At 29.7% G+C, this 114,711-nt stretch overlaps 7 protein-coding genes across 9 annotated transcripts; 3 read left to right on the forward strand and 4 right to left on the reverse strand.

Annotated features, from left to right (window-relative positions):
* Nucleotides 1-3,729: 3,729 nt before the first annotated feature.
* Nucleotides 3,730-7,349, reverse strand: LOC123297734 (F-box/LRR-repeat protein 8-like). Its single transcript, XM_044879495.1, has 6 exons — nt 7,113-7,349; nt 6,236-6,482; nt 5,163-5,554; nt 4,909-5,067; nt 4,565-4,732; nt 3,730-3,881 (listed from the first exon to the last, which is right to left on the reverse strand). Exons 1-6 carry the CDS (start codon nt 7,279-7,281, stop codon nt 3,730-3,732), a joined length of 1,287 nt encoding a protein of 428 aa, XP_044735430.1. The 5' UTR covers nt 7,282-7,349.
* A 3,184-nt stretch (nt 7,350-10,533) lies between these two features.
* LOC123297736 (alpha-N-acetylgalactosaminidase-like) lies at nt 10,534-14,311 on the forward strand. The gene is made up of 8 exons (XM_044879496.1): nt 10,534-10,712; nt 11,118-11,292; nt 11,652-11,826; nt 11,918-12,000; nt 12,522-12,683; nt 12,790-12,987; nt 13,441-13,602; nt 14,165-14,311. The coding sequence occupies exons 1-8, from the start codon at nt 10,534-10,536 to the stop codon at nt 14,309-14,311; spliced, it is 1,281 nt and encodes a 426-aa protein (XP_044735431.1).
* Nucleotides 14,312-14,762: 451 nt separating this feature from the next.
* LOC123297738 (probable RNA helicase armi) lies at nt 14,763-19,951 on the reverse strand. Its single transcript, XM_044879498.1, has 4 exons — nt 18,842-19,951; nt 16,025-18,114; nt 15,496-15,744; nt 14,763-15,110 (listed from the first exon to the last, which is right to left on the reverse strand). The coding sequence occupies exons 1-4, from the start codon at nt 19,581-19,583 to the stop codon at nt 14,763-14,765; spliced, it is 3,429 nt and encodes a 1,142-aa protein (XP_044735433.1). The 5' UTR covers nt 19,584-19,951.
* A 2,226-nt stretch (nt 19,952-22,177) lies between these two features.
* Nucleotides 22,178-35,500, reverse strand: LOC123299174 (maternal protein tudor-like). Of its 3 annotated transcripts, none has more exons than XM_044881449.1 (7): nt 33,310-35,500; nt 32,022-32,096; nt 29,170-30,470; nt 27,504-27,661; nt 26,998-27,162; nt 26,454-26,620; nt 22,178-25,732 (listed from the first exon to the last, which is right to left on the reverse strand). In XM_044881449.1, exons 1-7 carry the CDS (start codon nt 35,319-35,321, stop codon nt 22,246-22,248), a joined length of 7,365 nt encoding a protein of 2,454 aa, XP_044737384.1. In that variant the 5' UTR covers nt 35,322-35,500; the 3' UTR covers nt 22,178-22,245. The 3 variants fall into 3 exon arrangements, with proteins under 3 accessions (XP_044737384.1, XP_044737382.1, XP_044737385.1); XM_044881447.1 differs by having other exon boundaries at nt 29,152-30,470; nt 33,310-35,499; XM_044881450.1 differs by lacking the exon at nt 32,022-32,096 and having other exon boundaries at nt 29,152-30,470.
* Nucleotides 35,501-38,252: 2,752 nt separating this feature from the next.
* LOC123298150 (probable signal peptidase complex subunit 2) lies at nt 38,253-40,346 on the forward strand. The gene is made up of 5 exons (XM_044880067.1): nt 38,253-38,404; nt 38,465-38,527; nt 38,840-38,973; nt 39,145-39,291; nt 40,138-40,346. The coding sequence occupies exons 1-5, from the start codon at nt 38,366-38,368 to the stop codon at nt 40,322-40,324; spliced, it is 570 nt and encodes a 189-aa protein (XP_044736002.1). The 5' UTR covers nt 38,253-38,365; the 3' UTR covers nt 40,325-40,346.
* A 3,319-nt stretch (nt 40,347-43,665) lies between these two features.
* Nucleotides 43,666-94,494, reverse strand: LOC123297323 (heparan sulfate 2-O-sulfotransferase pipe). Its single transcript, XM_044878935.1, has 6 exons — nt 94,440-94,494; nt 52,291-52,433; nt 46,334-46,413; nt 45,027-45,304; nt 44,256-44,692; nt 43,666-44,128 (listed from the first exon to the last, which is right to left on the reverse strand). The coding sequence occupies exons 1-6, from the start codon at nt 94,478-94,480 to the stop codon at nt 43,962-43,964; spliced, it is 1,146 nt and encodes a 381-aa protein (XP_044734870.1). The 5' UTR covers nt 94,481-94,494; the 3' UTR covers nt 43,666-43,961.
* A 12,561-nt stretch (nt 94,495-107,055) lies between these two features.
* On the forward strand, nt 107,056-110,690 carry LOC123297603 (pancreatic lipase-related protein 2-like). Its single transcript, XM_044879343.1, has 3 exons — nt 107,056-107,125; nt 107,527-108,501; nt 110,381-110,690. Exons 1-3 carry the CDS (start codon nt 107,068-107,070, stop codon nt 110,593-110,595), a joined length of 1,248 nt encoding a protein of 415 aa, XP_044735278.1. The 5' UTR covers nt 107,056-107,067; the 3' UTR covers nt 110,596-110,690.
* The last annotated feature ends 4,021 nt before the right edge of the window (nt 110,691-114,711 follow it).

Raw genomic sequence — 114,711 nt, forward strand, 5'->3', positions numbered from 1 at the left:
AGAAAAAATGCTTAGTTCGGCTGAAACACAAGGAACTAAATACGAAGCAAATTTACCAAGTTTTACAAACTTAGATAGTTTTACATTAATCCCAATGGTTTATGAAAAGAAATCGGGAAATATTTTATATACAATTAAAACAAATCAAAATATTCGTGAGGCTTCTTTGAGCCATATAGTTTCTGATCCAGATCCAGACCCTGGTTCAACCAACCCTGGCTCTGAACCAAATTCAAAACGTCCACGTATCAGTCGATCAATATACGACGAACTTACTAATTCGTCAATCAATAACCCATCTGAATTGATTGGTACAACGGAGTTAGTTCCACAATATCTAGCTGCAAGAGGTACTCGTTTAGATTTTTGGCCTCTCACTTTCGCAAAAAAAGCTGGTACTGCCGCTATTTCTTTCTTGTCTAGTTGGACCAATTTTAATGAGAAACCTGCTGAAAATCCAACATTACTTGAAATGGGTGACACTTGGGTCCAAAGTACAAATACAAATGGTCTTTTAACTTGGGGTATATATTTAACAAATAAATTAACTGGATATCGACCAAAACCAATTCCACAAGATCACTTCGATGAAATGTTAAATACAGAACTTCAAATCAGATCTACAATCATTGTGGATCATTTTATGGATTCTTTATTAAAAATTTTTGGTACAAGTAATTCCAAATCATGTGAAATTTTTGAAAATACTATTGCATATTGTAATGCAATTAAAGAAGTGCGTCGAAAATTATCGGCGGGCGATATTCAAGGCATACCAGACATGTTGTTTAAGTTATTGGTTAAAAACAATATGGACAATTTTATAAGCGATGAATTATTCTCTCAAATGTTAAACAGTAATAAAATATCAAAATTCTTAGAATTTATTTATCAACAGGAATTTGAATGGCTTTCACGTAAACAATCTTCTAATCAATTGTCTGACTTTAATGATAAACACCAGTGCCCTAAGAAAATAACTCAGCATTGTTTTCTATCAAAAGATTTCCCTAATATTGATGATAAAAATCTTTTATTTATTGACCAAATCATAGCTAACTAATTTACGTTTAAGTATTCGATTGGCTTGATCATTTTCTTCCAGTCGGAGACCTAGCGATTTTACACTTTAATAAAAATATCCTGTAAAGTAAATTATATACAGAAAAATATTAATAGACCATTTACAATAATATAAAGTACTAAAATAATAGCTATAAATAATTATATATAATTCCAAGTGATAATATACAATTATATATAATTACATATAACCTCATATACACTTCCATATATAATCATATATGATGATATATAACTTCATATATACTTTCATATATAATCATTTATCGAAGTATATATAAATCTTTTTTCCCGGTAAATTATATATAAAGCTTTATATCATAATCATATATCATTATATATAAACATATATAAGCATTGTGATTATATATGGAGGTATATATACCATGCCTGGTGATACATAGCTCCATATATAATTATAAATGATTATAAATAAACTCATATATAATTTCATATATAATCAATTATAATTACATATAAATTTTTTTTCTAGTAAAATTATATATAAAGCTCTATATCTAATCATATATAAGTATATATGATTATACATAAACTCATATATAATCACATATATAATTATACATTAATATATATAAATATGCATAACCATACAAGATTATATATAAACTCATATATAATTCCATTTAAAATCATATATGATTATATAAAAATTTATTTTCTCGTAAAATTATATATAAAGCTCTACATATAATCTTATATAAGTATGATTATATATGATTATATGTAAACTTATATACAATCACATATATAATGATATATATATTTGTATATAATTATATATGACTGTATAATTATATATGATTGTATATAAAAAATTAGGGTCCTTTTACTTAAAATATTAACAATTTAACTTTTAAAGTTTTACTTCTATGAATTTTACGTATATGGAAATAGCCAATCTTTCAATCAATAACTGAAGCTTGTGCTTTTTCATTCTAAAGTACAGTAGATTTCGTACAATTCTTTTTCAAAACGAAAACGAGGAATAACTTCCTCGTATATATATAATTATTATTATACATTATTTGAAAATTATTATAAAACAAACTTCAATTTTTAGATATTAATAAGTGAACAGGAAAATGAGCCAAATTTAGGTTGTTGTCAGAACTGAAAGAGGTTCATTTGGCCCAATATTATTTTTGCTTTCTTAGGCTAAGCATTTACGTTCTCTTAGTTTTAATCCCTTTATACAAAATCGAAAAAATCGAGAAAATTTTTTTGTCTCTGATTTTGATAAAACTCTGTTTATAAGGCAATTTTGACCCATAATTTACAAAAATCGTATTTATATAACGATTAGGAAACTAGTTTCGGAGATATCGAGCCAAAATATGGGATAATGGGTGATATTTCAAAAACTATGCTTCCAATCATCAAATGAATACGATTTTTGAATTTTTTGGGTCAAAATAACCTTATATACTAAGTTTTATCCAAATCAGAAACCATAAATTTTTTTTCGATTTTTTGGAATTTTTTTAAGGGGTACCCCTTTACAAAAATCGAAAAAATTGAAAAAAAAATGGTCGCTCCGATTTCGATAAAAGTCAGTTTATAAGGCAATTTTGACCCATAATTTACAAAAATCGTATTTATATAACGATTAGGAAACTAGTTTCGGAGATATCGAGCCAAAATATGGGATAATGGGTGATATTTCAAAAACTATGCTTCTAATCATCAAATGAATACGATTTTTGAATTTTTTGGGTCAAAATTACCTTATATACTAAGTTTTATCCAAATCAGAAACCATAAATTTTTTTCGATTTTTTGGAATTTTTTTAAGGGGTACCCCTTTACAAAAATCGAAAAAATCGAAAAAAAAATGTTGGCTCCGATTTCGATAAAACTCTGTTTATAAGGCAATTTTGACCCATAATTTACAAAAATCGTATTTATATAACGATTAGGAAACTAGTTTCGGAGATATCGAGCCAAAATATGGGATAATGGGTGATATTTCAAAAACTATGCTTCCAATCATCAAATGAATACGATTTTTGAATTTTTTGGGTCAAAATTACCTTATATACTAAGTTTTATCCAAATCAGAAACCATAAATTTTTTTCGATTTTTTGGAATTTTTTTAAGGGGTACCCCTTTACAAAAATCGAAAAAATCGAAAAAAAAATGTTGGCTCCGATTTCGATAAAACTCAGTTTATAAGGCAATTTTGACCCATAATTTACAAAAATCGTATTTATATAACGATTAGGAAACTAGTTTCGAAGATATCGAGCCAAAATATGGGATAATGGGTGATATTTCAAAAACTATGCTTCCAATCATCAAATGAATACGATTTTTGAATTTTTTGGGTCAAAATTACCTTATATACTAAGTTTTATCCAAATCAGAAACCATAAATTTTTTTCGATTTTTTGGAATTTTTTTAAGGGGTACCCCTTTACAAAAATCGAAAAAAAAAATGTTGGCTCCGATTTCGTTATTAAGTATATATGAAGGATATATGGAGCTATTTATTTTTACTTGATAATATATACAAAAGAACATAATGAATTTATATTGTTTCTAAAATTAATAAATTTCGTGCAATCCGTATAAAGCACCCACTGAAAGAAAAAAAAATTGAAAATTTGATTTTTATTATTGAAATATTAATAGAACATTAAAACAGAGGAAGCATCTTCTATATGAAAGTCTATATTTAATGATTTCATTTTGTATCCAAATTCACTTTGTAATTGTTGTATTACAGAGTGGTTGTACAGATTCAAACTTCTTGGTTGAATATAAATTTCTTTGAATTCTGGAAATAAAAAAATGTATTTTAACATAATTGTGTCTCATTTGTACAAAATTGTATGTCTATTAAAATGTCAAGGACGTCGACAGTAGCTGCCCATATCTGCCCTCCTCAATAAAGGTACGAACAAATTTGGTAGAGTCAAGTCATTCATTGTTCGATTTATAATTTCTCCAAGAAAGTTCGAATTTCGTAACTATGCGGGATTTCGCACAATTTGATTTTTTTAAACAACAGTAAATACGTAAAAGAACGTTCTCGCATTGTAATTTTACCTTTTTAATTTTAAAGCTTTAAAAGCTGCAAAAAAATCATGGGAAATAAGGAAAATTGCAGTAACGCATTAGTTTGTTGTGCAAATGTTTATATTTGTTAATAAACAATAAATTTTTAATTAAATGAAACGGTCAATGGAAAAATTTTCTTAAAAAATAATAAATAGGCAACTTGTATCACGTATAAGTTATACATGTATAACAGTTTTTCGATTATTTGACAAACATAAAGATTTATGTATTAAAAGTTGCCTATTTATTAATTTTTAATATTCTTTTGCATTAAAAGTAGTCTAGATCATATTTTTAGTTAACCCATTGCAGAGAAATTTGTTAACAATTTTTATTTCATTAAAAAAACTTTTCGCAAGCAGATTTAATAATATATCCCAATCAAAAAAGAGGACTCACTTGAATATGTAGGATCACATTGTAGGTCACAAATATCTCTTACAACTTCCATACTACGTAAAATTCCATCGTAGTCTAATTTTTGTAACAAGGGGCATTGTTTTAACATAGTTATAAGCAGGTCATCCAATTGTTCTCTGTTATTTCGTAGATGTAAATGAACTTCAACTGAAAATTAATTGAAAATTAGGCCCAAATAATAACGGAAGGGGATATGGCGTTTTAGAATTTTTTTCTTCGTGTGTGGCCAAGGGGTAAATATTGTTTTTAGTTTACATATTTGTAAAAAATCACTTAATTTTTACCTAAGCTAGTGTTAGAAAAAATAAACGTGCAATTCATACCTAATGTTTCATAAAAATTAACAATCAAAAGTTTCAATGTTGCTCTTAAGTTTCGGCTTCTACTTTGATCCCACACAAACCCCGATATCATACTAAAGTTGCGAAGTGGCATACCACGAACTAATAAGTACGATGTATCTTCAAAATGACAAATATTAACTATAAACAACAAAAATTTATAAAAGCAAAAATTCAAAAAAAGTTTCTCAGATTTTTTTCCTTGGACTGTAATAAGATATTTTTTTTATACTTACTTAATTTTAAGCCTACTCGTAAATTTTTACATTTACTGCATAAATCATGCCACGCATCCTCGCTGATTAAATGCCCTCGAGAATCTGAATCTCTTACACGTATATCCAAAAAACTTAATACATTATTTGCGCTTCTTCCAATTGCATAAAGTGTTTCATTCGATAAAGATGGATAGTCAATCTTCAATACAGTTAAAAATTGTAATCGCTCCAGTGCTCGAATAAATCGTGGAAATGAGAATGCCGTTTGCCATTCATGAAAAGCACTTCTTATATCTACATATCGTAATGAGTTATGTGAACTTCGTGTACATGACGAAAGTAATTTCAACATTTCTGGTGGTCCAAGATTTGCATTGTAAAAGCTTACATATTCTAATTTCGTTTGTGTGCTAACAATATAAAATTAAGATAAATTATAAGCTTTATATTTGAGACCTTACCCTTCAACCGGCAAGTGATCTAAGATCGTAGACGATCATATTAAGGGCAAATATTTGGTGTAGGTATTAAGGAAGATCTAAAGAACCTCCGATATATTTTAACCTGACACGCTCGAGTTACTAACCAAATCCCTTCTTGGGCTTTGAAACTCACTACCTATCGTAAATACATAGTACAAAACAAAGTCGATTCAACTGGCTGTCAGTCCCTAATCCCTATGTAAGCTTGGATCTTTAAAACTACGAAACGGATTTTGATGCGGTTTTTTAATAGATAGAGTGATTCAAGAGGAAGATTTTCATGTATAATACATCCATAATATAGCGGATTAAGAGGTTGAAATAGGGGTTGAAAGGAATGTGCTTCAAAAACTTAAAAATTTGTGCAACGATTAAGCTCAAATATTGACAAAATATACAACCAGCTGCAAGGATTGTTTTTATCTGCTTTTAACCTTCGAGGGTCAAAAGGTGGAGGGAGAAAGTGGGGATGAATAAAATAATATTTTCAAATATATCCAAGTAGTGTATCAAACAAAAGAGCATGAAGTGTGAGGGGTGCAAGTGGGGATGTTGTCCAGCAAAACGGGTAGTTCACAGGTAGTACCTAATAAAATACTATATACATACCTAATAAAATTTGATAAATGATATGTCATTTTTTTAAATTTCCATGCAAAAAACCAATCTGTTAGGCGTAAGCATGTGAGTTGAACCCCTTCTCCCGTTAACAGCATAAAATATCGGCAACTATCATGAGCAATTAAATTTAAACGATCTCTTATCCATTGGCGTGGCATGTATGGTTTTGACCAAGCTAAATCTAATGAATGTATATACCGTCCAAATTTCATTGTTAATATATTAGTCCATGGTTCTAAAATTAAATTTTAAAATTTAAAAAAATGCCACTTGCAAACTGTATTCATAACATTCTATTTTTATACCATGCATATATGTAATATGCAAGGTATACTAAGTTTAGTCCCAAGTTTGTAACGCTTAAAAATATTGATACTACCAACAAAATTTGGGTATAGGTGTTCATAAAATCACCTAATTAGTCCATTTTTGGTTATCCGTCCATCCGTCTGTCAACACGATAATTCAAAAACGAAAAAAGATATCAAGCTGAAATTTTTACAGCGTATTCAGGACGTAAAAAGTGAGGTCGAGTTCGTAAATGAGCAACATAGGACATTTGGGTCTTGGGTCCGTAGGACCCATCTTGTAAAGCGTTAGAGATAGAACAAAAGTTTAAATGTGAAAAGTATTCCTTATAAAAAAAATAAACAACTTTTGTTTGAAACATTTTTTCGAAAACAAATTATATAGTATTATATGGGTATATCAGTTATATGTGTGTGACATAAATGTATGTGTAATGTGGCAGAGTAATCAACACTGTCTATGCATGGTATTTCAACAATTAACTCAATCAATTATTAGTTTTCACTTGTTTCTGTTAAGAATCGGAGTGGATAAAAATCGTTGAATAAACATTTACCCTTAAGGTCTGAATCAATATATACTTTTAAATGTCTCCATAATATGGGATTGTCTAATGCTCTTGACCAAGTTCGGCACACCATACCGCAATAAATTCGATCTCGTCGAGGTAAATATCCCAATATATGAGTCAGTATTAATTCAGGCAATGAATCCCATTCTGCCATTGTTACCGCATTTAAAAAACCCAAAACTGTACTTAATTCAATTATTATTATAACATCTTACATGAAACTTGACAATTTGATTTTGACACAAGAGTAGTGTAGGTAAGTAGGTCCATAGCAACTACAACATTACAAAAAAATTATGTATCAACAGCAGCGGACATGAAACTTTTAGAATTTATTTTTGTTTCTATAGATACAATTTAGGAATGCCGATAAAATATAATCGCCACACTTTCCCCTATTCTATTCTTTTTACTGATATAGTCTCTGTATTCTATTGATTTCAAATATTTGTTAGATAAGATATCACCTCGAATTCAAAAATTTAATTATTATTTTAGGTCTATTTAAGTACCTTAAATTTTTTTGTAAATGATACATTGTTTTTATTGTGAATAAAAAGCTGATTACATGTAATGTAGGATAATAACCTGTATAGGTATTTGATTATTAAATTTTAAGCCATTTATAGTATATGAAGTAAGAAGAGTTCTTACAGACTTTCTTATGTATAAAACAAAGAGGGATTGAAAATGTGTATTCTTGAACCCACCCGGTCAGACTTACCACTTTTAGTTGTACACATACAATACCAATCACATCATGTTTACGAAAAGATGTTTCAAACAAAAGTTGTTCATTTTTTTATAAGGAACATTTTTTACTTTTAAACTTTTGTTCTATCTCTAACGGCCGGGTTTACAAGACCCAATTGACCTACGTTGCTCAAGTACGAACTCGATCTTAATTTTTACGTATATATGCTGTAAGAACTTCAGCTTGATATCTTTTTGAGTTGCCGTGTCAATAGACAGTCGGACGGACGGACAATCGAAAATGACTAGGAAGATGATTCTTTGAACACCGATACCAAAATTTTTTCGTAGAATCAATATTTTTAAGCGTTACAAACTTGGGACTAAACTTAATATCATATGTATATTTCATAAATACATGGTTTAAAAAGCCTACTTCAATAAAGCGTAAAGAAACAATTTTATTAGCTTCTGATTATATCACACATCTATAAATCACATATATATAATACATAACTTGTGATAATTATTTTTTTGGTTTATTTACCTTTTTTTTCTTAATAAATCACAACATAATATAAAATTGATTGTAATTGAAGTACCTATTGTGTGTCCTCATTATCTCCAGAAACAGTATATTGTTTATTCTATCAAAAAGGATATTCTTACAGACGTAAACAAAACCAAATGGACTTATTCACCAATTAAATTCATTTATATTACGAAAATCTGCTCTGGGTACTTTTATTTTTAGAAAATCTTGTTAATTTTCCCAATTTTCATTGTTCACATCCAGGTACTTTTTATTATTTCACTGTATCTGGATGTGAACAATAAAAACTGAGAAAATTAACATGATTTCCGAAACCCAGAACAGGTAGAATATGAATACCTTTAACATATCCAAATTTCAAATAGATAGAGAAAAGGGTATATAATCGCAGCGCTTGAACTTCAATTGTAGGTAACTTTGAACATTCTTAACTGGAAAACCGCTTTTATTTATCAATGTTTTTCCCATCAATTAATATTTAAGAGAATTCTTTAAAAAATTATAAAGTTTGACGTCAATCAAAGAATGATTTCACGCCAATCAAAAATGTGTATAGAACAGCCTTTAGGGTAGCAAGCAACAGTCGTGATATGATATAACTTTTGATAGTGTTTCTATAAGTTTCGGGACTATAAGTTAATTTGTGTTCGTGTTAATTTGTGGGAATATAGGAGGGTCAGTTTTTTATAAATTGATAATGTATACTTCCGTAAATTATCATATTTTTTAAGGAATACTTATACTTCTAATGGAAATTAAACCCTTAAATAATAAGAAAGAGGTAAGAAGTCTTCCCGAAAGAGGTAGAGCTTATCCAACAACGGATAAACAATGTTTTTCAGTCCTATTTGTTATAAACTTGTTTTTTATCTATTTATTTTGCTACTCAAATTCTTATGTCTATTATTCTTATATGAGTTTAAAATTTGTAGTGTTTTTTAATAAATTATACTTAGAATAAATTATACATTTTTTATTATCAAAATTATAACAATTAATCAAATTATAATTTTATTTAAAATATTAAAATTATACATTTTTTATAATCAAATTATGATATTTTAAAAATCAAATGATATACTATTCATAAATAGTTTACACAAGAAAGTGTTGTGCCACGGTTCACAGTTTACATTTATATGATTTCTGAAGTACATACTTTATACTTCTGGCACCCTTATTCTTATACAATATTTGTTTTTTGAAAATCTTAATATTAAACATATATGTCAATAATGTGGTTTAAAACACAAAATAAAATAATACTTATAAATAAATAAACAATAAAAGCAAAATATTTCACCTGTTGCTAAAATATATTATTTCTAAATGAAAGTAATATATTTTAAGAAACAATCGAATGGATATTGTAAATAAATAAACATTAATTTTGTAACTTTTCATACATTTGTGTTTTGCGTTTGGAACACTTTGGAACAGTATGTTCTATTCCAAACTTGTTAATCGGAGGTTTCAGAATTGGTCTCCGAGGTATCTGGTGCACAGGGTAAATGGTATCCCCAACGTCTCCTGGAATTATTGGGAAATTCGTTATACAATCGGTCCAAACTCGTTACTCGGGGGTTTTTGAGGTCGCTGAACACGAATATCGTGACAGAATTCGGGGTAGCCAGGGTTCCCGAGGTATCTCTGAAACCAATTCTCTTGCAATATTTGTGTTCAGCAACCCCAAAAACCCTCGAGTAACGAGTTTGGATTGATTATATAACGTATTGCCCGAAAAATCCAAGAGACGAAAGTGATACCGATCACCCTGGGCACCATGAGGTACCTTGGAGGCCAATTCTGCAATTATAAGATGCATCTTATTTATGCAAAATGCATGTTTTTAATTTTCTTATTAATCAATTTAGGTCACCAAATTTCTTGACGCTCTAACGAATCGAATGCAGAAAACCACATTCAAATACGTCTAACTGTTTTAATTTTTCGAGCTTTGACTGTTTTTAATGTTTCGTTTCCGCGACTATATTATTTTCTATCGAAGTAAAAATGAAATTTAGTGGAAATGTCCATTTTATATAGATTGAAAGATAATTATGAGTATATACTTAGGTATATATATAAAAAAGGTAAATGCTATTTTTAAAACTTTTAAAGTTGTTTATTTATTATTGTAATTTTAATAATTAATAAATTATGTATTATAGTTTGTTATTTGTATTATATTTTATGTGTATTGTTATACAAAACAGCGATGGACTTGATAATGGTCTTGCATTAACACCCCCAATGGGTTGGATGTCTTGGGAACGATACCGTTGTACCATAGACTGTGAGTTTAATCGAAATGATGAAGCCAATGATGAATGTATCAGGTATTTAAAAATTATATTTCATATTTTCAACCGTCTTATAAAAATTTGGAAGATGAAACCTAATCTTCCATGTTCTGGTGAAAAGATAATTTCTAAACGGGAGCTTGAACTAACTTAAGATTCACATATGGTCAATTCTGCGTTTATAAGTATACAATATTTAACATTTACGTCATACAAATTGCCTAGTTGACTAGTTGACTAGTCACGTGACGGCCGGACTACTTCAATTTAAGTAAAATGGAAATAATAATCACAAGCAAAGTTGTAGAAAATAATTTTGGCATAATTATATGTCTGGCTAGAAACCAGACATATTTACGATAATTATATGTCTGGCTAGGACGCTAGGTTACAAAATTTCGAAATCATACCCATTAATTTATATTAATTGTTTGATTCAAGTGAAAAATTATTCAAAAAAACAGCCGATTTGATGGTATCTGAAGGATATTTAGAAGCTGGCTATGAATATGTTATAATCGATGATTGCTGGTTAGCTATGGACAGAGATGAAGATGGTAAATTACAACCTGATCCTGATCGATTCCCAAGTGGTATTAAGGCTTTAGCTGATTATGTTAGTAAATACTCAAAATACTATATGCAAGATGTTAGAAAAATCCCAGAATAGCAACCCTATAACTCAGAAAAAATTGGCTAAAAAGCTTTATAAACTCTGGCCTTGAAAGTGTCCTTAAATTTGAAAAGTAAACCCTAACTTTTATTTGATAAGAGATAGAGGAATACTTTATATTAGAAAGTTAATTGTCTCCAAAACTAAATTTTTGATCGAAACTTTTTTTGAGAATTCATTGGATTCCGTAACAATTTCATTTGAAAACTACTTATATATTATTATATCAAAATATGTTTTAATAACATTAATGCAAGAGAATGTAAGATGATATTTTTCACTAAAATTATTCACAATTTTAGATTCATAGTAAAGGGTTGAAATTTGGAATTTATGAAGATTATGGTACAAACACTTGTGCCGGTTATCCAGGTATTATAGACAATCTTGAACTTGATGCTCAGACATTTGCCGAATGGGATGTAGATTATATAAAAATTGATGGTTGCTATGCCAATATTTCCGATTATCCAAAAGGTGCATTTAAAATTTTATAATATTTGGCGAGTTAGAATTATTTTTCCATATTGATTTTATAATAAGTTGTGTATTATTATTATTTTTAAAGGGTATCCAGAATTTGGAAAATATTTAAATGAAACTGGTCGTCCAATAGTTTATTCCTGTAGTTGGCCGGCTTATGAAGATGAAGTTAGTATATAATAAATACACTATATTTGAGCAAATTTTATAAGACAGTCTTCGTTTATTTAAATTTAACACATAAAAATAAAGTTGTGTACAAAAACTTCTTACCAAAATTTTATCTATGTCGGAGGAGTCGTCAAAGAAAAGCTGTCAATTCAAGTCAGATCATATCCTCATGGCAAGAGCTGGATAGCGACAGAGAAGATGATATATCGCATCTTCCTCCTACCCAGGCCTATGTCAGGCCCAGGCGTTCAGCGTGCCTGCCCCCTAGTCAGTGCTCTTTAATAGCCGCAACAATTTTGCTAATATAAAGACCATTCCAAGCGATATAAGATCTTCGGAACGTCTACGATTATACTCAGACTATGTCTCTCTAGTAGCATCACAAGTATGTTCCTCCTTCCACCTGAGATTGGCCTTTTTAAGATATCCTTTTTGAGGAGAAACTTGCAGTTGGCAAACCGGATTATCTGCGCTTACTTATAATAAATCTATAAATACTTTAATAAAATACATTTTAGAGTGATTATGAAGCAATTTCTAAAACTTGTAATCTATGGAGAAATTATGGTGATATACAAGATTCATGGAGTTCTGCTACAAGCATTATAAATTGGTATGGTGATAATCAAGATAAATTTGCCCAATATGCTGGTCCTGGTCATTGGAACGATCCCGATATGGTAAATATTTAAGCATAATTGAATATGGATATGTGTGTGTTAATTGTTAACACCATAGTATAAATAAATATAGATGATTATGATTATTATAAACGTTTTATTTCAGTTAATAGTGGGTAATTTTGGATTGACTTATGGACAAAGTAGAGCACAAATGGCATTATGGTCTTTATTAGCTGCACCATTATTGCTTTCAACGGATCTTGCAAATGTGAGACCAGAATATAAAGAAATATTACTTAATGAAGACTTAATAGCTATTAATAAAGATCCCTTAGGAATACAAGGATTACGAATTATACAAGTAAGTGTATACTAATCCGGATATTTTTTACTCCTTTCTAAATAGTAATAATGTAGAAACAACAGTACAATGTGCCATGGTCCAGTCTCTAATTTCTCAACGGGTATTACTGCAGGCTACGAGATAGAAATCCGCTGTTTGCAAATGAAAACACAGAAAATTAAAATAAACGCCCATAAAAGTTCAAAGGCCAATAATTATTTAAAATTTAATTTAGTTTAACTTTGATAACCACAAAATATATATTTAAGTCATATGCTTTTCGAGATATTCGAAAAAAAAAAAAGAAATTTTACTCTTTGTAAGCCTTATTTTAACTTTTCCGCAGTAATTTATATGAAGCAAGCAAATGCATACTTTAAATTAGATGATCTTTGTAACACAAAATCCCTCGAAGAGGTGATGGTTCACTATTAACAGCCCAAGCTCTATTTATGTCTCTCTTTTTTTTAGAAAGATGGTATCGAAGTGTGGACTAGACCAATAACACCAATTATTGATGAATATGAATCATATGCAATTGTAATATTAAATCAAAATGAGGATCCAGCACCAACAAAAGTATCAATAAGAGTTAGAAAAATTGGATTAAAAGCTAAAAAATACACATTGAAGGTAGTGTAGTGATATTAACAAATTTGATATAGAATAACTTTTTTTCACAAAACAAAATATAAAAGAAATTCCCTATGGTGCCGTCTTAATTGGACACACTGTATATAATAGTACGGGTCCCTGATAATCAAATAAAAAAGAGCAGATGAATCATTGGCATTTCAACGAGTTTTTTCAAGAAGTTTTTGCTGGATTCTTTGAATTTTCTAGAATTGGGGGAGGGGGGCTTTAGAACCCTCTCCCTGGCTACGTGCTCGGTTATGATCCAATATATGATTTTTGTAAACAAATGCATTTCAATAGTCAAATAATGGTTAATATATACAATTGTAGTTCGATAACTCCAATTTTTGGCTTTTTTGAGCTTTGTCAATAATAAATTTTGTTCAGAATCTAATAAACTCATTCATCCAGACTCAGATTAATTGATAGCATTTGTACCTTTTTCGCATTCTTTGAGCTAAACTATTATTATACTTTGGACCAACCGACTATGATCGTTAAATGACGTATAGCAAATTGAAATATTTAAATTTTCATGAAAATCATTATTAATTTTTAGGATTTGTATGATCCAGAAAAATCTCCGAAAGAACCAACCGATCATATAAATGTTTCTGTCGATCCAAGTGGCGGTGTAGTTGCTTTAAAAGCAACACCAGTTAAAAGAAAATTAGGTCTTCCACAAATCAATGAAATTGATAATTAATAAAATTAATAAAAATTGAAATACCTATTTGTTTTATTTTTCTATTTTTGGATAATATTTAGATTTATAGTCACGATCGGAATTAGCAAGATTTGAACCCGAAAGGTAAATTTTATGAAAAGTGTAAAAGCATCTATCGTTTTCCCATAAGACCAATGTTAAATGTGCATACTTTTAAAGTCATTAATTTATTTAAATAATCGGGCAAACTCCCCGCCTTTAAAATTTCAGAATTGATTTAGACTTAGTCCAACTTCAGATTTAAAAAAATCAAGCTTTTTATTTAAAATTGCCTTGGTGCCCATACATTCTTAAAATGAGGTACTTGTTATACTAACGGAAGATGTTCAACGTACAATAATAATTTTGCAAGTCTTACTTAAAAATAACTTTTATTATGAAATCAAAAACAAAAATTCATAGATTTAAAAATCAAAAACATAAACAAAAATTACAAATTTTTAACATTAATATATTCAATAGGTAAATCACATCCCACGTAAGCATTATTTTCGACAGAGTATTGCAAAATACTTCTCCAGAAGGGGTCAAGTGCTAAAACATGTGGATTACCAACAATAATAAGTAGCGCTTGTGCTCTTGTTAATGCCACATTTAATCTTCGTGGGCTGGTTATGAATCCCAGAAAGTGTTTAATGTCACTTGACACTAATGTAAATGTAGATCGTACGGTTGATAAAATGATAACGTTTCTTTCTTGTCCTTGAAATTCTTCAACACTGCTAATCTTCGGAACATCCAAGTCTTTTTCAATAATTAGTTTTCGAATTTCTTTTACCTGCAATATGTCATATAATTATTACATTCAACTTAAGGTAGTCCGGCTGTTTGAGCAAGTACGGTGAATGTTTTTTTTTTTTTTTTTGCGGTATATGATAATTTAAATTCCCTTAATCACAATCAACACAGTTTTGGGGCCTCTTGCGGGGCAAAAATTTTTAATTATTTCATTTTAAAATTGTGATTTTTAACACAGTACCTTGTGAAAGAACTCACAATAATGTTAATTGTACGAAAATTAATCGGGGTTGGGCTAACCCTTTCCCGGTAACACAACGGACTCTATTGTCTAGGTGTGAACTAACAGACCATGTTTATTTTGCCCGAGGGAATTTCTAAACCATTATAATATATAACTCCGGCTACAAAGACGGGAAACCTACCTGTTTTGTATATGGTGTAATAATTCCAATATCATCCACCTTTATACCAGCATTATATAAACGAGTTAAATAATAAAAGACTTGAAGTACTTCGTGTGGATTATACCAGGATGGACAATCCATTTGTTGATAGTTTTCCCCACGCACACCATGGAAGACGAGTGCTGGTGGACCACGATTATCTCTCTGTGGTAATTCATTCGCAAACATTTTCAATATATCGGCTTGTGCACCACTTATTTGTGAAATCTGTAACGCAAAAAACCACCATCAATATTTAATTTTCAGGTACATCTTTATAAGAGCCATCTTTATATTATTCTTATCAAAACTAGCTTTCGATTAAACTTTCTTAAAATTTTTAGAAATATGTATGAATAAATGTATAAAAAACTAATGAAAATACCAATTAACTGTCGCTGGAATAAAATTTACTCAAACCGATCAAATAAGGTTAAGTATAAGGTTTTAAAATCAACAAAATCTTCCTGTAGGATAGAAACAAGAACTTTACAATGGTTTATTTTACCTGAGGCTGTAGCTCGCCATCGTAGAATAATTTACTGGGAAGATTCAATATTTCTGGAACAGATCTATAATTCATAACTAATCGAGTAATTAATCGAGGATCATATCCACCAGTTACAGGAAATCCTCGTAAATCTCGTTCATACGGAAATCGACGTGTTAAACGAACCAACATTGATTCTTCCATACCAAAATGGCTAGCTATTTTAGATAACACAACTGGACCTAATTGAAGTGGATCGCCTGCCAAAATAACTTGTCCAGTATGAATATGAAGTAAACTTAAAGGTATCAATATTTCTGGTTCCGTAGCTTGACCAGCTTCATCAACAAGTACATGTGTAAAATGTCCTTTTGCAAAACCCATATTATACAGTTGACCTAAACAAATACAAGTTGCAACCGTAATTCTATGCCTTCCTAGTACGGAGCTTGAACATCCTAATCTTATCCCATCAATTAGTGCTTCCTTGGAGCTCGCAGTACCTTCACGCGCCAGATCTGCAGTTGCACAATATGGAAGTAAATGTTCTGGTATTATTCCTTCTGTCACACACCTATATGCAACTAGCCGTACTAAATCTCCAGGATTTAATATTTTGGATTCCAATAATCGTGTAGCTAATAAATCTGCTGAACTATTTGAAGGACTTGCTATAAGTAATCGACTACCTGGGATCATTTTAATTATTTGTAATGCAGCTTCCACTAATGTAACAGTCTTTCCCGTACCTGGAGGTCCAAATATAATATATGGTAATGGACGAGCAACTCCTTTTAAAATATTAACAATCGCTTGTTTTTGGAGAAAATTTAATTTATTATTACACCACTTAATTGTATCGCTAGTACAATTAATTTGTGGTTCTTTTTCTTTGACTCCTTTTGGAAATAAAAAATCACTTCCTAAGTTCTTTACAGCTAATCCAACCGCTTGATGGCATCGTCTCATGCTAGTTCGCATATACGTGAACTCAATATTGTAGTCTTGACCTTGATAAGCTGTATGAAAACTTGAACTAAATTTTAAATAAATATGTTGAGCTTGAATTTTATGGATAAAACCTTCATATCTCGGTGAATCCGTATTCCATGGATCAATTACTATAACTCGATCACCAATCATTAAAGATGGCCGCCGTTCGTTTAAATTTGGTATTTCTAACATTAAATATTCTCCATTAACAATAAATCGTACCCTCTCCATGTCATACGATTGTATATGAGCCGACATTTGAATTTCCTCCAAATATAACAAATTATGAAATCGATCATTATAATTATTAAAATTTAAATCATTTTGTAAACACGGTAAAATTTTTTCTACATCCATAATAATTTCATCGATATTTTTATCCTCATTACTTAAAATTGTTTCATATAATTTCTTCGGCATATTATACATTCCTAATTTAACCGGAACAAATGCTGGAGGTTTAATTAATCGAACACCACGAAATACATCTTTTTTTTCACGATCCGATAATTTTTTAGCTAAATTTCCATAACTTTTTCGAACATATTTAGAATTATTTTCATAAGTTAAATCATTTATTACGTCAATTGAAAACCAACGTCCTATTTTGAATCCTCGAAACGTAAATACAAATAATTCGCGACTTTTACCCAAAAATTTTCCTTGACATTCAAATTCATAAAATATAGTCTCCTGGGGGTTTAAAATTATTTCGTCATTTACACCAGGGGATAATAAATTAAGCTGAGACAGAGCTTTTTTTATATGAAAGCTACAACGAATTATTTTGTGCTGTTCATTAGATCCGTTAAAAATGGTTACTTTTAAACGACGTTTTTCGTTAAGATGTATTGAAGAAAATGCTAAATTTCTTTCATCGGTAATAATTATTCCATTTTTATCTTGAATTAATTCATTAAATTCTCTATTACAATCATTAAAGTTATTGGATTTTGAACTTTGGGTAGACAAATCTGGAGAAACTGTTAAGGCACGCCATGAACATGAATTTTGATTACTTTCAATTATTTCTGATAAAATTTTATCACCAACAGCAGGCATATACCCAGCTTCACAATTTTCTTTACAAAAATAAATATTGTTGTTGATAGTACCTAGAAAAAATTATCAAAATGAGCTATGAGGTTTTTTTTCGAGGCATGTTGAAAAGCTCAAATAAATCTCCACTCAAATTCAACATTGTCTTAGAGTAATTAATTAATTAAAAATACACTAAATAACATAGCATGATATGAGGATGATTATGTTATTTAGTGTATTTTTAATTAATTAATTACTCTCTTAATTGATCGATAAGATACCCAAATTTTTTTTTTATTTAATAACATGTATCGTTAACTACAACATACTAAAAATTTGGATCATTTTCTACTAATTTATTTTTTTCTATTACTGGTGAGGGATCCTCCTTAATTACTAAAATAATGATTTGGTTGAAATGTCCAGTCATTAAAGTTACGGAAGAAAAATATTTGAACCAAATTTAAATTTCATGAATATTCCCTATTACTATGAAATCCATCAACATATTAGTAATAAATGCACATTATTTTAGATCACGTGATATACAGATTAAAAATTATGACTTTTAATTTTAATATAATAAAACAATAATGCGCTTTTATGATTCAAAATCCGAATATTTAAGCATATTTCTACATAAATTTTCCTATCCTATTACAATTTAATGTTCTTTTTTAATTTTGTGTGTGTGTGTGTGTGCTTACGTTCAAAGAAATCATGTGGTTTTTAGATCAGTTTTTTTAGAAGTTGCAAAACTAATTTACTGGGTAATCAACGAATTAAATACATAATAAATACCTTCTTGTAAAGATGAATCCCATGATTTGACTGTACCAACCATAGGTTTAGCACGTAATGGATAAATACATTTTACAGATAAAACATTACCAGATAAATCACTAACAGATTCATCTACTTCGGTAAAAGTTTCTAGCACAATCCAATCACCAACGTAAGGTATAAAATTTGATTCGATTTCATCTAAATTAATTTTCATATCAAGCGGTATAACATGTAAAATTCTATTTTCTCGACCAATAATTTCTCCAATAATATTCCGTTTAAGAATTTGACTCGTATTTTGAACAATAATTTTTGGATCATCATTCTGATTTAATGGAATTTCATCCCAACAATCTGTATTATATTTCTGTATATTCTTAACGATATGAGTATCATCGTCGTTTAACTTATAAACGATAAATGAAACACGATCACCTAATTTTAAGTTAACACATTTATCAGTTTTAAAATAAAATTTTTCATCAATTAAACCATAATCATTTTCTAATGTTGTAATTGTACCAATGCAATGTAAACTTGTGTTTGTTTGAACAGTAATATCATTATAATCATTTTCACATTCAGATTCGGAATCCGATTCTAAACTTTCTAAAGTAATTTTTAATTTTCTTTCTACATCTTCATCATCATTTAAAATTTTACGTACATACTGCCAAACATAATGTAAACCTAATGTTAATGGAAAAATTGAAACTATGATTGACCAATATACTTTTCTATCGGTTGATATTTCCATGATAAATTATTGAAATTATCAAGTAATTCTTTTCGTAGATTTTTTAAACGTTTTTGATGGGCTTCTCGTTGATCTTCGGTATGATTCACATGTACCAAAGCATCGAATTTTAATAATAACAATGTTCTGGAGCTTGTTGGTACATCATTATTTTCTCGTTGGTTTGGTGAGGATAGAACAGCACGAGATAAATTATTTATACGCATATCTAAATATTCATTTATGTTTATCGTCAATAATATGAGTTGAAGGTAACTACTTTAATTAAAATTTTAGGTTTATTTGATAATTATATTTGAAGAGATTTAAAATTTTGTTTTAAACTAAACACCAAATCAATTTCAAATAGCAAGCAAATACTAACAACAGCAAGAGCAACGGACCTACAAGAAATGACATATGATACAGGATTGCCAGAAAAATTTCTATCAAGTAGTCCCATCTGTGAGAGTTTAATGAAGTATCCAAAACGCCTCATTATTTTCAACTAATAATAATATATTACAATAGTGCACAAATTTTTGTACATTAACATTTTTAAAGTAGCCCAAACATATAAAAAAGCCTAATTTGGAAAAAGTAGCACAATCTGGCAACCCTGATATGATAAACGACATGTGGTATTCATAGATAAAATAGTAAGCGGAGTTAATAGTATTAAGCTACGTATACACTAAACAGAAATCTATCGTATATTTTTAGCTTTTTATGGTTTTTATACCATGTATATATGAAATATACATAGGAGTTAATAGTATTAAGCTACGTATACACTAAACAGAAATCTATCGTATATTTTTAGCTTTTTATGGTTTTTATACCATGTATATATGAAATATACATAGTATATTTAGTCCCAAGTTTGTAACGCTTAAAAATAATGATGCTAGGAAAAAAATTTTGTCATAGGTGTTTTTAAAGGATCGAAAAATTTGGAGATTATGTTTCATAGGTTTGTGAAATCATAATTTTTCTGGATACTCCAGACTTAAAGTAGAGAGTTGGTAACCCTATCCTAATCCATCGATATCGATACTATCATCGGAGACCACCACAGGGCACCATCGCGAATTCTACTGACGTTTCTTTTTTTATGGAATAGCAAAGTAGGCACATGTCGACAGGCACAAGGATACGAAGGGACACGCGTGGAAATTTTTCAACAAACATAAAATTAGGCCTTTACCCTGATGCCGATTTCAATGTATCTTTCGTTAAAATTGTGCGAGAATAGATGACAAAATCTGAAATAAGGATTAAAATCGATCGACAAATATTAAAGATCTATCTTTTTCTTGCAAAATAACTTTTAATATGTAGTCTCTATGACAGTCACAAGTTATGATGTCATCACGTGTTATTTTCCTCTCTTTCTATTTGTAAATTTAAATCCTTCATTTTTTCGTAGTTTTTGATGTTATCCAAAAATTGATTTCACACGATGTTTTGGATCGATAACGAACGTCGATTGAGGAAATAAAAATATTTTAGGACATAACCCTATTATAAAGAAAACACCATATTGAAACCATGTATTTTTATTATGATTCTTATACTTTTACAAACGACATATGTAATAAAATTATATTTTTCTAAATTTTTTTCTGTAACAAATATAATTTTTTTTTTCTTTTAAATTCTAACAATAGTAATAATAAAAGTAGTAAAATATATAAATAATAATAAAAGTAGTAAAAAAAAATTAAATATATTATACCAGTTTAAAAAAATTAAACAAAAAGAAACGCAAACATGTAGCACATGTAATTTTATCAAAAAATTTAGTATCATATTATTATAATCATATAGTTTTATTAATCACAGTAAATTATTTAAACAGTACAAAAATAATATTAATTTATCTTTGATCCTAATCATATTTTAACAAAAGCTGAATTCACCATAACTGATAATCCAATCACGAACTTCATAAACTAAATTAAACATCACCCATGTTTTGTACTAAAAGTCGTAAAGAAAATCAATGTTTTTTTTTTTCGACTAAATACCTGCCAATTAACATAAACTGTAATTAATGATTAATGAATTATTCATTCTAATTAATTACATTAAGCTACATTAAGTTAAATAAGTGATATAATTTTATACGTTTCCCATATTTCCCCTTTTTTTTTTTAATAATATACTTAAGAATGAAAAATATCTTAACAATACCATTTTTAATGGAATATTATTATAAAATGGCGATGTTGTCATGTTAGCATTGCTTGCGTTCCTTTTTTAATGCCATGTGTGAAGACATCACGATATAATATCATTAATTTACACCAATACCGATTCTTTTTGTATATAGATGTCATCTAAGATATTATCCTAATATGATGATTGATGACATCGTACTGTGATACCAACTTAGATGGAAAACAGAAACACCATGCATGTATTATTATCAACGATTACATCACATCACGATACTATCATAATGTTACAAAAAAGGAACACAAGCATTATTTTAGTAATTAAGCAATTGATTAATTTAGTTTAAGAAGTGTGGAGAATTAAGTTATTAAATAAATTAAAATGTTTTATAAAAAAAAAATTAAAAGTCGATTCAACTTTTTTTCAATTTTAATCTTGGTACAATACCTAGATTTGAATAAATTAAATTTTATATCCAAAAATTAACTCACACTGTATATTTCTAATGTGATACATTTTCTATTGTATCATCTTGTATTTCATCTAAATTATTTGTATCTTTACTATTTTCATGTGTACTTAATCCTGTATTGCTATTTGTTTTATTACATAATTGTAATTCATCAGCAAGAGACGTTTCACTCTTTTCATTATCCATGATTTTCTCCTTATCTCCATTTTCAGTGTTTGCTTCTATGTATTTATTATTTTTTTCATCTAAGTTTTTGTCTGTTTCAGTAACTGCTTTATTGTCAATATTTTTCGAAACATCGATTTCTAGCTGTGATTGATCGGAAGAATTATTTTCAGTCGAAATATTTTTTATTTCTAATAAGTTTTCATCTTTCGGTTTCTTGTTATTAGATGTTTCTACATTGGTATTGCTAGATATTTCGGATTGTGCGTTTTCTGTTACAATATTATTTTTGGATAAAGATTTTTCTTCAATTTTATTGCTATCTTGTGATTGAGAATTTTCTACAGATTCTTTTGTTAAAATTTCTTCTGTAGAAATGTCTTCATTTTCATTAGATTCGCCTTCAATTTTATTGCTATCTAATTGTGATTTTTCCTCAATAGTAATTTTATCTAATTGAGATTGTATACCTTCTACAGAATCTAAATTTTCATCGGAAGAAGCCACCTTAATTTCATTACCTATTTCTTCAATTTTAATTGTGTCTAATTGAGATTGAATGCTTTCTACAGATTCTTTGGATAAAATTTCTTCTGGAGAAACAACTTCTTCTACTTTATTGCTATCTAATTGAATTTCGACGCTTTCAACAGAATCTTTTGTTAAAGTATCTTCTGGAATCACTTCATTTTCATTTGATTTTTCTTCCATTTTATTGCTATCTAACTCATTTTGAATATTTTCTTCATAATCTTTGGTCACTGAATCTTCTGGGGAGATGATTTCATTACCATTTTCTAATTGAGGTTGATTGATTTCCACAGAATCTTTCGTTGAAATATTTTCTGTTTGATCCAAATTTTGATTATCATTAGTTTCTTGAATCTTGCTTTCAGTTTCTAAATAATCATTTTCAATTTTTTCTTCGTTGGTTGCTTTTGTTTCATTTTCTTTTCCGTCTTTACTAACAAATTGATGAAGATTTTGTTTGTTTAAATTTGTGGCACTAGATATTGCATCGATAATTTTTCTACAAGTTGTATGTGGTTGTGTTTCTTCTTTATTATCTTCGGTTTTCTCTTGAACCTCATCACTACATTCAACATAATTTATAGCTAACGAAACGTCTTTTCCTTCCCAATATAATGATACCAAAGCTGGATCATCATCTTCATTCAAAAACTTTACATCAAATGTTGTATTCCCATAATCAGATAATTCATTAAGTGTTGAACCCGCTTCTTGATTCCAAGTTGAATTCTCAACGAAATTCTTCAAAGTACAATGTTTAGCTAATGGTTCAATTATTGCAAGATCCGGATGACATTCTCGTATTTCTTGAGTGATGGATTTATTTCCATAATCGATGAAGAATACTTCATATCCTTCATCCGTTTTTCCCGATTCAATTTTAGCTCGATACCATAATTGATCTTCAGGAGATTGTGCTATATAAATAGTGTTTTCCACGGGGTTATCAATTTTTGTTAAAGCATCCACATCTTCAAGTTGGTGACAAATATCGGATAAAGTATGAGAATTATCACTAAGTTGAATCCAGAAGGATTCAGGGGATATTACATGACTAATAGCTGCAGTTACAGTTGTTTTACTTTTGGGTAATAAAATTTCAATGATATTTTTATCTTCGATTGATAATTCTACGATAGATGTTTCCCCCGTGGTGACAACTTTTACATCAAAAATAGTTGCTCCATCAGCTGCTAATTCTCTAAATTGATCAGTAACATCACTTGGCCATTCTTCAATGTATGATGGTTTCAATAAAGAACACTTTAACGCAAGTGCACGTATATTTATAACCTGTTCTGGTAACATTTTCAATTCCGTTGTGATTGAAGAATTACCATAATCGATAAATAATACTTGTGTGACATTTTCATCATCTGTAGAACTTAAAATTCGAGCACGATACCAATCATTATCATCAGGAAATCGTGCTGCACATAAAACACCCGGTCGTTTATCATTTAATTCTGGAAATTGATCAGCAATTGATAATTGATCTGATACCATTTCTAAATCAGCGCAAGAACTTTCCAATTGTATCCAAAATTCATTGATTGAATTAATATGGCTTACGAATCCAGTTTTATTTGATAATTCATCCTGAATATCACGATTAAATAGTTTAGCATATCCTTCGTGAATTAAACTTTCAGCTATGTTTTCATCGTTGAAATAAATTGATACATACATAACACCTTTATCTTGATAAAGTACACTCGCTTGACATATTTGTCCAACTAATTTCTGTTCAAACATTTCACAAGCAGTTTGACTCCATTCCTCACCAATTGGGGTCACATCTAATGAACATTTTTTCGCATAACGATCAATTGTTAACATATGACTTGGTAACGTTTTAATTACACCCGATGAATTATCTAAGACATCTGTATTACCATAATCAATAAATCGTACAGTTGTTATTTGATCATCAGCATCGAGTACTTCTGCACGATACCAAACATCATCAGCTGAATATTTCGCTGCACATAGTACACCAGCATCTGGTGCTTCTAAATCACTTAATGTTGATATTGATTTCTCTAATTCCTCTTGTAATGCGTTTATTGAATTCTCATCGTTTGCTAATTGAGCATAAAATTGATTCGGTGTATCAGCATGCGCTACATAAAGCATTATTTTATCATCGGTTTTATCATCGGTGGTAGCTTCAAATCTACGTCTAAATGGATCAAAATCTAATTTATTTGCGATACCCGATTCAATTAAATATGAACTTAACCCTATATTTTCACTGTATAATTCGATATACCAACATCCTTCAGTGTAAGCTAGTTTTGAATAAAATTCCTTACCATTTGTAAGTTCTTTTAATTGTTCGCTAATATCATTTTCAGCGGATATTGGAAGTGCTACATGTAACGCGTATTCGTTAATTGTATAAAATGAAGGATCTAAATTTTGTACATTATTAATATCAACAGTTTCTTGATTACCATAATCGATATAAATAACAGTAATCGAAGCATCGTTGATTTCTAAAACTCGACCACGATACCAATTACCATCTTGTGATTTAACAGCACATAATTGATTAATTGTGATATCGGAGCGAGTTCTTTCATTATTTTCATAATGTTTATATAATGTATTTAATAATTCTGTTACTTTGTCGTTGTCAGCTACACGTTGAATATAAAATGAATCGTAAGTATTTATGTGTGTGATCCATACTTTCATGTTGCCATTTAATACAGCCATTGGACATAATGGACTTACTGTTGAAAAATCGTCTTCGGTTTCGTCGTCTTTTATTAGAACTAATTTATTACCATCACAATCGTATAAAGTAACTAATAATCTGTAAATATAAAAAATATCTTAATAATAGATACTTATAATTAATCAGTTACGTTATTTTAGGTAGATAGATCTTTTTTCGTAGGTGGTGTAAGGGTCCACCAAAATTTTCTTTACATATTTTTCGAACGTGCTTTGGTAGTAAAATTTAAAGAAAAATTAGCACAGCTCTGCTACGTTTCATACTCTTATTCACAATCATGCGATAACCGTCCAATTTGTTGAAAATTTTAGTTTAAAAGTGCGAATTATTTTTTCAAACGCTTATATATCCTAAACGGTGAAGTTTGTTGAAAATTGTCGAGATAAAAAAAGCTTAATTGTCCAGAATAAAAAATCCAATAGTTCTTTTTAAATGTTAAAAAAGAATGTGATATCACGAAACAGGGTACTTCTGTTGCACTTTATGAGCGTAAAAAAAAAAAAATTTTTGTTCACATGAATATGATTTTTTTGGAGTACACTCATGAACATTTTTCACTGGCTCCCATAAAGATTTACGGGCGCGGAGTCGATTCCTAGGTCAGAATGTTTTTTTTGTTTTAGTTCCTAGATTATACAGTGAATTTAAGAATAAAATTTTATATCAAACTTCAATTTTTGTTTTACCACTATTTGGGAGTATTCACAATACGTGGAATACATTCATGGCATGAATTTATCGAATTAACCGCTGTCTATATTTTAATTTTATTTCAAAAATTATTTCAAATTATTCATACCTTCCATTTTGTACTTCATTGATGTAAGCAATCAGTTCAGATTTTTCATATTTAGATTGGAATTCTTCATCATTTACATGTTGTAAACATCCTAGATCAAAATTATTTAAACCGCATTCAACACTCTGATAATAATAACCAGTTAATTCAACTGGAAGAGTGAAAAGCTAAAAAAAATAAAATACAAGTCAAGTTTGAGCCTTTCAGCCTGTTAATTGTAGTTATTTTCTAAACTACCAGTTGTCGCATATCAAAATTATTTTACCAATATGCCATCAAAACTTTACCTTGTATACAAAAAAACGAGAGATTGTTGGAAGAATTTAATTCAGAGTGCTCCCACGACAAAATTTTCTGATACGCAGAAATTCTGATGGAGAATGCGTAGGTACTTGGGTCTTCATCAGAATTTTTTGTAAGAATTTCTGATAGTGTGCGCAATGTGTCAGATTTTCTTATAATAATTTCGTATAATTATACAAGATTCTTATCGCGTGTAAGAACCCTTATATGACTGTAATAATCATTATTGTAAATGAATTACCTTTTCAGCAGATATTTCTTCACCACCTCCAACATCAGGAAATTCTACAAAAATACCCTTAGTTGCAGCAGCATTTGAAATGATACATCTTTGCCAACCAGTCTCTGTTTGTGTTAAACAAACAGTACCGTTCACAATTTGTTCAGTAGACAATTTTTCAAAGGTCTAAAATAAGTAAATAAATGTTTAAAAAGGACGTAATTAAAGTACATATACAGGGTGACCTGTAACTCGATGAACATATTCTATTATGTCCCCAAAAATAATAGCCAAGAGGAGTAAACTTAATACTAAATTAATTTGTCTATAAAAGGTTCTTTCGACTTAAAATTGTCCAAAGACTACTATCTAAAACTATGTCCACCGAGTCACGGGACACCTGTATATGGACAGTTTATTTTGAAAGTGATCTAAGTCCATTAAAAACTTTGTATTTTTTATACAGAATTTTATATTTTCTATCGATTAGAAGCAAATAAAAATTTTTTAAGTTAAAATCGACTTACAGTACTGTGTTCGTTTGCATAATCATTGATAAGCTTCAAAACGTTTTCAGCTTTAATTTTATCCAAGTAAACATAAAAACGTTCGAGTCCATAGGCACATGATATGGTAATTCGAAGTGTTTGTTCTTGTAATAATCCTAAATCGACTGGAGCATCCTCTGTAAATTATTAGCAAAAATAAAATTTTCTTATTTATCGAAATACATTCTATTGATTCTATTTTTATTACATTCACTTTTGTGTAGCTTTCATTTTGTGATATAAAGTAAGCCAATTTCCACTTTGTAAATCAGATATGAGTAAAATAAAAAAAATTCAAAATATGTCAAATATAAAATCGTTAACAAAAGCTTCTTATAACAAAAACTAAAGTTAAAGATATGAATTCATAACCAGTATAACTCTTATCAACTTTTCTGTAAATTTTTTGAGACATTGGGGAAGTATTAAATCTCGCTCAAACTTTGGTTCATCATGTTAAGTCAGAAAGTCAATAAAAAGAAGAAACTATTTTTTCGAGTAAGATAACATTTTATTAGGTCAAAATGTGATATTCAGTAACTATTTTCAATTATGTAATTTAATTCTGCGAAGCACAGAAAATTTCTTTCCAAAACTCTATGCACATCGATCTCTACACCGTTATGGATTTTAAGTGAGGCTAAACCGCTTAGACGATCTTCAGACATTGTCGATCCAAAGTATGTTTTGAGACGACGAAAAGATGAAAAGGAGCATTCAATGATCGCTGTTGTCATAGAGGAAACTGTCAGAACGCGAAGCATTTGGTAGAAAGGAAACGCATCTTTATTACAATGCATTCCAAATATCACGGGAATCATCGTGCAAAATTGAATAGTCTACTCCAAAAAGTTAAGAGCAAGAGTCTTCATCAAAATTTTTCATTTTATTGAGAAAGAGCAAAATTTGATAAAATATTGCGACGATTAAAAAATCGATCAATAATCTTAACTGAATCAGTCTATATATTTTATCGTTGAGTCTGTTATCAGGCGAGCCTTGGCTTTCGCTATTCTAAGTCGTATTCATCGCAGATACCGCTCACGATTTTGCAAATTATTCTGAACTCTTCTCCTCTTCTTTCAATCAAAATCTGTTTCGCAGCCTCGCCAAGATCCAGATTTTCTGTTTGAAGTACTTGACTCAAAGACAAAGTCAAAGAATGTATCGAGCTCAAAATTTACATGGATATCTGACTAGTCAGTGGAAATTCGTTTCATAAATGGGTGCATTTATAAGACTATATTCTTAATTTATATGGTGAAATTCTCAATGGGAGGGATTTTGGCTCCCAAAACTCCTCTCGTGCTCACGGGCCTGTTAGCTGATATCATGTATTAAACAAAGCAGCAAAAATCTTTCAAATAAAAAAAATTATAATATCCCATATATAACTTGTTAAAGTTAAAAATTCAGGCTTTCTTAATGGAAGTACCTTTATTTATATGAAAGAAACAATAAAAAATTTAAATTACGGTACGAATTTATATCTTTAACTACAGCGTTCAACAAACTATTTAGATGCAAGCTAACAATAAAAAAAAATCATACTCATAAAGTAGCAAATAAATTTAAAAAATTTAAAACAAAATTCAAAATAAAAAAATTAAAGCAAAACAAAACAAACCTATATCATGCTCAATACCCGGTATTTGCTGTGAAATATTTGAGTCGTTCAATTGTTCGTTCGTTTGCGGCGCACTTGCACTGCTCGTTGCTAATCCTCTATTTATTAAATCATCAGTCACCAATAATCCATTGTACGAGAGGCTGACTACACGTTTGTTTTCATTAAATTCAGCATGAAACACACATTGATAATTGCCTTTATTAAAACAATTATCCATTTCGGGTGAATCATTCCAAGTTTCACCAGCTGGATAGATATCTTGTAATGTACAAACAACTGATTGTACGGGTAATTCCATAAATTGTTTTTCAACTTGAAATATTTTATTTTTATCCACGAAATTTGTGTTACCATAATCCACATAACGTACTTTATATTTATCAAGTCGAAAATCTAAAATAGTTGCACGATATAATAAATTGTCTTCACTAAAGTGTGCAATGACTGATGATCCTGCAGGAACTGCATCTTGTACAGGACTTCGACTTTTATATATTTTTTGTATATCTGTCATCATTTTCCTAAATTGACTTTCCATTGATGTGATTTGGATATAAAAGTGTTTGGGATTATAAAACCATGATATCATTACATTTTCAATTGCTCCTTCAGGATAATTCAATTCCGTGAATTTATCATTTAAATTTGCATAATCAGCTGGTGGAGCTGTATATGGAATGTTTGAAGATTTTGGTTTTTCAAATCTCTTTTTACGAAAACTAGTATCGGATTTATCACTACTTCGAGAATCTGTTCGCTTACGCCCTTCAAATTTCGAATTTTTAAATGGTTTATTGGTACGATCAAAACGCCTTTCACTATTCGAATCAGAATCAGATTTCGAAAAGGAAGAATCTTTTTTATATTCTCTGCGATTATCTCTACGTGAATCACGTTTTGAAACATTTTCTTTTTTTGAATCGTTCCAGTTATCTTTTTTCGATTCATTCCAATTATCTTTTTTCGTTTCATTGTAGTTACCTTTTCTAGATTCATTCCAGTTATCTTTCTTCGATTCATTCCATGAAGGGCTCGTTCTTTTAAAATCATTTCGAGAATCTTTTTTGGAATCATTCCATGAAGAATTTGATTTTCTTGAATCATTCCATCTTGAATCATCATCTTTTTTAGCATTGTTCCAAGAGTTTTCTTTTTTCGAATCATTACTAAACGATTTTTCTCTTTTTGAATCATTCCATGATGGTTTAGCCAAGGATGATTTATCATTCTTCTTGCTCCAATCGTTTCGTGAAAGGCGATCATTATTATTGGGCGATGTCATATTTCTAAATCTTCCTTTCTCACTTTCATCGCCACTACATTAAGGAAAGAAACAAAATTAATATTATAAATATCCCAAGTAACAAACAGTTAGGAAAACAGTGTGATTGATAAAATAAAAAATGATTTATAAAAATGATTGCATGCTTGCAAGTACAATTAGAAACTTTTAGTAAAGGCCTTCGCACTAATCTTATAAAAATTTTTCATTTTTTCAAGATCCATATCTGATTTTCATAAGATTAGTTTAGCGTCATTTTCTTATAATGGCAGGGAACGAAAATGATATTGTGGGTACAAAATTTTAAACGATTAATATAAGTAATACATCTATTAAACAATTAATATTTGTTGCACGCAAGCGCACTAAAACGTTTTCTATAGTAAACGTCAAATATGGCTTATATTGCGCATGCATCAGGACAAGGAGACATTCGACTTTAATTGCAAAATGGATTTAATGGTTCAGACTGAAACATACAAATATGCGACAGAATTTTATTTAGTCACAACGCTCAGTAAAAAGCACTGGGAAAAAAATGTCTGTGCTTTTTAGTCCCTTCATAAAATGAAAAAAAAACATTTTATTAGTCGAAAACAGCTGTATGATGCCGATTGATAAAAGTTGAATAACTATTCAACTTTAAACGGATCGCGCGACGGCAGTTCAGCGAGTGTGGGCATTACTTTTAGCGACAGAATATCTCAAAAAGTTTTTTGAACATCTGTTAGAAGTTATACAGTAAACGAAATCGAATGTAAAATATGTAGGATAAAATTTACTGGAAAAAAATTATTTCAAGCTCCCCTTCATACTATTAATTTCGAAAGTATAACATCGATGGAGAACATTTTCAACAATAATACCAAGCGTTGTAACTAAATTCTCACTTATTTTTTATATTTAGATTATTAGTGTCAACAAATTTTGGTATTTATAATTTATGTCAAAGTTTTAGGTTTGATGTTCATATAATTAATTTATTGTAAAATTATGATAAAAATATCAACTGACTGTAACTAATTAAATTCATAATTAAATATTCTGTAAATTTTCAAAAACCATTGCATTTTATTCACAGGTCTAGGAAACTAAATTAAAAATGATATTATAAACCACTAATATTTTATATAAACCACAGATTGTAGGCTTTCTCTAAGAGTAAAAATAAAATGACACTATTACTTTGAATAAAATGCAAACGTTAATACGATACAATCTCTGTATGTGTCCTAAAATTGCTTTATAAAAGTAAAGTTATGCAAATTGATAATTCATTGCTAATTCATTATGTCCGAGTAGTTGAGGAAAATTTTTACGGAGCCGATCGCCAACTGTTGGGCGTATGAGGGTGTAGGTTTTCTGCGTACTGGACAAGTAAAGTTTAGCTAAATTGACTTTGAGACATACTGTATATGATGGAATGTTGTGTGGAAAGCTTTTAGTGGCAATATAAAAATTAAATATGTACAGAAGACAATGAAAAGTGCAAAAATGTAGGATAACAAACAACCAGGTGATGTTAGTGATTTTGCATTAGCAATGAAGCTCACGCTATATGGTTGCGATTAAAATGACGACATACCGTGTTGGTACATTTGGTGATGTACGACGTTGTAATCGTTCATTCACTGATTTACCATTTTCTTTTTTACGGAATCTAATGTAATAAAATATTTTAATTATAACATTTGAATTCCTCTAATTAAGAGTTGATACAAAATTATTTGAAAAACAAGTAATTTAAAATTTAACAACTTGTAGTTTCTGCTGATCAAAAAATTGTATGACTTCGTATGAAAATTTTATATCCTTATATTATTGATTAATCATATTTTCTGGTTTCAAAAAATTTATAATAATAATTTAGAAAACGTTATTTTCTGAATCTATATTTGAAAATTATCAATTGTATTTCAGATTACCAGTTCTAATAATACCAAGAAACGTTCCGAACGATTTCTACGAACCATGGACATAAATATAACAATATAACCTCAAAATCTCAAGAAAACCGCAGTAACATCATATTTTCAAGTTTCTGTGATAACTTTTCGAAAAATGAATGAATTTATTTGAAATTCTGAAAAAAGATATAATTTATGATCATAAAAGTGTGGTAAAATTTAGCCCGATACATTTTACCTCAATTTTGAAAAAAACGCATTTTTCTGAAAAATTTCAACAGCTCGTACAGTTCAGGCAAATTATCGGATCACATTAAAAAGTCATGATTCATCAAATAAAAAAAAATTTTTCAGAACAATTCGACTTTTCTCAAAATTACGATTATGTATCGGGCTAAAATTTACCATACTTTTTTATGTTCAAAATTTTTATATTTTTATCTCATTTTTATGTTATATCTTTTTCCAAAATTGCAACTTAATTCCTTCATTTTTCGAAAAGTTATTAGAGAAAGTTGAAAATATGAGGTTAGTACGGTTTTCGTGAGATTTTCAAATTATTTTGTTATCTTCAGGGTTCGCTAGTAAATAAGGTCGATGTAGAAATTCATAACATTAATTCTTTTTTTATTCGTCTCAATCCGATCAATAGAAGCAGAGATATTCAAGAAAACATCACCGAAGAAAACAATGTAGAGATAAATTGTCTCATAATCACGTGCAGAAGGTCGCGGAGATTGTTCCGGAACCGGAAAACTTCTTATTTCTGCTTTTTACAACGAAAGAAACCTATTTATAAAAATCTTTCCCTAAATTTCCCTACTTGATTATCAAAATCCGTTAGATTTACCCCACTAAATCTGATATACAATTAATATTTTCTGAAAAAACACCTTTTTTTAAATAAAATCTCTTTCCAAAATACACTTCAAAAACTTATATTAATAATTAAAAAAATTAGTATACCTAGGTGGTGTTTCTTCATTTCGATTGCGTGATTTTCTTTTTCCGTCCAAATAATTATTATCACCTGCACCCGTATTCGATGAGGGAGGTGTTGTGTACGTTGGAGTTTGTGGAATTACTTCTTGCTGTGTTTGTTTTTGTGCTTCTAATAATGTATTTGAAATTAACACTCTTGTATTCATATCGATTAAATTAACTAACAACACATGCGGAGTATGATACTTAATAATTTTCATCGTATAATTATTTTCCAAAGCAATACTTTCAAAAGCAGTCGAAAGCTGTTGATCAACTGGTTCATTTTCATATCCAACCAAACAACATCGTAACGCTTGTATCGGTAATCGATTCACTAATTCAATCGTAATCTCTTTGACTTGGTCAATACTAACAAAACCTTCGTTACCATAATCGACATATTTAACATGAATATCATTCCCGGAACATCCTAATACTTCGGCTCGATACCATTGTCCATCATCGGGGAATAATGCACAGCATGCCATTCCAATTTGAACACGATTACGTTGTAAATAATTCTGATTTTGTAGACAATGTGTCCCCAAATCGGACATTAATCGAAGTAACGCATCGATATCCGATAAAAAGTGAACATAGAATTCTTGACACGTTTTAATATAAGCAACTGATACATCCGCGATACAATCCGTTTCCTGTCTAGCCATCGGACGAAATTTTAATATTTCTAAACCTAACGTCGTTTTTAATATTGTTAATACATTGACGCCTTTTTCATCAAATAATTCACCATATTGTAAAACTGGTGGACCTTCTGGTGGCATTACACGTAATTTGAGTGTCTTCCCTATTACAAAATCTTTAAATGAACTTTTTATCTCGGATGTAATATTAATTGATTTTAAATTTGATAACGAGAATCTTAACGCTAGGATTTTATGCGAAATAAATGCTGGAGGTAATTGATATAATTCAGAATATGAAATTACCTCACTATTTCCAAAATCAACAAAATAAACTTTACAATTATCTTCGATTACTTGTGTGATAACAGCTCGACATAAAGATCGATTTAAACTATTTACAGCAATACATAACGTACCGGGTACGGGTATTTCACTTAACGATACTGTAAAAAGCGTATTTAAATCCGTCATCAATTTATTTAAATATTTTTCCCATGATTGGATTTGTAATGTAAATGATTTTGGTCCATCTTCAACTGCTGATACAGTGACCAAATGTTCTGAATGGATTGGTAAAATTGTATTTTTAAAAACAGCCGGTGATTCTAATCGTGGTGTTTCTTCGATTAAATTACCTCCAGTTGGTACTGAATTTGTACGACGTGGTATTGGATACGGTTTATCACGTGGTACACGATTTACTTGAGGATCAGTTGTTGTTTGATTAACTTGATTTAATTTTTGAACAAGTATTTGAGTTTGAGTACTAATTGAACATGGTATTGCAACATTATAATTAATTAACATTTTTGATAAATCTTCATTATTAAATTGAATATTAATTATTTTATATGGACCAACAGTTGCAATGGCAATTACATTCAATTCCATATTACAAACCATATTTGTAAGCATTTCAAAAGTACTACCTTCCCATGTTTGTGACGCATTTATAATTCCAGCTAAAATATACTCGTTAGCCAAAGGTACAAACGAAGTTAACGGCGATGAACCATCCACAACACGAATACTTGTTAACGGTAACGATTCCGTGTTACCATGATCTATAAAATGTACTAAAATACAACCATCCCGTATTTGAGATAAATCTAAAATTTTAGCACGATAATAAACTCCATCGTTATATTTTCCCACGCACAATTGTCCCACTTTTAAATTAGCAATATTTGGTACATAATGTCCTTTTTCAAAATCCGGTGTTAATTGTAATAAGAATCGTTCGACAAATACCATTGATGTTTGATCGGATTGACCCCATAATTTTAATAATGGACCAACACTATCCACACAGGTTATAAATAATTGAAATTGGCTACTATTTGCCATTTTAAAAAAAAATTTCTTTAATAAAATTTAATTCGTAATGAATTGAAATTATTTTTAAGCGTACATCACATTTCTGTACAAGTTCATAGAGGAATAAAAACACATCGACTCACAACTCACAATTATTACGCGCGTTTTCGTTGCTGATTTAACACTGTGTCAATTTTTTCATTAATTTTTATTTGAAACGTGTGTAACGGTACATAGCATAGCAGATTTTTTTTGTTATTCATTCGTTTTGATTATATTTATTCGTTCACTAAAAGTTCTATGTATTAAATGAATAATTGCATTGAACTAAATTTACTTGGAATAAAATGAAATTTCAAATTATCATTTTACTAACTTCATTTTTAATCTAGTTGTAAAAAGCTGTGTTCACACCATGGTTCACACGTTAAAACATTAGCTTTTTATAACCGATTAAAACTATTCGTCTGATGATAACCTTTTGCATAAGTCAGCCAAATGAAATGACAGACTTCATAGAATAACAGACACTTATCACGTGTTAAATAAATTTTTACTTAAGTTCAGTGCACAGAAAGACGACTCAAATTCATTACATTCTAATTCTTATACCATGTATATATTAAATATATCAAGGTATATTAAGTTTAGTCCCAAGTTTGTATCGCTTAAAAATATTGATGCTGCGAACAAAATTTTGGTATAGGTATTACATAAAATCACCTAAAAAGCTCACTTTCGGTTGTCTGTCCGTCTGTGACCACGAAAACTCATAAAACGGAAAAGGAAATCCAGTGAAATTTTTATAGCTCGTACTCAGGACGTAAAAAGTGAGATCGAGTTTGTAAATGAGCAACATAGGTCAATTGGGTCTTGAGTCCGTAGGACTTATCTTGTAAACCGTTAAAGATAGAGCAACTTTTGTTGAAAACATTTTTTTTGTAAACATCACTGTTTACCCGTGAGGGCGCAAATTATATTGTATCTAAGATTGGCTATCTTTCTTTATTTACATAACGTAAAAAAAAAAACAAACGATTGCGTAATGAACGCTGTCTATACCATAGAGATATGCGAAGCGAGAGAGAAGACTCCCAGTAAATTCCCCAGTGTCCTTATTTAATACATATACTTATACTTACTAATACTTACTAATACATATAATAAGTATATAATATGTACATATGATTATGACAAGGACACAGGACAGGGAAACGCACTGACAGTTTTCTCTCTCATTGATCATATTGCATCCACTTACAGGCTAGCTGATTCCTTGCGTTCTCTATGAATAATATTCTATTAATAGTCTATACATGGTATTTCAACAGTTAAGTCAGTTGTTTGTTTTCACTTTTTTTTTATATACATACAAATAAATGTAATAATAACGGAGTCAGTCAAATATTCTTTAGATGAACTTAGTCATAATGGTATTAGAACCGGCGGACGTTAGACATACACTAAAATATTTGTTGTGGCTGTCTAAAAGTGCTTCCAAAGCAACTCACGGAGGTTAAAATTCGGTAAAAAAATGTATCGGTTTTTAATTTAATTGGGAATTGCCAGCTAAAGGTTTGAGAAAATCGAGAGAAAACCATCTTAAATTTTGAGAAAGTCAGGGAAATATATTTTTACTAACCAAGAGTAAATCTCAAAATATACTCAAGTTTTTACTCAAGTCGACAGCTAAAATTTACGAGACGATGCGATTTCGGGAGTCTCTCGATCAAACCAGAAGAACTTAATCAAAATTCAAAATATTCGCCCCACTCTAGGAAATGTCAGTTTTTTATACAATGCAATATATAAAATATTACAAGGTGTACTTTAAGTTTAGTCCCAAGTTTGTAAAGCTTAAAAATATTGATGCTACGAACATAATTTTGGTATAGATGATCATAAAATCACCTAAAAAGTCCATTTCCGGCTGTCCGTCTGTGGACACGATAACTCAAAAACATAAAGAGATATCAAGCTGTTTTTATAGCGTGCTTAGAACGTAAAAAGGTGAGACTAAGTTCGTAAATGGGCAACATAGGTCAATTGGGTCTTGGATCTGTAGGATCCATCTAGTAAACCGTTAGAGTTAGAACAAACGTTTAAATGTAAAAAATCTGCCTTATAGAAAAATAAACAACTTTGTTTGAAACATTTTTTCGTAAATGTCACTGTTTCCCATGAGGGCGCAAATTAGGACAAAATTTTGGTATCCATTTTCTCCAAAACTATAAAAGATAGGGAGTTGAAAATTTGCAGTTAGCTTCAATTAGTGCTCTTGTAAAATATTCTCGAAAGACAAAAAAAAAAATCTAGAATTGGAAAATTTTTGAAAACCAAATAAATGGCGGTCGAATTAAGGTTTTTTAAACTCTTCTAACTTATAAAAAATAATGCAAGCATTGATATTCAACACTTTCTATACAGGATATTTAAACAATTAACTCAGTCAATTGTTTTTTTTTTCACTTGTTTAAGTATCTCTCGTACATTATCGTTTTTCCGATTTCTTATATCATTGTTTTGGAATAGTTAATTTATTTTGAGTTGCTGTGTACACCGGTATTATATTCAGACACATGAAGGCTATAAAGAAGGAGAACGATCGCTATAGAAAATATTGTCCCCGAAATATGGATAAAATAGACGAGGCGCTGCGATCGCTAAGTTGTATCAATAAAAGTGGGCTGTTGTGCGCTCATTTGAAATGATATATCAATTTGTACATTATGCAACTAACTTCATCTACTTGTACTCATAAACAGCTAACTTCGCAGATACTACTTCTTGATGACAGCGTGGCTGGTGGCTGAAAAATGAACTATAAATTCTACAAATTTTCAGGGACAGACGAGCTAATGCTTTAACACATAGCTTTCGTTCTCCTTCTTTATAACCTTCATGTCCAGACAGGTAACATAAAATAAATGTCAAATATCATAAAAATCCCTATTCTGTTATATGTTCATTGGTGTTTATGAAAACAGCGAGAATCGGCAAATCCACGTCATTTATTGAAAAATTTGTGAGAAGCGTGTTATTGCTATACGTATTTATTAAAATTATAATACAATATGCCGTCAAAGACAAATAATAAAGAAACCCCAATTGAGGTAATAATATTGTATTTATTTTTCAAATTTATTATTGCTAAAGTACTTTGTATGTTTTAGGTCAAAATTAATAAATGGGACGGATCGGCGGTCAAAAATGCATTAGATGATGCTGTTAAAGATGTGAGATAGTATTTTTTTTTTGTTTGTTAAATATTCGGTTTAAAAAATTAACCACCTACTTAATTAATAGGGAAAACTAATGAGGCTTATCGTATACAGTACTGCTATGAGTTTCTGAGTTAAGGCTTCTGTCTTGGGGAAAAATAAATCTTTGAATGAAGTATCTTTAACAAACAGCAACATACTGCGATGAAGTAGCCACTTTGGAAATGACTGTTTTTTACAAAAATCCGACAAATATCACAAAGCCTTTTCGCAGATCTTAATAAATTGGTTACAGAAATATTACTTAAAGTATTATGACATTTTTAGGTACTAACTGAAAAATTTAACTACCAAGAAAGTTTCGCTTTAATGGATGGTCGTCTTGCATTATGTAGTGTTGCTGTTGGAGTTGCAATGTTTGCCTTACTTTGGGATTATTTAAATCCATTTCCAAAATCTAGGTATGTTTATTTACATATAATTATAACAATCGTAATTATGGCCGGCTTGTTTATTTTCTTCATTTTTTTAAAAATTTTTGCTGCCAAAAATATCATTGAGGGCGTCTTTTATGGAATTTCAATCGATAAAGAAACAAATTATTTCTTTTAATATTTTAAATTTGTTTCCAGACACGTTTTAATTATTTGTGTTATATCATATTTTGTATTAATGGGACTTCTTTCACTATACACCACTTATAAAGAAAAAGGAATATTTGTGGTAGCAGTTGATAAAACTAAGAATCTTGTATGGGAGGCCAGCTCTTATTTACAAAAGTAAGTAATATTTTACACATTATTAAGATTGTTATTTAAATAAATTTTATTTAATGGCAATATTTTCAGAAATTGATAGTTAATTATTTAAATTAAATGGAAAATCCTTCCAAAAATTCAAGTTACTTCGGTTCTTAGTTTTCGAGAGAAACAATGTAGTTATCGTCAGTATAAATTAGCTAATCGTAAAAGACCGTGGGACTCCACGGTTTTTTTTTTTTAAATGATGAATACATACTTGAAACTTCGTGAGTGGCTTTCTTTTGACGAGCACAGCCTAAATCGCTGATCGTAGACACCTGAAACTTGGAGGGTGTGTTCTTTGTATGACGTAAGAATCCTATAAGAAAATATTTGCCGAAAACCTATCCTAAGGGGGTGAGAACAGGGGCAAAGTTTGTATAGAGACAACGTGATTCCTTGGTTCTATCTTCTTCAAATTTTGCATAAACATTCATTGATATTGAAATTCATCCCCTAACGGGGTTAAAAAGTACTTTTTTTTCGAAAATCCTGTTAATTTACCCAATTTTCATTGTTCACATCCAGGTACACAGTGCTTGAAAATCAATTGTAACTTTAACCACTCTTATCTGGAAAACCGCTTTTTTTGTAACTTTTTTTTCCCATCAATGAATTTTTAAGAGGATTCTCAAAAAAATTATAAACTTTCACACCAATCAAAAATGTGTATAGAACAGTCTTAAGTAATATATTCCCTATACCATGCTAGCTAGTAAGCAGCGATTTTGTAGAAGCTGAAAAAAAGCCAGCATTAAAATAAAACATTAGAAAATTATTTTTATTTTGAATCTATTTTAATTAGGCTAATTTTTTTTCTTTCAGATATGATGATAAATATAATTTAATAATAAATGTAACTGATAAGAAAACAAAATCATTCCGTGCTGCAAGTTTCACAAAATCGGTCGCCAACTTTATTGATCAGAATGGTGTAGTATTGAATGATCTCATTGAAAATGAAATTACGAAGATACATAATTCTGTACTGTCTGAAAAGAAAGACAAATAATAAAAATAATAAGAAATTTTAATATTTCTTTATTTATATACAATTTTTTTAATATGTATTTATTATAATAACGATAATTCAAGTATGTATATGCAATTTTTTTTTAGCTATTCGATTACCTACCTTTATCGTTTGTTTTACCAAAACTATCTGAAACCCACCGTGCTGGATTGGTTTCGAAATGAAAGATGAAAGAAATTGAAATTTAGTAGGAAGGTAGACAGCTCAAATAGAACAATAAGTAATTCAGTAAAAATAGTTAACTTCAAAATCGATTTAAAAAGAATGTGTTTATTTATTCTTTCTTTCCACTCGAAAATTAGATGAGTGGGGTTTTTTTCTTTTGGTCTCCAGACAAATTTTTTAAGGTCATCCCGCCTGTCTAATCACCTGGGTCTCTTCAGCACCCTTCGAGAAACAAGTACTTGCCAAGAAAATCAGAAAAGTCGAATTCCACCGATTTATTCAAGGTCAAGAGACTTCAGACCTTTTTTAAAGGTCGAGTCCGTCACTCCAATCACCAAGGCCCCTTCTGTAAACTTCGAGGAACAAGTACATACCAAGAAAATCAGAAGATTTATTATCTTATTGATTATAGATCTACCAGCCGCTGGTAGCTACAGTGGCTCCAGTAGCTTGAACCAGCTGCTTTTTATAAAGTTAGAAATCACTTTTAAATACTAAAACTAAATAAGTGAAAACAAACAATTGACTGAGTTAATTGTTGAAATACCATGTATAGAAAGTGTTGATTACTCTGTCACATTACACATACATACATGTCACACATGTATAACTTATATTCCCATATAATATATACCATACGATTTGCGCATAATTTGCGCTCTCACGGTTTAACAGTGATGTTTACGAAAAAATGTTTCAAACAAAAGTTGTTCATTTTTTGATAAGGAACATTTTTTACATTTAAATTTTTGTTCTATCTCTAACGGTTTACAAGATTGGTTCTACGGGCCCAAGACCCAAGCACACTTACGTCCTAAGCACACTGTAAAAATTTCACCTTTATATCTTTTTTCGTTTTTGAGTTATCGTGATGATGTATTTAATAATATAAGTCAAAAATAAAATTTGAAAAATGTTTATGACTTGAGCGAACGAACACGGGACGTCCGGTATGGAAGTTCGATGCGGTGTCTCGCCACCACCATAGCTGTCATAATTATCGTTCAAGTCAGAAGTCTTTCAAGCACGTGTGTCCTGAAGTCATGAACAATTTCTTTTAAATGGTAGACAAAAAGAGTCGTTGAAAAACACAAAATTCGAAAAACTGTTAATGAAAATTGATGGCTTATCCTATGGTGATAGTATTTCGTTTGAAATAGGGAAATTGGAATCATTTCTGTGAAAAACTTTAATTGCTATCTACCCTTAAAATGAGGGGTTCTGTCTATTTTTAATATTATCAAATTTAACTCGAGCAAAATGATTTCATAAACACACCCGTTATAACGTGCTAGGATCGTGGAACCAGAACTCATCATGTAGGTAGTCACTTCACTACATAGTATAAAACAAAGTCGCTTTCTCTGTCCCTATGTCCCTTTGTATGCTTAAATCTTTGAAACTACGCAACGGATTTTGATGCGGTTTTTTTTAATAGATAGAGTGATTCAAGAGGAAGGTTTATATGTATAATAACATCCATTAAATAGTGGAGAAGTACTGCTATTTTTGAGGTTTCTAATGTGATGTCGTAAATGTATGAATTTAGATATTCCAAAGATAGCAGGAAATCTTCATGGTATAGGGAAAGGGGGATTGTTTTACTCCAAATTTAACGCGTGCGGGCCACGGGCAGTAATGAATAAATCAAAACTACTGGATCGATTTTAATCACATAGGCTATATATTTTATACACGTGCGAAGCCAGAGCGGGCCGCTATGTTTTTATATACAACGTTCACAGTTTTTCTGTAGTGTATTTAGTATCAGCATTGCACCCGTGCGAAGCCGGGGCGGGTCGCTAGTAAATAATAAACCATTTTTTTTTGTAATAATGTATATTTGTTCATTTTCTGTACATACATATTATAATCTAATACATTATGAAATTAGTTATTGTTAACAAAAAGCGAAATAGATGCTATTTCGAAGTTAAAAATTATTTTTTTTTTATTTACAGAAATTGTATACAGGAGGTTTTAAATTCATTTGAATTTATGATGATAATAAAAATAAATGATAACAATTCTTAAAACAAGATTAATATAGATGTCAATGTTTAAATTTAAATGATTATATTACAATAACTAACGTTCGCAAACTAATAAACGCTTTAATAACATTTAAAAATTAGTATTTAAATCACATTTTTTCAAAGAGCTTAACAAATTTTCTAGCTAGTTTTTTAAAAATTTTAAATGTGTTAATTTAAATAAATAATTTATGCAATTTTATTGTAATAAAAAATTAACTAGAAAATTATATAATTAAATGGGGCATCAAGTAACATTCTTTTCGAAAAACTAGATTATATTCAGTTTGATGAATTACAATCATAAAAGAGGAAATACCCAAAAGTAATTTAGGCAGTCTTGACATCGTTAGGAAAGCTCTGAACGAGTTTTATTTTATATTTTTATATCGGCATGTTTTCGTAAGGCTTTAAAAGCTGGTACTTTGTTGTTAATTGCATAAAGCTTCGGCAAGATAAACGTTAAATTAACAAACATGTGATTTAGCAATTTATTGTTTTAAATAGAGTTGTTCGCACTCCAGCCTATGTAACAGTCTTATTATACATTTTTTTATTGTATGAAGATGTAAGTCTCAAAAAAAGTCGATGGAAACAAGTCGATACTTGTTTCCTAGGGTTGCTCATTGTAGTCGTACGAATATGTGGCTAAAAATTCTATTAAATGTCACATGCGGAATAGTTATTTCACATCGCCTGCGCTTTGCCGTTCATATAGCAAAGCGATTCTATTTAGGCAGTTTCAGTTCTTTGAATCGTAAAAGGAAAAAAAAACGCCACGATATTGGAGAAGAGAGCTACATGTCGGTTGTCAAGAAATTCAGCATAATTTTGTTATTTGGCGATGTTTAGTTTTGAAATTTCACACGAATGAGCAAAGAAGATTTTCAAAACACATTTTCGCGAAAAAATTTCACTATAATAAAACAATATGATACAAACTTTCGGGTATAACATCTCGCGTGTTGTTCTTGAAGTTTTTTGTTTTTGCGCTCCATCATCGTACAATTATATTTTGCTATTTAAATATATGAACCATTAGGAAATATTCCATAATTGGGGGGAATAAATTATGATAATCGTCAATAAAAGACGCAGTTTTTTTCTTTGGTCCACTTCATGTTGTTCGCTACAAACCGCACCGATCTGTTGACTGTTGGATAGACGACGACACCGTTAGATACGTTGAATCATTTCGAAAGATGATGCAATCGACAGTCAACAACATTCAACTTGTAGCATGCGGTAAGGAGACATATGTTTTTGTCGGTTTGTGTTCCTCCTATGCGTCAATGCCGCATGCTACATATTGCCTAAAAGTTACCTCAGTGGAATTGTGCCTTTAAGGTTTTTCAAATGAACTGTTTCTTGTTGCCTGTAGTTTATAACAATAAGTGTTAATCTATGGATAATTTTAATTATTTATTCGTTTTTAATGCTAATAATTGTTTGTGTAATCTTTGTCTACAAAATTGATAAAATTCTATTTCTCTTGTAAAATTCCTTCGGACGATTTCTTTAATTTCTTCACTGACTGGTGGTTTAAACAAATTTCTATTGATTTTGTTGAAACGATCCACTTCATCTGAAAATGAATAGTTTAATTTAATTTTTTCTAAATTATAACGGCTATTTAAGATGACTGACCAGAACATGGAAAGTTCCCTTTTAGATACTCTTAAGAGTCATAATTAAGAATTAAAAATAGTTACCCCAAAATACTTGTGTAGCTCCTGAGAAAAATTTTGGTATATATTTTTCCAAAACTGTTAATGTTGAATTTAAATCTTCCAAAACTCCTACAACGGCATAATGCTTTTCCACTGCATACTTAGCACGTTCTAAGGCACCAACTGTATTGAATGGAGTGCAAGCTTCATTGTGACCACAGAAAAATAGTGATTGTCGTCTGTGATCTCCAATACCCTCATGTGTTTCACCTTCTATATATTGGCATTCTCGATCACCACTTAAAACACACGTTTCAAAATCTTTTCTTAACCATACTGGATCTGGTAGGGGTAGATCTGGAAATACTTGCTTTCGCTCCACGTAGTACCACGGTGCTCGCACATAATAGTACCAGGATATTACTCGTTCTACGGGATCTCTTACTAAATTTACATAAATTGGCTCCGGCATTCCATACCTAGTAGATAAATCATTTTATGTTATTATTTCTGCTATTTACAAAATGTAAACTGAAAATATATCGCATGCCTTAAAAAGTTACAAATCAGATATGGCTATATTTCTATTGTCATTGCCTTATGAAAAACAGATTAACATTCCCTTGTTGTAAGCTCCTAAAAATTTGATGGCAAACTGTGGGAAACAGTAGTGGTTAAGGTAAAAATATTGTGGGTTCTAGAGTAGGATACATTTGAATATTTGAGCGTAAATTAGGGGAAAATTTTCGTTTCCAATTTTTCCAAAACTATAAAAAATATGGAGCTGATAATGCCGGTTTACTTCACACTTACATTGTAAAATTAGTAAAGCACACATGTTTAATATAAACAGACGGTTGTTCTAATGCTGTTACAGCCGCTGCTAATTCAGCTTGATCAACAGGTGCTAGACGTATTGTTTCCACACGTTGAACACGATCACGATGAAAACCAAAACTATTTCGTATACTTAATCGTCGCAATAATTCCATGAATGTTTGTGAACCAACTTTTGGTACACGATTAAAGAATACAATATCTTGTTGTGCATTTCGTGTATTGTTTAATAAATATGGATGTAAAGTTGACATCTGAAAAAGAAAACATATAATTTTTTTATGTATATAAATTTATTGTATACCTGTATTTAGTTATAAAAGGAAAATTTCTCGTAAGGTAAATATGAATCAAAACGAGTTTTCACATTATAGTACTTGTTAAATTTGAATTAGTGAAAGCCGAGTTATTTGACATTTTGGATTTATGTTGATGTACATTTGATTTAATTTTCACAGTACAACTAGTAACTTCCAATTCGCACATATTACAAGGTTGTAAAACATGAATCTTATGCTTATAGACTACAAGCCCATTCTAAAATTTTTCATGTGAAATGATCCACAAGGAATCATGTTGAAAAAGATACTCCTACAGGTGAGAATATGAATGTTAAAACCCTTAGTGTTTCACCCCTGCACCAGCAAATATGTACGGCGTTGCTGGATACTAACTCTGCATCAGTATTCGAATAGAATTGCATCAATGCAGTACAGAAATTAGAAATTGATATGTTTGGCAAGAGATTTGAGATCTTGCCTGGATATTCCAGTCTTTGCCTAAACCTCAACCTAATCTAATAAACCAAACATTAACTTTCCAATCTTTCCCTAAACTTCGACAAAGGTTTTGGTTTGCCGGTTTTTGCAAACTCTAACAAACCAAGCTTTAATTTGCTATTGTGGCCATTTTTCATCGGCTCTTATGTAAATTCGATTTTTGAGACTTATTAATTTGGCGCGAATACATTGGAATGCTAGTTGCATTGTGACAAAAATACCAATCAACTCAACAACTTAAACACTCTATAACATAGCAAAGCGCAGTTCTATCAATGCGTTCCATTGGGCTCGCTATGCGGTCTATCATGGAAAAAATTGATTTTTGGAAATTTTACGGTCAAGCCTTTTTTATGAAAGATGTATTCTTGAAGGATAAAATATTTTTAATCAGTGGAGGAAACTGGGTTCTTTCATTTTATTATAATTTTAAAAACTAAGGATTTTATGGCCATCATTTAGGAGGAATTTTTTGATGAAAAATATGTTAAATACAAACCATACCTCGCCCGTAATTCTTAACGTTCGTTCCATTTCTTGAATATAATTTTTATTAATTGTTTCGAAACCACTATTACTAGCACCTGCAACAACAAAAATTAATATATAATTATTATTATAGGTATATTACAGGGATGTTAAATTTTTAAAAATAAAAGTTTTGAGGCTTGAAAGCAGAGAGTTTGAATAATGATAATTTCTTTTAGATCTTTCGTCAATATTAAAGAGAAGATTAAAAGAAGAAGAGAAAAGGTCGAGTTAAATCTGACACCTGTCTGACCCTATCGAATATTATTTTTGAACAACATGGTTCCTTAAAAGGTTCGGGGCTGGTGAAATAACATTAACGAGTTTTAATGAATTCAATAAATAACCTCTGTATTAAATTAAAATTTTCCCGAAAACAAAGACTTATGCACTATATGTAGGGTCAACGGGGAGGAGTGATAGAATGTTATAAATGTACTTCATGATCATGGGGAGATTTTCAGGAGGAAAAACCATTTTTTCCACATTTTTAAGAGTATGCACATCAGGTAATTACCGTATTCTATATGTAAGTTGGGTTAGTCAGTTAGTGTCATGTATATGCTTTTTGAATGTGTCAACTTCCCAGCTTCTTTCACTTTTTCTATACTACAAAATCGTGTTATTTTTGGTGTGGTTAGTTTTTTAGGTTTTTGCATTCCATCATTATGCTCTTAAAATTGAATTAGAGGATTGAAAACTGATATGTTGTTTGACTTCGAGTCAAGAATGTGCCTTTAAGTGGTGTGGTGACAGAGTCAAGGATGTGCCTTCAAGTGATGTGGTTGACAACTTCTCAGCCTTCGTTCCCTCTTTTTATTACCACCTTCATGTTGTTTTCACGATTTTTAAAGCTTTGTACATCTCCACAACCCCAAATTGTGTTGTAGAGTTGAACATTTGTATACTAGAATAAACCCTTCTCCTCTTTATTGAACTAAAAGCTCATATTTATCGCGATTTATATAGGCCACCCATTTACTCTCTCTAAATGGAATTAAGGGCGGGGGGTTGTTAAAAACTTGTATGTAAATTGAGCTCATGTTAAGGAAATACCTTTGGGTTGTGTCAATTTTCCAGGAGACTTCAGCCCTTTTTTGTAAAGATTTCATGTTTTCAAAAGCCTATTTCAAACATCCTATTTCAACAAAAATTCTCATCTATACATGAGAAAAATTTAATGAAGGATTGCAGGGAAATATGAACTCAGTGATGGAGCTCTGCGAGTTTTTGTAGATTTAAAAATAAAAATATCTGTATTAATTGCAATGAATTTAAACTAAATCCATATCAAATGATCTTAAATAAGGTGTATGGTATTAATAACAACAATATCAAAACTATGACCAAAACAGTGATGATGACACAAACTGTGGTCATTGAATCACATGTCTTGTAAATTTATTTATAAACAAGTGAAAACAAGCAATTGACTGAGTTAATTGTTGAAATACCATGTATAGACAGTTTTGATTACTGAATTGTTAATTTTTTTACGATATGTAAGTAAATATAGGTAGCCACTCTTACACACAAAGTTACAAGAGTATTTTTCCTCTCATTTCCTCAGTATACAGATATATATACAATATGTATCTACCTGTATACATACTATATAATATTTCTTAACTTAATTTGCGCTCTCGCGGGTAAACAATGTGCGTATATGTTAAATATTTTAATAATTAAGTTAGTTAGTTGTTATTTTCACTTGTTTTATGTATGTACAATTTTATGCTTTTGTATGTCACCTTAAAAATAAATAATTGACTAAAAAAATGATTACTAAATTAACTAAATAAACGACACATTGAAATGATTATGTAGTTATATAGGAATTAAAAATCTGAGTCACAGTCTTTAATTTTTAGTTACGCTATGAAAATGTATACCTATTACATGTTGTTTATCCCATTAATATAATATGATAAGTTAATATTTGTGTGTATTTATTTATAACTTTTACGTTATAAAAATAACGCTACAAAACCGGTAGGGCCAAACATATTAAATCTTTTAGTTGTGGAAGAGAAATAGAAATTAAATTTAAAACAAACTAAACAATTTTTTATCTTTATTATCTTTTTCGACATTTTAGTATCCTAGACTTTGTATTCAAGAAGCTTAAACAACTTTTCGGGGATATTATTAAACACTTTATTATCTTTCTTGGTAGGAAATCCTTTTGAGGAAACTTCTTCCGGACGAAAGAAAATTTTGAGAGCATATTAAAAGCTGAACTTTTTTTTTGAACAAAAGTCCTATATACGTTCAAATTATTCAATTGTTGTACCTTGTAGATTCGTGTCATTATTCTGAATTTTTCTAGTTTTTTGAATTATTGTTTTGTAATGTTTCGGCTCATAATCAGGTTTAAACAAAAACCTTTTGTACATAAAAACGAGCAATTTAAAATAAAAAAGGTTAAAATCCGATGATTTGCCTGAACTGTACTAACTGTTGATATTTCAGAAAAATTCCAAATTCCTTTATTTTTTGAAAAGTTATCAGCGAAAGTTGAAAATATGAGGTGACTAGGGTTTTCTTGATATTTTGAGGATATTTTGCTATGTTCAGGGTTCGATTGCAAGCAAGGTGGATGTAGAAATTCTTTGCAAACAATTCGTTTTTTTTATTCGACTCAATCCGATCAATAGAAGCAGAAATATTCAAGAAAATTGTTCCGGATTGTTTCGCGCGGATTGTTCCGGAACCGGAAAACTTCTTTTCTGAATTTTTTACAACGAAGGAACCTGTTTAAAAAAAATAAGCAATTTTCAAAAATTTTGCGAATTCATTATCAATATTCGTAAGATTTATCCAAGTAACTAAAGAATATTGATCGTGTAAGGCAGACTTTATGTAAAGGTATTGCTCGTGCAGTTAATTTAATTAAGGTGTATATTTGTAATAAGGATGTATTGTTATAAATTTGTTTCATTCAGTTGTTTTAAAAAATACTTTAACCTGAATGCAAATAGAAGTGTAAAAATTATTATAGCATGTGTTACAGTTCTTAATATATTTACCATTATGCAGTTACAACTAACTACAAAGTATATAATTTATTATTATAGTAAAATATTTAGATAATTACGTTTATATTTTTATTTAAATACAATTGTTAAGTATGTATTTACCATTTTATAGACCGTAAGAAAACGATAGGTCAAGGCGCCATATTTTCTCGGTCCTGCCTCGCACAATGGAGTAAACATATCACACTTTTAGACAAAACTTTTCTATTTCGTTTTGCATTGAAAGTTGTTTTTTGTTGTAATTAGAAGGTTTGTGCTTTATTTATTAGTATTTAACGTTAATGTTTCTATTAATATAACTTAATATTCGTGGCTCATATTTGCTGTTAAAACAGGCAATTTTTTTCATTAAATTTACCATAATCAAAGATTTTTGTTTATGTTTACAAGATGGGTCCCACGGACTCATGACCTAATTGACTTATGCTGCTCATTTACGAACTCGACCTCACTTTTTACAGCTTGATATCTTTTTTCGTTTTTGAGTTATCGTGTTGACAGACGAACGGACGGACAACCGAAAACTATAATTAGATGATTCTATGAACACCTATACTATAATTTTTTTCTTAGCATTAATATTTTTGATCGTTACTAACTTGGGACTAAACTTAATATACTATGTATATTTCATATATACATGGTATAAAAATTGTTTTTTCAAACTTTGGATTCGAAATGTGCTCATAAAATGGATAAAAATCTCTCAGTGAATTTTTGACTTCAATAATACCTACATAGTATGTAAAAACAAGTGAAAACAAACAATTGACTGAGTTAATTGTTGAAATACCATGTATAGGCAGTGTTGATTACTCTTTCACATTACACATACATACATGTCACACATATACCACTAGTTCGATTTACATCTAGGCATATAAATATCGCGAGTATGACAAAGTACATGCGTTAAGCAATGCATCTAAGTAAGAAAAAACTTGTATCGTGGCTTCGATGTCTTTTCAGCTATACAACAGTTCTTCTGTTGTGTGCCTGCATAGAGTGAGAGAGAACACATGTATATAATACTGCTCACTTAGATGCATTATATAAAAATTTCAGCTTGATATGTTTTTTCGTTTTTGAGTTATCGTGATGACAGATGGACAGACGACAGATCGACAGACCGAAAATGGACTAATTTAATGATTTTATGAACACCTATACCTAAATTTTGTTCATAGCATCAATATTTTTAAGGGTTACAAACTTGGGACAAAACTTAGTATACCTTTTATTTTATATACATAAACTAAAGTACATAAACAAAAAATCGAAAAAAATTTATGGTTTCTGATTTGAATGAAACTTAGTATATAGGGTAAATTTGACCCAAAAAATTCAAAAATCGTATTCATTTGTTGATTGGAAGCATAGTTTTAGAAATATCACCCATTTTCTCATATTTTGGCTCGATATCTCCGAAACTAGTTGCCTAACCGTTATATTAATACCATTTTTGTAATTTCTGGGTCATAATAACCTTATAAACTGACTTTTACCGAAATTGGAGAGAAAAAAATTTCCTCGATTTTTTCGATTTTTTTAAAAGGGTACCCCTTAAAAAAATTCCAAAAAATCGAAAAAAATTTATGGTTTCTGATTTGGATAAAACTTAGTATATAAGGTAATTTTGACCCAAAAATTTCAAAAATCGTATTCATTTGATGATTGGAAGCATAGTTTTTGAAATATCACCCATTATCCCATATTTTGGCTCGATATCTCCGAAACTAGTTTCCTAATCGTTATATAAATACGATTTTTGTAAATTATGGGTCAAAATTACCTTATAAACAGAATTTTATCGAAATCGGAGCCAACATTTTTTTTTCGATTTTTTCGATTTTTGTAAAGGGGTACCCCTTAAAAAAATTCCAAAAAATCGAAAAAAATTTATGGTTTCTGATTTGGATAAAACTTAGTATATAAGGTAATTTTGACCCAAAAAATTCAAAAATCGTATTCATTTGATGATTGGAAGCATAGTTTTTGAAATATCACCCATTATCCCATATTTTGGCTCGATATCTTCGAAACTAGTTTCCTAATCGTTATATAAATACGATTTTTGTAAATTATGGGTCAAAATTACCTTATAAACAGAGTTTTATCGAAATCGGAGCCAACATTTTTTTTCGATTTTTTCGATTTTTGTAAAGGGGTACCCCTTAAAAAAATTCCAAAAAATCGAAAAAACCAATACTTGTAATTTTGGAATAATTAATAATTTTGAATGGAATACGCAAAGTTAATTTTTGATAAGGAACATTTTTTACATTTAAACTTTTGTTCTATCTCTATCGGTTTACAAGATGGGTCCTACGGACCCAAGACCCAATTGACCTATGATGCTCATTTACGAACTTGACCTCTTTTTTTACGTCCTGAGTACGCTGTTTTTCGTTTTTGAGTTATCATGTCCACAGACGGACGGACGGACGGACAGCCGGACGGACAGCCGGAAATGGACTTATTAGATGATTTTATGAACACCTATGACAAATTTTTTTTCCTAGCATCATTATTTTTAAGCGTTACAAACTTGGGACTAAACTTAATATGTATACTATGTATATTTCATATATACATGGTATAATAAAGGTTGATTTAATGTAAAAGGTTGTAGATCGATCAGATGCAAGACATTGCAATTACGGTAGGGGTAACTGAAGCAATTTTCAGGAAACATGATTTTCTTGACGGTCTTGATAATACAATCATTGTTTGATCATTATTTCAAAAATATTTTTTATTATATTTCCAACTATAACTGCAGGAAGCTGTAATTTTATTCGAATCTTGAGCTAAATAATTCGTTTGGTCTTTGGAAAACTGTCAGTAGTAAATGTGTTTTCAACTTTAAAAAATTATAAATAAAATATAATTTACCTCTTAATGATAGTTGATTAAATGCTGTGTCGTCTGGTTGTAATTTCACTTCCATTTCTTTTAATCTTGTATTTAAATCTCTTGTGTGTAAGAATAAAAATAATGTCGTTGATATTGCCATTAACGCGACAAGTTCACTAGTTCTGAAACAAAATACATAAATTAATAAATTTATATGATAATAGTGATAAATAAAATTTATATGATAAAACATTTTATCATATAAAAAATCCAAAAAATTGGATTTTGGTCTATCACACGCAAATTTTATTCCATTTGCATCAATCAAGTATGAACTGAAAAATAACGGTTTGTATATATTTTCATACAAACTTTTATCCCATACTTCACCCTTTTAGGGGATGAATTTCGAAAAATCCTTTCTTAACACGTACTGTATAAAATCAATATCTTCTCGAAATTTCAAACTTTTATCATTAGCGATTTCGGCTGTGCGTCGATATATCAGGCGAGACATTGGCTATTCTCCTTCCAGATTACTTCCCCCCAATGAAATGCTTCTGATTTTAAATAATATACAAAAAGAGTGATTTTGAAAAAAAAATGATCAAAATCGGAACTGTTATTGAGGACTCCCTAAGAATGACTATTTCATGTATTCCTTTATCCGACTATTAGTGGGTTTCAAAAAAAAGTTCACTCAAATACGATAAAATTCGGTCAAAATATCGGTCAAAAATTGATTTTTTGAACTTTATGTCGTCATAAAAATCAAAAAAATTTTATCTTCCTCTACCACACGCAAATTTTATCCAGGATCATTTCTACACATTTAATTTTGGGAATCCCACTAATATTTCTTTGCAAATATTTGGTCAAATTTAACGTATCTCCAATAAATTTCGAAAATACAGTGTCGTGATTTATATAAGGGCTAATTAACTACCATATTCTATTTATTGTTTGGGTTTAAAAAATGCGGATAAATGTAATAACTTTCTGCGTTTTGTTATGAAAGAAATCATTCATTATGTTTAAGAATATTTATAATATGCCGTGTTAATTATTTACAATTATTTGATATGTAAACGATTAAGTGTTATTAAATCTAATTAAAGTATTATATTGTTTTGAAAATTAAATCGCCTTTAGGAATGATGATTTATTGCAGACAGTTAGCTAAATAATAAATTAAAATTGTATTATTATGTGGGTCTGTCTACTATTAATATTATTATATATTATAAGTTCTTGTTCTTTATAAAGAGAAAGCTTTCTATTTTTTGCATTCATGTTATTAATCTCGATTGTTTGTGATTTTGCTGTTTCTTTCTTGGTGGTCATTTTGCATGATGACCAGTGAGTTATTTCATGGAAGAGTACGACATTTAGATATTTATTTATTACATTCTAGGTACAATGAATATATAAAACACATTCACTAGTTGTAATATAGGTAAATGTACATGTTGAAGGAGATACAGGGGGAATTAAGTGAGTGCTAGTGCTAGCCAATGCAACGCCCTAGATCCTATACGTTTTGCAATGCCTTCGCGGTTGAAATTCACCTAAAAAGGTTGCAAAAAATAGAAACTTTCTCGTAAGGCCCTGAGCGGTCATGCTGATTACCAAGTATGCTACTGACTACCGTTACGATATGTATGAATTTTCATGTCATCACTACATAGTATAAAACAAAGTCGCTTTCTCTGTCCTTATGTCCCTTTGTATGCTTAAATCTTTGAAACTACGCAACGGATTTTGATGCAGTTTTTTTTAATAGATAGAGTGATTCAAGAGGAAGGTTTATATGTATAATAACATCCATTAAATAGTGGAGAAGTACTGCTATTTTTGAGGTTAATAGTTAAAAATGTAAAAAGTAAATAAGTAAAAATGTAGTGTATGAATTTAGATATTCCAAAGATAGCAGGAAATCTTCATGGTATAGGGAAAGGGGGATTGTTTTACTCCAAATTTAACGCGTGCGGGCCACGGGCAGTAATGAATAAATCAAAACTACTGGATCGATTTTAATCACATAGGCTATATATTTTATACCCGTGCGAAGCCAGAGCGGGCCGCTATGTTTTTATATACAACGTTCACAGTTTTTCTGTAGTGTATTTAGTATCAGCATTGCACCCGTGCGAAGCGGGGGCGGGTCGCTAGTACATAATAATTTCTGAAAATACATATGGGACAATCCTACTAAGACTCTATCTACCGATTTTAATTGGAACCATTTCATAGATCACTTTATAGACATAGAATATTATACAGAGCTTCTACATAATTATGATTGTTAATTATGGTAACACATTGAAACTGAAAGTAGAAAATTAGAAGAAACACATCAAAAGTATTTTTAAAAACACAAAAAACGCAAAAGTCAAGGAGCTCAAAAAACTCAAAATCACTAATACAATAATATAACATACATGCTTTAAACACTCAAAATTATAGCATTTATGAAATTTACAAGCATCATATTTCAAAAACTATATGACATACGGAGCTGTGTCTCGGCTTCAATTGTTCCAAATTTAGTGTAATTTCAAAATGATACTGCCAAAAGCTCATAGTTTTTGAATTGAAGTGCAAAAACTTGACAAAGTCAGAAAATTATTTATTTTTTTCACTTATTACGCCGGTAGCACATCTTTTTTTTGCTTGCAAAACGTGGTTTCACACTCCCCTTAGAAGTCCTAATAACATACCAAAAAGTAGCTTTACACCGCTCTTTACGATTTTAATGTAGGATTTGACTGGCTTATACGAGGAACAAATTAATTCTCTCACATATAATAAATTTTTGATTTTGCAAATTCGTTTTCTTTAAATTTTATGTAAAATAAATTTTTTGCAGTGTAATTACGTTTTTAATATTGTTATGATAATTATCATTATTAATTACTTGTAATTTTTAAATAGTTAATGAAGGCGGAAGTTGTAGTGATTTCAATGGACAATAAGATACCATTAGTAAGTGCAAGAAAAAAAAAATTCATTCTAGTAGGTGGACTTACTACACTGTTATTTTAATAATGAAATTTGAAACACTCTAATTTTATTTAAAACGTCTTATTTGTTTGTTTATATTATTGTTCAAGTAAATTAACTAGTACACAAAATAGACTTACTTTAAAGAATAATCGACTGCAAATTTCATGAAAATACCATGAAAACAGAAAATGTTACAAAATCGTCTTACAAAATGTTACGGACGGTCAAAGGTCACGAAAAATGCCTTATAACTAATATTGCTTACGTTTTTGGGTATACGTCATACCTATAAATGATTAGAAACAAACTGCTTAAAATGAAATTATGGCTCAAATCTTTGCTATCACATAGTTACTCGTGAGTCAAACTTTCTAAAACAGGCTGTTTATAAAATTTTACGCTGAAATATTTTGCGGGCTTAAATATTAATCGAAGGTTATACCACCAATCGCCACCAATCTGTTTGCCATGTTGCGGGTTCTCTCTGTTTGTTTTGCCATCCTTCTTCATCACAAGAAGATTGTTCGATGTATTGCCACCAATTACCAGTATTCCGACCTCCGATACAGTACGGAAAGCAGATGTCACTCGCAGTACTCTGCGCTTCTGAACCTGAAGAAGTATTTTCTTAATCATCTGGTTACTAAGAAATTAAGCCTATATTTCTGCGCCATAGAGCAAAATTACTTGCACTTCATTCATCAGCAAGCGCGGACGTCTGCAACATTTGACATTCGCCTGCTTAGTGACATTACTCCTCTCCGCCTGATCATAACTCCTTGATACTTCAAGAATATCTTAGATTCTACTACTGCACCGGCAACTTGTATCTGTAGGATAATTGGGATACTTTTCTTTATAAGAAGCACCACGACTGGCTTTTAAGGTGCTGGTGTGTGAGCCCGTGCGTTGCCACCCGCATTAAGCTCAGTTTTTTGTGAGCTTGCTCGGCAGTGCGTGCGGCTATAAGGGCCGCGGTCGCAATTCGTCTCATAAATAAGCATCCGATCTTTAAAGTAGACATCTAATGCTCGCATCATGTACGACGATACCTGGGAAAATCCAAATAGAGCCTGCAAGATGTCCACCGATTTCGCAGTGTTTATGTTTAAGGTAACGAATAGAACTACCCTCTGAGAGTGCTGATTGCGATTTTCAGCGTTTTTAACAGCCTCAACAACTTTATGAATTGCGTCTAATGTGTAGTTCACCTCCACCTTTAGGGATCTGCACCAACCGCGCTCATACTAAGTCATATTATAATAAGTTCATACTTAAATAATATTATAACAGGTGACTCGAAAACTAATTTTTTACTTTTTAGTACAATAAAATCGTGTACTTTGTATTTTTTTTAATAACTTCATATAATATCAATGCATTTTCAGTTATTATGATTCTTACTAATAATTGTTGTGGTCTAAATAGGTATAAAAAAAATGTTTTAAATGGTATGAGAATTTAGTGGTATTATTATTATAGATGTAACCCAGTTTACATCAATAAAATAACTGGTTATCATATGAGTATTATGAGTACTGCATACACACCATGCTTATCTTTATTCTAAATTAACACGTGGTAGCATTGTGGTTATTGGTTCATCTCTTGCAGAATGTCTTTTATACTATATCTTAATTTATCAGGTATAGTAATAGACCGTGGCCCATAATGAAGAGAAATATCTATAATTTTACAATTTGAGGATTGACATAGGTAAGTTTGTAATTTAAATCGTGGTTCGAATGTGGAAGTTATGAAATGAAGTTTTTTAATTTTCGTGTTTTTGAGGATTTTTTTATCTGTCTATATATTAAAAGAAAGTAATTGATAAAAGTTTACAACTGTTGATAGGATAAAAAATGAAAAGCAATTGCAAAAAACAAGATAATTTGTAACCTTTCAACCTTTGCAAACTTCCTGTCATTTTACCACAAAAAGTATCGAAAAACACGAAAATCTAAAAACCCCATTTTCATAATTTCGATAATTGAACCACGATTGAAACTATTAATTTTTTGGTTAAAAAAACACCTTTATCAGTTCCCACAACGGCTGACAAATATAATATCAATTTAAAATGTTGTAATTTATCTTCCTGTTGTAATTTATTTTAAAGTGCTACGGAATCCTAGAAATATAATGTTTCATATATTCTATGAATTATATCACTATAAGAAAATTAATATAATTTTGAAAAACTAGATTGTTGTTAAAGATTTTATGAGAAGTAATTCCATTTATTTTGGAATTCTAAATAGCAATAATTATTTTATTCTGATATTGCGATGCCTATAACGGCAATCTTTGTCAATATGATTTATTTCTTAATAACAAGAAAATATTATGAAACATGTGTATTATACTGATTACAAAAAGTATATCGTGTAACCGGTTAAGTTCGTTAAGACTCTATCTATAGATGTGATTTTTGATAAAAAATTGCTGAGGGTAATCATGTTCGAATTTGATTAGTTTTAACCACCGAACCAAAAAAAGGGATGTTATTAAGAATGCAATAATAATGTAAATAAGTGTTTGTATATTAAGGATTTTATTTTATTTAACTTGGTTAAGTGGGACCTGGATAAGTGAGAAACCTGCATAACTGGAATTCATGTTGAGGTCCCAGCACGTTGGCACTGAATTTCCTCTGTTAGTGAGACCAAACAAGCCTCTATATCTGGGATTCGTTCTTTCGATTTTCTTGCCATAGTTACCTCTATAATAGAAACAGCGAGTGAATTTTATATGCATTAATCGCTGTAACTGAGAACTGAGATAACATCGTTTTGTTTGTTTACTTATACTTATTCTTATTCTACCCGCAAATTCCACACTGAACTAATTTTGAGCCTCAATGACCTTCACTTTTAGTTTTTTTTTTTGCTATCATGGATAAAGAGCCCTTCTTCATATTATCAATTTTGATAAATTTTCTATGAATATTTCCAAGGTTCATTTTAAGATTATGAAATAAATATATCTGTGCTTCTTATTACGAAGTCTTTCTGATTTGATATGTAATACACTTTTTTTAAATAGTAGAAAAGTTCTCCAATTATGATGCCGTTTTCCTCTTTGGTGGCGGAGATTTAAAACGATAGAAAATGGTTACGAATTCTATTTGAGTACATCAATATGTTGTGTGAATCCTCTTAGATTGAACGTTAATAACATAACGGTTAATTAATTAATTAATTACCTAAGTTACTATTTCCGAGGCAAAAAATTGATAAAACATAATTTAGTTAATACTTGTTGCATTACAGGTAATTACTAATTGCATTTGTGTGTGCATATGTAGAAAGGGTAATTTAAATTTGCCCCTCTAATTAAAGTATACTTCTATATGAGCACGCGAACGGTTGCACTGAAGGTAATTTATATAAAATGTTTACGCTTTCCTAATTAATGAGAATTTAATTTTAAAATTACCTACGTTAATTTTAAAAACAGAAAAAAAAAAGAATTCTAAAACATACTTTTGTGTAGGCTTTACATTCTGTGCATATTGTTTTATATTTGATGTAGTAATGTGGATCTTTTAATTTAATTATAGTCTAGTCAACAAATTCAAATTGGTGAAATATAGAAATAATGGCCGTAAAATACGTGTTGGAATGGCGTCTCAAATGTGCCAGAAACATTTTTAAGTACATAAAAACTTGCAAAAGTTATAAACAATTAAAGATAAAAAAACTATATTTCATTTTTCGCCAATATTTCATAAAAAATTAACTCTTTACTGGTATCGTGAGGTCTATTTGGACCCCAGCGCACATATTTACTGGTATAATCCTTAAATCTTTTGAGCTACGGTTACGCGCATTTGTGTAATCTCATAACGCCGCGTTTGGCGCTTAGATATTACTAGAAACGGAGATATAGCTGGATTGGGGTCCAAATGGACCCCCCATACCAAGTAAATATTTTATTTTATTTGTGTGTATAAACTTTAGTTTTGTTTTCCAAGTAGTGCGAAGCAGCAATGTTTCGAAAACTAACTGAGGATGCTTTACGAGAACTTCTGGAAGATGACCACGACGCTGAGGCCGATGATGAACCAGGTAGGAGTGATTTTTTATGAAGATGTAGTGATAATTGACAGAGAAGAAGAGGACTCAAGTATAATTAGTTCTAGTGAAGAAGAAAATAACACTGTGAATTTAAGGTATTTTAGAAGCAAGAACCGTATCAAACAGTCTAAATCACCTCCTAGCCGTTCCACACACCCGACATCACAATATCATTAGAGATTGAGATTGTTTACTTAAAATTTGCCGTTGATATAAAAAAAAAAAACTTTTTAGCGCACACAAGAGACCCTACAAACAACCAGTCACAAAGAGAAAATCCAACTGTAGGCAACGCTGTTATTTATGTGACCGAAAAAAAAAAACCAAAAACAAAAATATTGAAATTATATCTGTAAGAATCATTTATTAAAGTTTGTAATGTGTAAAATTTTAATACTTATTTTTATATTATTACTAGCTGAATACAGAGAATTACAAAATTATTCCCTTTTTGTATCCAATTATTCCATCTGGCAGTCCTGGAGCAAGCCCCTAAATCAACAGCCAAACCAATGTTTATGAAAAACAATTTGATTGGCAAATTCCATTTATGGGGTATGGGTATGGAAGTTAGCGGACCATGCTCTAGCATCGCCAAATAGACCCTTGCACTCTATCCCCGCTACGCTTTCAGTGGCTATTATAAACCAACTGATGTACTGAAACCCAGGATTCGCCTAGCGCTGAGTTTCTTAATTTCTTCTGGTTCGACTATGGCCGAACCAAACTATTTCCTTCGCTGCTGTATGAGCGCCGAGCAGTAACAGAGCATCTGTCACACGCGGGAGAGAGTCTTTTTCAATCTGATGTTGGAACTTGTTCAGGTTATCATGCCCTGTGAGTAACTCTACGATGACTCTAATATCAGCTCTGTTTAGTTTTTTTCCTAAACCATCCCTGAACTATAACGAACAAAACAAAAAAAAAATTTTGAAAATCGGTCCAGCCGTTTTTGAGTTTTAGCGAGACTAACGCACAGCAATTTATTTTTATATATACAGATAATTTTTTAAGTTAATAAAAAATAAAAAGTCATGCATTTTTGGTTAACTTTAAAGTCGCCAGTCTCTTAGATAATATAGTTTGTTGACTATCATCATCTAAATAAGACTCATGAGTCTTATACTTTCTTCTTGATTTTTACATAAACAACAAGAAATTTTGACTGTTTAGGCACTTTGTACACAATATTTACAAAGAGTTAAATTGTGCTGATTTAACTTAAGCAAATAAATGCAGAAACATATAATACAAATAACTTCCTTTATAGTTATGAAATATTCCACTTCATACAATATAAAAAGTATATGAATGAGAATCATGTGGTTATAATTATAGAAGGAAGTGTAGTACCTAGAATCAAAATTTACATTTACCTGTTTTTTTATAAGCCTTGCATTAAAATATTATCACAATCGAAATTGTCTCTGTTAAAAGCACTGTTATTCCTCCATAATGTAAGGCAATTTTAAATATGAAACAGCTATCGATAAAAACCTGCGAACCAGGGTGCATGATGTGTAAGTCATCGTACAGTATCATATGTACCATGGGTCACACTTTAATGTACCTAGAATCACGCACACCGATTGTACCATGAGACACTCTTTTCAACATGTAATCTTAACAGTTCATTCTAGCCAACAGCTTCATAAAATGTATGTGATTAAAACATTGGAAACCTTAAACGTTTTCTTTGGTGACACTTCTTTTTCCCTCTTAAAATTCTCTTCCCTATACTTGGAAATCTTTATGTCCAAAACTGAAATAGGGTATAAACACTCATCAATAACTTATTGAGTTACATTGATTATGATTTATAAAACAAAATAAAATTTGCAGATCTTTTATTTTTAGTCTATTCGAAAACAAAACCAATTTGACAATCAATCTTCAGCTTATGTGCATTCTCATAATATACCTTCATTCCAATATAAATGTTGTCCAGTAAACAGAAAAATCTATCGAGAGACTGCAGAATATCCAAAGTATATATATGACTCTAGGTATTACATCTTACCCTAGATTAATTAAACACGCGGTTATTTTTGTTATTAACTGTAATTAATTAAATAGTAACAATAATTGTAGTTAACTACTCTGATTATTATTAAACTAGAGTGTCATCAACTATATAATTTATTTCTGTCTTGAAAACATGACAAATGTACTTGAAGTAGTTTTGTGTTTATTATACCGTAAGTTAAGTAAGTTAAATATCACATGCAAAAGTTTTTATGCCAAATGAATTCTTCTTTCAGATTAAATAAATAGTTCTTATAAAATTACGACAAGTCATCAACCAAACTTAGAAATTCTTGACAATGGAATCGTGATTGAGCTACCATTCGTTAGTTTTCGTATTTTATTCCTAAAAATTCATATTATTGAACGTATCTCAAAAACCATGATATAAGTACAGTAGAATCTCGATAAGTTAAAGTCCAAGGGAAACACAAAATATTTTAAGTTATAGAGGTTTTAAGTTATCAAGTGTCTATGTTAGGTAAAGGTTAATATAGAGGTATGTACATGTTTCTATGTACCCTAGTTAATATAAAGGTATGTACATGTTTCTATGTAGTTACTGAGAGCCTATACAGAGATTATTTATTTAAGTTATAGAGGTTGCGTCTTTTAAGTCATAGAGGTTTTGGGCTCTGATGGGAAGGGAACATAGTATTTTTTGAAGTAACAGAGGTTTTTATGTTACCGAGGTTTAAGTTATCGAGATTCTACTGTAATTTATTTCTGTCTTGAAAACATGACAAATGTACTTGAAGTAGTTTTGTGTTTATTATACCGTAAGTAAGTTAAGTAAGTTAAATATCACATGCAAAAGTTTTTATGCCAAATGAATTCTTCTTTCAGATTAAATAAACAGTTCTTATAAAATTACGACAAGTCATCAACCAAACTTAGAAATTCTTGACAATGGAATCGAGATTGAGCTACCATTCGTTAGTTTTCGTATTTTATTCCTAAAAATTCATATTATTGAACGTATCTTAAAAACCATGATATAAGTATATTTTACAAGTTCAACAATTTAGATATAAGTTATTAAAAAATAACTTTTTTGGTAAATAGTCTGTCTACACTCATAAATATAAAAATTTTAAGTTATTATATCCCCTTCCAACCCTTTTTTTTTCATTGTAGTGTGCATACTTTTTTTAACTAATCAATTTATAACTTGAAAATACTTTTTTCCAACCAATTGAACTTTTTTTTCCTTGTAAAATTATGGTTTTGAGATATGTACAAAATATGCATTTTTGGGGTAAAACACCCTCCGAGGAGGAGGAAGTCACCCCCAATATTATGGATTTTAATTGTTTTATGAAGTAAGAACTCTAGTCTAAAAATATAAGAAAAATTGAATTAGGGGATGAAATTACATCTTCCGATAGGTGCAGGGCTTTGTTTTGTGGAATCAATAGAGCCCGCAAAATTACATTACATTAAAAATGAGGTGAGCACGATTTGTAAAAAAAAAAAGATAGTCAGTGATGAGGGCTGTCGACGAAAGTGTAAACTCAAAACTTTGGAATAACTGGCCTTCGGCCTTTGTGGGAGCCGTCGGCATATAATAATAAATAATATCTCAATACTATTCAAATAGCTGTTCACAATTCTAGAAAAATGTGGTGGGAGCGCAAATAAATATATTTCAATAGTAACATTTAATGTAATACATTATTTATTACATTATTTATTTCCACTATTTATTACATGGGTTTTGCCCATGAAATATTTTTTTTGCCCATGCGGAACTCTCAAAAACATTTTGTAGTGGACCGAATTGTGAATCTAAACCATCCTCGAATCCATTTGAACACACTCAAAATTTCATCAAAATCAGTCTATCCGTTTAAAAGAAGTTTCATTACAAATACGCGATGATGGTAACGGTGACGATCATGCAAGATCCATGATTTTGTTAACCCAAAAAGTGCGTAACGTGCCAAAAGAAGTTTTCACTTCTACCTACAAGCTTTAAAGTCAGTGGCATTAGTGATATGAATGACCATATATAAAATTTAAATAAATATTTTTGTATACATTTAAAATGTTATACAGTGAAGAAGGCAAACAATCTCAAAACCCAAATTTCCATAACACAATAAAATTTATACTAATAACCTATTCATATACCAGTTGTAACTATATGATTGATTTTATGTTTAGAATATGCAAAGAAAGGTCAAGTATATAATAACAATATACAGAGATGTAAATCATACAAAAAATTATGTGAATGAAGCCACTCATCCTCTATATACTAACAGTGTTGCAGAAGTTTTCTAGCAAATTTTAATCTGATGTTTCTATTTCCTGTACGTTTTTAATAATACCGTATGTCGCTATCGCTGTTTAAGGTAGATCCACCATCCTGCTGAGTTTGTGTAAAGTTTTAAATTCTATATTTATTTATAGACTTTGACGTTAAAGGTGGCTGCTATGACTAATTTTCAATTGTTTACATGTAAATGCTATAGTAAATACCTAATTAAAATTATGGAAAAAATTACAATTGATTAAACTTGCTGCATCATAAATTGTGAAAATATGAGACAAAGTTGCCTAAATAATATTTTTTATTTAAGAGGAAATAAATATAATTATTAATTGAAATTTGTTAGAAAATAGTATTAAATATTCAATGTAAACCATATGCACAATCCATAGACTTATACAATTATATTAATCATCATGCAAAAAATAATTTTTGGATTTTCTTCAATATTTCTTTTTTTACATGTCAATAATCAAAATTTTCTGTTTTAAAGATAAGAGGTAGTAAAAGACATAGTATCTGCATCTTGTTTTCATCGATTGTCTTATTTCTAAGGACTAAAAACGGCGGACTTCGATTAAAGAATGGCAAAAAACATCTTTCCAAGACACTATCATTGTCCGAGTGACAGCACCCTTTTTGTTAAAATATTAATACAAACTTGAAACTTTGTGAGTGGCTTCCTTTTGGTGAATCTACCAAACTTAGTCTCTACGACCTATTCTACGTTTTCAAATGAGCGAATATGTCAAATGTAATGCCGAATTTTTTTTGATAAATGCATTCTTATAGTTTTTTATTTAATAAGAAATTTGAAAAATATATTGTTCGACAAAAATAGTTCACCGATGAGGTTTGTCTTCCACCTTGAACATGCCTTACTTAAGGATGTATGAGCATGACAACAATGTTTGATTTAGAGGCTCAAAATTTGTTTGTAGGTAGTCTTTTACTCAAAGAATATGTGGTTAAAATTTCAGCTTAGGTAACCGTGCAAATTTTTAAGAAAAAAGTCATTAAAAATCGATATAAAATACATTGGCTCTTATGGAGGAATCTCAAAAAACGACATATTTTGGAAGTTTTTGATAATTTTCATTTGGAATGAATGAAAACAAATTAAAAAAAAACTTTTTAATAGAAAGTAAACATATTAGCAATGAATTAGAAAAGAAAAAAACTAAGTGTCACCGTCCATATAAGGGATGTAAGAGCAGGGTAGATTAAGGGTTGAAATTATTTTTATCTTATTTTCAACTTTGATGATGAATTTTGTTATAACTTCATGAATGTAGACGAAAAATAAGAATAAAATTTTTCGATATGTGTCTTGGTTTTCGAAATATCGAAAGCTAAATAATTAAACAAAATTTTCAATTTTCGATATTTTGAAAATTAAGCCAGATATCGAAAAATTTTATTCTTACTTTTCGTCTTATATCGTCAAGTAATAATATAAATTTATCATCAAAATTGAAAATATCTGTTTTTAAATTTGTGCCCCCACTACCATGCTCATCCTTAAATGGTAGTACATTACGAACAAGAAGGCATAGTAAAATTAGGCATACTGATCGGCGGCCCATTTCTATAAACTCTTGGTATTGAAAAATGCTTACAGAATATTTGTTGTTTTTGTTTCCATAAACAGATAACAGCAATCAGTACCAAAACGTTTCTTTGTGTTTCTTTGTACTTTATATGTATACAGAGGTAAAAATACATGATTCTCACACTATAACAAAACACGTATAGTTTGTAGTGTAGAAACTAGCGGTTTTTTTTTTTTTTTTTGAAATTTGTATTTTATGATGATAAAATGATTGTAAATTTTGTACGTGAATTTGTATCTACTTTGGTACTACGTGTAGGCGGTATCTAGTTTGTATACAATCAAAATAATACCGGTTATTGTGATAAACATCGAAATGTTATTGTAGTTTAATATATGTAACAAAAATAACCACTTTCTCAATTTAAATCTAAAACAAATGAAATTATACATGTAAATGGGAAAGTGTGATCCACCCGCGTTAAAAATTCCGTACCATAAGCAAAATGACAAACATAGTAATTTTTTAGCTATTGTTATTATTTTATAAAACATATTTTCAAAAAAAAATTTATGAAATCATATCATCCATCTACTGTTTTACCATAAAACCAATGTTAAATATGCCATCTTTTGAAGTCATTTACTTATTTAAATAATCGGGCAACCTTCCCCTCCTTGATTGATTAAGACTTAGTTTAACATCATAAAAAAATCAAGGTTTTTTATTAAAAATTGCCTTGGTGCTCGGCAATTACGTTTTATACTCGACGCCGAATATATCTTTTTAGTGACGAATGAGTAAAGTCATATTAAAGTTGAAACAATTGCATCATTTTGCTGGGTGCATCATTTTCTGGTTCAGAATGTTGTGAAATTTATACATCAGTGTTTATTAAATTTTATGGAAAACCTGCGAGATAATTACATTTCTAAGATATGAGCTGGTGAACTTCGAAATATTTTTTGCAAACTATTTATGATGCCAATCTTCATACTTAGATTGATAGAGACGAGAAAATTGTGGAAAATGAATGTGCATTCTTCACGAACAAGATCATGTCTTTGGTTGCATTTTCTGATACCTTCTGTTGATCGTTTATTGTTTTTTCCATCCATGGTTCACAATCCATCTGTTCCTTCTTCGAATCAAACAACTTAATTTTAATTTTTTAGTAGAGTTCTTAATTTCTGAGATTTAAGAGCGTTCATATACTTTTTGAAAACTCTGTATATTAGCTATATCTAAATTACAATATATTGCATATAATGTATCTTCTATTTACGATGACAAATTGGAGAAACTTCATAAAGAAAATGAAGTGGGTGGATACAAATATAGGTGTAATTTCAATAATTATACTTGCTTATAAGTTTTGTAGTATATGATATTATGAAAATATTTATTGATAAAATATTAATAAATGTTGTACGTTAAAAGTAAATTTTTTTGTAAATAAAAAATAAATTGCATATATTTTTATGATAATATATAAGGAAAAAAATGATAAGATTTATTTCAAGTTTTATCAAAACTCACCAATTCGTTTTTAAGACCAGCCTTTTAAATAAAAAATACATATTACAGTAACTTTATACATTACCGTCTGCATCAAATCCGGTAGTTCTGATTTTTGCAGACTTTTTTATGATGTTATTCCAATGAATAATCCAAATTTGTGACCTCGAGTGCCGAACACAACCTTGTCAAAAATCGAAAAATCCGTGACAATTTCGAAATTTGGCAATTATAACCCTAAAGGGCTAGTTTTTTGATAAAACTTTTTCAGAACGTTTTTAAAGTAGACTAACTATGCTACAATGTAAGATGATGACGAAAAATTTTCACGGATCTTTTCATTTTTTGATAAAGTTGTGTTCAACGCTCGAGGTTACAAACTTGGTTTATTCATTGGGACAATATCTTAAACAAGTCTACTAAAAATCAGAACTTCCAGATTTTACGTTAGCTCTGATGTATAAAGTTACGTTGATAAATTGCGAAAGGCTTCTTTATCTCGGAAAGTATTGGGTCGACAGAGTCCATTCTCGTCTCATTTTGTAGCAAATTATCATTGTCTATGGGAACTACCATATTTGGTGTAGACTACCCCATACTTTCAAAAGACAAGGTTACTGTATTAACAGTTTTATATTTCAGATATATAAACTTTACTTGCGTTTTATAGTTTTTGATGTATTTCCACTGGGAAAAATCGCATCACAGATATAAGAGACATTGTTGTCTTAGAAATAATATGTCGGACAAGAGTACTTCTTGCAGATTGTAGACAAAAAGTTGATTGTTAAACAAACATTGAACAATTTTGTTGTCATTTAATTTTTTACACTTTCTGTTTAATTGAATTCTATAATGAATAAGTTGTATTGTCAAAATTTATAGTGTTAAAATTAGTAGAAAATTTTAACATACTTTTATTTATTTTAAATGTATTTATTATTAAACCGAAAGCAACAAAATCAATTTTAATATAGCAATAATTATCAGAAAGTTTTGTAAATTTTGAATTGAGTTATATCGTGTCCTATGACTTAGATAAATTTTTTAATATAATAACATTTCATATATTATTATATTTTAACAAATAATAATTATGTTAATAATTTCTGCAGGTGATGGTTTTAAAAAAAATATAAATTTTTATGTTTTTAGTATATTAATAACTAATATATTTGATATATGAATCAAATAAATATGACTACTCGTTTCGAAGCTACAACTCTGAAAGCCAAAACCTGGTCAACTAGCCCCGATCTACCCTACCATATAATTTATGTTTAAAGTTAGTTCCTATTATTGTATATGAAAAACTCTTTAATAAGTAATCAAATCAGTTTTCTTTCAATTAAATTTCTAAAAAAATATAAAAAACAATGTTTATTATTGTATACTTATATTGTTATCGTATTTGACATATTATGTGAAAGTTTTCGATACAATTAATTTGATAGTGAAAATACGATTCATTTAAATTGAATTGAACGATTTGTAAAATGTGATATGTAATAGTCGATGATTTTCTGAATTACAAGAAAAGTATTTTAAATAAATTGATACAATGTTGTATTTCTATAATAACGAAATTTCTTTTAAGTCGAAATGTTTAATTTTATCAATAACATAAAAATAACTGCAGTGAAAGTTGAAATGTAATGAAAATTACTGGTAGCGAAAATTTAATATACAGTGGACCCTCGGTAATCCGGCAAACGTTTTGCAAGGAAATGTCGGACTATCGAATTTGTCGAATTATATAGTGCTGCCTAAGACCTTCTATAGTCCGAAATTTTTTACAAAAGAGTACCTTGTAATCGGACAAATCACAAAACCATGATCCGGTCATTCGAAGGTACAAAAATTTACACCCGGAAAAAATTTGGTAATATTGATCAAAACACCGGAAATCTAAAAAGCCCTCATAGATCCGAGATGTGGAAAAAATTTGCACGGAATCAAAGTTAACAAAAACGGGTTTTTCGCGATTTTCTGCGAAATGGTAAGTTTTATCACAAAATTAGTTCAATTGTAGATCAGATAATTAAATATAAAAAAAGTCTCAATACTTTTTTTCCTAAGAGCCATCGTTTCTGAGATATAAGGATTCAAAAAAATCGTTTCTGAGATATAAGGATTCAAAGTTAGAAGAGTTGTAATCGTCATATGATTTTATGGATGCACATATAATGGTTACATTTAAAATTTAATTATATTTTCTAACAAATTTGAATCAGTAATTATGTAAATTTACATATAAAAAATATTATTTATACAATTTCTTATCTTATTTTCACAATTTCTAATGCAAGTTTAATCAATTGCTATATTTCAATAATTTTAACTGTGCATTTACTATACCATTTACTAAATAATTGAAAATTAGTAATAACAGTCACTTTTACGCCTTTACGATAAAATTATACACATGAAAAAAACACTAACTAAATAATAACTCGCTCCTGTTAGTATTGTATAAATATTGACAACTACAGGAATTTGTCTTCAAAGTGATCCAAAGTTACTTGTAAATAACGCCATAGTGAATTGTAAACAATATCATATACTATACCACCGTTGTAATAAACGCCATGTATTTCTTACCGTGAACCTAGAATTACTGTACTATTAATATTACTTGATTTTCATAATATGTATAATTATTATTATATCAGTTACTTATTTATTTTTCACTATTTAAATGTTACCGTTCTCTACTTCCATGTCAGTTACACTGTAATTAAATATCAATAAAAATCATTTACAAATGCAGTTTAAATTAATATTTACTGTTTAATATTACAATATTAAAGACTTTACTTTCTTAAAATTGTGATATGAGTTCAGACAACAGTGGTCATTATTCCTTGGGCTATACTTATGACGTTTATCTCAAAATAGATAATAGGAAATCATATTTGAATAGAAAAATTCCTTTTTAATTCTGTAATATGCTTTCTAATTTGAATTTTTCTAATTTTAAACTAATTAAAACCGCTCTACTTTAATTTTAGTTAGTTTTTTACAAATTTCAAAAAAACAATGCATCAAATAAAAAAATAGTTCAAATAAAAGTTAAAACTGATTTAATTGTGCACATTTTTCAAAATTGATCGAGATATGTCAATTTTAACATGGAATTTTTTTGATCATTCAATCAAATGAAGAATTATCCATTTTATAAACGTTAGAGATAGAACAAAAGTTTAAATGTAAAAGTTAGTCTTTAGAAAAACATTAACAACTTTTGTTTAAATCATTTTTTCGTAAGCATCACTGTGTTTACTCGTGAGGGTGCAAATGAGGAAAAAACTTTGGTGTTCATTTTCTAAAAAACTATAAAATTTCTTGAGCTTGAAAATTTACAGGTCACTTCAACTAGTGGTCTTGTGAAATATTCTCGAAAAACGAAAAAAAAATCTTTTCAAAATTTCAGAGTGGATTCTCTAGACTAGAAATTTTTATGTTATGCCATAATAAATACCCTGATCAAACCAAACGTAATGTACACACATATTGGGTTGACTACTAAATCATAAATATGTCTTTTTTAAACTAATACTACAATTATAGCATACAGTAAAAACAAAAAGTAGCTATAAAATTAAATTCTTTAGAGAATGAAACAAGTAATTGATTTCTAAAAAAAATTTTCAGAAAAATCTTGTTAATGAAAAAAGTAAGAGCTACATTTATAGTGTACCAAGGTTCGTAAGGAATATAGTTCCTACCGGGTGTACACAACACATCTCGTTCTTTTTTTCAATATTTAAATGTAATTTCTCCATCGTACAATGCAATTTATTATTTTAAAGTATTATCACAAAAACGAATTAAAAATAAATGCAAAAATAAATTGATTTAACATCAAACATAACAATTATAATATGAGTAATTATATATTTTAATGAAACTTGTTGTATGTATGAAATTATAATATACAGAAGATAGTAGTTACATCCTCTACCTGACCATATGTTGGAAGATTTACAAGTGAAGTGGTTACATGCATTCAGAATGAACAACAACAATAATAACAGATATTTACACAAATACCTCCTTCTTGGCACATTAAATTCGATCACTTTCTTGATGTCCAATCAATTTAACTCTCAAACAGCATTCATATTATGAAAGTGATTTTATAAAATTCTACATTTTGTTATTTTAAGTTATAAATAGAATTTGTATGTGTTAAGTCCGAGTCGAACTTCAAGACTTTTCCAAAAACGGCTTACTAGAACCATGTTCGTAAAATTCCGTTGTACTGAGAGTGAAATTATAGTGGCAGAGTCGTAAAATTAACTAATTTATAATAAATTATAGTAAGCCTTCAAAAAGTCCTCAATTTGGCGAGTGTACCAAACTCTGCGACTTTTTTTCGAAAGCGCTGCGTTCTCAAATGAGTATGATAACGTCATATTTAAACTATCGGTCTGAAAAAACGCAGCAGAGAATTTGTCGGACACTATGACCACTTGATAATATTAATAATTATTAAACAATAAAATATTTTTCCGACAAAAATATTGCACCGATGAGCTTGTCTACGACCTCGAACGTATTAAGTATTTTTGACTTTCAATACATACTTAGTTCATTTTTGCTGAGTTGTTCAATAATTATTAATGTTATAAAGCGGTCATAGTGTCCAAAAAATTCCCTACTGCCTTTTTCTGATCGATAGGTTAAATATGGAGTAAAAAAAAGGAGTAGAAAGAAGTTTGGCCCCTCACAAAATTTCAAGTATGTATTCATTATTTTACAAATATTAATATGTGAGCTGTCAGTTGGTTACAGTTCAATTTACTGTTCACTACAGGTGCAATACCCACGTATGTAGTAATTATAGTATATATCCATGGTAATTCCATACAATATATTAGTAATTAATACCATACAATATGTCAACAAGTCTGACAAGCCATAACGTCACACCCGTTTTAGAAATTTGAATTTGTCTCATTGAATTTGTAGTTTGATTAATTAATTTTAAGTAATTGAAAATGTATTAATTACTAAAATGGTTTAGTTCAAATGACCAGCCAATAAAAAAAAAATTTGAACCAAATTTAAATTTTATGGCGATATTTCCTATTAACTTCTTTTTGTAAGCTCCACTGATATAACAATCCAATTGTTTCAACAGAGTCTCCGTGCTATACATATGTGAAAATAGTGTACTCGTTTTGGTTTAAAACAATTTTATATTGAGAAATTATCAAACATATTTAATAATAATTCCATTTCAAATAATTAATAATTTTGAAAGTTAAAACACAATATCTCCGTTAATAATAGGAATTCGATTATTAAAACTTACAATTATATATATAATTTATGCAGGCGTATTATTTTCAAATGAGGGTCGTTGAAGTGTGAATTTTTGAAATATCTCATTATATACAAAGATTAAAAAAATTGTTTACTTCGGGTGAAATTTCATATTATAATTTTTGAAAACTACGTGTTAAGTTTCAGAGCTGTATCCAATAGTACCATGTTAAAAAGCCCACCGACCGTGCTATTGAGAACTTGAATTGCTAGAATTGGTCAAGCATTAACAGACCATCTATTTTTTCCTGTTTAGTAACTGGTATGTTGTACGAAGCAATGAAGCTTAAAAAACAGTAAGTCGGATTTGAATTCGGTTTTCGGCTTTAAATTGGTTTGTCAGAAATTAAAAATATGCATTTTGTATATATAATATGCATTTTTGAATTGCATTTTAAAATAATCGTTAATATACTAAATTCACAATTCGGTTAATAGTGATGAAAATGATTCCAAACTTGTTACTCGGGGGTTTTGGGGGTCGCTAAACATGAAGATCGTAGAATTGATCTCCGAGGTACCTGGTGTACGATTCTGTCGCAATATTCGTGTTATGCGACCCCCAAAAAACCCAAGTAACGAGTTTAGATCGATTATATAACGAATTTCCCGAAAACTCAAGGAGACGACGGAAATACCGTTTATCCTTGTTAGTAGACACCTCGGAGACCAATTATGACGCGATAGTAGTGTTCAGTGATCCCAGAAACCCTCGAAAACAAGTTTGGAATCATTTTCATCACTAATAACCGAATTGTGAATTTAGTATATTTATACAGTTAATTTAAAATGCAATTATAAAATGCATATTATTTATACAAATTGCATATTTTTAATTTTTTATAAATCAATTTAGGTCAATAAATTTCTTGACGCTATAACGAATCAGATACCGAAAATCGCATTCAAATTCGACTTACTGTTCAAATTTTTTGATCTTTTTTAGTGTTTCGTTTCTTCGACTATGTGGTGAATGAATAAAAACAATTTGAATCATGATTAAAATTATATTATCAATGTGCCAAAAATATCTTTTAAAACAATCAATTGTAGCTGTAGTATTAAAAAAAGAAAAAGGCTGGTTGCTTCTCAATCTGATATCTTAGAATATGATTTATTTGTTACAAGTAATATTTCAATTAAAGAAACGATTTCGAAAAATCACACCTTATAAAATAAATAAATTACAGATACTTAATTTAAATTTTTATATTTTATTTCAACAGTTTAAATTATATCTTCCAAGGCGTAATATTAATACCAAAACAAAAACGATTAATTTTATTTTAAATTAATGTTTATGAAATATATTTGATAATTTTCAAGTAAATCATTTCATATTAAACAAAAATTTAAAACAAAACTAAAAACAGAAACAACATATTAATGAATGTGTAATAATACTGACATATATTCTATGCAGTACAGTTCTTAGAATAGTTGGCAAAGATGGAACATAAACTTTTATTTAATCTGTTGGATCTGGGATTTTAACAGAAAAAAATCAAATATCGGATTACAGTACTTCTAATTCGAAATGTAACACAGAGAACCATATGTTCGTACCTGAGTTTTTCAAAGATAGAATGTTACCAAATTGTTTTACTTAACAGCATTTTCAACCTAAAAACTATATTTTTGTATTTATTTATTTGCTTTTAGTTTTTTTTCGAAGCGAAAGCGTTCTCATTGTTCTTCAAATTAATTCAACAAATTTGGCTTTTTAATGGATTTAATTCATTTTCCACTATTTCCAATCATTACTGCGTATATTCCACCGATTTTCAACGATGGATCAACGTAAAATTGTCTTTATGTTAAACGCCTATTACTTTTTCATTTTTAAATATCTATTCAATTTGCGATATACAGCAAAATTCGACTTCGTCAAAGATCCTTCAACATGTTTGAATTGCATAGCTTCTTCCTTAAAAAATAGGAAACGGTCGATCTTGACGATTTCCTTTTACTAAACAATAAAAAAGTTTGAAGTACCGTGTTTACTTGGGTGTTTATGTTCTTATAACAAGTTACTTAATTCAAGAAAATAAGTATTTTATTGCTAAAAGATTAAAGTAAATACTACCATGTTAAGAACATATTTCTTGCAACTAGTATTTTTTACTATGTAATTAAATGAAAATACTTGGTATATTAATTTTATAAAAGATAAAAAACAGACTGACTAATAAACTACGAATTTATTATACAGTTTATTTGCTTTGAAATGCTTTATCGCTTCCAATAAACGTCGGAAATGTATTATTCACACGACCGGCAAATAAACTTTAATAGCTCTTTAAAATTAATTATAAACAAGGTAAGTAAATATTAAAATGTTTGATATATCATTTATTCTAGACAAAAAATTTCTGTTTTAATTTTATGTGGTCTATAAAATGTATTTAATTATTATTTTAGCTAAATTAAAAAGTATATCATTATTTTATAATTTTTATGAACCTGTATTTTAACTGATGATTATTCATGAGATAATCAACCGATCATCAATCATTGCACGTAGAAAGTATTGGTCGACAGTTGTGCAGTAATACTAACGGCTGACTACCACTGCCAAATTTTGGCCTTTGCAGTTTTAAGTTTAACGTTATTGAAGTTAAATAGTTTTAAGAACTTCTTGCATCTTTAAAATATCATTGTTTATATTATTATATTTTTTGTTCATAGTCGTCAGGATATCCAGGAAGTTTCCAAAAGTAGGTTTGGAACTTTGTATAACAGAATCAAGAGCAAAATTCAAAAATTGGATACAAAAAATTATTTCGAGTTTTGTGAGGACATTTTGGCGGACCCACTTTTATAAGTTTTTGAAAGATTGGCAGCAATTCACAGAATACCCTTAAGACACGTAATTTCGTGTTGGATTCTGCATGTCGTTTCGCAGCTGCAGGCATCAAAAAGTACGAATAATAGAAAAATGCTCTCACCCTGTATGATTGCAAAAATCCAAACCGATATTCCAATAAATATCGCAAATATGAGGGTGTCTTCATCTTAAATGCGACACTCTGTGTATAGAGGACATATGTTTTTTTAATAATATTATTTTTTCATTTCAAGTTAAATATTATATTAACCCAAAAAAAGATGGATGTTAAATAAATATCATTTAAATTGCAACGAAAAGTTTGGCGGAAATTGATGACAATTGTCTTAGGTATCACTAAATTCCTATATTCATTTATTGTCCGTCTGTATAAAGTTTTAAACCATATGACTTTGCATAATTAATTTATTGAATGTGTTGGTGTAAAATATTTCTCATAATAAATTAACTTTCATTCGTTAAAATAGATTAATAGTTACTTCAGATAAAGATAAAGAGCTTATTTATTTTATTTTATTTTATTTTTTTATTAGTTTATGTTTATTATAATACACAAATAAATGTTATAAGTCTAATAAAATTAAATAGACTATTATGGTAATAAAGAAAAAATTAATGCATTTTTGAAATTTTCTACAGTTGTTTATTAGGTTGTAAACACTTTGTAAAAAAATTTCGAAAATTTCGAAATCACTATGTATACTTCTTTTTTATTAATGTTGCACTCGGGGGTTGCAACATTAAACGCGTTTAAACTTCATGAATATTATTGTAAGAAAAAAAAGTTTTAATAGTTAAGTCATTATCATTTTCTTGTTTAAACAGATATTAGAAGAGATATCGGTCAAATAATCAACAAGTAAATCGTCATAGTCGTATAAGTCATAAACGGTTAGTGATACAAAAAAAAGCAGAAAAGATAGGTAATTTAATTATCTACAATAAAGGTTATTACCACTTTTGATCTACGGTTATTTAGATATATCCTAAAACAGTTTTCCTTAAAATGAAGGCACTTTTCCCGCCTATTTTTGTAAGGATTAATTGTATGTATTTTTGTGTATTAACATTCAGTACGTGATATTGAATCTCTTTAAATAAAAAAATAACTCCTGCAATTTAGTGCATTATGGACAAGAGTAATGAGCTTCTATATTACTTGTAGTAAATGTAACGAATTTTCTATAAAGAATACTCATAAAATAATTATTAAAACGTATTAATTATTCCACTCGATCACGGTATTGTCGTAAAAAGATCAGTAGCTATTTTAGTCCCTTTGAATTCATAAAATTTTTAGCCCTTTATCAGCGTAATTTGAGAGTTGTGACTCTACAAGACAAATAAAGATGGATAAACCTTGACTTTCGACCTTATCAATTTTCGACATTGACCTGCTTTTTCACATTGCAATTTCATAAAGTGTTTGATTGTGGTATGAGAAAACAAGACAATTTCGAAAGTTGTTAAGGTCAAAAACAAGGTTTGCCCACCTTAAGCATGTAATATGCAAATAAACATATTTTTTATATGAAGAGTTTCTTTTCTTTTTTATTAAATGCTCATTTTGAAATATGGTGCGCGTAAAATTTTACAATTCTTAATGATTCATGCGAAATAAAATTAATTTTTTTTGGGAAGTTTGGTTGTTAAGTGACATCAAAAAAAGCAATATAAAAAAAGAGATGTATAGAAACTTTGTTATTTATTTCTAGCTATTTTTAGTGTATTTGAATTGGAGACTTCAATGACTGTATAAGACACATGTGTATTAATCTAACACAAAAACTAAATCAGTGTTGGCATAAACTTAATCTGATAACTGATTAAAAATTAACGATTCAATAGTTTCTGTTATTAAGGATTAAAATTAGTTAATAGTAATATTTATCATAATCGTTCATCATTAATCGTGAAAAAAAAATTGTAGTATCAGATATATTGAGTATTAGTGGAATATGAAAAGCGAATCCTAGATGGGTGCTAAGTATGCGATAATCAACTTTACAATGTGAAGCCTTGATTAATAAGAGTAAGAGTGAATATGGAAAATATTTCGACCCAAAAAGACATTATACTCTAATTACACTTTAGCGTAGGGTTTTTATCTTAGTTTTTACCAATGCGTATTATTTGATCTTACTTTTCACAACTGCTTATGTTGATTGGATTTTATATTACGCTTACCTCGATTTTCTCGGGATTCCCGGAATTTAAATAATATTTTTTTCTAAAATCAGATGTTAATCAAGAGCGAAGTAAAGTCATCGAGATTTACGGAGATAATATTACTACGCGTTTGGCAGGTGATTAAACGTGTTGGGCAGGTGGTTGTATTTCTCTCAGTGTTGACGTTCATCGACTATTTTTTCATTCGATTATTTGATTTCGATAATTTGGTGTAAATTATCAGGGAAAAACTATCTCTATTCAACGTTTTTAAAGTTTTTCTAAGAAAGTTGTAAGCTTCCTAGCAACTATTCTCGCAGTTTTTAAAGCTTTGAATTAACGTAAAGAAAGCCTCTTTCAGTAGTATCGACATCCCAACCCATTTTCCAGTTCTTTTATATTTCCTTTGCTCAAAAACATTAAACGACAAAAATCACACTTATATTTAATAAATAAACATTTATCATTTATTTAAAGCATCTAATGAGGGAGAAGCATGTCGGATCCCTTAGGTTTTTTTATTAAAAAAAAATGTATAAAAGTTGTTGGTGTAAGGCTAAGTACTACATGGGCGGATATATAGTCTGCCAGTTTCAGTGTTAGGATCTTGATTATTTAACTTCCTCATGTATTTTAAATCGGAAATAAAATCTAAGCAATTTTTTCTTAAATAAATATAGAAGTAATATCCGATAATACTATGAATATATCCATCATATAATGTTATCCATCCGATAATAAACTTTAATATCTATATCATAATCGTGTTTTTTTTTGTATTAATTCAATATTAATTCTATCAGGGAAAAATAAAGATTGTTCATCAAGTCAATGATTTATTCTGCTTGAATAATTATATTATCAAAGATCATTTTGTATAGAGGAGAGTTGTCTAAAACGGCCTAGACAGACACATCGCTGTTTTTATAGATTTTCAATTAAATATGGTATTTGTTTATTTATTTTTCTAATGGTAATACAATTTATTTCTCGCTAAAAATATAGAAAGTCTTAGCAATAAAAGAGTTTTGCAATTAGGGACGTATTAATTTAGGGAAATGTTGTTTTAACGTTTTCAATTTGTTTGCGTTTATAGGTACGTAAAACAAATACAAGAAATTATAATGCGGTATGCCTAGGGTTCGATTCCCGCCGTTAGAGCAAAAATTAATTTAATAAATGGTTGTGATGGGCTGGTGGTATGTGGCTGGTGGGCTGGATGTATGGTATATGTATGAAAGAGGTGTACTCAGCCTCTTAAAATATAAAAATTGAGGAGCTGATAAATGAAATTATATTAGCGGAAAAGGTGGTAAAACACATGATGGTATCACAATGGGTTTTATGGCCTAAGTGCGTCTCTTGTGGACAGCAAATATAACCTAACCTAAGCATAGCTTACCTTAACAACCTTCCTAATCAAATTTTTAAATAGTATTTGTAATGGCTACTTAAATGTGATGTATAGAGAAAGTGAACTACATTATAAATGTATAAATAATATACTTTCAATTATATATGGGTGGACGATAACGGGTGTACCAAAATTTTTATTTCCGTATGTCTTAGATACAGTATCTAGAGAAAAATCTGTAATATGAAAGTTGTTTATTTTGGGAGAAGTCAACCAAAAAGTATGTATTTTAGGGTCAAAATTATTTCAAGGGTCAACTTTTTTTTTTAATGTAAACCAAAATGTTTTATTACTATATTTATGTTTATAAACATAAATAATTATTTTGAATATTGATTGATTCGAAATGGAAAGTTTAGAGGTGCAATCAATAAACGTAAATTTTGTGATAGGAGAAATATATTTTTTTTAACGTTTGAACCTTATGAACGTTCTAAAAATTATTGTTTTAGCAACAAGTGAAATTTACAAAATTACAAAACTACCGACAAATGCAGATTTTTCTTTGGGAATTTTTCCAAACAAAACAGATTTGCATTTTTCAAAAAGAAAAAACTGCATCAAAGTCGATTTGTGCGGTTAACAGCTACGATGTCATAAGCAGGCTAGAGATACACACCCCTCTTTTTGCGTCAAGGGTTAAAAACAAAATTTCTTCAAAGCAAAATCGAATTAAAATTGAATTGAAGTGATGACGTCCATGCCTGGATTTTCATATTGAGCCACATAGACTTTGGCGCAAATTTTGGGGGCGGCAAATTGTTCGAAAGGTCAAAATATTTTTGCGTACGTGTAAATTTGATCTTAGACATGGCGAAAAATGTTGAAGATGTTGAAAAATTTTATACTTTTAATTTCACAAAAATATTCGGAAATATTAACGAATTCTTAAGCATATAGTATCGATAAAAAAGATTTGCGTGGAGTTTTTCTGTTGAGTTCAAATTGTATGTGTATTTTATTTATTGCATCAGAACTAGCTGAAGAAACCTAAGGCGGCATTTTTTGCCATTGCCCAAGGGCGGCGCTTTGTGTAAATCCGGCCTTAATGGTGTCACATTAACGTTTACATTAGATATCGTCCAGGAATAAGAACAAGGAAAATTTATCCCTTTAGTTAATATAATATATCCTTTGGGTAGTAATAGTGTCAATAGACCTTATCAATGTCAACCGATAAGTGGTTACATGTATGATATTTAACTTTAGTTTTTGATTATAATATTATACGTTAAAAAAATGAATGAAGTAAAACAAAAATTGAAAAACAGGCTCATTCAAAGTCATGACATACAACCTATTTTAAAAATCTATAAAGTTAAATTTCTCTAATATTCAAATAATGATTACAACTTAGATCATCTTAGTCAAAAAAAGCTGAATGTGTTTGTACAAACATTTATTTAGGTAATACAATACATGTGTGCGTCCATAGATATTCAAGATCATAGGTCACGAAAATCAGTTTTTGAAGGCATAAGAATCGAGATATTATCAAAAAACTGATTTTTGATCACATGTGATCATATGTGACTTTGGAGACAACATTTGTACTATCAAAATAAAGGTTTGTATACAAATTCACCTTATTCTGTTTGATTTCGAGGTGAAACCCCCTAAGATGATTGGAGTAGTATTACAAATAATTTCATAATCATGAATAAATTAAACATATTGTATACCACTGGTGTGTGTATATTTTGTGGCACCCAATATCACTGATTAGTAAGTTCGATGAATGGACATGAAAGATTTGAATGAAAAGCATTGTGGTAAATATCATCTATAACAATTCTTTGGTAAAGGTGTATGGAACACGTGCGTTTCTTTTATTTTCTTATAATAATGTTAAATTTTTTTTCCTTCCATTCAGTCAATAATTAATTTTTATCAGTTTTAAATTAAATTTATTTATAGTTTTTTTTAAAAACACATTTTTAATAAAAACATTTATCATATCCACGTATGTTGTTTTATTGGAATTTTAATGTATTTAGAAATTTTTTTTTATTGTTTAAAATATTATTTTCAATAGAAATTGATTTAATTGATTTTTATTGATTGGTTCATTATCGTTTTTTATTTTTATTGAATATTCATTATTTCCTTTTTTTAAAACAGTATTAATTAATTAAGTCTAATTAAACTATCGAAAAATCAGACCGACTTTGAATAGATTTTTTGCAGTGTAAATAAATAGATTTTTTGCATGTCAAATTCGTTTTTGGTTCGAATGAAGTAAGAAAAAAATAAGCTGCTTTTATCTTTAAGTGTTATTCGACATTTGTTTATGTTACACCATTTATTTCAAAATGTAGAAAAAAAGTGTGACACAATTTTATTCGAAATCAAATGTTCTTTTGTTTGTTCATTTTCTAAATACCAAAGTTTCCTTTCCATTTTCTGTTATTTCCTCGACTTTTTACCCCCCTTTCCCAGTCGGGGGGTTTTTAAATTTTGTATACTTCACTTGTTTAGGGCTTTTGCTCACTGCAAGAATTATTAATCTTCAATTTAAGTTTAGTGGTATCATGGATGTTTTACTGTGGTCAGTTTCACCAACTTGGTGTGAAGTAGAACTAATAAAAAACTCGGCTAACCGACCAAATTTTGACCACCGCTTTCACACGGTTATATTACAAGATAGCACAAAAACTAATAAACCAAAGCAATCAACACATTATGTATTATATAAAGTTATACCTCTAAAAGCTCTATAAAGTTGCAAATAAAAGCTCTATAAAGCTAAAGATAATAAATTAAAACGCAAAATTTTCAATTTTGAGAGAGATATAAATTATCATAAATTACAAAAAAATACCGTAACCATATTCATTTAAAAAAAAAAATGGGGCCATAATTTAATATAATTACCAAGAAATCATATATAAACACTTCACTCTCTCTGGATAAAATTTCTCGAAGTAGTTACACAAACGTCGATATAATTTTTCGAACGTTCATTTTAAAACGATTATTAAAAATTAAAATGAATAAAGTGAAATCCATTTATTTCAAAGTCATTGCCATTGAAATAATGAAGCATTTATTGCGTGTTTACAAAAAAACTTTTTTAATACACGGACGAATGTTTAACAATATAAACATACATAATTAATATGGTTTTGGTACCTATTGGGAAATATAAATTACACAATAAATCATCGTATATATTATAAATTGAACAAAAAATGATTTTAATGCGTTAAATTAAAACAGAAATTTTTATATGCAAATAAATTAGATTTTTTCTGCACACAAACGGAAGGATACAATTATTATATTTTTATATTTTAGAAAAAAAATATTTATTTTTACCGGTATATGTAGAATACAGCGGAGTATGAAGTTATTACGTCTATGTCAATGGTATACAGTATACACTATACACTTTAGGCATGGGCAAACGAGACTTAGAGATGTCCCTCAAACTTCTGAATTTAAAATACGAGTAAGACAGAGAGACAACATTTTTTTCTACCTATCTCATTACTATTAGAGAAACTGTGATAGGTAGAAGAGTCGTATACCCGTCTCGCTTCCTCCTTTATGAGCAATGCGTAGAGAGGTAGAGAGGCAATTGGGTAGAGAGGTACACAATAAAGTTATAACAGTGGTGACTTCGACTTAAAATTACTCGCCCAGGCTTTGACTTTGGTTTACTCTTCATGGCTTTTAATTAAGAAGAAAGGTATGGTCCGAAGTCTTAAACAAAGTTTTAATACAGAATGTCTACTACCTGTTTAGAATCTAAACAGAAAATAGTTTACTGTTAAAAAGATTACAAGAGGAATTTTAATTTACTATAATGCCAACCAATGATGAGGTTTGGGGTTTCGATAATGTTTTTGGGGAAAATTTTGTTTGGTTATTCATTCATCTCTGAGTTTCTTCGAGGCCTACTTTGAATTGGAAAAGTAAAAAGTGTTTTTGTTTTGTAAGTGATTTTAATAGTGGAAAAGATCGTTACTTTTCAGTTTATAAAAAGAATTAAATTTATATTAAATTATTATATTTTTTTTCCAAATAACTAAAAATAATAATTTAAAAAGTTTTATTTAAAAAAAAAAAATAGTTCGTAGGATCTATCTATATTTACACTGAGTGAGTCTCGCCTCAGAATATATCTCTCTTGCTTACTCTCATTGGAGGATCCGAAAGCTACCTGGAAAGCTTACTGAGTAAAAAGAGTACCCGATGCCCATAAGTGGTATACAGTATTAAATGAGAAGATTTAGGAGCGCAATTTATTCTATATTTATCTTCAGAAGTTTTTCCTGAATAAAAGATCATGAGAGAAAAGGTGCTAATGAAACGAATTTATATATATATCAAATTTTTGAGCTAAAGAGTTAAAAAAGGTTTGGGAAAAAAAAAGCTTTTTGATGACCAGTCTGTATAAATTATAATTCGAATATACACGGTGTTTAATGTAATTTTTTTTATTGTTATTACGGTTTCCTGTTCTAAATAAACATTGTCATGTATCATGTTAAATAATTATAATTTTTATATAAACAATTATACGTTGTATTATTATTTAAACAATTATGCACTACGGTAGCTAATGTTTGCTATAATATAGCTAGTTTTGTGCAAATATTAAATTATATACTTTATTTATTTATACCGACAGTATTTTAATTTTAAAATACATAAATATTATAATGATTTCCATCAACTTTTTATTATTCATACGTATAAAATAATTTTGTTATAACACTCTCAAAAAGAATTTAATTATGAATAAGACTTTAGATAAGACCCGCTATGATTTTAGACGCGTTTATCAATATGCATTATTGAACTACGATCCTATTCAGTATAGAGGTAAACGCTATGTTTGTTGTCAAACTGCTCGTCACTCTATTATTCTTAACCTATTTTGACATTTTAATAAATATTATTGGTATGCCATTAGTAGCATCAGTGACATTACTGTGTTAAATAGTTCAATACTGGCATTGACTCATGCACCCTAATACCAAAAAATTTCTTACAGTGAATGCTCTATCCGTTCAATAACATTTTAAGTATTCAATTTCTAAAGAATTACAATGATTATGATGTAGGTATTACATGCGTGTTATGGTACGAAATTATTTCTTTAATTTTTTATAATAATAAATATTTTTTTAAAAAGAAATCATAATTTAAAATAACATAAATTAGTGTAAATTATGAAACATTAAAATACTAACAAGCGTTAGGTTTAATGTCATAATAACGCTTTAGTTTAATTTTTTTTATAAAAATATAACGGAATTTCAGTTATTTAAAACATTGCTTGCACTTACATTACATTTGCAAACTAGATTATCTCGTGGTTTTGTTGTTGGGTTAATAATAAATGAAATTAAATAAAAAGTGTTTTATTATTACTTAACGACATTATTTAGTATGAATGACATAAAACTATAATTTCATAATAAAATATACGTATAATCACATATATAGAACAATGCAAAAAAATTACTGAAGATATGGCAGTAACGAAAATTCAATACTGAGACCACCAGATGCCATATTATAAAAATAATGTATATGTGTTCCTATGTAGTGCAATACAGAACAAACGCGTGTTTATTATTCCAATTTCGTTTATTCTTACCCCAATCGGTTTGTTTTAATCTTGCGAGTGCTACAGAAAATTTGGCAATCATGAAAATTCTATATGGCGACCACCAGACGCCATAGTGTGAAATAGCAAAAATGAAATTCGACGAACTGAAAAGAGTTAAATATAAACTGAAAAGAAAAAAACAAGTCCCGCTGTCTGTCCCTATGTCCCTATGTATGCTGAATTTAAAACTACGCAACGCTTTTTCTAATAGATAGAGTGATTCAAGAGGAAGATTTATATGTATAATACATGCATAATAAAGTGGAGAAACACTGATAATTTTAGAGGTTAAAGGAAATTGTGAACAAAAGGAAGGTAAGTGTCACACAATAATCTTTGTATTGAAAATTAAAGTTGCCCAACGAAGCGGGTATTTTACAACAAGCCATTTTATAATATAATTATACTATTGTTTAGTAAGATGTCAGCACTGAAATGAAATAAACTTTGCCCCAAAAAGATGTTACTACTTAAATAGTAATCAGATATGTCAAAAGTAGATATATCATACATCCCGTCAATTTAGATAAAAAAATATATATTTGTTAATTATAAAGTACTTTTACAACTATTTTTAGTGTCAATATAAAATGATAAAAAAAAAGCCAATAATTTGAATAAACCGATTATATCTCGCTATTCTTTTTGTGCAAATTTGGGTAAATATTTGTATTAATAAAAGTAGGTCTTTATTTATTTAATGATAATCATATTACATTTTTTTGATGTTATATCAATATCATCATTACAATATTAGATCATTAGTAATAAAAATAGTATTAATAATACATATATATACAATATACATAATTGTATAATGTAGCGTAAATAATTTAATGGTTGTACTGAATTTGTTTTAAATATTTAATAATAACACGTAGATTCAATAATTTGATCAAGAATTTAATGTTCACTATCAATACATAGTATAAAACAAAGTCGCTTTCTCTGTCCTTATGTCCCTATGTCCCTATGACCCTTTGTATGCTTAAATCTTTGAAACTACGCAACGGATTTTGATGCGGTTCTTTTTAATAGATAGAGTGATTCAAGAGAAAGGTTTTTATGTATAATACATCCATATTATAGTAGAGTAAGGGGTTGAAATAGGGGTTGAAAGGGATATGCTTCAAAAACTAAAAAAGTTGTGCATCGATTAAGCTCAAATATTGACACGATATACAACCAGCTTCAAAGATCTATTGTTTTTATCTACTTTTAAACTTCGGAGGGTAGAAAGGTGTAGCGAGAAAGTGGGAAGGAATTATCGAATGTTTACAAATATACCTAAGTGGGGTATCAAATAAAAGAGCATGACGTGTACATTACAAAACTGTTATCCCACGCAAGGAAATGTAGAGGGAGGGGTGCAAGTGGGGATGTTGCCCAGCAAAGCGGGTAGTTCACAGCTAGTACTCTATAAGCTAAGCATCATTTTCATCAAAATCCTAATGATATACTGAGACTTTTGTTTCGGCTAAACTTGACTGACAATCCAGCGCTATTCATGCCAGTGGCATCCATTGCATATACCCAGAACGACACTGTCTACGCTACATAATTAAGATAAATATATATAATCTTGTTCTGATATCTAATATTATTTATCTACGAGTACTATCAATAAACAAAAAATCTAAACGGGATATGATCTATAATTCCATACGGCATACAGATTATGCCAGCTCGTTCATTCAATTTTAAGTAACTTCGCATTGCGGTTCTGCGAATACCTCGGGAAAGACAAAAACTGTTCGTGCCTAAATGTTTATATGTGAGCCATAGCAATACGTGTGTGAGTCTTAAGTGTGTGTGCGTTTGTATAAATACAATAAAATGCTTTACGGCCGCAAAGAACACGATCAATCTGAAAACACTTAGAAAGCTTCCCTTAAGTATTACACCTCTGGAAAAAATCCGTTTACTCACACCACCATCTTTTCACTGCTATTATTTAATTTTAATCTATAAAGTCTATAAAATCAGCCAATCTTTGGATATTTGTGGTTACAAATACCTACATCATTATTGATTTCATGACCTTGACGATGAACCAAAACCAACATGCAATATTTTTGATTATATAATAGCATTTAAAACTTTCTGCCTATCTTTTCTAAAAACTCAGTGCACGCCACTGATCCATGCTAATGGGTCTTGGGCTACTACAAAGGGATAAAATGCAAATTGTTTTATGCGAATCTCACTGGAGTGATATTGAATACTCAATGAACCTGAATACCAAGCCAGCCTGAAGAAAATTACAACGTCTTTCCGAGTTAAACTTAAAACTATATAATTATGAAAAAAATAATGCATTTTTTCGACTTTTCTAGTAACAGTTCCACTAACCAACAGATGATAAGCTCAGCTTATAGACTACCAAGGACAAAAATTTTAATTTCGAATTGATGATCAGTAAACCTACCGGACAAAATATTTATCCTGATTTTTCGTAATTATTCATTCTATTTATAACGACTATTATCAAGTACGTTTTTAGAATCGCCAAAAAAAAATGTTTCTTATAATTCATATTCTATATCTTTCGGGTTGCCTGCCCCCCTTTGGCCTAGTGGCTAGCGACGCCCCTGAGTTACAAAAACAAATATGAAACTAGTAGAACCAGAATTATACATACGTTAAATAAAGTTATTGAAACATTTACTCAGATATATCGAAACCTGTTATATGATATATATATAAAAGTTTTTTATTTAATGCGGCCAACTTCTTATTTGTCGCTTCAATTTCACCATAATACATTTCACGCATCGTATTTTGTTGTAATATAATTGGTGCTCTTGACCTTTCTTTACAGTTGAAGTACCACTAAAATGCAATGCAATGTTATAATTATTTTGAGTGTTCTTTCCAACACCATTGAGAATAATATGCATTGTTTTGACTTAATTTCAATTAAAATTATTATAATTATCTCCGTAATAACTCAAGGAAATAAGTACATCATCGAAGAACGTGAGAAGTCACTTATTGTTAACAAAATTGGGATAGAAACGTCAAAAATAAATTAAATTGTTACTGTAATTGTTATAGTCACAGATTTGCGTGCTTCATTTTTTCAACTCTGTTTCAGAAATGGTAGGAAGTATTTTGCTGTTGACTAGAAAATGGCGAAAAATTTGTGAGACAACTGCTTTTCATACTGTCGATTTGAAGAACAGTTATAATACATGCAGTGATTGTTTTAGATTTCTTAGCCCACCCTGGGGCAGGAGATATTGAGTGCCTTAACGTACATTCTAACCTACCTCTTAATCTTGTAGTCCATTATGTTTTTAGACTAGAATAGAGAACTTGCAAGTTAAAAAAAATTAGAAACTAAATTTTTTTTAATTGTTTTTCTAGACTATATAAAAATGGTTTTTCTAAACTATAAATTCAAACACCAGTGACGTCAACACATCGTTTTTAGCAATGATAAAATAACGTGCAGAATGATACATAGGTTGTTTCTAAACTTACTTTCAATATATTTTCCATAGAGACAAGCTGAAAAAATTTGAATTTAGCGTGATTCCGATTGGCTCCCTGCTTCAACGGGTGTAAATACGTAAATACTTACGATTTTAATTTTTATTTCTACATAATAGTAGTATAAAATGGAATTATTAATTTAAAAAAAAAATTTTAGATGATAGATTTAGTTACTTAAGGATGTTCCAGCATGGTATTTGCAGTTTCTATGCTAAAGCAATGGTACAATTTTTTTTTCGACAGAATTTAACGAAAAATTAAATTTAAGAATTTAATAATGCTTACTATTAATTCCCAAAGTTTCAGAAATTTTGACCGTTTAAAATGGGAAATAATTATGCCAACGTCCCAATTTCGATCAATTTACGTCAAAATTAATATCTCGAAAGTGAAAATTAATTTCTAAATTTTTTTTTTAGAATTGTATTGTATAAACATTTTTTTCTACTTTTTCTTCAATATATAATAATATCATAAAAAATAGTTGGAGAGACCGGACATTTTACATGCTTTAAATGGGACATGACCCTCAAAATCGCGAACTTTGTCTTTAAATATCTCGCGATCTAAATGATCAAAAATTATGAAATTTTAGGAATTCATAAATAAAGCTATTATAAACCCGAGAAAAAAAATTCGGCCAAATCTGTCGAAAAGTGATTTCATGCTGGTACTACCTTAAATATACTTTAGATGAATTATTCTTTCATTTATATATGAATTTGTGACAAAAAAAATTAATGCAAGTTCTCTAGCTAATCATAACTATAATTTTTGATAGGAATATTTTACTAGTCGCTAATTTTTAGGCTTTTTCATGCAGATTTTAATCATTTGTGTTATGTTAACTATGTTTATATTTGTGTTGTCTTTGGTGCCCGATTATAACACACATTAACATCTAATCAGTGTGGATTAGGTAATCTTATTATAAAACTCAAAAATTGTCCAATACTTATAAAGATCTGAAATTCGCGGATCACTCTTAGAGCGCATGAGTAAATTTGAAGTACAATAAAACAAGTTCAGATAAAGATTGATACATTTTTTGGACTTATTTGCTACAAGCCAAAAATTGTGGCAGTCTAACGTATTGCTTTTTTTAAGCTATGAGATAATCGACTCTTGGCAAGTTGGAGAGTTGATTATTATCTTCCATCCAGGAAAAATAAATCTACATGGATATTAATCTGGAGGCCAATTAAAAGGTTTACCGGGCCTGTAACTCAAAACGGGCAGCTCTCTTATTATCACCCTTACTGCTCGGCCTTGATAGAGAATAGGTACGATAGCTTTACACCTACTTTATAATTTTATATCGCCTACACGAAGCGCTATATAAACACTTTCTAGTGACATTTATACAAACCTTCCAGTGACATCTGTCAAACTGAGTTCATCTTAGCCATTTTTGAACTAAACAGGAGGCTTCAATTTCCCCTTGTTCCATACATCCAAATAAGGCTTAAATTAATAACAACGATAGATATATAGAGATAACTTTAATTAAACTGACCAAAAATTTTGTTTTTAGCACATTACATAAATTATGAATAACTTTCTACATTTTATTTTTTGTTTTTATTATGAATTTTTATTTTATTTAAATAATAATTTGAATAAAAAGAAAGATATGTTTGTTTTTATAAAATAAAGATTATTCTTTTTTCTAGGTCAATGTTATAACATCGTCACATCTTTACAGTGTTTTTTGTTATACAGACTAGACTCGCCACCACTCAAGCACTTCAAGTGTACACACTCTACAGCTGGTATAACTTGCTATGGTAAGGTAGTGTTGTTACTACACGGTAGATACGAAGTAAATATAATTGTAAACCATCGAACTCATAAAGTTCATTATTATTATATGTCCATAAGGTTAACACATTCAAATTATTCGTTTTGCTTATTGATGCTTTTGAAATGGGTTGTTCACAGGGACATTCAAGGAAATTGTGAAGCCGGTGAGCTTTCTAGAATTGTCACAATGCTGCCGGACACAAACATCAATAGACATCCAGGAGTTCCATTTGCGAACTGCAAGTCAAAGAGGATATTTAAATAATGCCAATCTAGAAAGCTCGAAGGAGGCAGGAACTTACTTGTGGTACTACAAAACAGATAAAATTTTAGGCGTTCCGAAGATCTTATATCGCTTCCAAGGGTCTCTATTACCAAGGTTGTTGCGACTATTAGAGGACACTGGCTGGGCGGCAGGTATTCTTAACGCCTGTGCCGACATTGTATCGAGACATTGCAAGAACTGTCACAGTGAGGAGGCGGAGGAGGCGATGTCTCATCTTCTCTGTCACTGTACAACTCTTGCCATGAGGAGACGGACTTACTTGAGCCAGCCTTTCTTCGACGACCCCGTAAAATTTAATTTAATTTAAAGCCAAAAAGGCGTGTTTATTTTGCGCGAAATGCATTTTTTTGTGGCTTTTTATTAAGAAAATCAACATTTTGAAGTACTTTTTCAAACATAGTATTAAACTCATTGATTTTATGACACGCTTTATTTAGATTGTCTAGTACCGACCACATTGAAATATTTCAGTGATATAAGGAAAGAAATTCTAAGCCGAAAAACTCGTGGAATGTACCATGAATTACTGTGAAAAAAATTTTTTTTTCTTAAATGAGTAGTTCAAATTTCTTGAAGAACATATAGGAGCAACGAATTTTTAAGTGTAGGAAGAAACTAGTATTTGCTCTTATAGAGATAACTTTATAGACTTTACTAGGGAATTTACAAGATAAATGAATGAATTGTGTTTTTTGTTGTTTGCAATCAATTAATAAATAAATTGCATGTTTACTCATTATGATTATAATACAAAAAACGTACTTTGCAAATTATTTACAAATTTGGAAAGCATATGGTATAGAGTGAGTACAGATTCTAAAGACATTCCTTCTGCAATCGGTTAAAAACTGATGTACAAAACGAAAAATCTAATCCCAAGCAATGCTAAGATATTATTTTTGTTTTTCCACAAATTGTAATTTACTGTTTTTCTAAAATTCGATTTTGGTGATTGTGGCGTTAGGTTAGATTAGGTTAGGATATATTGGTTGTCCCCTAAGGATTCACTTTTACCACCGTTGGTAATTTCATTATTAGCTTCTCAATTATTCCAGAGGCTCTTCCTTCATGCATATATCATGCACTAGACCAGCCCATCACAACTATTAATTAAATTCATTTTGTTGTGACGGTTGGAGGCGAAACCGTTATACTAAGCATACCGCGAACGGAATTGGTTACACCTTAACCAACTAAGCTACAAGAGTTGACGATTGTGGCGTTAAAAGAGCTATTTTTGTGAAATATTTCTAGACTTGTGTTCGTCCAACCCTGTGAAAATCATAAAACTAAGTTTTTTTCTAGAAGAGAAGCTTCAAAATAGCCATTTAAATTAGTTGGTAGGGTAATTAGTTTAGGTTAGAAAAGAATAAGAATCATAGCGATATTGCGTTTCAAAATCTCTAGAAGGTCATATAATGTGCAAAAGGCGTTTTGGTGCGACAAATATGTGTTCGGAAACGCTACTATTTGGACCTACATGAATCAAAAACTTTGCAAATTTTTCCGTGTTTGGGTATTAGATTTTAGACAAAAGTTTTTTGTATTTTGATGGAAAACATTGTCATATGTCTTAAAATAGATTAAATAGTAGATTTATAGCGAAAATAAATGTATCTGTAACCGAGCCGGCCAAACAAATCCCATAATTTCTCGATATGAGTGCCACTATCTAGAGTGTGAGCTCTTTAGATTATTTTCAAATGAAATTATCAACATTTGCCGACTATTTTAGGTGACGAAAAGTAGCCAGGTGTGTCTCCCACCACTAAAAGCTGCACAGGAACAGCAAATAGCTAAACAAATTTGAAAAAACGATGTTGTTAAAAAAGCTTACTCAAGTGGATGCATATGGTATTTGTTAGAGCAGTGAAAAGGAGACATTGTTTCTTCCCCATTATATTTGTGGCGATTCCTGCAGTTGTGGTCACGCATTAGCAAGTTCAGAGGGTTAATATGTTTGACTCCAAACCAATATTCCGGAAGTCTATATTACATTAGAAGATAGTTAAGGTTTTTATCGCCGCATGATTGATTATATAAGTAATTCTGCTGAATAAGGCCGATACGGGAGTTGGATTATTTATGTACCTTAGTCAAGATTTTCATGAATAGCGTAATAAAATCTCTGATCCAACATAAAATGTTATTACTGGTTTTTAATTTTAAATATTTAAACATTTGTGATTTTAAAATATTTTTAAGTTTGTAAACTAATAAAAAAAAGTAATAAACACTTTTAATTAAAATAATTATTGGCAATAAAATTTACGGTTTTTTGGGAGAAAACTAGTGTAAAACTAGAATCTAACTTAAAATATTGCTATTGTGGCTTAAAAAAACCTTAACAGTGATTATTTTCATTTTTTATATATCTTTAAAAACTTCAGTTATTTTACCGAGGCCAACTTTTTGAACTTTAAAGTATGTTTTCGAGCCTAATATAATTGATTCGAATTGTCTTTTTTATGTTCAATGCAACTGAATTCCTTTTTGTTATAATCGCTGTACGATATTCAAACAAATAAACGTTATTATTATTATTATTATTACTAAAAATTCTAAAATTTTTACTGGCCTTCTTATTTGTTTTAATATTTATTTTGTAAATTCATGCTAGGCACTTAACCATTAAAATTGAAACACCAACCGTTATAATTTTTTTCCGGTTAAAAAATAAAATATCATATAATTGATCCTTTTATTAAATTACATGCCGGATGTATTATAAATATGTCATAAAAATCTGATAACTCATAGGAGTTAATTTGTGACAAATTATATGAAAATAAATCAAATCATCATAGAATTTTTATATACGAAATTGGTGGGAATATAATATGCTCTGAAAATCGGAAAGTAGAAGTGTCTTCCTACAATTATTATTTTTTTTGCCAGAATGGCACTAATTTTTTACATTAAATCTCAATAATAGTACAAAAAAATTCTTGTAATGAATTTTTCATTTATCTTTTATGACAAACTTTAATTTAGATTAGGTAAGGTTAGGTTATATTGGCTGCTTACAAAGGACACTCTGAGTCTATAAGGCCGGCCCATTGTAATACCATATATGTGTTTTACCACCTTTTCCGCTGATAATTTCATTTATCAGCTCCTCACTTATTTTCAGAGGCTGAGTGCACCTTCTTCATGCATATATCCTGCACTACACCAGTCCATCAGTTATCAAGTGGTCATATTGTCCGATAAATTCCTTGCGGCGTTTTTTCAGGCCGATAGTTTAAATATGACGTCATTGTGCTCATTTGAGAACGCAGCGCTTTCGAAAAAATTCTTAGACAGAAGTTTAGTAGAATCGGCAAAAAGAAGCCACTCACGAAATTTCAAGTATGTATTAATCATTTTACAAAGCACCCACGGTCCCACGGTGTGTCTATATATGTTTACGATTTAATTACAAAATCTGTTCAATCATAATTTCAATAGGGTTCAATGCCATAGGGTTTAAAATTTGCTTGTTGTATATCGCGTAGGCGAAGAGAAATCAACTGTCAAGGGAATTCACTTTAACAGCTAACTAATTAACCACATAACTTTTATTCTTGACATTGAATATAAACAAATATTAAAATATTTAATATGTTAAAAATAATGAAATCTTCATCTATAAAGTTATACTCATATAATACTAAATTATAGTTATTTACGATACTAGTGGGATAACAGTATTATTAACGTATGCCTGCACACCGAGTGCGTAGCACGAGTTGGACAATCGCAGAAGTACGTTAATAATGCGTTATTATCACACGTATATCGTACAAAACTTTATCTACGCCTCTAAAATGTGCGTCATTCATTACAAGTGCGATAATGATTACCGCACTATGGCGATAACGAACTATTTTCCCATGGATACTAAGTGAAAAAAGTACTTCTTATCTCACGGGCATAGATAAAACCTTTAATCATTTCTTTTAGTCAATATTATTCTTTCAAATAAATAACAATTATAAGACCGAACACATGAGTATGAAATTTTCTAAAATAGCTCCTAAATTGCAAATAGACTTCTTATAGAAACACTTTATCTTAATGAAATTATTAAAATATTAATTTAAAATAGACTCGCCAAAAGAAAGCCACTCACAAAATTTCAAGTATGTATTAATCATTTTAAAAAGGTCCGTTTCTGCCCCACGGTCTATATAATTTCCGATTGAACTACAAAATCTGTTCACTCATAATTTCAATGCGGTTCAATAACAAATCTGCCAAAATTCGGTTGTTGCAAAGCGCGTAGGTGAAGAGAAGTCAGCTGTTCACCTTAACATTATTCTTCCAAATAAATTATGATTATAAGATTGAACACCGGGGATGGAATTTTCTTCTAATCTGATAAATAATCGTGAAAGTTTGGATGGATGGATGGATGTTTCTTACTCAATCACGGCAGAACGCCTGAACGGATCTGAATGAAATTTGGTCCACAGATAGATTATAGTCTGGAATAGCACATAGACTACCCATTAAAATTTTTGGTTCTGGTGGGATAGATTTGTTTTAATTTTTCATAGAGCAAAGGGTGGACATTATTTTTTGCATAGGTAGGGTATTTTCTCAAGAAGGTTTGATTAATTTACACAATAACGATAAAAACTATCAAAATATCTTTTAATCTCGGGGAACACCGTGTGGCGCAGCTAGTAACTTCTAAGTTGAAAATGGGCTTCTTTTAAAGAGTTTATCTTTAAAATTATTAAAATATTAATTTAAAATTGTATAAAATAACCTACCTTTTTGGAACAAATATTCGCCTGTGTTTATACAATTCCATGATTAATTCAATTAACAAACAATTAACAAAAATAAATATAAAAATATAATTAACAAATCAATTAAAATAAACAAGTCAATCACACAAAGAATTAATTAATTAATTCACTTTTATTAATAACAACAATAAAACAGCAAAAAAAATTTTTTTTAACAAAATTTCATTTTCATATTGTACTGCAAGCAATTGTATTCAAAAATTTAACTAAAAAATACACATAATATTTCAACAACAAAGAGTTCCTCCTCAATGTTATTAATTTTTTTTATTTTTATTGTTAGTATTGTTACAATACAAGAACAATATATTATTACATATTATTGCACGCAATATTTATTGTTGAAAGTCATTGTCCGACTTTTAAAATACACACGTACGTATATGTTTGTTTATATAAAATAGTGCTGTTAGTTGTGTTTGATAAAACGTTATTTAAAACACTAATAACTGAATAAGTAAATTTTTATAAAGCGACATCATCAACAAAGTGAAGTGCAACACCACTCTAATAAATTCCCTTATAGAACCATCGCATCGTCATCATCGTCGCATCAACAAACAACATTATTACCATTACAATAATACACTTCCATCAACTTTTATATTATTTATGTTTTATGGTAGGAAGTGGCCACACTATTATATCAATGTGTTTATAACAACGAAGTTCAAAATTTAAACGATAATTCAAAATCTTCTTTATGGACAAGCAACACTTAATGGAGTGTCATATTTCAACTATCTCTGCCGCACTGCCTACCATGAAACATAAGCACTGCCGCCAAAGAAAGATTCCAGAATGGTACAGTGAAAGTTGGATAAATGAGAAACCTCCATAACTGGAACTAATGCTGTCGTCCCAACACTTTGGCACTAAACTACCTCTGTTAGTGGGACGAAGCAAACCTCTAAATGAGATTCGTTCTTTTGCTTTTATCGCCATAGTTACCTCTATAACTGAGAACTGAAATGACATCGTTTTGTTTGTTTAATTACTTATTGTACCCGCACTTAACTAATTTTGAGCCTCAATGACCTTCAGTTTTACTTTTGTTTTACTATCTTACGGATGTTTGACGAAACGAAGACTCAAATCGTTATCAGTACATGAAAACATGAAGTTAATATCCGTTTATGAAAGTGGGAAGACATGTGATAAAGTCTGTGTCGAATTTCATGTGCCAAAATCTACTTATGTAAAAAAATTCAGAATAAAGATATAATTCAATCACTAATGTTGTAAAGGACAAGGAAAACAAAATTTTGCTTATTTTTTACACTTATATAAACAGTTAACGCAACAACAAGATCACACACAATTAAATCATAGCGATAGCAGGCAGTTGTTTCAACGTTTGGGTGGTTAAAATTAATAAAACCAAATCCATAAACGCATAATCAACACAACATATAAAGTCGCAACAAAATTACACCGGACTGGTCGGAAAACTCAGCAGACACGAACACACTCTAAGATAGCCGAACGACGCGCGCAAGTTCACGAACCCAGAGTTTCGGTGTGGCCGCAAGTTCGGCAAATTTCCCGCCGAAACCGAAACTGAAGTCGAAACTAATTTTTTTGCCCGAAACCGAAATCAAAACCGTTTTATGCTTAAGGGCAACCAACCACTACCATATCAGTTTGTATTTTATCACTTTGTTTAGTCTGATATTTTAAATAAAGTATTAAATTTTTTTTAACTCTTTTGACGTGATCTTGCTAAGTATATATTAAGGGCGCCTCGAAGTCAAATTTTACTTTTTTTTGGTTATTTTAACATTTCTTTTAATTTACAACGTAAACGAAAATTCCAGTAAAATTTCTGAATAAACAATTGTCTAACTTGTTGAAAAAACAACTTTAAGACAAATTTCCTACGTATGTAACTCTTTAGAGTGTTTAGAATACACTATAATTTTCGAGGTCGAATTCGATCAGAGCTATAACTTGAACCATGTGTTAAGAAGTGTTTAGTCACTGTAACCAGAGAATATATCGGTAAAACTGTAGCACCGTTTTAAAACACGTTTAAAGCTATTGATGGTATGAAGTACCTACTTATACGTTTCAAACAAAAGTTGCTCATCTTTATAAATAAACATTTTAATGCATTTTAATGAACTACAATTAAAAGCTCATTTTCTTCATTTCCAAATTTACTTTTATGAGTCCTCGAAATGACACAAGACGAATGCTAAAAATTTCGCTTCTTAATGAGCTGACAGTCTTTCGTCGCATGATTCACCAAATTAAAAACTGTAATTATCTTAATCTTAATATATATATATATTTCTTGTGTGTGTCTGTATGTGACTGAACTCCTCCTAGACGGCTGGACCGATTTCGATGAAATTTTTTGTGTGAGTTCAAAGGGATTGGAGAATGGTTTAGATTTACCATTCGGTCCACTACAACTGTTTTTGAGGGCTCCGTACCAAAAAAATGAAATTTCATTAAATGGTGGGAGCGCATATAAATCATATCACATTATGTATACTATGTGTACTATGTATTTTTAATAGTATTCAGGTATTGTCAATAGGCATTTATTAGAGCCATATGCGAGCGCAGCGAGCTCTACTATCAAAGGTCAGGCCAAAGGTCGAAGGTCAGGCCACTCCAATAAATAGGAGTTAAATTGGGGTTTAGCGGGATGGGTTTAGCGGACAGGCTAAACGTAGTATAGGTATTCATGAATTGGAGTTACGTTTTTACGGGACAACGTCCGTCGGGGCCGCTAGTAAGTAAATAAAAAAGTAAATAAACTTCTGTTAACACCTGTCGTGAAGACACTAGTAGAAATTAAAATGTATATATTTTATGGATTATAAGTGAACAAAATTTTTCTTTTCATGAATTAGATATGGTCAATTTTTTATCGTAAGTCATTCAAGCTATCCGGAAAAAAATAATTAAAAAAATATTTTTTAATTTCAATAAAATTGACGTCCAATAAGTACCACTATATATAAAACATTATGGGTGTAAAATGTACTTTAAAATAACACACCTATTAATTAGATATTAACCAAATGACCTTTGAAAAGAAATGGTTTTTTTTAAATATTTATGATGATTCTGAATCTTGTTTTTTTAGTATCCAACAAACTAAATTTATTTATGAATCAAATTCGCAGCATGTGATTTGTATATATACTTTCATTACTTGCTAATTTACTTTCTTTCTCAAATTAATTGCAAAAGAAGGAAGTGAAATAATTGCAAAGAATAGTATATCAAAATTAAAATTTGATTTTATGATTATGTAGGTCTAAATATTTTTATAATTAAACTTTATCCAAGGATAGAAATTTTTAATAAGTGAAAAAATCATTACATAACGCACGACCACCGTTCTTACAAGCGTGCGAACTTGAACGGAACGGTTTCCTGTGATGGATTTAGGCTTGATGCCGCCCTAGGCACGGTTTGATATGCCACCCTTTTAACTTTGATAGAGAGTGATTATTGTAATTTTTTTCAGTGATTATTGTAATTCATCAGTGCCGCACTTACAACTGTTGTGACCCGTTGGCGGTTTTTTGGGGTCGTTGTAAATTTACTAAGAGGCTCCCCGCGGGAGCCATTTTACAAAAAATTTGTATACTTCATTCCACTTTTCTTCTATTTCTCCACTTTTTTTGTTAATCTAACCGGGAGATTTGTAATCCCACCAGGAGATTTGTAAAGACAATACCTATAGCAAATCAAGATTTGGTAAGCCTTTGCTGGGCCAACTCCCATCCCATTCTTATATGGGTATATGTACAACGTACCTATGTCTAAATTCTGATTATTCGAAGCTAAAACTATTTCCTGTTGAGTTTGTAACCACCTTTACAATCCCTTTGAGATATTTATGCCTGCCTCTATTTAATATCTAGGAGTAATTATGTAGTTGCCTGCTACTTTACCGTTCTTATATTTAATTTTAATTCAAGTCTACTACTGCTACTATACTGAAACAATTATTTAAGAAAATTTTAAATAAGCATTTTGTATTCTTGTGGATTAATTAATTATTTAAAAAAAAGATAATTAGATGTAATTGTAAGTTATACAATTAATTATGGTTAGGGTAAAAGTGGGTTAACCGGACACGCTACGGTGTTTAATCAATTTAAAATACACAATTCTTTTAATATACCTAATGTTTTAATATACCTGTATATTTTTTTAGTAAAACAACGCTAATGAAAAAAAATTTAGGATTAAATTCTTTTCTAGGACTTAATAAATAACTTTATCTACTCCCGTAAGATAAGGCGTACTTTTCTCACTCAGAAATTACCCTACTAGAGTGGTAATGAATTCAATCAGACTCCAAATAACTGTCAAAATGTAAACTAATAACAAGTTACTATAGTAACTTTTTTAATTTTCTATTTTTCTCAATAAGTCATGACAAATTTTAAATAATAATTATCGTTTATTTCACATTTTAGAGGCGTAGATAAAATTTTGTACGATATACGTGTGATAACGCATTATTAACGTACTTCTGCGATTGTCAAACTCGTGCGACGCACTCGTCGTGCAAATTTCGCAGAAGTACGTTAATAATAGTGTTATTCCACTAGTATCGTTAATAACCATAATAGTCTTTTTAGGAAGAGCATATTTTTCAATTTCATGTGTTCACGGATTAACTGTAAAAAATATCGTTTCATACAATTTCTCAACATACATATTTCGAAAATATCATGCTTAAAGAAATAAATTTTTACAGTCCTTTCTTTGACCATAATTCACAATAATCTTAATATTCTCCCTTTTCAAAATAGATGCGTACATAAGTCACAAAAATAAGCAATGCCAAGTTTTATATTTTTTATAAGGAACATTGTTTACATTTAATCTTTTTTTCTATCTCTAACGGTTTACAAGACGGATCGTACGTACCCCTCTCATTTGACTTATGTTGCCTATTTACGAATCAGGCCTCACTTTTTCACAAGCTATAAAACTTTAAGCTTGATATATCTTTTCGTTTTTGAGTTATCCTGTTGACAGACGGACAGACAGACAACTGGAAATGAACTAATAAAGTGATTTTAGGAACACTTTTGCCAAATTTTGTTCGTAGCATCAATATTTTTAAGTCGTTTTAAACTTGGGACTAAACTTATATAATACTAATAATAATAGGGTTTAATCCCCGTTTCCTTGACATATACGCCTATAACAGAGGCCATCCACATCATTATTTGTTTATCTTTATTTATTTAACTACTTCCATATTTACGATTACCTTTATGATGTGGGTGAAGTCGGTTACTTCTTTCTTATCCAAGCGACGACAATGTGATCAATTCAACCGCCCCCATTAATTATAATTGTTCACATTGCCACTGCCTGGATTCCAACCCGCAACCTAAGTCTAAGTGGACAAACGGTCAAAGTCTATGGCCTTAGACCGCTCGGACACTTAGGCTCTATTTAGACCTACCCTTAGATTCTGCCCTACCCTTATCTTCCTTATTCCTTTATCAAATTCCATGATTCCCACAGTCTAAAAATGTACCGCTATACAATAATTTGAACGAAAAAATATCATAAATTTAAATAAATTTTAAGTAATAAGTTTATTAGGCAAACATATTAGTTTTTCTTAATACTCTAGACATATAATACTCAAAACATTATTTGGCAAACATGTTAATTTTTACAGATGCTGTCCTAATTAATACTCTACACATATAATTACTATTTTCAATACATGTTCTCCTAATATTAATTAAAGGACTGTTGCCGTTTTTCACCACTTTTCTACGAAATTTGTTGGTTGTTGTTTTAAGCCACGCGTTACGGTAACAAGGGAAGCGTAGTTCCGCACGAATCGAGCTAGTACCTTGATATATTTTATATATATATATAAATGGTATACAAATAGCTCCGCGATCTTAGCACCTCATGTGCGGAATTTCGATTGACCAATTATACCATCTGAAAGGTCAGAAATTGGTCATAAAAGGTCAGTTGGTCTCATTAATTGGTCAGCATCAGAAAATTTTTTATTAAAGATTGAAAAAACTCCACCTATGCGCGATCGGGAAGCATTCGCTGATAATTGGTCAGCTAATATAAATAATTGGTCAGTTTAATTTTATATTCAAAAAATAATATAATTTCGAAAAAATTTTCAATTTTTTCAACATTTGTACTAGGAGAACATAAGTGGGAATTAGTAGTTCCTGATAAGGAGAAAGGTGAGTAAGTGTTTTCACCCCGAAAGTCTAAAATTTTATTTTGGCAGAAAGTTATTGGTCTGCCCACTAGAGGTCACACTCACCAAACACGGGTGTGCAGACCACTAACTTTCTGACTTACGAGGTGACAACAATTACCTTGCTATCAGGTACTACTTATTCCGTCCGTCCTTGATGTTCTCCTAGTAGAAATGTGAAAAAAATTGAAGTTTTTGAACGAAAAAAAACTAATTTTTTCATCATTTACTAGGCAAACATGCCATGGTGGAAATTTGAAAAAAAATGAAAATAAAAATCAGATGTCCTCACCTAGTTTCGAACCAAGGGACTATTTATTCGAAGTCAGATACGCTAACCATTATACCATTAGGGCTCTGTTATTCGTATTAATAAATAATTATATTCATATTTTCGACTTTCTTAAATTATAACAAAAATATATAAAACTCATATAATATATATATAAAACTCATTTTCGGAAAATTTTAGTAGTATTATTACAAAAAAAAATGGCAAACGAAGTTTGAAATACTTACCTATCGTGAAGTTCGAAATACTCACCTATTTTTAACTGAAATAATATTGTATAGCTACAGAGAGATGGGGAAAAATAAAATAAAAACAGGGTTTGAGTTTTCAACTTTATTTAAATGAAATCAAAATACATTAAAACTATTTACGAATTACTTGCACATAATTCCATATAATTAATTTCATCTTAAAAAAATTTTTTTGAATCAACTTTTTTTTTACAAACCAAATACCACACAAAAATAAAATGAAAATCCAAAAAGAATATTACGTATTTACAATCCAACTTCTTTATCTCACCTATATTTTATAAGAATTTGTTTGTACCTTTACTAAAAAAAAATTAATTAGCTAATTAATAATTTTGTTCTGAAAGGAAAAATGGGATAGAATAAAATAAAACAAAATTTAAAATATATAACGATATTTATTTATTTATATTAATTTGAAAACGTTATCCCGAAAATTGATTTTTTACTATATAAAATAACCATTATTATTATTCATTCAAATTTTTTATAGGTGACATATGTACAAATATATATAATACAAGTGAAAACAAACAATTGACTGAGTTAATTGTTGAAATACCATGCATAGTCAGTGTTGATTTATTTATCACATTACACATACAAACATGTGACACATACATAACTGATAATCAAGTATAGTACCTATTATAAAATTTCCGCCTAATTGGCGCCCTCACGAGTAAACAGTGATGATTATGAAAAAAAATTTTACATTTAAACTTTTGTTCTATCTCTAACGGTTTACAAGATGGGTCCTACGGACCCAAGACCCAATTCACCTATGATGCTCATTTACGAACTTGACCTCACTTTTTACGTCCTGAGTACGCTGTAAAAATTTACGACGGACGGACAACCGGAAATGGACTAATTAGGTGATTTTACGAACACCTATGACAAAATTTTTATACTAACATCATTTTTTTTAAGCGTTACAAACTTGGGACTAAACTTAATATACTATGTATATTTCATATATACATGGTATAAAAAGAGTGAAAAATTTAAATAAAAGGAAAAATTCATTTTTTTAAAAGTAAAAAATTATAAAAAAAATATTTTCCCTACTCTGTCTGGTTTATAGTGAAGAGCTGTGCGTAAGTACTCACTGCCCTGATAAAACCATCCGGCTCAAAGCATGCGCGTTACGACAGAGACAACTTTTTTAATTTTTTTTAATATTAAATTAAACTGACCAATTATTTATATTAGCTGACCAATTATCAGCGAATGCTTCCCGATCGCGCATAGGTGGAGTTTTTTATTTTTTCTGCGAATGAGGTGCTAAACTTATTAATTGACCTTGAAAAACTTTAATCTTTAATAAAAAATTTTCTGATGCTGACCAATTAATGAGACCAGCTGACCTTTTATGACCAATTTCTGACCTTTCAGATGGTATAATTGGTCAATCGAAATTCCGCACATGAGGTGCTAAGATCGCGGAGCTTATACAAATCCGAAGAAAACAGAAAAGTTTTGGCGATTATAGTTAGATAAACTTTTAGTTTATTATTTTGAACATTTATTTTAATTACTTTGTCATTTTCAATTTTAACATCCATTAGAATTATGCGCTCGCTGTGTCATACGACATAATTGTACATTGTAAAGAGGTAAAATAAATTATACGTAACCAATTTGTCCCATTTAAAACCTAATATTATTTTTTAACTTTACAAATGCATTATTTTTACATGGAATATAAATATTTTAACCCAGTTTGTTTATCGTTTTTTTCTAAATGTAACAACATAACGGTATTGTTGAACAACTATCGTAGTACCTTCAGACTGACTTGAATTTTTTAAATATAAGTAAAACTTCAGATTTATATGTACAGTGAAACCTGGTTAAATGAAACATCAAGGGTCCTGCTTATTTACTACTTTAAACGTAGGTAATGTTGTTTAGACCATTAAAAACGTTTGAACGTCTTGGTCTGATACTAGTTTTTAAAAACATGCATCTGTATAATTACATACAAACTTTTGTAATTAGTAGACTCCAATTAAATTGTTCCAAATTAGTAATTTATATATCTATTATTTGTCATTTATTGTTAACTAATAAAAACTTACTACCGGGTTCATTTTAGTACAATTATGAATAAAAATTGTATTTACAATATGAATAAACGTACCTGTTCTTGTAAATAAATATAAAAATATAATTAGTAATGAAAACGATTTTTTATTATAACATGGACTCGAGTAATCTACAAAATTTATCAAAAAGTACCCATATAAAATAATTTATTTATAATTAAATTACATTCGGTGTATTTATGGTAAAAAAGAAAGTTTAAAAAATCTAAGACAAAAATGTTGTAAATCAATTCTTATAGAGAAAGATGCTTGGAATCATCACTTTTTATGTGTTGACTATATATCATTTAAATCTCAATCAATGATATGTACCGAATACATTTTTTCTAACGATATATTTTAAAACTAGCTTGATACCCGCCAAGGCAGATATCGAAAATTTTTATTCTTATTTTTCGTCTACATTCGTGTAGTTATAACAAAATTCATCATCAAAGTTGAAAATAAGAATTTCAACCACAAATCTAAACTTGCCTTGGCGCTCGTACTACCTTAAACACTTATATAACTTAATGTTTGTGTGTTTGCAAGCTTTGAATCACAAAATCATAAAGCACATAGCTGAGGCAGTCGTGATAATGTCATTATCATCGCACGCCACCGCAAATGAGGAGTTTTTTTTATGATTTCAGGTCTGAATATTATTTATAGGTATATAATTCATTTTGTCTTGTAGACAACTGTATATGCTTTGGTGTTATTTAATTGTTTATATTGTATTCTTTATGTTAATATTAATTTGAGAATTAATATATTTATTAATAATAGGCAACTAACCACAACTTTCGGAAACCCAAACTGTAAGCTTACAATTGTTCCGATGGGAGTTTGTTTCAATGGCCTACTGAGTGCGAATAAAAGTCTGAAACAAAAAGTTTCTTAATCTACTCCCGTTAATCAATCGCCTACTAACAAATCAGTAATTTTTGAAACTATGAAACAAAAACAGAAAATGTTTAAAGAAGCGCAGCAATCTTGTATCCATGTCACTTTCAACCTAGGGCCTTTTCATGATAGATCATGATGGATTATTTTAAAACTGTAGGCAAAGTTATAGTAGACTAGCTTGATACCCGCTCGTTTCACTAGGGTTAAAATTAAAAAACACCGCCCTATATCCTCCACCTCTCTTGATTTGGACAGTTTTCAATTTTGTTAAATGTAAAATAGTCATAATTCATTGAGTATATCAGAAAAGTTGGCCATGAATGGTTTGACATTTACTATTTTAAATTTTTACAGAATACTTTCATTTAATCGCGGGCAATCGCTTGTAAAGATTGCGTAAATTATATAGTACGTGTTATATGGGAAGATCAGTTATGTGTGTGTGACATGTATGAACAACCATTCTTTAATTAAATGGCGTATGGCATTTCAAATGCCAATTACTTCAGCAATCGATGATGGATTCTTCACGAATTTCCCATAAAATGTTTTATTTGTTCCATGTAATATTTTGAGACCCATATATTCGAACACTTATTGAGGTATAAGTTCATAACAGGATCAACAATTATGAACATTGATTAGATAAAAAATAATTAAATAATTACAGGTGTATAAACCAGTGCTTACTATTTTTTTAAAGTATTTCTAAAGTAAATAAATATATATATTCTATTTTTATGGATCACTGATAAAAAATTGTTAATTAAACCAAAATCCAATTAATATTATAATGCTTCAGTTTATAATCTTAATTTAATATTGTTTTTTTCCAAATTCTTAATATTAATTTATCAAAGATAATGATCGAGAAATCCCGGCGTTTAAAATAAACTTTTCAACACAAAGTGCCGCCCTTGGACAAAGGCAACGCCTTTGGGCAATATTATCACTTGAGCCTATATTAAAATCTAGGATGATCAATGGTACAAGCATTGGATCAGATTTTGCGTATCATTCATTTACTCAAGCTCGTGTATTTGTTCTTGGAATAAACTTAGTTATTTAGTCTTGGTGCAAACTTTGTATTCTGGCTTTTCCCAGACCCGTGTACACGGAAAAATTTTTTCTCAAAGCCATTCTCTCTACTATCAACAGCAACTATCTACTCGGCCGAGGTTTCGACAAGGGTTGGCGAACCAAGTCTCGATTAATTAACTTTTGTCAAGGCTTGATCAAAGGCTTGCCGGGCCTTATGGCATGGCAACCTCTATCTGTGATCAAACTTGGGACATAATCAATTTTGGGATTCCCGTTTTGGGAAGTTAATTAAATTGTGCATTTATGTATACGAGTCCTTAGCTTTCAATATTGTAATTTTAATTTCTGATAATTTTGATTGTAAATGACGTATATTGTTATTATTTACATGCTTATTTTATAACGCAGAAGCCAAAGGTCATTTAGTTGTCATTAAGCTTAAAATATTCAGAAATCACACGATGATATTACGATGAATCTAATATCTTATCAATCATGTATTGTCAAGAATAACAAGTTTTTGCTAAAGTACTTTTTAAAGACATAGGTACTCAGTAAAATATAGGTACTCGTATAGACTTTTAAAAAGTATACTCAATCATGACACAAATCTTTTTTGAATGAAAAAAAATTGTTGACATCTAATCAGCTTCCTGCTTAACCCAAAGACAAGCAAAATGCCATATCATTAATGAGAAAAGAACCTGGTTTTTATTACTGATATTTGTTTTAGATACTCTATTCCCACCACGATTTTCTTCAAAATGAAGACTTTTTTGTCAAAAATAAATTAAAAAATGAATAAATAAATAAATAAACATTGGCAAACCTTAAAATAGAATCGATTTTTTGGAAAAAGATTAATATGTACAAATCGGCTAATTTTGTTTGATCCGTTTTATTTCTTTTGCAAACTTATCATATATCAAAAATGATTTAGAAAAACGGTTTAGGCGTTGATGTTAAAAATAGATTTTCTTTGTGTCGAATTAAGATGTTTCTAATTTCAGATATATAAAAAAAAAACACTTCAAAAATTAATCTTGCTTATCAAATTGATATCTAAAATTTTCAATGATGAGGTAATTAATATATTCATAAAATTTCATAATTTTGATTTAATACAATAGCCCATCCTAGGAACTTTATCATCATACCTGTTTTGAATAAATTCTTGCCAAAAGTATTAACATGAAAAGCTATTTCAAATAATTTTTCCTTTGGTGATTTTAGCATGAAAAGTGCGATTTTATACTACTTTCTTTTCAATTTTCGCAAAAAACACTTTATCAAAACATACTAAGTAAATATATGTGTAAAGATGCCTTTTTAATCGCAATCTTGGTTATTATACTTTTTACCGAGATTTCGCTTTGGCAACCGACTTTCAAATTTGTTTCCCTTTTCTATATGAAATAAATTAGAATTAACCACAGGGGCGGATAGTAAAAATAGATTTTCTTTTAGTGTAGGATTAAGATGTTTCTAAATTCAGATATATAAAAAAACACTTTAAAAATTAATCTTGCTTATCAAATTGATATCAACAATTTTCAATAATGAGGTAATTAATAAATTCATAAAATTTCATTAATTTTTTTTAATACAATAGCCAATCCCAGGAACTTTATCATCATACCTGTTTGTGAATCAATTCTTGCCAAAAGTATTAATAATTAAGATTATTTTTTTATTGAAAGATAATAAATTTCTGGTTTATATAAATAAATTGGTGTAGTATTTTTTAATTTAATATTGTCTTAAAATAATTGCCATAATGAGATTATTACTGTTATTACTTTTAAATGTGTTGACAATATATTTTTGCCACTTGGGTAAGTGCATTTTAAATATTAATATAAACAAAATTAAGGTAGTACGAGCGCCAAGGCAATTGTAGGCTTAGGGTTGAAATTATTTGTACCTTATTTTTAACTGAATTGAATGAATTTTGTTATAACTTTGTAAGAGTTTGAGCATTCATGAAAAATAAGAAACTTTTAATGTTTATATCGGACAATGGCGTCACTAACCTATTCTTTGTTTGATTAGGAATTTTAAACGGTCATATTTTGCGTACTTTCAAAGATTTTCAAAAACCAACTTCACTTTTCTGCCCGTGCAGGGAGAATTCTTCACCTGAAGTGATAAAAAAATTTCGTCAACAAGCTTATTAACCTATTATATTACACAATTGTTTTAGTTTTTCTTTTTAATCTAAATTCGTTATCTATAGGGCACGCAGCTCCATATGATGAAGAAAGTTCATCATTAGTACAATCGAAAATTAGTCAAATTGAAGATTTTATCAAAGATTTAGAAGAAGATGATTTTGATGACGAATATGATACAGACGATCCATATCCAGAAGATATTGCAACAGGAGAATATGTTAATGAGATTCGATTCCAAGACGATGACGGAAATTGGCGCACCATTAATTTGAATGATACTCTTGAACCAGATTACTTATATGATTATGAAAATTTAACATGGGTTGATGAACCTGAATATGATATGGGGGGTGTTGACGAAGAAGGTATTCTCAGAACGCGGCTGTGGCCATTCCCATCGCATGTCAGTGATCATGTGACACCAAGCTTATATGCAAAAGATGACCCAGATACAGCATACGATTTGAACACAGTAAATGGCAGGGATGCACCATTTGATATCAATCATCCAACGAAAGTTGTTGTCCACGGTTGGCTGGAAAGTGGCGGTAAAATGTGGATGAAACGTCTTAAGGATAAATATTTTATTAATGGATATCATAATGTTGTGTTAGTTGATTGGCAAAAGTATGCTTTGTTAGAATATACCCTATCAGCCCGTAAATCTCGTAAAATCGGTGCTTATTTAGGTCAAGTACTCATATCGTTAATATTAGCCGAGAAAATTCGCATCGAAGATATTCATCTCATTGGACATTCAATGGGTGCACATATTGCTGGAATTGCTGCGAAAACTATTCAAAAACAATTAGGGAAAAAAGTTGGCCGTATTACTGGCCTGGATCCTGCAGGACCATTATTTGAAACACCACTGTTAGTAAGAAAAAAGAAACGTTTAGTAAAAGAGGATGCTGATTTTGTTGATGTCATTCATACATGTGCTGGTGTATTAGGTTTTAAAAGAGCTTTTGGTCATGCTGATTTCTTTCCAAATGGTGGAAAAAATATTCAACCAGGATGTGGTTTGTTTAAAAACCGTAAGTATTTTTTTTTAGTATCCACTGTCGATTTTAGTTGGGTAAATCCATCGGATTTTGATAATAAATCATAAAATTTTGGGAAATGGCTGATTTTTTTTTAAACTGGTAAAAAACAGAGAACAGGAGTTTTCTGGTTCCAAAACGATCCGCACGACCTTCTGCACGCAATTTTTATTTCTACATTGTTTTCTTTGGTGACGTTTTCTTAAATATCTCTGCTTCTATTGATCGGATTGAGGCGAATAACAAAAAAAGTTGTTTGTTATGAATTTCTACATCGACCCTTATTGGTATCGAACCCTGAACATAGTAAAATAACCTCAAAATCTCAAGGAGGCATCGCATTAACCATATTTTCAACTGTTTCTGTTAACTTTTCGAAAAATAAAGGAATTGAGTTGAAATTCTGGAAACGATGTAACTTATGTTCATAATAATGTATGGGAAATTTTAGCCCGGTACATAATACAACAATTGAAATATCCAATTTTTTATTTGTAATGATTTAAATCTGAATTTTTTCGAGTTTATTGCATTTTTGTTTTGTAATGTTTCGGCTCATAATCAGGTTTTGAAAAAAAAATTCAAAAAAAAAATGCCAATTTTATGTATCGACACAATAGGCGGAATAATGTATTTTTGACATCGCGATTATAAAAAAAGTTGATGATACTCGATGGGTTCATACAATTTATTTGATTTTTTAAATTTTCTATGCAATACTTATTACATTAATCATAAAATGTCTGCATGAAAAACAAAGCAAAGTTAATTCATTTTTGTATAACATTTATTATAATGTTTTAAAAAATCATAAAGGATGAAGTTTCCAATTGTACTGTCTTTAACTCTAACTCTGTTCTACAAAACCAATGAATATTATGGCTAAGCTATAGCTAAGTAAGGCATAGCCAAGGAATAGTATAGAGACTTAGAGATTAACTCTGCTCTAGACACTTATTCCAATGTTTTTGAAAAAGTATGGTTTAATTAGGCTAAAAACCATATCTACATTAGTAAGATGACTAGCGTCAAGTCGGCTGCCACCTAGCTAGTGGCTTCCAGTGTGTATTTAGCCTAAGTATCTTGATGTGATCCCATCTAATATTAACAATTTGCTTTCATTTACAACTATTTGCTATGAATTTAAGCTAGATTTTAGCTTATTATGACTTGGTTTCTAATTAAAAAGTTTATATCGCAATCATCTTCTTGACTCTACATATCTAAACCAAAAATTTTATTTGAGGAGTTCTTTCGACTCCTCAAATTCCTGAATGAAAATTCCTTGAGGAAATACTTTAGGCAAAAGACTTAAAAAGTTTTCCTTATTCTGAAATATGGAATATATAAATCTAAAACATGTCTTTTCTCTGAAATTTTTTCACAAGGGATTTCTTTTTTAACATCTTTCAGTATATCAGTTTATTTCTGTTACCTTATTTTTTCTTTGTTAAGTAGGAAATTCCCAAAGGGATTATTAACGCAATTGAGCCATTTTCATGCTATCGCACTCCGAAAATTAAAAAACTGATTATTGCTTGTTAATTTCTTGGAATTAAGCATTAAAATTTAATTAGCCAATATGAAAAAAATTTCCCAAAAAAGCAAAAAAGATAAATTTTCGTATTCTTCATCATCATAAATTAAAAAAATTAATTTTTGCTTTGCTAATTTTGAACAGGACGAAAACTTGTAGATGAAATAAGTAACTGGATAAAAAACTTGAAGTACAGGGTTTGGTCTCCTTCATCAATCTCAAAACCACAATAATACTTTTAGTCAGAATATTATCTGTATTCGGGCATCCCTTCACTAATTTTAGCTGAACGCAAACAAAGATATAAGTAAACACTAATTTTAAAATTTATTTTAGTAATATGCAGTCATGCAAGAGGATACAAATTTTTTACTGAATCGGTAAATTCGGAACGTTTTGTTTCAACGCCATGCGGTTCTTGGAAAAAATTTAAAAAGGGTAAATGTGAAGATGGTGAACGCGTCTCAATGGGATATTACTTAGATACAACAGTAGCCAACGGTAAATATTATCTACATACAAAAAGACGTTCGCCTTTTGCCAAAGGTTAATCATTTGAAATCTAATGATTTTGTAAAGAATTAGGTTTTATAATAGATTTGTGATGTTTTTATGTGATGTTTTATACAACAAATTTTGTTCATTTTAATTCGTTTTAAGAGTTTTAAATAAACATTTTGTGCATTTAAAGTTCTGTTTTATTTTGTAATAAAATTAGTTCCATTATAATTTTTATTACTATCAAAATAGTTATCACAGATATTTAATCGATTTTAAAAATTCTTTCACCTATAAAATGCTACATTGTCCGCAAGTAAGGTAGGCTATATATATATATATATTTGTAATTAGTTTTCCACACCAAAAGGGGAACAAAATGGAATTAAGTGAGGGTAGAGGAAGAGAAAGCTGTAACGCGCTAGTCTTTGTTTTAATGTTAAAATTACGCAGCGACGCGGGCGGGTAACTACCAGTTATTAATATTTTGGATAACTGCTTCGGAGATACTCTATCATCTATCCTGACATTAAGAGCATGTTCGCAAATGTTATATTAAGTTCTCATACTCTCAAAAATCAGTTTTAATTGTTTCATTTTTTGCAAAATTTCATGATATTCTTGAATTTCTTCATTATCTGCAGGTTTCTGGTTTTATTATATGATTTAAGTATTTTATTTAAATTTATTTTAAAGTAAATTTTATTCTGGGCAGCTGATTATTTTGAGTTTGTTACTATCGTTTAAATCAAAATAAATCCTTGAAACCGTTCATTGCGTGTTATATTACATTAAAACAGGTTGTCGTACCTACTGTTAATTACGATATTACTTAAATATATAAAATGCAACTCACTTAATATTATGATTAAGCGAATTACATTTTATTCAAATCAAACAAAAAATATTACGTAAAGTTTTATTTAAAATATTGTTTCTTCAATTCGTATTTCTAAGAAAAGTGACACAATTGTGAAACAAACAGTCCATTTTATGTAAGATGATAAAAAACCCACAAATATGTTTTTTGTAAATAATAAATCATCATTTTAAATATTGAATTATTTACATTTTATTTTACCACTTATTTTGTTAACCCATAAATACTTATCTAGTTTTATTCTTACCGAGTATTATAATCGTGGCATGCAAAACGAATTCAGATCCGAATCTAGCTGAAGATATTTATAACTTTTGTGTTGTTTCATTCAAGCCCGTGCGCATGAATTATCCAAGGGAGGGTTCCAAACTTTTACTCGCCATGTTATGTCATAAAGTCAATAAAAACAAGAAATTCTTTTTTCGAGTAAGAGAACATTTAATTAGGTCAAAATGTGATATTCAGTCACTGTTTTTCAGTAAGTAATTCTGCGAGGTAAAGGAAAAAACTTTTACAAGACTCTATGTGCAATGACCTCTACATTGCGATGTATATTGAGCGAGAACTCCCAAAACCTCTCCTTTGCGCACGGGCCCAGTTTTATTATATCATTCATCTCAGACCATAGGGTCCGTTGTGCTACCGGGAAAGGTTGTCCCATTCCCGGCCACTAGCCCATGATCCATTTGGAGCTGTTTAAAAACAGCAGGAGAGCTTTGACATCGACGGACTTTAGATCGGAGAGGTCTTCAAAGAGAGGCTGGCTCAAGTAAGTCCATCTCTTCATGAAAAGAGCTGGGCAGTGACAGAGAAGATGAGACATTGTCTCCTCCTCCTCACCACTAAGAAAGCCCCTGCAGTAGTCGTGATACACTGCCAGGCCCAAGCGTTCAGCATATCTGCCGCTCAACCAGTGTCCTATAAAAGCCGCAACAACTTTGCGAACAGAGGCCCTTGGAAGTGATATAAGATCTTCAACACGCCTACGATTTTACTCAGACCATATCTGTCTTGTAGTACCACATGGACGTTCCTCCCTCCATCTAAGATTGGCCCTTTTTAAGATTTGCTGTTCGCAAATGGAACTCCCGGATATTTATCGATGCTTGTGTCCGGCAACATTTTGCCATTTCTGGCAAATTAGCCAAGTATTTTTAAATATATAATGTATGAAATATAAAAACTACAAATTTTGCCAGAACTTTATTCGGGTGGACGCTAGACCACCAAGATGTGGTATGAATAAAATAAATTAATTAAACCAAAATTTATTCGTATGACATATGAGAATTGTAGATAATTACACAGCAAGTTAATTGTTAATTAATTACATATAATAATTACTGTATATAATAAAGAACAATGTTGATAGATATATTACAAGATTGTAAAATATGTACTTATATGAAGTCATATATACCAACAATACAATAATACCAATGTTTAACAAACTTACAATGTTAGTAATAAACGTAAATATAAAAATAATTAAAAATAATCTTTTTATTTCATAATAATTAATAACAAAAACAAATGTAAGTATATTCGAGGTCAAGAAAACCATCATATAATTAAATCTTATAAATTTTTCTCAAATCTAAACAATGTCAAGTTTATCTAATCGATTAATGAAAACTTCCTCAGAATTTTATTAAAAGACATGATAGCTTTCATTTATCGAAGAATGTCCAAGGTATCGGTCTAATAATTTAATTTGTAATGGAATTAATTTTTGTCGGAATAACAACTGCGTGATAGGCGAAAATCACACCTGTATCGATGAAATAATAGAGAACTTGCATTAATTTTTGTCATGTCTCAAATTCATATATTAATGAAAGAATAATTCATCTAAAGTGTATTTCAGTAACTTTTTTTAAAATTAATAATTCCATTTTTTTATTAATTATTAATAAAAAATAGTTTGTTTCCTGTTTTTTGATAAAACAAAACGATAGTGACGTATTTACATCCGTTAAAGTAGTGACCCAGTCGGAATTCACTCTTAATTCACATTTTTCAGCTTGTTTCTATGAAAAATTACGTTATAATATATTGAAAAGAAAGTTTAGAAACAAATCATTTGTCATTCTGCATGTTATTATATCATTTCTCCGTGCGGTGGCGTTACTAAAAACGATGTGTTGACGTCACTGGTGGGACAAAAAAACAATTCAATTGTAAAATTACATGAAAATATTTTTAATTTTACTTTGTAAATTTTTAGTAAAATTTCGAAAAAAATAAAATTAAAAAACATGCAAGTTTTGTATTCTGATAACGATGTTAAGAAAATCGAAGCCTGGTATATATTTGATAGTATAATTTTTAACTTATTACAGCGTTACCCATCTTTTATATAACGATACTATCTTTTATATAACTTTTTCGGAAAAGGGTAAAAATTTGGAGACGCGGATATCATGCCATTTCTCTGTAAATCAAATAATTTTCGGGAAATTAAATTATAGATAAAAGATACATAACATAAAATTAATGTGACATATTTTCATTAGGTGCTACAAAATTCCGAATATTTAAAAAATTTCCGATAGGTGTTGGACTAAACACAAGCGGTTTATATTTAAAACTCATTTAAAACAAACGATACAACCAACTTCCTACAATTACAAGAAATGCAATATACAAAATTATTATGCTAGGCATGAAACAAAATAAATTTTCTTGTTTATTTAAATTTATTCATTCAGGTTTCTATCATTTTTTTTATTATAATTGTAATAAATACTTATTTTAAACGATTAAAATTGGTGGAGTTTTCCATTAGTAAATGAGTAACTGACAATTGTTGTCTCGTTTACCAACAAGTTAATTAATCTGTTAACAAAGAAACTTTTATATTCTTAATTCATGACAAAGTTTTCTTATGGGTTATGAATTTTGATATTGCAGTTTCTATAGTAAAGCAAAGTATGAATACCAGTAGTATACCTATAAGGACCAATACTGAATGTGAACAAAGGAAATGCACGGAAAAAATCCGTGCCAAATGGATGGTTTGCACCAATACTCGATTGTTTAACTCTAATCTAGCGCGAGATATGAACCCTTTAATTGAAATAATTCTAAGGAAACTTTTATAGAATACATAACCTGGATCTTGTAGAGTTCAGAAAATCATGAAAGTCATGTCTTAAACTCCTCCTCGGAATTATTTCAATATTAGGGTGTACCTATGTCTTCCATCTAATTGGGGTTACGAGATCGTTTTTGTTGCAAAACGGATTTTTAGCAGCCATGCAAGTATTTTTACATCGTGTATTAATTA

The sequence above is a fragment of the Chrysoperla carnea genome, chromosome 4 (genome assembly GCF_905475395.1).
Source record: "Chrysoperla carnea chromosome 4, inChrCarn1.1, whole genome shotgun sequence".
Classification (NCBI taxonomy): domain Eukaryota; kingdom Metazoa; phylum Arthropoda; class Insecta; order Neuroptera; family Chrysopidae; genus Chrysoperla; species Chrysoperla carnea.

Bases quoted from the DNA above. Each gene is read 5' to 3' on its own strand.
- LOC123297734 (XM_044879495.1), bottom strand. From the start codon at position 7,281: ATGGCAGAATGGGATTCATTGCCTGAATTAATACTGACTCATATATTG. The intron at 5,555-6,235 runs GTATGTATATAG...TTATATTGTTAG, and splicing joins CATTTATCAAATTTTATTAG to CACACAAACGAAATTAGAAT. The intron at 4,733-4,908 runs GTATGAATTGCA...ATTAATTTTCAG, and splicing joins TAATTTTTATGAAACATTAG to TTGAAGTTCATTTACATCTA.
- LOC123297736 (XM_044879496.1), top strand. From the start codon at position 10,534: ATGTATTATAGTTTGTTATTTGTATTATATTTTATGTGTATTGTTATA. The intron at 11,827-11,917 runs GTGCATTTAAAA...TTATTTTTAAAG, and splicing joins TATTTCCGATTATCCAAAAG to GGTATCCAGAATTTGGAAAA. The intron at 12,988-13,440 runs GTAAGTGTATAC...TCTTTTTTTTAG, and splicing joins AAGGATTACGAATTATACAA to AAAGATGGTATCGAAGTGTG.
- LOC123297738 (XM_044879498.1), bottom strand. From the start codon at position 19,583: ATGGAAATATCAACCGATAGAAAAGTATATTGGTCAATCATAGTTTCA. The intron at 18,115-18,841 runs GTATTTATTATG...AATTTTTTCTAG, and splicing joins GGATTCATCTTTACAAGAAG to GTACTATCAACAACAATATT. The intron at 15,745-16,024 runs GTAAAATAAACC...TTTGCGTTACAG, and splicing joins ATGGCGAGCTACAGCCTCAG to ATTTCACAAATAAGTGGTGC.
- LOC123299174 (XM_044881447.1), bottom strand. From the start codon at position 35,321: ATGGCAAATAGTAGCCAATTTCAATTATTTATAACCTGTGTGGATAGT. The intron at 26,621-26,997 runs GTAATTCATTTA...TATTTTTTTTAG, and splicing joins AAGAAATATCTGCTGAAAAG to CTTTTCACTCTTCCAGTTGA. The intron at 25,733-26,453 runs GTATGAATAATT...TTATATTTACAG, and splicing joins AATGAAGTACAAAATGGAAG to ATTATTAGTTACTTTATACG.
- LOC123298150 (XM_044880067.1), top strand. From the start codon at position 38,366: ATGCCGTCAAAGACAAATAATAAAGAAACCCCAATTGAG. The intron at 38,405-38,464 runs GTAATAATATTG...TGTATGTTTTAG, and splicing joins ATAAAGAAACCCCAATTGAG to GTCAAAATTAATAAATGGGA. The intron at 38,528-38,839 runs GTGAGATAGTAT...TGACATTTTTAG, and splicing joins TAGATGATGCTGTTAAAGAT to GTACTAACTGAAAAATTTAA.
- LOC123297323 (XM_044878935.1), bottom strand. From the start codon at position 94,480: ATGGAATTGTATAAACACAGGCGAATATTTGTTCCAAAAAG. The intron at 45,305-46,333 runs GTATGGTTTGTA...TTTCTTTTTCAG, and splicing joins CGTTAAGAATTACGGGCGAG to ATGTCAACTTTACATCCATA. The intron at 44,129-44,255 runs GTAACTATTTTT...ATTCATTTTCAG, and splicing joins AGCTACACAAGTATTTTGGG to ATGAAGTGGATCGTTTCAAC.
- LOC123297603 (XM_044879343.1), top strand. From the start codon at position 107,068: ATGAGATTATTACTGTTATTACTTTTAAATGTGTTGACAATATATTTT. The intron at 107,126-107,526 runs GTAAGTGCATTT...CGTTATCTATAG, and splicing joins AATATATTTTTGCCACTTGG to GGCACGCAGCTCCATATGAT. The intron at 108,502-110,380 runs GTAAGTATTTTT...AATTTATTTTAG, and splicing joins ATGTGGTTTGTTTAAAAACC to TAATATGCAGTCATGCAAGA.